At 47.0% G+C, this 103,888-nt stretch overlaps 6 protein-coding genes and 1 non-coding gene across 13 annotated transcripts in view; 3 read left to right on the top strand and 4 right to left on the bottom strand.

The window, feature by feature from the left end:
• The first annotated feature begins 5,652 nt into the window (after positions 1 to 5,652).
• Med24 (mediator complex subunit 24) lies at positions 5,653 to 29,857 on the top strand. 4 transcript variants are annotated; one of them, XM_046420499.2, is made up of 27 exons: positions 5,653 to 5,728; positions 6,184 to 6,346; positions 6,436 to 6,518; positions 14,766 to 14,804; positions 15,216 to 15,289; positions 15,639 to 15,871; positions 16,007 to 16,063; positions 17,419 to 17,530; positions 17,669 to 17,819; positions 18,089 to 18,202; positions 18,737 to 18,784; positions 19,226 to 19,308; positions 19,574 to 19,660; positions 20,235 to 20,346; positions 21,212 to 21,354; positions 21,800 to 21,837; positions 22,363 to 22,445; positions 23,134 to 23,312; positions 23,430 to 23,529; positions 23,842 to 24,017; positions 26,201 to 26,465; positions 26,729 to 26,910; positions 27,113 to 27,203; positions 27,545 to 27,644; positions 28,701 to 28,781; positions 29,121 to 29,269; positions 29,409 to 29,857. In XM_046420499.2, the coding sequence occupies exons 2-27, from the start codon at positions 6,286 to 6,288 to the stop codon at positions 29,523 to 29,525; spliced, it is 2,958 nt and encodes a 985-aa protein (XP_046276455.1). In that variant the 5' UTR covers positions 5,653 to 5,728; positions 6,184 to 6,285; the 3' UTR covers positions 29,526 to 29,857. The 4 variants fall into 4 exon arrangements, with proteins under 4 accessions (XP_046276455.1, XP_046276454.1, XP_046276452.1 ...); XM_046420498.2 differs by having other exon boundaries at positions 6,184 to 6,350; XM_046420496.2 differs by having other exon boundaries at positions 5,686 to 5,728; positions 6,143 to 6,350.
• Positions 22,065 to 22,168, top strand: LOC124076616 (small nucleolar RNA SNORD124). Its single transcript, XR_006846405.1, has one exon. It is a non-coding gene; the product is annotated as a small nucleolar RNA SNORD124 (small nucleolar RNA).
• A 1,391-nt stretch (positions 29,858 to 31,248) lies between the features above and the next one.
• Csf3 (colony stimulating factor 3) lies at positions 31,249 to 35,367 on the bottom strand. The gene is made up of 5 exons (XM_046420502.2): positions 33,613 to 35,367; positions 33,287 to 33,447; positions 32,790 to 32,897; positions 32,516 to 32,662; positions 31,249 to 32,178 (listed from the first exon to the last, which is right to left on the bottom strand). The coding sequence occupies exons 1-5, from the start codon at positions 33,719 to 33,721 to the stop codon at positions 32,014 to 32,016; spliced, it is 690 nt and encodes a 229-aa protein (XP_046276458.1). The 5' UTR covers positions 33,722 to 35,367; the 3' UTR covers positions 31,249 to 32,013.
• Positions 35,368 to 41,012: 5,645 nt separating this feature from the next.
• Psmd3 (proteasome 26S subunit, non-ATPase 3) lies at positions 41,013 to 57,705 on the bottom strand. Its single transcript, XM_046420469.2, has 12 exons — positions 57,314 to 57,705; positions 54,071 to 54,261; positions 51,440 to 51,577; positions 49,672 to 49,808; positions 48,369 to 48,559; positions 48,133 to 48,236; positions 43,828 to 43,942; positions 43,607 to 43,726; positions 43,418 to 43,521; positions 42,991 to 43,146; positions 41,641 to 41,691; positions 41,013 to 41,473 (listed from the first exon to the last, which is right to left on the bottom strand). Exons 1-12 carry the CDS (start codon positions 57,531 to 57,533, stop codon positions 41,396 to 41,398), a joined length of 1,605 nt encoding a protein of 534 aa, XP_046276425.1. The 5' UTR covers positions 57,534 to 57,705; the 3' UTR covers positions 41,013 to 41,395.
• A 3,316-nt stretch (positions 57,706 to 61,021) lies between these two features.
• On the bottom strand, positions 61,022 to 72,221 carry Gsdma (gasdermin A). 3 transcript variants are annotated; one of them, XM_058571584.1, is made up of 13 exons: positions 72,097 to 72,219; positions 71,460 to 71,551; positions 70,578 to 70,796; positions 70,199 to 70,379; positions 67,371 to 67,536; positions 66,436 to 66,532; positions 65,912 to 65,959; positions 65,520 to 65,546; positions 64,968 to 64,988; positions 64,195 to 64,349; positions 63,215 to 63,329; positions 61,965 to 62,038; positions 61,022 to 61,443 (listed from the first exon to the last, which is right to left on the bottom strand). In XM_058571584.1, exons 3-13 carry the CDS (start codon positions 70,789 to 70,791, stop codon positions 61,201 to 61,203), a joined length of 1,341 nt encoding a protein of 446 aa, XP_058427567.1. In that variant the 5' UTR covers positions 70,792 to 70,796; positions 71,460 to 71,551; positions 72,097 to 72,219; the 3' UTR covers positions 61,022 to 61,200. The 3 variants fall into 3 exon arrangements, with proteins under 3 accessions (XP_058427567.1, XP_046276562.1, XP_058427568.1); XM_046420606.2 differs by lacking the exon at positions 71,460 to 71,551 and having other exon boundaries at positions 72,097 to 72,221; XM_058571585.1 differs by lacking the exons at positions 65,520 to 65,546; positions 71,460 to 71,551 and having other exon boundaries at positions 72,097 to 72,221.
• Positions 72,222 to 85,844: 13,623 nt separating this feature from the next.
• Lrrc3c (leucine rich repeat containing 3C) lies at positions 85,845 to 86,639 on the bottom strand. Its single transcript, XM_046420374.1, has one exon. The coding sequence runs from the start codon at positions 86,607 to 86,609 to the stop codon at positions 85,845 to 85,847; it is 765 nt and encodes a 254-aa protein (XP_046276330.1). The 5' UTR covers positions 86,610 to 86,639.
• Positions 86,640 to 99,176: 12,537 nt separating this feature from the next.
• Ormdl3 (ORMDL sphingolipid biosynthesis regulator 3) overlaps positions 99,177 to 103,888 on the top strand; it is a 6,707-nt gene continuing 1,995 nt past the window's right edge. The window contains exons 1-3 of one of the 2 annotated variants that reach the window (XM_046420581.2): positions 99,177 to 99,326; positions 102,883 to 103,081; positions 103,824 to 103,888. The exon at positions 103,824 to 103,888 is cut by the window's right edge and continues 87 nt beyond it. In XM_046420581.2, coding sequence (XP_046276537.1) covers positions 102,908 to 103,081; positions 103,824 to 103,888 — 239 coding nt within the window. In that variant the 5' untranslated portion in view covers positions 99,177 to 99,326; positions 102,883 to 102,907. The remainder of the gene's footprint in view (positions 99,327 to 102,882; positions 103,082 to 103,823) is intronic. The other variant, XM_046420582.2, reaches the window with a different exon arrangement.

Raw genomic sequence — 103,888 nt, 5'->3', positions numbered from 1 at the left:
GGCGGGCAGGGAGTATTGGGGATTGAACTCAGGGGCACTCAACCACTGAGCCATATCTCCAACCCTGTTTTGTATTTTATTTAGAGACAGGGTCTCACTGAGTTGCTTAGTGCCTCGCCATTGCTGAAGCTGGCTTTGAATTTGCAATCCTCCTGCCTCAACCTCTGGAGCTGCTGGGGGATTACAGGCGTGTACCACTGTGCCCAGCAATTTTTTTGTGTCAGATATTGCATCCCCCAATTGTTCCCAGTCTCTGGTTTCATTTCCCCACAGAACCCCCTCAACTTACCTTTGTCAGGAGAGCACCGGGTGTGATGGCGCATGCCTGTAATCCTAGCATCTTGGGAGGCTGAGGCAGGAGGATTACAAGTTCAAAGCCAGCCTCAGCAATTTAACAAGGCCCTAAGCAATACTGTCTCAAAATTAAATATATATATATATATATATATATATATATATATATATATATATATATATATCAAGGGCTGGAGATATAGCTCAGTGGTTAACCTCCTGGGTTCAACACTTGGTACCAAAAAAAAAAAAAAAGAGGAGAGCGGAGAAGAGAAGAGGGAGCAGTCTCCTTTACCATCAGAATTGGGGCTTACTATTCTGAAGGATGGGACAGTCCTGTGTGGAGGTATAAAATAGACTCCAAAGGCAGTGGTGCGTGCTTATAATCCCAGCTATTCTGGAGGCCGAGGCAGAAAGATTGCAAGTTTGAGACCAGTCTCAGCAGTTTACTGAGAGCTTGTCTCAAAATAAAAAATAAAAAGGGCTGGAATGTGGGATTGGGCTGGCTCAGAGGTAGAGTGCTCGCCTAGCATGCATGAGGCACTGGGTTCAATCCTCAGCACCACATGAAAATAAAATGAACCTTGTGTCCATTCACCTATAACTAGAATAATAATAATAACATAAAAAAGGGCTGGCGATGTGGCTCAGTGGCAGAGCACCACGGGGTATAATGGGGTTCGATTCACAGTACAAGGGGAAAAAGGTGTCGAATGAATAAAGGTAGAAGAAACCCTGAAATACAGCCAGGAAAAGTAGAGTGGCTCTCAGGGCCTGGAGCAGGTGCAATACGCAGGAAATGCAGGCTGGTCTCCCTTCCCTGATACTGTCAGGCTTCAGGATCACTACACCTTTCTTCCCTGCTGTGCGGGGAGTGTGGAGAGGGCGGGTGTCCTCCAAAGTATTAGAGAGGGTTAGTTCAAATTCTGCCTTTCTTGAAACAGTGCGAAGACAGAGATAGGGATCTGAGAGTCCAAGGGCTGTCCTTGGGGCTTTGCTTGAGGTTATAGACATTCCACAGGCCTCTTATCTGTGATTTCTTCCTCCAGATAAGTAGAAAGCAGGGATTTTTTTTTTTCTCTTAATACTAGGGATTGAACTGATTGATGCTTAACCACAGATCCCCCAGCCCCAGCCCATTTTATCTTTTACCTCTATCTTTTATTTTGAGACAGGATCTCACCAGATTGCTTCTGGCCTTACAAAATTGCTGAGACTGACCTTGAACTTGTGATTCTCCTACCTCAGCCTCCCAAATCTCTGGGATTACCAGCCGCCACACCTGATGAAAGCAGGGATTTTGATTTGGGAACTGGTAGGGAGAGGAAACAGCTTTGGAGCCATCCGTGTGGGACTGTATGGTAACAACTCTCTTTTCCCATTCACCTAAGGCTCATAGTTGGGGGACCCAGGAAAGCTTCCAGAGGAAATTGTTCTACCTTGGGGACAGGAATGACTCAGTTTCCTTCTGGAGCGAAAGGAAGCTATAAAGCTCTGTTTCTTATATGCTTACTGATAATTTCAGTGTGTGGGGGTCTAGACTCTTGCCTCTTTTCCTCGATAGCCTAGATAAAAAATGTCCCCTTCTCCTTGAGAACTCCAAAGCCTATTTCTCCCAGCCTCTTACCAGACCCTGGCTTAGATGCTTTCTTGCCACCATTTTGTGTGTGTGTGGTGCATGTGAGGCAAGCACTCTATCAACTGAGCTATATCCCCAGATCTTTTGATGCCAGTGATGCCATTCTTTTATTATTATTATTATTTATTTTAGTTGTAGATGGACACAATACATTCATTTTATTTATTTTTATGTGGTGTTGAGAATCAAACTCAGTGTCTCACACATGCCAGTGGAGAGCTCTACCACTGAGCCACAACCTCAGCCCTTGCCACCATTTTTTTATGTTTATTTTTTAGAAGTAGTTGAACACAACACCTTTATTTATTTATTTATTTCTATGTGGTGCTGAGGATCGAACTAGATGAGCACTCTACCACTGAGCCACAACCCCAGCCTCTTGCCACCATTCTTGATGTTGCCAGGTCACTCTGCCTGTTTGGCTTCTGCCTGCCCCTCCCCTCCAGCTAGACCCTTTCCTGTTGGGACCAATCAACAAGGTGAAAATGTTGGGGCTCAGGGGTGGGAGAGCAGAGGTGGGAGCCCAGCCTTGTTGGTGCTGAGAGACAGCCAAGGACAGTGGAAAGTTAGGAGGGGACTTTAAGGGGGGTGTTCAGGCGACACTTCCTTTTAATCCAAAGAGGACTTCAGCATCTTTTCTGATCCTCTGGAAGATTTTTGTGAAGTCTTGTTCCTATGGTGGGCAAGGCAGAGAGCTTAAGAGGATCCCCAGGAAGATATTTTGTTGCATGGGTAGAGGTGACTAGGGAAAGGCTGTCTCTGATATTTACAGAGTAAAGAGTAGAAAGTAGAAAAGAGTCAAAGTAGAGAAATTGAAAATAGCCCTTGCCCAGAACTAAGGGAGTCCTTGAATAGGAATCTGGTCCTTGAGGAACCCTGCCAAGACTAGAGAAAGGACTGCTTGTGAGAGGTACGGTGATAGGGAAGGCAGATGACTTGACTACAACAGTTGCCTTCCCATCACTATGAAATGGGGAAGAGGCATTTCCTTAGAAATCTTCCAGGCTTCCTGCCAGAGGGCATGGTTTGAGCTCAGATTATTACTATCCTCAGGGTCCAAATAGTCCCCCCTCCCAGGTGGACCGGAGTCAAGACCCACTAACTCAGTGAGGTCAAGTGCAGTCACCACATTAACAGCTTCTCTCCAAGAAGGGCAGTTTGGGCTATGAGGGATGGGATAGTAGCACAGGATCCAGGAATGGCCCAAGGCTGGGGGGCTTAGGCTTCTGTAATAGAAAAGGAATAGGAAGTGGGGGCAGGCAAAGGTGGAGTGAGGGTCCTGGGAGAAAAAGGGAAATCAGCTATGTGAGAGACTACAGAGAAATAGGGCTTGTAGTGGTGTCAGGTGTGTGTGTTGGCGGGGGGTTTCTGGGGGAACCTGGAGGTTAAGCATGAGGAGTATGGGTTCTCCCTCCTTCATGCTTTTAATACTTTAGCTACACACATTTGACAACTGTCTTGTATAAACACTCTTCTCTAGTAGTGTCACTTGGGAAGGCACAAAGGGAACAGAATGGAGGGGAATGTGGGTGAGTAGAGTGGGGAAGGCCATAGGCAGTATCAATCTTAGAGGGATATGCTGTGGCCCTCCTGACCTTTGGACAGTATTCCTATCTTCCCATTTAGACCATGCTCCAGAAAACCAGGATCATGTTATTATCTGCCCACATAGCTACAAGGTTAGTTTCAGAGCTTGAGTGGGATGCTCTTCTGGAATCATCAAGATTTTCCTTCAAAAGATGACCTAGGAGGAGCCAGTTGTGGTAGTGTACATCTGTAATTCCATTTATATGGTTATTATTTTTTTTTTATGCTTGGGATTGAATCCAGGGCCTTGTGCATGTGAGGTAAGCACTCTACCAACTGAGCTACATCCCCAGCCCTCCTCTTACTTGGGAGGCTAGGATAGGAGGACTGTGAGTTAGAGGTCAGCCTGGGCTACATAGTCAAAATCTGTCTTAGAGAGAGAGAGAGAGAGAGAGAGAGAGAAAGAGAGAGAAAGATGGAGACTAGACTCATGGGTTGGGATATCATGCTCTTCAGAACATGGGTTTGGGGGCTAAAAATGAGGAATGACAGAACATTGGTGGCGGGCCTCCATGTTATGCTTGAAGCTGGTTGTTCATATAACAGGAAAGGCATGGGGACTTTGAGAAGGGACGCTCAGACATCCGTACCAGAGGTGAATAACCTTTGGTTTTGGGTTTCCCACTGGAGGGAAACAAGCAAAAGCTATGGACATAATAAACTACAATATGGTTCTTAGGAATAAAGAGAGTTTTAAAAATGAACTTCAAAAAGCTCTAGATTTTTAGGGAAAAATTTGAAGATAGTAGAGGGTCTCCACATACTTGGAGATCTTTTAATTTTACCTTCTGTGCTATGAATGGAACCCAAGGCTTTATGCAAGTTTTTACCACTGGCCTCCACACCGGCTTCCAATTTTTCTTTTATTAATATCCTGATATTAGTATGTTACAGTTATAACCTTTAATTAAATTCCATGCTTTATCAGATTTCCTTAGTTTTTTTTTTCTTCCTTTTCTTTTTTCAGTACTGGAGATTGAACCCCGGACCTCAAACATGCTAGGCAAGCACTCTACCACTGAGTTACAAGCCAACCATTTTTGGGGGGGTAGTACCAGGGATTGAACTCAGGGTCACTCAACCACTGAGCCACATCCCCAGTCCTATTTTGTATTTTATTTAGAGACAGAGTCTCACTGAGCTGCTTAGTGCCTTGCCATTGCTGAGGCCAGCTTTGAATTTGTGATCCTCCTGCCTCAGCCTCTGCAGCCTCTGGGATAACAGGTGTGGCCACAGCGCCTGGCACAACCCAACCATTTATATTTTTATTTTTAAAAATTTTTAATTGTAGATGGACACAATACCTTTATTTTATTTATTTTTTTATGTGGTACTGAGGATCAAACCCAGTGCCACACACATGCTAGGCAAGTGCTCTACCCCTGAGTCACAATCGCAGCCCCTATTTTTTGTTTTGACCCAGGATCTTGCTAAGTTGCCCAGCCTGTCCTTATATTTTCAATCCTCCTATCTTGGCCTCCCAAGTCACCGGACTTAGAGGCATGTGCCACCGTGCCCAGTAAGATTTTCTTTAATATTCTTTTTCTGTCCCAGGATCTCATTCACAGTACCACATTACCTCATCACGTCTCCCTAGGTCCTTTTGGACAGTTTCTTAGACTTTACTTGGTTTGGTGATCTTAACCTGCATGCAAGCAGTATGCATAGCCTGGAGATTCTGGGAGAACTGTCAGATTTTAGAGTGAGGTAGTGATGTGTGCAACTAACTACGCCTCAGTGTCACTTCTGAAATACAGGTGTAGAAATGAGAACTCTGGTGGTGCCAGGGCTTTGGAGTGAGTGGGTGAATAGGGCAAAGCCGGAAAAGAACGTGTTACTGAGCATAACATGCTTGCAGTGCCTACTAACTAGGGGTGTCAGAATGCAGTTGAGGGTCTGGTAGACAGTGACGTCATTGGACAACGCCTGGTTGCTTGCCTAGCCTCTGAATCTTTTGATGCCTCAGCTCCTTGATGTTGTCCTTTGAAGGAGAGAAAGGCCCACTAGATTAATTCCGTAGTTTTCCCGCTAGTTTAGACGTACGCAACCCGGGTCGAACGAACTACAATTTCCAGAAGACACTGCGGCGGGAGCCTGTCTCTTGCTGCATTCTCATTGGTTAGTATCTGGTATCCCCAGCCAATAGAAAACGAGTTCCTTCATAGGTGCCAAAATGGCGTTGCCTAAGATCTAGAACTCGATTGTATGGTAGGCTTAAATTTGGGGTGGTAGTGGATGAAATGGAAGTGGGGAATTATAATTTCAGGAGAAGATGGGGAAAAGAGGGCTGTCAGGATTTGGGGTGGTATGGCTGAGGGACACAGCGAGAGCTAAGGGCGTAATGAGACAACCGGAGCTGGGTTAACCCCTTCCTGCCCTCTGTTAGTTTTTGTATCAGCCCCTTTGACACTCTCTTTTTTATTTTTCCATATTTTTTTTACTGGTGCATTATAGTTATACATAACGTGACACCTTCTTTTAGTGCCCCAGTTAAAGGGAGGATGTTCAGGAGGGGAGATCTTGACGGGATTTCTCTTTATTTTCCGTCCGGTTCTTATGCCTTGCTTTATTTTCCCGAATCTCCTTTCTGTTTAACTCTACCTTCCCTGTTCTTGCCCTCAGCACCTCATCCCTTCTCTCTTTCCATTTCTTTTACCTCAAAGCTGGCGACTGTCGGCCTCGCCTCCTCAGAGTGAAGTCATGAAGGTGGTGAACCTGAAGCAAGCCATTTTGCAAGCCTGGAAGGAGCGATGGAGTGACTACCAATGGGCAATCAACATGAAGAAATTCTTTCCCAAAGGAGCCACCTGGGACATTCTCAACCTGGCAGGTCTCAAGTAAAGCGGGAAGGATGGATGGGAGGAATAAACCCCCAAAAGCAACCACTCAGTCTTACTTTGTTATTTCCCTTGCAGAAGCACTTTTGGAGCAGGCCATGATTGGACCTTCCCCTAATCCTCTCATCCTGTCTTATCTGAAGTATGCCATTAGTTCCCAGGTAAACTGCCCCCATCCCCCAAAGAGTGAGGGTTTTAGAGGTAAAACACTTGGAATGCAGTTGTCAGTTTACACATTTTAAGTGAATTTGAATAGAGCACTTTCTGAACTGCACTTTTCTTGCAAACATAATAACTCATTTATCTTGATGAATATTACATTCAGTTTACCAATAAGTGTTTACCAATGCTGCCAGGCATGGTGGCACAAGACTGTAATCCCAGCTGCTCAGGAGGCTGAGGAAGGAGGATCTGGAGTTCAAGGTGAACCTCAACAATGTAGCCAGACCCTAAGCAACTTAGGACCCTGTCTCAAAGTAAAAAGAGCTGGGAATGTAGCTCAGTGGTTCAATCCTAGTACCCCACACCCCGGAAAAAAAAAAAGTGTTTGCAAATGCTTTAAAAAAAAAGTGTTTGCAAATGCTTATATTTGCCAGACAGTGCTAACTCCTGGGGACATAACTATAAACGAGCTGATCTCAGTACATAAGGGATGTAGTGGGTAATAACAGATGTTTAATCAATCACAGGATATATTTATGATAAAGAGTATAGGTACTATGAGAGTACACAGAAGGGGTACCAATTTCAGTCTGAGCAATCAGGGAAGGCTTTCTGGAAGAAGTGATGTTTAAGCCATGTTAAACTATTCAGGCTTAAGATCTGAATGTTTTGTAAGAACCAGGCAGATTGATGAAAGTGTATAAAGCAAAGAGAAAAATGTGTGCAAGGTCTGGGAGGCAGAAATCACATGTTGTTGTTTTTTTTTTTTTAAATATTTTTTTAGTTGTAGATGGACACAGTATCTTTATTTATTTATATTTATGTGTTGCTGAGTTTTGAACCTAGCGCCTCATGCATGCAAGACAAGTGACCTACCACTGAGCTATAACCCCAGTCCCCTCATGGTATTTTTAAGAACTGAAAATAATTTGTTATGGCCAGGGCAGCATTTTTGCTTTCAGGACTCCTTTGTTTTCTGCCGCAGTCTGGCTGGGCACAATGCCGCAGTCTGGCTGGGCACAAATGCCGCAGTCTGGCTGGGCACACAATCACGAGCCACCACACAGCTTGTAGATTCAAACAGCAACTCTTTATTCCCGAACTCACACCAGCCGTCTACAATCACGTTCTGGGGAAATCCACGTTCTCTGCCCAAATCCACGTTCTCTGGGCTTCTATCTCCAAAATATATTGTCTGAATCCCGTGAGAACTCAAGGGGAACTCAGGCAGGATACGCCCTATTCCCAGCAGGAATAATCTTAAACCTTAAACCTGGAACCTAAACCGGGAACGCCCTAAACATGATTATCTTAAAACCGGGAACACCCTAATCTGCCTTGGTCCTTGAGCAAGGTCACCTACATTCAATGTCACTGCAACATGTCAGCAACATGGGGTACGCTGGCAAGGAAATTGTCATACCTACTTGGCTAATGGCTCCCAGCAGTTTTCTTAAAAATTATTATTATTATTTAAATTTTTGTTTTAGTTATAGATGGACACAATATCTTTGTTTCTTTATTTTTATGTGGTGCTGAGGTTTGAATCCAGTGCCTCACATGAGCAATGCAAGTGCTCTGCTATTGAGCTACAACCCCTGCTCTCTTAAAAATTATGACTCTCACAAACCTTTTGTTTATGTGCATCATATCTATTCATATTATCTGATAAATATTTCTTATGTTTCTCAGTTTTTAATTTATGAATTCACTTAAAAGTAAAAAAAAATTTACATATTTTCCCCCATTACATATTAACATAAATAACATTATGGTGAATAATAACCATATTTTTCAAAACAAAAAATATTAGTAAGGAAAAGGCACTGTTGCCACATGGAGGCACGCCTGGAATTCCAGCGACTCTTAGAAGGCTTAGGTAGGAAGATTGCAAGTTTGGGCCAGCCTCAGTTATTTAGCAAGACCCTATCTCAATAAAAAATACAAAGTTCTGGGAATATAGCTCAGTGGTAGAACACCCCTGGGTATAATCCCCAGTACTATCGGAAAAAAAGAAAAGAAAGAAAAATAAAATGGCATTGTTTTACTTTTTTGCAAATGTAATGTCTAGGTTAAATAGACATGTGAATTCTCAAAACTGCTTCTGAATTCAATTTTTTTTTTTTTTTGTGGTACTGCAGATTAAACACAGGGACACTTTACCACTGGCTGCGTCCCCAGCCATTTTTATTTTTTATATTATTTTGAGATAGGAGCTCGCTAAGTTCCTAAGGCTGGCCTAGAATTTGCCATTCTCCTGCCTTAGTTTCTTGAGTTGCTAAGATTATAGGTGTGTGCCATAATACCTGGATCTACATTCAATTGTCATAATAGGCTATTTTGCTTAAAGCATATGAAGAAAATCTGATTTTACACATTAGATGTTTAATTTGAAAAGAAAAAATATTAATAAGTTTAAAGATAACTGAGGAGGCTGGGGTTGTGGCTCAGCAGTGGAGTGCTCACCTAGCATGTGCAAGGCACTGGGTTTGATCCTCAGTACCACATAAAAATAAATAAAGGTGTTGTGTCCAAATACAACTAAAAAATTTTTACAAATTAAATATATAAATATATATATATATATATATATATATATATATATATATATATTATATATTTAAAAAATAAATAAAGATAACTGGATGTTTTTCTTTGATACTGTACTAAAATTTGACAGGTAATCTGAAGCCCTATCAAAGAAGATTTTACATGCTATTAACATTAGAATCCATTGATCTCTCTCTCTTGCACTTCAAATAGATCTTTTATCCAGGTATGATTTTTGCAAATCACAGATTTGTCATTTGGAAAATATTCATGACTGATTCATATAGATACTCCAATATTGACACATTTAATTAGTGGTAGAGTGCTTGCCTGGCATGCATGAGGCACTGGGTTTGATCCTCAGCACCACATAGAAACAAAATAAATGTATTGTGTCCATCTACAGCTAAAAATATAATAATATAAAATAAATTTTAAAAAAAAGGTCTGGGGGGCTGGGGATATAGCTCAGTTGGTAGAGTGCTTGCCTCATATGCACAAGGCCCTGGGTTCAATCCCCAGCACCATGGGGGGAAAAAAAGAGGCAGGGCTCGGGATGTGACTCAATGGTTGAGTACTCCTGAGTTCAATCTGTGGTACTAAAAAAAAAAAAAAAAAAAAAGCTAAGGGAGGAGCTGGGGGAGGAAGAGCTGTTGGCTAGCATCAATCCCAAGTACTGCAAAGGAAAAAAAGAAAAGAGAAGGCAAGGGAAAGGAAGATGGATAAACAAGGAAGTTGATCAGAACAGATCCAGTGGGTTTAACAGCATGAGTTAGTTGATGACTTTAACGAGAAGGTTCACAGAGTGGTCAGAACAGAAGTGATTGGAGTGAGTTGAAGAGCACACGGAAGAGGGTGGGTAGAGACAGTGAGTAGCTAAGTGGAAATGTGGGGTCTGCGGGAAGCTCTTTCAAAAGTAGACGAATCTTGAGATGTGTAAACAGTGATGAGAAAGGCAAGAAGGAGAAAGAGGCTGAAGAGAGTAAGAAATAAATATACATGAAAGACCTTCATGACCTGTCAAGTGCTATGCAAAATCAGTAATTCGTTCTTCAGAGTCAAGAGGCTCTTTGGTCCAGTGTTGTGCCTGGAGAGGGCACTTAGGAGTAGTTGGGGTGTTGAATATGAAGAAGAGCAGAGAGGATTAGAGAGCAGCTGCAAGGTCAGGCTGGGCGAGCCACGTGTCCAGCTGGCCATGCCACTGTCCTCCAGCCTCGGGGGTTTGTGGTGGTTCAGAGCTAGCATGTTGATGGAATTAATGAGACTGGAATAGGTTAAGTCCTGCTGTGTGAAAGTTTACCACGTGGAAAGTGTTTTCAGGTCTCTGGAGCAGTGTTTTATTAATATACTTAACAAAAATTTGATGAACCTACAGAATTCACAATTTGAAGACCATAAATTAATTTTGTCTAACAACATTCCTCAAAACATGCAGAATTAGGAGTTTCTTTCCTTGTAGTGTGGGGTCTCTTTTACTGGGAACAGCCAGCTCCACCTAGAGGTTGGTATCCAACAAAGTTCAGTTCTTTACCAAGCTCTTGCTATGGGGACATCAGATGTAAATAAACAAACACTAGCCTGGAAGGTTATGCTCATTCTGCCCAGGCAGGCTCCCAGCTTCCTGATCACTGTCAGACACTAGCTTTGGCTTCACAGTATGTCCTGCTGATGGTATTTCTGAACACTGATTGTATTTAAGCCCTCTCTGTGTTTTGCTCCTGTTCAAGAATTCTAGTTAAAGATGTCTGAACAGAGAGCAGTCTGTTTAGGTGATGGATCATTTTTATATGTGGAGGGAAAATGCATACTCAGGTCATTGAAGCTGATGTAGCTTTCTTCTCAAATCTTTGGAGGCTTCTTCTCCTTAAGCGGAGACAGACAACCCAGGAGGTGGGTGATTATTCTGGTAGTTTCTATCATTGCATTCTGCTTTTTAATTTTTAATTTTTATTTTTATATTTTTGTGCTAGGGATTGCACTTAACCACTGAGCCAAATCCCCTGTTTTTTTTTATTTTGAGATGAACTTGTTCCAGGGCTAACCTGGAACTTGTGATCCTCCTACCTCAGCCTTCTGAGTCACATGGGTTATAGGTATGCATACCAGATTATAATTATTTTTTAAACATTTGACAACTTGAGAGATTTTATGTATGTTCTAAATTTATTCAGTATAAATTCTTTATCTCAGGCTGGGGTTGTGGCTCAGTGGCAGAGCACTTGCCTAGCATGTGTGAGGCTCTGGGTTTAATTCTTAGCACCATGTGTCAATAAATAAATTAAAGGTCCATTGACAACTGAAAAAATATATTAAAAAATTTCCATCTCAATTTTTTTGAGCTGGAGATTGAACCCATGGCTTTGTGTATACTAGGTAAGCATTCAATAAATGAATTATACCCCTAGCCCCAAGGATAAATTATTTCTTCTGAACTGGGTATCCTCCATCTTATGGTGACGAATAGGTTTTACTTTTTTTTTTTTTAATTTTTAAATTTGTTTTAATTAGTTATACATGACAGTAGAATACACTTATATACTTCGATATATCATACATAGATGGGATATAATTTCTCATTTTTCTGAGTATACATATTGTAGAATCACATTGGTCATACAGTCACATACATATATAAAGTAATAATGTCGGTTTCATTCTACTATCTTCCTTATGCTCACATCTCCTACCTTCCCCTGAATAGGTTTTACTAACAAATTTATTTTAAGATAAATTTTTTTTCAGAATGTAGCTAATTAATTAATAGAATTCAGCTTTTTTTTTGAAAATATTTTTTAAGGGGCTGGGGACGAGGCTCAAGCAGTAGCACGCTCACCTGGCATTCGTGCAGCCTGGGTTTGATCCTCAGCACCACATACTAACAAAGATGTTGTGTCCGCCAAAAACTAAAATAAATAAATAAATAAATGTTAAAAAAAAAAAAAAAGAAAATATTTTTTAATTGTAAATGGATATTTTATTTAATTTATTTATTTACATGTGGTGCTGAGGTTCGAACCCAGGGCCTCACACATGCCAGGCAAGTGCTCTACCACTGAGCCACAACTCCAGTCTCTAGAATTCAACTTTTTTTTTTTTTTAGCTGTAGTTGGACACAATATCTTTATTTTACTTATTTATTTTTATGTGGTGCTGAGGATGGAACCCAGGGCCTCACACATGTTAGGCGAGTGCTCTACCACTAAGCCACAATCCCAGCCCTAAAATTCAACTATTTAAAGTAATGAAAACTTTGTTAGGAGCAGGCCCGGTGCTAGGTGCTGGAGAAACAGATATAAATTCAATACTCTTCCCAGGTCCTCAGGGAACTTTCTGTTCATGTAGAATTTCCCAAAATGTATTTTGGAAATACTAGGTAAATGAGACCCTTTGGTCAAAAAAATCTGAACAATTTTGCTTGTTTTATCTCCAGCCATCTTAGAAATTCTCATTGTATATGAATATATTATAGTTCTGAGAAGTCCTACAATAAAGAAAGCTCTATGTAAGCTGGCTGTGGTGGTGCACACCTGTAATCCTAGCAACGCAGAGGGCTGAGGCCAATTTTGGCAATTTAGACCCTGTCTCAAAAGTGGTAGGGCTATAGCTCAGTGGAATAGCATTTGCCTAGCATGTACAAGGCTCAGTACTACAAAAAGAAAAGGAAAGAAAAAAGAAAACTATGTATATATGTTTAATCAAGGATTCCCAAATTTATATTACCCAGAAGCTATGTATTAGCCGTGCGTGATGGTGTATGCCTGTAGTCCCAGCAGCTTGGGAGGCTGAGACAGAAGTATTGTGAGTTTAAAGCCAGCCTCAGCAACTGATTGAGGCACTAAACAACTCAGTGAGACCCTGTCTCTAAATAAAAATATAAAAAAGGGCTGGGGATGAGGCTCAATGGTTAAGCACCCCTGGGTTCAATCCCTATTACCAAAAAAAAAAAAAAAAGAGCCCTGTGTTTGTGTAATATTTGGGTTTTTTTTGGGGGAGGGATCAAACTCCAGGCCTGTGCATTATAGGCATGTAATCCTGAGCCGCTGGGATTATAGGCATACCCCACTTCACCCAGCCAAAGATACATTTTAATTTATTCTATAAATATCAAGATTGTAGTAGTCAACTAGGCATAGTGGTGCATGCCTGTAATCTCAAAGGTTTGGGAGGCTGAGGCATAAGGATCACAAGTTCAAAGCTAGCTTCATTAACTTAGCAAGGACCTAAGCAACTCAGTGAGACCCTGTCTCAAATTTAAATAGATAATTAAATAAACAAATAAAGGATGGGGATGTGACTCAGTGGTTAAGTGCTCCTGGGTTCAATCCCTGGTACTAAAACAAAAAAACAGATTGAGGTAATCATTGAATAAGAGTGTCCTTATCTTCAAGGAGCTCCTTGATTGTGGGGGCAGCATGTGTAATGATGGTTGTAAGGGAATTACTTGGAACATAGAGGAAAAATTTCAACTTTGGAAGCTCACTCCATATTTCAAAGTGAAGGTAGCCCTTGTTCATCATAGATGTTTGTTTCTGTTTAGTTTCTGCCCAAATAAGATTACTCTTTCCTTTTTCCCTTCTTCCTCTCTCTTTCCCGCTCCTCCTCCTCTTTTTTTATTAGTGGTGCTGGAGATTGAACCTAGGGCCTCATTTATGCTAGGCAAGCATTCTACCACTGAGCTGTACCCTCAACCAAGATCACATTTTTTTTTCCCAGTACCAGGGATTGAATCCAGAGTCTCTACCACTGAGCTTTGCTCTCAGCCCTTTTTATTTTATTTTGAGACAAGGTCTCACTAAGTTGCTGAAGCTAGCCTCAAACTTGATGTCTTTCTGCCTAAGCCTCCTAGGTCACTAGGGGTACAGGTATGCACCACCACGCCCAGCTCAAATTACTCTTCATGATAGAAGTTATAGGAATAGGGCTGGGGGAGTTGTAGCCCAGTGGTAGAATGTATGCTTAGTATACACCAGGTTCTGAATTCAATTCCCAGCACCCCAAAAAATAAAAAAAAGAAGTTATAGGAATAAAATAATATAGCCTTCACTTTTGCTGGTTCTTTTCCTTTTTCTTTTTTTTTTTTTTTTTTTTTGTGTGTGGTGCTAGGGATCAAACCCAGGGCCTTGTGCATGCAAGGCAAGCACTCTACCAACTGAGCTGTATCCCTAGCCCTTGCTGGTTCTTTTACTCACTGGTAGTCAGTTAAACCTTGCTTATATGGACAAGTAGCATGTGAACATGAAATATAGCACCTTTGGGTACCCCCAAACTTATCTCTTTTTTGTAGCAGGGATTAAACTCAGGGGCATTCAACCACCAAGCCACATCCCCAGCCCTTTTTTATATTTTACTAGAGACAAGGTCTTGCTGAGTTGCTCAGGGCCTCAACAAGTTGCTGAAGCTATGTTCAATTTTGGAATCCACCTGCCTCAGCCTCTTGAGTCACTGGGATTACAGGCATGCGCCACCACACCTGGCCCTAAACTCATCTCAATGGGCTTATGTTGATGGTATCATTTGCAATGAGTCTGATAGAAGTAGAAATAGGGCAATGTATGGCATTATTATATATTGTTTAATGGGTTGAGGAGGCCTCTTGAAGGGGTCAGAGTCTCAGAGCTGCAGCAACATTAAGCATCATTGTTCCTTTTGAGTAGGAGACTAGTAATCTGAATATTTTCTTTCTTCTTTCCCTCTAGATGGTGTCCTACTCTTCTGTTCTCACAGCTATCAGTAAGGTATGAACATAACCACTCACCAGCCAGGTAGGATACAGGGACCAGAGAGCTATGATAGTGCCAGCAAGGCCCACCTCTTATGACTTGTGAAGCTGGATGCTGCCCTTACCATCAGGAAAGGAGGTCCTGGGAAGTGGGGGCTAGCAAGTAGAAGCCATCTATCTATCTATTTATTTATTTATTGTGGTGCTGGGAATCGAGCCTAGGGCCTTGTCCATGCTAGACAAGCACTCAACTGAGCTATATCCCCAGCTCTAGAAGCCAATTTTTAATATGAGAAGGCTGTTGAATCTGAAACCTGAGATTGGAGGAAAGAAAAGCAGGAGTCCTACTTGTGCCACCTGTTCTATGTGTGAGATCCAGGGGTTGGCTGGGGCATCCTTGAACCTCTCTGTTGTTTTTTTTCCACAGTTTGATGACTTTTCCCGAGACCTGTGTATTCAGGCTTTGCTGGATATCATGGACATGTTTTGTGACCGACTGAGGTAAGGGCTGGGTGACGAGATTCTCACCCAGCATTCTCTCAAGGTATAGGAGAAGCTCCTAGCATATAGTATGAGATCAACTCTGTGGATTCCCACATTTTTTCTACCCAACTGCCCATCCCCATATTTTCTATTTATTCCCTTAAGTCGAAATGCCTCTTTACTTGGAATAGCTCATTTGAAATCTTGTCTGGTGGAAGGCAGCCGAGTTCGGTGTCTTCCCTAGGACTTTGCTAGCTTTCCAGCTCTCTTCCCTAGTAGGGGAGTGCCAGAGTTCTCTGGGGAACATTGGTGTGGGTCAGATTTCAGCCTCTGGATCAGAGACAGACTTCACATCCTTTCCTGGTAGCTGTCACGGCAAAGCAGAGGAGTGCATTGGGCTGTGCCGAGCCCTTCTCAGCGCCCTCCACTGGCTGCTGCGCTGCACCGCGGCCTCTGCAGAGCGGCTCCAGGAAGGAGTGGAGGCCGGCACTCCAGCCACTGGGGAGAAGCAGCTTGCCATGTGCCTGCAGCGCCTGGAGAATACCCTCAGCAGCACCAAGAATCGGGCCCTGCTGCACATCGCCAAACTAGAGGAGGCCTGTATGTCCCCTGATTACCTGTGCCACTATTCTTGTAGCTGTTCCTTTTAATTGAGAGGGGAGAGGCAGGATGCCATCCCACTTCTTTCCAGGAGAATCTGAAACCATCCCACTTCCTTTTTTCTCTCCCTGTAAGCTTTGCATACATCCCAGGGACTTGGGCAGGGTGGCACCCGAGCCAATCAACCAACAGGTATTTACTGAGCATTGTCGTCTGCCCAGCACTGTGCCAGGTGCTGGGGGAGGGGGGAGGGGGGCTCCCAAAGGAGCATGTGGCAGGGTCTCTGCCCTCAACAAGCTTACACACTAGTGGGAAGCAAGACTAGTACATCATATGTGCAAAGAAAATTAGAGGACAAGACAACTATACCATCTGTTCTTGTGTGTTTCCATATTACTCATCTTCTGGAAGCAAATAACTCTTGAATTTGAGTATGACCTGAAATGTCCCTTTAAACTCGGTGCCTATCAGGCCTGTGTACCATCCATCTCTTCACTCGAGTTCAGATGCTAAAATGTTGGAACTTTCCAGAGCCTGAGAACAGGAAGATCTGTGGGAGGGAAGCCTTCCATCATCCCTGAGGGGTCTTGAGGCCATAGTCTTGCTTAGACTGTGGTGACTCAGGACCACCTAAGGAGCTTTTGTCTTCTGATAAGTGTTAGAGTGGGTGACACCCAGTGTCCTGGGTTGGAGAGCTTAGTTTATTTATTACTTCTCTAAATATGTTTTATTGTCTGGGAATGCAAAGTCCAGAAAGAGAATCTGTGTCAAAATAGGCTATGTTGACAGTTTCTTGCCTACTTTGAACATGTGATAAATGTTTATTGCTGGAAAGTGAATGAATATTTATTTTTAATGGATCTCAGGTCTTGTCTTCTTCCCCCCCCGCCCCATGCTACATGATAGTCAGTGGGCTGGTTGGTGCCAGTATTCATCATTGGACCCTCTGGAATTGTAACTAGGATAAATGACTTATAACTAAGTGATAAATATGCAGTGTAGGCATTTAGGAGAGAGATGGGTGGGTTAGACCAGTTGGGCAGGTTATTAAGGGAACAGAGCCATGAAGGATGTATAACTGAGGCATTTCAGAAGGGGGGAGCCCTGATCATCCAGCCCAGATGAAGGGTGGGTAGTGTGTAGGATCCCAGCTTGCCCAGAGTGGAGTGATGGCCACTACAAGGCTGGCCTTTTGAATTGGCTGCTTCTGACCCAATTTGTGGTCACTTCCGTCTTTGTGCTGCTGAATTCTAGCCTCCCTCACTTCTCTCTCTCACTGCCTACATGTGCCTGCCAGTCAGTGAAGTCAGTTGTGTAGCCCCTGGAAGTCAGGCCCTCGGGAATGGCTTTAAGGGGCTCTGGCCTTTGATGCTCACTCCCTTCTAGTGCATGCTGCCCTCATGGCCCAGACCTCTGTGTCGTCCTCAGGGGAAGCCTCCCTGTGCGGTTTCCTGGGCCCAGGGAGTGCCACGATTGAGGAGATTGGGGCCAGGCTCTGCTTCTCCTTTGTTTCCCATCATGGCTCTGCATTTCTTTCTCTCTGCCAGCCTCCTGGACTGCCATTGAGCATTCGCTCTTGAAGCTTGGGGAGATCCTGGCCAATCTCAGCAACCCCCAGCTCCGGAGCCAGGCTGAACAGTGTGGCACACTCATCAGGAGGTACCCAGCTTCCAGGGTGAAGGTGGTGAAGGGAGAGAGAGGAAATGCCCTGGGGTGTCAAGGGAAGATGTGGTACCTACTCTGTCCTCTCGCTCTTACCTTCAGTCCCCAACACTGCCCTGTGTCTGTTCTCTTCAGCATCCCCACCATGCTATCTGTGCACTCAGAGCAGCTGCACAAGACTGGCTTTCCCACTGTGCACGCAGTGGTCTTGCTCGAGGGCACCATGAACCTGACCGGTGAGACGCAGCCCCTGGTGGAGCAGCTGATGATGGTGAAGCGCATGCAGGTGGGAGGGGCCGAGTGGCTCTCCTTTCCCTAAGAGGGGCTGGCCATTTGGGGAAGGAGGGAGGAGTCTTCTGGTACTTCTTGGGAGGAATAGGTTTTCTTTTGGTCCCTGATACTAAGTGGATGCTCTGATACTAAGTGGATGACAGTCCTGTCATTTAACATTAGGTTCCTAGTCCTAATGTTGACCCAACCTGGTCCCCAGAGCCTGCAGAAGGATGAAGGGGAACAGGGCACTCTCTTATACTCCACCCTTGGATCTTCCTATAGCATATCCCCACCCCGCTTTTTGTCCTGGAGATCTGGAAAGCCTGCTTTGTGGGGCTTATTGAGTCTCCTGAGGGCACGGAGGAGCTCAAGTGGACGGCTTTCACCTACCTCAAGGTACCTGGGACATGCGAGCAACAGAGAGCCCGTCTAGGGATAGTTCTTAGGAGAAGCAGTGAAATGCTGGACATGTGCCTTCTGCTGGCATCAGACCCTGCCTGCTAAGTCCCCAGCACAAGTTCCAATTGATTATTTCCTCTGAAAGTCTTTTTAGCCCACTTGACAGGCCTCTGTTGTTTCTTGCCACGAGGTGCTGTTTAGTTTGTCATTGGTCATGTTGGTGCAGGGCAGCTGAGGGAGTCAGAGAAAGTGGTCCTGGTCCCCCTTGAAGCTTGGGTTCCACTTTTGCAAATGACATTTTTTTGTTGAATCAGCATAAGTGAGAGGTCACCAGGTCTTTTTAGGTGAGGGGAATCAGGTGCTTGGGTGCCCATGGACTTTAAGATTGGTCTTTAATAAGAATGCTTTCATTTCCAGGGCAGTAATGTTCCTGTTACTGTGTCCAGGGCAGGGAATGGGGGGGGCCTTCAGTGGCGGGTGAAAGAGAAAAGAAATTGAAATTCCTGTTTTTTCTCCTACCTCACTCCCTAGATTCCACAGGTTTTGGTGAAGTTGAAGAAATACTGTCATGGGGACAAGGTGAGTTGGAGAAATGAGATGGCAGGATGGGAGCAGCTAAGGGTATTTCTTCCCTTGAGAAACAAGGGCAAGAAGAGGTCCCTCAGACCCTGGCTGAGCAGCAGAGTGTGTGTGCCGGGGGGCGGGGGGGGGGGGAGGCTAGAATTCCATGGATGTGCTTGAGCACCTGGGAGCATCCTTGGATGCACTCCTGGGCTTCTGATAGGACACATCTCAGTTTGGACCCTCCACAGGCAAGGTTGCCCATGATGGTTGGGCAAGAGTGGACACGTGGGAGCAGTGATGCCTCCAACATTTCCCCACCCAGCTGTTGGGGCATAGTGGTGGGTGCAGCCTATTTGAGGCTCCTGTACCCAGCATGTTATCCTTGTGAGTCTACACCATAGGCTTCAGGAGGCATGGAGGACCCAAAATCCAGGGGAAGTTGCTGACTCTTTGCAGGACTTCACTGAGGATGTCAACTGTGCTTTTGAGTTCCTGCTGAAGCTCACACCCTTGCTGGACAAAGCTGACCAGCGCTGCAAGTATGAACTCCCCTACTTACCTCTATGCTACTAGAAGATGTCTGGGCCCTTCCCCTGCTCTCTATGTCAGAAGAATTTCAAGGGATCCTGTCTCTTTGTTGATAACACAATGTTGTCAAGTATCCACAGTCATTCTGCCTGCCTTCGGGCACTCCAAATTGTCTTCATCCTGAAGGAGGGAGGAGACAGGGCAGGAACCCATTGTTCCCATTCCTCAAAAGCCCTAGCTCTGTGCCCACTTCCCTCATCCTGTTTTCCCTCACAGCTGTGACTGTACAAACTTCCTCCTCCAAGAATGTAACAAGCAGGGCCTTCTGTCTGAAGCTAATTTCGCCAACCTTGTAGCCAAGCGGTAAGTGCAAGTCCATTTGGGCTGCCTCAAGAGCCCCGTGACATCCCTCTGTCATGTCAGACTGGCTGCTGGTACCTTTCCCTCTTCTGTTTGAACTCTGGGTTGTAAGTGACTGGCACCATACCTTGTAACACAGGAAACCAGGGGGGAAAGAAGATGCTGACTTCAGACCGGAGTTTTACACTATTCTTTGCTGTTCTTTAACTCACCCTCTTTTGTGACCAAAGAAAAAAATTCAAATTTTCAAAACAAATCTTAAATTAACTTTCAAAATAAATGTAATGACTCATGACAAATTGAAGTGATTCCAGTATCGAACACCTTTTCATAAACTTCATCCCAACACCAAAGTTTTTTTTTTCCCCTTTTGGTGGTGCTGAAAAGAGAACCTAGGACCTTGTGCATACAAGGCAAACACTGTACCACTGAGCTACATCCCAGCCCCCCAGAATTTCTGTATGCTTCCCACCACCTCTGTGCCTCTGCTTCTGGGGTTGGACTAGGGAGTAGGGAGCGTTTGAAAAATTTCTCTTGGTTCCTGTCCCCTTCTCTTGCCAACTGGTCATGGCCATAGCTCAGCAGATCGGGAACATGCACCCCAGCAAAAGTCATCAGAAAATGCCAACATCCAGCCTAATCCCGGGCTCATCCTCCGTGCAGAGCCTACTGTCACAAACATTCTCAAGGTGAGTGCATCCTTTCCTTGCCACCAGGATCTTCCCTTTCTTTTTTTTTTGTACCAGGGATTGAACTCAGAGGCACTTGACCACCGAGCCACATCCCCAGCCCTACTTTTGTATTTTATTTAGAGACAGCTTCTCACTGAGTTGCTTAGTGCCTCACTTTTGCTGAGGCTGGCTTTGAACTCACGATCCTCCTGCCTCAGCCTCCTGAGCTGCTGGGATTACAGGCGTGTGCCACTGTGCCCAGCAGTCTTCCCTTTCTTCCTTCTGGTTTTCCTCTATGTCCAGATAAATAAACAGGGCTCATAGATCTCTCTCATCTGGATTCCAGTCTTAGTTACTTTAGAAGCAGAGAAAGGGGGAAGGCAAGGGCAGCTACCACTATAAGCTTCATGTGTAGGTGTTTCAGAGATGCCATCTCACAAGGACACAGTAGCCAGGTGTAGTGGTGCAGGCCTGGGATCCCAGTGACTTGGGAGGCTGAGGCAGTAGGATTGCAAGTTCAAGGCCAGTCTCAGCAACTTAGTAGGACCCACTCAAAATAAAAAAATAGAAGGAAATGAGAAAGTAGCTCATTGGTAAAACAACTCTGGGTTCAATCTCTAGAACTGTGGGGGGGGAAAGGACACAATAGCCAAGCTTCCTATCCCCACTACCATCATGACAGTATGGTTGAGAGGGGTGGATTATAGAGCAGTGTTTAGATTTTGGGAATGGTTTCCAGGTTGGAGGCAGAACGACAGATTAAATTGCAGAGGTGGTATGCTAGCTGCTAGAGACGTGAAGAGAGGAAATATGCCTGGCTGTGTCTGGGTGGGGTGGGGATCTTCAATGTTCTTCAGGACTTGACTTCCTGTCCTGTCCCCAGACGATGGATGCAGACCATTCCAAGTCCCCAGAGGGGCTGCTGGGGGTCCTGGGACACATGCTGTCTGGGAAGAGCCTGGACTTGTTGCTGGCTGCTGCTGCTGCCACTGGGAAGCTTAAATCGTTTGCCCGGAAATTCATCAAGTGAGAATGACTGAGCCCTTGACCTTGGAGGGGAGGACATTCTAAAGGGAGGAGGTGGCAGAGTAGGAGTTGGGCACCAGGGTCTGGGTCTACCTTGAGATGCACAGGCCAGGCCAGGGCAACCCAGCCAGAGGCCTTGACAGAGGAGCCAGTTCTCTTGACTCGAAGAAGTCTTTTCCTTTCCCAGTTATTAATAAGGAACTTCATATTTCTGTTGCCTTTTTTAATTTTCCTGGAACTTGACATATAGAACATTGTTCCATCAATGAGCTATTTTCTAGGCCTAAAAACTCTTTTAATAATAGAAAAAAAAATTTTTCCTGGTATAATGATGTTCATTTTAAGCTTAGCCTGTAGTTTATATTCTAGTGACTGCCCCTCCGAGCCCTGCAGCCCTCAGTTCCTGGCTGTTGCTTAACTCTTACCCTGTCCATTTCTTCCACAGTTTGAATGAATTCACCACCCATGGCAGTGGAGAGAGCAGTAAGTCAACTTTGCAAGACCTCAGTGGCAGTAGGGAGGGTGCAGAGAGAGGGGCTGCCTTTGCTTCTTCTGGGGCAGCTGGGTTTCCTCCTCTGAGCCATGACTGACTAAAGCTTTGGGAGCCTTGAGTGAAGGAGATGCTGGGAATGGGATCTTCTAATGCCATCCTTTTGCTTTTCTCCCACCTGCTCCCTTTGTGATTTGTTTGTGTATTGGAGGATACACAAGGATTCCAAGGAAGGGATGATGTTCTAATTGAGACTCAAGAAAAGGATTCTGAGCCTCAGAGCTTTGAAGGAACCATATGGTCCCTGACCTTCCTTAAGACAAATCCTGGGCTAGTGATGTGGCTCAGTGGGAGAGTGTGTGCCTAGCATGTACAAGACCCTAGGTTTGGTCCCTAGCTCCACTAAAAAAAAAAAAAAAAAGCAACAACAAAAAGACAAATTCTGTTCTCATGATCCAGACGCAGGCCTTGGGTCTTCACCCTGGGCTGAGGGGCTGGCCTTCTTCTCCCTTCCACAGCCAAAACAGCCTCAGTCCGTGCCTTGCTCTTTGATATCTCCTTCCTCATGTTGTGCCATGTGGCCCAGACCTATGGCTCAGAGGTGAGTGAAAGACTACAGGTGGGGTTAGGGAATGACAAGTAGGCAGGGCAAAGATGAACCAACCAATCAATATCTTCCCCTCACCCCGTAAGTCTTCCAAGCCATTATTTTGGGGGTTTTGTTTTTTTGTTTGCCATTGGTCAGAATTTTTATTCTGATTCAACTAATTGACGCTATAGCTTCTTTAACATTATTTTTGTTAAAACATGGAAAATACACTTGTATTTTCTTGGGAAAATTCTTTGGACTCTTAGGGCCTTAATTTATGTGTGAGGTAGAAGTGTTATTCTGGATTACATTGCATTTTCTTTTTAAAATTTTTATTGGTGCATTATAATTATTCATTGTTAAGTGGGATTCATTGTTATGTATTTGTACATACACACAGCATAACAATATAATTGGTCAATTTGTTCCTCACCAAGCCAGTTGGTGTTGCTGGACTCAGAAATCAGGTGCCTACCCCTGGGGGAAGTCAATAGATGCCCCTAGTCATACCTCACATACTTTAGTGCCACAGCCACACCATCCACTAGGTGGCAGCATAGGCCCTGTCTGCATCCCTTGAGACCAGTTTGCCCCTAGTTCTTCAGGCTGGGAAGGAAATAGCAGGGGGCAGGAAACAGAAATTAAATCCCAGGCTCACCCTCCTCACTTAACTAGGGTCTCTCCTTTCACTCTTGCCCAGGTGATTCTGTCAGAGTCAAGCACAGGAGCAGAGGTACCCTTCTTTGAGACCTGGATGCAGACCTGCATGCCAGAGGAGGGCAAGATCCTGAACCCTGACCACCCCTGCTTCCGGCCTGACTCCACCAAAGTGGAATCCTTGGTGGCCCTGCTCAACAACTCCTCAGAGATGAAGCTGGTGTTAGTGGTTTGGGTGCCTGCTCTAAGGGCAGTGGTGGGATAGAGCCAAGACCCTTTATTCTAAGCCCTTCCTTACTCCCCTGTGGTGATTTTTCTCTTACTGCCAACTCTTTGTAGGCAGATGAAGTGGCACGAAGCTTGTCTGAGCATTTCGGCTGCCATCTTGGAAATCCTCAATGCCTGGGAGAATGGAGTGCTAGCCTTCGAGTCCATCCAGGTAGCCCCATCTTTCTAGCAGTTTTTCTTTTCCCTGAGACCCAGAGTCAGACATTGATAGCTTGTTTTGTTTCCTAAGAACAAGAAGATCTTTAATCCGGAGTTCATGTTTTGCCATCAGTCTTCCCTAGAATGGTAGTCTTAGCCACTTCCTCACTCAGGTAGCTCTGGGAAAGTCAGACTTGTGGTAGAAAGAGGTGTGGATTGTGGCCTAAGACTATACCTGCTGCACTCAGCTGCCCACTGAGGCTGGGGAAATGATGGCAGGGCAGGGGAGAGAGCGATTCCAGTCACCCTTTTCCCCTCCTCTTAGAAAATCACTGATAATATCAAGGGAAAGGTATGCAGTCTGGCCGTGTGTGCTGTGGCTTGGCTGGTGGCCCATGTCCGGATGCTGGGGCTGGACGAGCGTGAGAAGTCACTGCAGATGATCCGCCAGCTGGCAGGGCCACTGTATAGTGAGAACACCCTGCAGTTCTACAATGAGAGGTCAGTAAACTGTCCCTGCCCTTCTCATACCCTGCAGGTATGTCGTGATAAGTCAGCACCTCCAGTAACGGACATCCTTCTCTCACCATCCCAAACATGACACTCATTCCTGCCCTCACTGGCTTCCATTCTCACTCAGGTCCTTCCATCCAAGTACTAGCCAGCCTGGCCCCGTTTAGCTTCAGAGATCAGGAACATTCAGGGTAGCATGGCTGTAGACTTGCTCACATTCTGCTTCCCTCCCCCACCCCCGCGCCCCCCCAATTCTTTTTTTTTTTTTTAAGTCAATGATATTTTTTTAAAAATATTTTTTAGTCATTGATGGACCTTTATTTAATTTATTTATTTGTATGTGGTGCTGAGAATTGAACCCAGGGCCTCACATGTGCCAGGCAAGCACTCTACCTCTGAGCAGCCACTCCAGCCCCTCCCCCCCCAATTCTTATTCAAACATTTATTTAGCTGGCTCAGCAAACATTGAATGTGTATTTCTATGCCAGGAGTGTTTTAATCCAGCATCTCTGTGTACCAGAAATGGAGACCCCAAACAGCTACGATTCAGATCCTCAAAGGGCTCAAGTTCTAGAGAACTAACTGAGCAGAAAAGCAAAGGGCTTATCTGGCTGTGTCGCTCTCGAGGAACTATGAGCCATCTGTGGATTTGACAGCCTTCCCCGACCGATCTTTGTGACATTTATTTCATGTCCTGGCTCTTGCATGACCTCTCTGGTGACCTCTGCTGTGTTGAACTCAGTGATTCTAGTTCATGTAGTCACCAATAAGTTGTTTAGTTGGCTTTTTTTTTTTTTTTTAACTGTGACAAGAAGCACATGACAGGAAATTTAATTTTAACCAAGTTTAAGACTACAGTTCAGGGCTGGGGCTGGGGCTCAGTGGCAGAGCACTTTCTTCACACATGTGAGGCACTATGTTCGATTCTCAGAACCACATAAAAATAAGTAGACAAAATAAAGACATTCTGTTCATGTGTAACTAAAAAAGTATTTTTTAAAAAAGTACAGTTCAGTAGTGTTAACTCTGTGCACATTATTGTGCAACAGATTCCAGAACATTTTTTATCTTGCAAATCTGAAACTCTGTACACTAAACAACAACTTCCCTCCCCCAGTTCCTGCAGCCACCATTCTACTTTCTGTCTATGAATTTGATGACTTTAGATACCTCATATCTGGAGTTAGGCAATATTTGCCCTTTCGCAACTAACTTATTTCACGAAGCATAAGTTCCTCAAAATTCATCCATGTTGTAGCATATGACAGGATCTCCTTCCTTTTTAAGGATGAGTAATATCCTATTGTACGTGATATACTGCATCTTGGTCACCCATTTATCCCTCTGTGGACACTTGGGTTGCTTCCGTTTCTTGCGGCTGTGAATGTGTGTTGAGTGACAATTCACAAGACAGCTGTAGAGGATATTTTAGGAGATATAGCTGAAGTGAGGTTCCAGGGGCTCTGTGAAGTCACACCTGCTTTCCTTTGCTCCTTTCTTTTTTCCTTTCTTCCCTCATTTTCCTTCAACAAGTCATGTAATATTTGCTGTGCCGTCACCCATCCTAAGCACCTTAAGACCTTTTGGGTAAAGAACAGGGAGAATCTGTGGCTCCGTTGTATGGGTGAAAAAAGTGGCTCTGAAAGCTGAAAGTGATAGAACCTTCCCGGAGCCACACAGCGTTCTCAGAACAGTCAGTGCTCAGACCCCGGTCTGTACCTACAGCTCAAGTTTCTCATGACAGGATTTTAGATAGACGTATGTACTTGCCCAGCTATCCAGGGCCGGGAAGATTCCTGTGGGGCAGGCGTTGGGCCCTCTCCTGGAAGTGACAGTTTACTTTGGGAAGAGGCCAAGGCTGGGTGGGGACCCCCCCACCAAGCACTCAGCCCAGGGGGAAGTGATTGTATTTATTTATTCCAGAGAGTTGGCAAGATCCAGACCTGGGGGATGGGGACTTTTGAAGAGGGAGAAGGCAGAGAAAATATAAATATATTGCTAGATCCATCTATAGATCCAGCTCTTGCCTGGTACCTTTACTAGGCTTTGTGCCCAGCAGGTGAAAGCCCAGCCAGTTCCATGGCTATGGGGTTGTCTCTTCCACTAGCACAGAGTGGCATTAATTCCCTCAACCCAAGTCTGGCCTGCATATTCTTCCCTGGCCCCTGCAGAATGGTGATTATGAACTCAATCCTGGAGCACATGTGTGCAGATGTGCTACAGCAGACAGCCACTCAGATCAAGTTCCCATCCACGGGGGTGGACACAATGCCCTACTGGAACCTGCTGCCCCCCAAGCGGCCCATCAAGGAGGTGTTAACAGACATCTTTGCCAAGGTGCTGGAAAAGGGCTGGGTGGACAGCCGCTCCATCCACATCTTCGACACCCTGCTGCACATGGGAGGTGTTTACTGGTTCTGCAACAACCTGATTAAGGTACTTGGGCTGGGTGGGTGTGGGCTGGGGTAGGCAGGTGTCCTCAGCCTGAGACCAGCCTCCAGCCCGGCTGGCTAGGATTCTCTTAAAGATGCTGCTGTGAGCTGGGCAGCCTCCTGGGAATACTGAGTATGGGATGGGGGTGGGGGAATAAAGCACTCTGGCCCCCGTACCTGCCCAGAGAGCCCACAGGAGTGGTAGGGGTGTTGAGTGCCAGAGTCGGGCCTTCAGCTCCTCAGCAGCCCGGCTCACCTGCCCATCAGGAGCTGTTGAAGGAGACTCGGAAGGAGCACACGCTGCGGGCAGTGGAGCTGCTCTATTCCATCTTCTGTCTGGACATGCAGCAAGTGACCCTCGTCCTGCTGGGCCACATCCTGCCTGGCCTGCTCACCGACTCCTCCAAGTGGCACAGCCTCATGGATCCCCCCGGCACTGCACTGGCGAAGTAGGATTCTCTTCAGAGCCTGCCTGGCTCCCACACGTGGGCCTCCAGCCCCTGCCGCCCAAAGTTAGGCACCCCAACCTGTACCGCCTTGGGAGCTTGGCTGTGGGCATATCCTGTGAGGTGGGGCTTGATCAGTGTGGACACAGGTACCTTGTTCTGGTTCCCACTAACTGTACCTCCTTTTCCTGGAACCCTTTGCTAGACTAGCTGTATGGTGTGCCCTGAGTTCCTACTCCTCCCACAAGGGACAGGCATCCTCCCGCCAAAAGAAGAGACACCGGGAAGACATTGAGGTAGAGGCTTCTCTGCTCACTTATTAATGTCTCTATTCACCTTTTCTGAGTGTTTGCTGGTAAAAGAGGCCTCCTCGGGAAGTAGGGTCAGAAACATGGGCACTGCCCTCGCCTCAGCTGGTTGGACTTGGTCAGTCAAGATCTGGAGAGGTGGCTTGTGTGGACCCCCAGCTGCCCCTGGCCGAGGTCCTATCTGCTCACTGGGTCTGTGGAGGGGTGAGGCAAGGGATCAGCATTGCCAGCATGCAATTGTGGGCTCAGACTTGAGTTCCAGTCCTCTTTGCTGGTGGCTGGAATTTTGAGGACTGGGGGTAAGTGTTAGTGACTTTCCTGCTCTCCAGGATTACATCAGCCTCTTTCCCTTGGACGACATGCAGCCATCAAAGCTGATGCGACTGCTGAGCTCCAATGAGGACGACGCCAACATCCTCTCCAGTCCCAGTGAGTGTGTGGGAGGGCTGCATGGGCCCCTCTTTGCCTGGGCACTCACTCTTCCCTGGGGAAGCTGCTCCGCTTGATCCCTGCCATGGGCCTCAGCCCTGCACCTCAGCTACAGCCTTGGTCACCAGTCTGTGCTGGCTGGTCAGAGGGTGTGGCAGGGGCTTGTGTCATTTTGTTCCCTAGGGGATGCTCCCTTGCTTACCCCTAGAGATAAGGTCACTGTTCTCTGTCCCTAAAGAAGCTCTTCTGCAGGCTGGGGATATAGCTCAGTTGGTAGAGTGCTTGCCTCGAATGCACGAGGCCCTGGGTTCAATCCCAGCACTATAAATAAATAAATAAATAAATAAGGAGCTCTTCTGCCCAGGTCCTCCCAGCCCCACAGCTACCCCTCCCGAACCTCCTCAGCACAGGGTTAAGGAGTGACCCTGCATTAAGGGAGTTCACTACCTCGGCACAGCCTGTGCCATTGACTCACCAGCTGTGGCCTTCCTTCCTTCCCCCCGAAACATGCCCTGTGGCCTGGAGCAGGCCCAGGCTGAGACTTGAGGCTAATTCCCGCTCCTCCTGCCCTCTCCATCCTGCTTCCTTGGATGTCATTACCTTCTCACTGTCCTCCCCTCATTGCGAGGCTTCCTGCCAGAGGCGGCTTCGGCGGTATTTAATTTCTCCTATTTCCAGAGGTTGTAGAAGTTTCTTTGGGGCCTTTCAGAGACTAGGGAACCAACCACATGCTTGAAAGATGCTGGGTCTGCCACCTGTAAACCTGTGACCTATAGCTGGTTACTTTGCAAATCTGAGTCTCAGTTTTCCCATTTGTAAAGTGGGCGTTGAGAGCGTTAAGCCACGTACTCCATGAGAAGTGCCAAGGTTGGCCCTGGTGGTGCTTGTTAGTTCTTCTCACTCATCTCCTGTATGTGGGGCCCTACTGTGACTCTTGATCCAAAGATCTTCTCTTAACACAGCACACACCAAATACCTCCTGTGGGTGGACAGGTGAGGACTAGCCCTGGGAGAGTCAGTTTTTGAGTGCATTGCCCCCTCTGCCCTGTCCCACAGCTGACCGGTCCATGAACAGCTCCCTCTCAGCCTCTCAGCTCCACACAGTCAACATGAGGGACCCTCTGAACCGAGTCCTGGGTGAGTCTTCTCAACTGCGTCTGAATCTGGGGGCTGAGCTGGAAGGAGTCCCCTTTCCTCAGGGGAAGCCAGCAGGCCTTGTCGTGGAAGGGGTCCTCCTAGTACCCCCTCACTGCCCTCCACCGCATGTCCCCACCTCTCCCCTCCATCTCTCCTGTCTCCCCGGCTCCCATTTGCCCCCTTCTCCTCTCTGTTTTCCTCTTTGCTTTTTCTCTCTGATATCCCCATCCAGAGCACTTCCGGCACTTCTTTGTCTTCCTTTCCCAGTCCCGTCTTCCCCCTGAGTCTGACCTGTTCTCAGATCCTCCCATGAATTCTCTGTTCTCCCCCTCCGCACAGCCAACCTGTTTCTGCTCATTTCCTCCATCCTGGGCTCCCGCACCGCGGGCCCCCACACCCAGTTTGTGCAGTGGTTCATGGAGGAGTGCGTGGACTGCCTGGAGCAGGGCAGTCGGGGCAGCATCCTGCAGTTCATGCCCTTCACCACTGTGAGTACCACATCTAGATGAGGAGGGTGGCAAGCCTTAGGGGTAGCGGTTCACAGAAGGAAGGGACTCCTTCCTCCTGGGACATCACACCTGCCTGAACTACCCCAGTGAGCAGCCGTTTGTCCATCTTTCTTTGCAGGTTTCAGAACTGGTGAAGGTGTCAGCCATGTCCAGCCCCAAGGTGGTTCTGGCCATCACAGACCTCAGCCTTCCTCTGGGCCGCCAGGTGGCTGCCAAAGCCATTGCTGCTCTCTGAGGGACTTAGAGGAGCCACAGTGAGTGGCTAGGTTCCAGCCCAAGAGCGTTAGATGGGAACATTTGTTGCTCAAATCCACATGATATGAGAACCCTTTGTCAGTTTCCAGATTTTTGCTCTTCTCTGGACTTTCACAGTTTCTTTTGTGATTTCCTCTCCCTTATGCTAATGCCTGAAGAGCGTGAGCAGCCTGGATCTTCAGCCTTTGGTGTCCCCCACATTCCAGAAGTACACTTAGCCCTGAGGAACTTTACAGATTCGTATATGTATATAAATATATTTTTGTAGTAACTGAGGGAAAGCTCACTTGTAAATAAAAGTCCTTACGGGTCCTTTGTGCCTCTAGTACCTGTGTTGCCTGGATCAGGATGGGGACTTCTTCTTGCACTCTTCCTGCTGGGCTGTGGCCGGGAGGGGCTCAATCCTGTGGTGAGGAGGGAGGAGGAGAAGGAAGAGGTGCAGAGGCAGGCAGGACTCAGGTTCCCGCTTGTCCACTCAGGAGGACAGGGCAGGCCAGGGGATGAGAACAGCTGCTTTCCACAGACTCGACTGGGGTGGAAAGGAGAGGTACCGCCTTCCCTGCCCTGAGCCATACCCTGAGAAGGGAGCCTGGGCAGAAGGCCATAAGATGCTGGGGCAGGGTGTCCTGCTCTTCTCTCATGCCCCACCCAGTCTGATTGACCCATAATTTGATCTGTCCCCTCCAGAAAAAGAGCAGGGGAGATAAGGACAGGAACTCCTTAACCCTTTTTTGTTCACAAACCACTCTCCAAGCCTGAGGCAGAAGGCCCTGAGCCATCCTGCAGGGCTCTGACCCTGCCTAAGGACCAGGTGGGGAAGGGAATGGAGGTGACTGAGGAGCCACAGGTGGGAGGTCTTGAGGATGGTGGCTCCACTTGGCTTGGGGGACACTCCCAAACCAGGCAGGGACCCTTCAGTTACAGGTGTGCCTCACACACGTGGTAAGGAGGCGAGGACCCAGCTCTCCCTGGCCACATCCCAGCCCTGCCCTGGGACCTCTTCACCCGCAGGCTGAGCCAGGCAGGAAAGGGCCGATTGGACGAGTGCTCTGTGAGGAAGAGATAACCGGGCCTGGAATTTGAGTTCTCTTTTTTTAAAAATTTAATGTTTTTATTTATTTATTTACTTTTTGGTTGTAACTGGACATGATATCTTTATTTTATTTATTTATTTTTATGTGGTGCTGAGGATCGAACCCAGGGCCTCCCATGTGCTAGACGAGCGCTCTCCACTGAACCACAATCCCAGCCCCTGGAATTTGAGTTCTGATCCAAGTGGTCACCAAACACTCGGCTTCCTCATCTTCCATCTTTGTGGGCAACTCTGTATGGGCTCAAGTTTATGGCAGCTGGTAAAGCAGCCAGCTGTGCACATGTTCAGGACCCCTGGCTATAGCCCAGTCGGCCTGTGTCTGGCCCAAGCCCTCTCTCGCCTCCAGCACCCACAGTCTGTCTCCCTTCTGCCTTTCCTACAAGGCTATGGCTGCACCAGGACAAGGAATGTGTGCTTTTTATTGCTCTGTCCCTAGCACAGCCCAGCACTTGCAGAGTAGGCGCCCAGGCGGTACATGCTGAAGGAGTCAGTGCTGGGTGAGCTAGAGGACCTGCCTCCTCCTCAGCCTCCTCCCCACTCCCTCTGGCCTCTCCCACCATTCACCAGCCCCTGGCCAGGCACTAGCTGGACTCAAGAAGAAAGAAGAACATTTACTAGAGACAAACACTTTATTATCCTCAGCACGGTTACAATGAAGAGTGGGGACAGGGTAGAGGCTGAGCTTGGGCTTCCTTTCACATCACACTCCCTTCGTGATTGCCCCTTGTCTTCTCCCTTCCTAATCCCAGTCCTAAAAGGAGAATCTGACTTTGGTGGGGACAGGGGCAAGAAACCCAAGGACACTGATGTCTGAGCTCCTTGTACTGGGAGTCAAACATGCCCCCCAAAACAGAAAGAAACTAGATTCTTCAACAAATTCCAGGTCCAAGACTCCTAGTCCCGGCTGCCTGTGTTTCTCCAGAGACTTAATAATGCCTATGGGGATGGGGATGTGAGGGGACACAGGACTTGGCTGACCAGAACGAGGGATACAAGGATCCAGTTGGGGAACACTGCTGTTTAAATATTAAACAGGGTTGGTTTGTCTCCCACATGGGAGACCTTCTCATGCTTCCTGGGGCCCCAAGGTAGATACCTCAGAGTTCACTGTGGCTCTTCTTAGTGCCCCACAGAGCTAGGGCCAGGGAGCAGCTCCAGGAAGAAATACTTGGTATTTACCTATCTACCTCCCACCCAGTGGACAGGAGGACAGGAGCTTTTTCTCACTGCTACAGGCAGGAGAATGAAACTCGGAGATGGAGGGAAGGACACAGAGGTCTGGGGCTCTGTTCTCTCTTCCCTGACTTTAAATATTAGGCTTAAATAAGCATAAATATTAAATAGAGATAAATACACTGGGTGGGGAGGGCTTTGCTCAGGGCTCAGCAAGGTGGCGCAGAACCCGGTACACCAGCTCCAGGAGCCTCTGCAGTCGGGAAGCAACCAGGACACCTACTGCCCGGCGCTGGAAGGCAGAGGTGAAGGTTGGCATGGTGCCCTGGGTGGGATGCACAGCAGGGGCCACCCCTAGGTCTTCCATCTGCAGGTGAAAGAAGAGATGAGGGATCAGGCTCTGCTGAGCAGGAGTTGCTGCAAGAGAGAAAACACTGGAGGGGGCTGTTGCGCAGGGCTGTGGGCAGCCACGCAGTTCATGGTGGAACTGAGACTCAGGTCTGAGACCTGACTCCTTGCCCTTGGCTGGAGGGACTGGAGGTAGGCCAGCAGGAGAGTCCTGAAAGCAGGGGTGTGGCTGACTGCACAAGGCCCCCCGAGAATGCTCTCTCGACTGTAGCGAGCTTCCGGGATGTAGTGTGGCCATGGCAGTATGACCTGGTCTCCACCCCCGTCAGTCACTTGCCTCTCTCTCCAGGGCTCACCTGCTGCCAGACAGTGGTGGCAAAGTTGGCAACATCCAGCTGTAGCATGTCCACAGTGGGAGACAACTCGGGGGATATCCCTGCCAGGGCCTGCAGGAGGCCCTGGTAGAGGAAGAGGCCGCTCTGCAGTTGGCTCAGGCAACCTGTCTGGAGAGCAGAGTAGGAGAGGTAGGCGCTGCATGGGGTGGGCCACTCCCTGTTCCCAGGCACCTTGGCATAGGGGTGTGCTCCCTCCCTCTGACCCGCCTCTCCCCATTCCCCTCCAGCCACTCACCAGCTGCAGGCCCTGGCTGGAGCAGTTGCTTAGGGGAGCCTGAGGAATGCCCAGAGAGTGGCCGAGCAGCGCCAGCTCCTCAGGATGGCACAGCTGGTAGGTGGCACACTGGGAATGGAAGGATGTTGAGGACCACTCACCAGGGCCAGGTTGCAGGCTGCTCCTCCTTAAGCCTTCCCATCTCCCTGGGCTTCCCTTCCCTCAGTGTCCTGCCCAGTTTCTCAGCCCCGTTCTACTCTGCTCCCCAATTCTGACTGCCCTGGGCCCTGCCCTTCGGCCTCAGCTCCACTCTCTTAATTCTCTTCCATGTCCCCCATGTGTCTCACTCTTTGCGCCCTTTCCTGATGACATCTTCTCAGTTCCCTCAGTTAGCTCCCCTTTCCTCCCTGCTCCCTCCCTCTCTCTCTCTCTCTCTCTCTCTCTCTCTCTCTCTCTCTCTCTCTCTCTCTGGTCTTCTTTCCTCCACACCCTCAGGCGGCTTCCACTGTCTCACTCACCAGCTTCTCCTGTAGCACAGAGCCTTGGGCCTGGATCTTCCTCACTTGCTCTAAGCACTTGAGCACGAAGCTCTGGGGGACAGGCAGGGAGCTGGCAGGGTCCAGGGGCACAGCCTCTTGCCCCGTCCAGAATGCACTGTGCCACAGCAGCAGCTGTAGGGCTGGAGCAGACCCTGCTCAGGAGATGCTGTCCCCTCCCACCTGGCTCCCTCCCGGGGACAAGGCCAAGTGTCTCCAATCCCCCAGCCCAGAAAGGAGATCCCAGCCCCTCTGCCACTCCGGACTCCCTCCCAAACCCAGAGCAAATAGGTAGCCAGGATCCTCACCCATCAGCTTCGTGGGGCTCCGGGCAGCAGGGCCAGCCATGGTCTTGTGGGGTCTGGGCTGCAGGCTCTGGGCTCTGTCAGGGGCCAACTCCAGAGGGCCTTTATACATAACCCCATGGAGGCCTGGGAGGAAATTACCTGGGGCTGCCACTAATAATGCTTAGTAATAACTTCCAGGATTTATGCAAATTTGGCGTCCAGGACAATGCAGGGGGGGTGGACAAAAAGCTGTTTGCGAAAGTTTTGTGAAATTGTGGAATCTCTGATCCTTCTTTGACGTCTAGTCCCCCTCAAACTCTCTTCCCCCTTCCAGCCCCACCCAGGCCTAAACTGCCCCCAGGGTATTTGAACAGAACTTGTCAGGAGGCTATGCGGCTGGTCAGAGCCCTGGAGGCAAGAGTCTGTTCAGGCTGCTGACCTGACGCTGCCTCCCTCCCTCTGGCAGATGTGCTGGGCAGCTCCTTTTGCCCCTCGCTTTATCTTAGGTAAAAATTCTAAAAGATTGTGCTCCATTTGTGTACAATGTGTCAAAGTGCATTCTACTGTCATGTATAACAAATTAGAACAAATTAGAAAATAAAATAAAAGATATTTTTAAAAAAGAGACATAATTTAGAAACTTAAGCTGTTCTTCTTATTTCATGCCCCTAGCTGTGTTACTGTCTTAGGTCAAATCATGGAGGAGAATGTACCAACTATGACTCTGCTATGGGGGGCACACAATAAACTGTAAAAATGTGAAAAAAAATTCTAAAAGAGAAGGCAAAAGCTAGTTGTCCCTATTCTTATTCCCAAACTCCTGCAGGGACAGGGACCTGAGATATTGGGGTCTTGCCTCCTGTGCCCACCCAAAGCTTGGATAGGCACCATCCCTCGTTTCAGGCTGTCCTGTCCCAAGCTGATTAGCTGGGAACTCCCCAATAACTCCCACCCATGACTCATTCCATTAAGCCCCTGGAATCCCGGCAGAGCCTGAGGAAACAGGATGCCCATCCTGAATGAAGTAAGACCCTTTGGGGCTCTGGCTCACGTGACCTTGCCCTTTCACCTCCTTGCGCACTACCCAGTGCACTACCCCTTGGACAGCAGAGTTCCTGGAGCTTTGGAATTGGCAGGGTTGGGACATGTGACTTCCCTGATAACCCACTGCCCCAGAGAAGAGGCTACCAGCCAGAGTGTGTTGCTCTGAAGTGGACATGGGCTGGGAGTGACAAAGGAGAAAGTGCCAATCTCCACCCCTAGCATTGAAGTGATCTCAATTTCATCTCAGCTCTGAACTGGGCCAGGAGGGAAGTGCCTTGCCCAAGGTTGCAGATAGCAGAGTTGGAATTCCAACCTGGGCTCTGCCTCAGTCCCGAGATTTTCCCATGAGGGACGAGGCCTACCTGGTCTGACTGACCTCACCCCAGGCTGTCCACTTTCTGAATTAATTTACCCTCAAGGAGCCTACAGAATGTGGAGAGCGGGTATCTGAGCAGGCGGGGCCATCTCTGGGGCGGGAGGGCCCTCTGGTGGCCACAACTGGCAGGGACCTCACCTGCCAATCTGTACACATTTTGCTTTCCTGTCCCCCCTGCGCTCCTTGCTCCTTAGTAGTTAGTTCACCTTCACATAAGGATGACACTCAGATCTGTGCCCAACTCCTCAGAAGTGAAGGGTGGGTTCAAGAGAACTAAGGAGGGCAGGAGGGCAGCGGGCTTTTGTTTTTTTGTTTTGGTACTGGGGATTGAACCCAGGGGCGCTGATCCACTGAGCCGCATCCCTGCCAATTTTTTTTTTTTTTTTTTTTTTAGAGAGAGAGGGAGAGAGAGAGAGAGGAGAGAGAGAGAGAGAGAGAGAGAGAGAGAGAGAGAGAGAGAGAGAGAGAGAGAGATATTTAATATTTATTTTTTAGTTTTTGGTGGACACACATCTTTATTTTATTTTTATGTGGTGCTGAGGATAGAACCCAGTGCCCCGCGCATGCCAGGCAAGCGCGCTACTGCTTGAGCCACATCCCCAGGCCCCTAGCCATTTTTATATTTATTTCGAGATGGGTCTCATTAGGTTGCTTAGGGCCTCACTAAGTTGCTGAGGCTGGCCTCAAACTTGCGATCCTCCTGCTCAGCTCCAAGAGTTGCTGGAATCACACACATGTGCCAACACACCTGGCCAGGGCAGCATTCTTAAAAATGTTGGCCAGCACTTCTGGGCATCTCTTTTTTTTTTTGAATTTTTTTTAGTTGTCAGTGAACCTTTATTTTATTTATATGTGGTGCTAAGAATTGAACCCAGTGCCTCACTCGTGCTAGCAAGTACTCTACCACTGAGCCACAGCCACAGCCACAGCCCTTCTGGGCACCTCTTACGTGTAGGCACCTTTCATTGTGCTTTTGTCATTTCATTTTGTCAGCCAATTGGCATGTTACAGATGAGAAAGGGAGAGGGGACGTGAAGGTCCTTGACCAAGGTCGTCTGTGGAAGAGCCAGGGTTGGTTTGTAGTAGGTGCTCTTCCCCAAGCCCTGCTCTTTCCTCATTATGCTGTCTTCCCAACCAGATAGCATACATTTTGGGTAATGGCTCAATCCAGACTTTGGTTCTACCCAGGGGAGGATAATAACCAGAGCATAAGGACTTGTTATCACCAGCCACAACACATAGGGACTAGATAGATTAGAAGCTTAGAGGCTAAAGTGATCTGTCTCTAGAAACCCCTACTGTCCATCCTTCCAATATCCTTCCATCCTCTCCCGGGCAGTTCTTTGTGTTGTGTGTGTGGTGCTAAGGGTGGAACTGAGGGTCTTGTGCATGCTAGGTGAGTGTGCTACCACTGAGCACTGAGCTATGCCCCTCCCACTCTCAGATATTCCCCTTTTCTTTTTCTTTTCTCTCTTTTTTTGTATGTGAGGTGCTGGGGATGGAACCCAGGGGAACATATTACCACTGAGCTACAATCCCCAGCCACCCTCCCTTTTTTAATTTTTAAAATTTTGAGTCAGGCTCTCACTAAGTTGCCCAGGCTGGCCTCAAACTTGCTATCCTCTTGCCTCAGCCTCCTGAGTAGCTGGGATTAGAGATGTGTGCTACTGCACCTGGCTTCCCAGGTATTTTTTAATGGTCAGAACTCCTGGCAACTTCCTCTCACACTTTGTTGTCATCTGGTGCTGGGTTCAGCATCTTTATAAGGTTCTGGGGTACACTCATTTGTTGCTGGGGGGAGTATAATTGTAAAACCTCCTTGGAGGGCACCTTCATGGCATCTAGTCAAGGTGGAAATGGGCATGTCCTGTGAGCCAGCAGTTGTACCTCTCAGGCCTGTCTAGAGCAGGAGAGGTAGACTCAACCTCTGGGCTGATGAGGCCTGTACATCCTAAGTTAGGAATGGCCTGTAGATTTTTAACTGGTTGGGGGAACAAAAATAACACACAAAAATCATTTGAAATTCAAATCCCCAAAGTAATTCATTTACATATTGTTTATATTGCTTTTGTGTTAGAAAAGCAAAATTGATGAATTGTAATAGAGAACATATGGCCAAAAGGCTATGAATTTGCTCTATGATCCTTTAAATTTGCTAACTATGTACAGTTCTCTCAGCTTCCTGGTCTTTGCATCTGTAGATTTAACCTACCTCAGATTAAAAATATTCAGAAAAAATAAATTGTGTCAGTACTGAACTGGACAAACTTTTTTTTCCCCAAACAATACAGTATAACAACAACAATTTATATAACATTTATATATTACTGGGTATTATAAGGCATTTAAAGATGATTTCAAGTATACAGAAGGATGTGTGGAGGTCTTATGAAAATACTATGCCTTTTTTTCTTGTGGTACTGGGGATTAAACTCAGGGGCACTCGACCACTGAGCCTCATCCCCAGCCCTATTTTGTATTTACTTTATTTACAGAGTCTGAGTTGTTTAGTGCCTTACTTTTGCTGAGGCTGGCTTTGAACTCACAATCCTCCTGCCTCAGCCTCCCAAGCTGTGGGATCATAGGCATGCACCACTGTGCCCAGCAATATTACACCATTTTATACAAAAGATTTGAGTATCCTCTGATTTTGTGCCCATGGGGGTCCCATAAGCAATAATCCCCCTGATATAGAGGAACGACTATACATAGTAAATATGTACAAGGGGACATATACAGAGTTCTTTGCAGTGTTGTTTGGAAACATGTTTTAAATGCATCTTAGCAGGGAAATGGCTAAAAAACATCATATAAGCCTCCCTCTTCCACAGAATGAAAGCTCCACAGGGAAGGGGCAAGGCTGTATGGTCTGAGCACACACATAACCAGGAATCAGAACAATATCCAGTGAGAACTGAGCGAGTTACATCATGTGATGCACCACTTATGGAAAATTTAGTGCCTTACTTTTGCTGAGGCTGGCTTTGAACTCACAATCCTCCTGCCTCAGCCTCCCATTAAAATTTAATGATATTTTGTAGTAAAAATATAAAAGGATATACTGGAAAGCTACCTGCTGTATTAATGGGAGTGGCTGCCTCTGCGGCAGGAGCAAGATGAACTTCCAAATTACCTGTAGCTTGGTGCTGTGGCACACACCTATTAATCCCAGCAGCTCAGGAGGCTGAGGCAGGAGGATTACAAGTTTGAGGCCAGCCTCAGCAATTTAGCAAGATCCTAAGCAATTTAGCAAGACTATTTCAAAATTAAAAATAAAAAGGGCTAAGAGTATACTTCAGTGGTAGATCATCCCTGGGTTAAATCCCCAGTACCAAAAAACAAACAAAAACAAATAAACCTGTTTTATTTCTTTGTTGATTAGCATTTCACACAAGAATGAAATGTTAACATTGATTAAACTTGGGTAGAAAGTATATGGCTATTTTTTTTGTCCTATCTAATTTTCAAACTAAAGAACAAAACCAGGAAATACAGAATATTATGAACTCTCCAAACATGAAAGAGACACTAAGCTTCTCCAGGAAGTAAAATCCAAGCCAGTGGGCAGGAATTACAAGAAACTTTCAGCGAGTAGAAGGAAAAAGGGTCCGTAGGCTTGAAGAGGGCAAGAACCAGGAAATCATGGCAAATAAACCCAATTCCCCCTAAGAGAGTGACGTGACAAATTCACCAATCCTTTTCCAACCAAGAGAGGGCCTGAGTTGGGTCAGCACTGACTTTCAAGATTCGTAACCTCATAGAGGTGGCATCGCTGGCAAGAACACTGCCTGTAACTAGAAACCTCAAGCGGACTAGAGAGAGCTGAGGCTCCTGCTCCTTCCTGTGTGTACTAGCCTCCTAACCACAGGCTCAGAAAGCCAAGTTTGGAGGTCAGGTAAAGAGGTCAAAGGCCGGGAGGATGAGATCCAGAACCAGACAGACCAACCAGATAACAGACCCCCTCAGGCCGGGAGGAGGCAGCGCATGCAGCCTGCGGTGCAGTGGGCTTCAGGTTGGGGCCACCTCCGTGCTCCGCCCCCTATACATCTGACATGCAGGAACTGCCCCAGAGTCATTAAAGGACACAGATGGTGCTCTGCATCCATGGCCCGCCTCACCCTTGGTCAGCAAAATCAGAGGATAAAATAGGGAAAGGATGGGAATCCTTACAACTAGTGGCAGGCAAGAGAAACTGCGCAGCAAGGAGCACCTGCCAACCACGCACAATGCCCTGGCTCCATCCCCGGCACCACAAACAACAAACATTAAGAATTTGGACACTAGGATAAAATCATCTTCCACAGACTCAGGAGTTGATACATAAGCTTAGTCCTTGTCCCTGATGCTGCTCCAATAATGACAAGGTTTGGAGAAAAGGAAGAAGGTAGTTCAGTGGGATTCTTTGCTAGAAACCTTTTCCTTTTTTTTTCCCCCCGGTACTGGAGATTGAACCCAGGGGGTACTTTCCCCCCCAAGTTACATCCCAGTTCTTTTCTTTCAATTTTTTGAGTTAGGGTCTCACTAAATTGCTGAGGTTAGCCTCAAACTTGTGATCCTCCTGCCTCAGCCTCCTGAGTCATTGCAATTACAGGCATGCACCACCATGCCCAGATGGAAGATATCTTTTAAAGAGAGGAAAACTCCAGGTGTGCCCTGTGGGGGGGTCATAATTCATTTATAGCCTTGAGAGATTGGCATTTTTTAGATCTGCAAGTGCCAACCCCAAAGTCTGGATTCCTTCATTCCTACTAAGGTGAGCAGACCAGATAACTCAACCTAGCTGGGAAGGTTAATCTTGTTACTCTCATGGTTGGGGGGGGGGGGGAGAGGAAGAAAAGGAAGGGAAAATACAACACATCAGTTTTAAAGAGCTGCCAGTCCCAGTACCATTTTAAAATAAGCTGCAAGGGTTATATTCAAGGCAAGAAGAGGACTCATTGCAGAGTGAGTTTGGGAAACAGGAGGTGGTGCCGTTTCAACACAGCCAACTTTGTGACATCGAGGTGGCATTAGCTTAAGGGATGTGGCCATGCCAGATCACCGTGACCAGGGCAGGAATTGGGAACAAAAGCAAGGTTGGGTCAAAACACACGTTGAATCAATCTGTAGCTGGTGAGGAATGCATGGTGCACTTTGCATGGTGCATGAGCACCCGAGGCCAGGAGGCCAGAGCCCAGCTCTAGAAGAGCTCACCAACAGGCAGAAGACATGGCTTCCCCAGCAGCCTCCTCCTAACAAAAGCATTTGAGTGGCCCCTAAGCTGAGGCATGGATGCCCCTGGAGGCAGGCAGCCTGGAGGGCCTGCAGAATTCAGCCAGGTGGTGAGGCAGGCAGTGAGGGTGGAGGCAGAAGTCCACAGTTTTCCAAGAGCATGGCAGGAACAAAAGGACATGCACAGCAATGTCCCAGGTGCCAGCCAGTGAATAGGAATAATTCCATTGTCCTGTTGTTATAGGGAGCTCGGTCAGGAGTGGCTGGGAGACTTGGTCACAGGCAGACGTTTTCCTCACTATTTGCATCTGGAATTACCTGGAGACAGCCCCGTAGCCCCTGCTAACCCCCAACTATGCTCAGGGAGCAGCTCACCCATACTCCATAGGGCCAAAGTTGGCCTGTTGCAACCTGACCATACTCTGCTCCCCTGTGCCCCCTAGTGGAGCGTCAGACACTTGCCCTTTATTGAGCCTCTTGAGGCCTAGGTTTCTGGCATTGAAAAACCAGGAGGCCACTGAATCTGATTCTTTTGATAAATGTAGGAAAGGAAGGGAAACCGAAGAGATTTTGTGATTTGCCCTGTATTTGAGTCAGGTAAAAGTAAACCCGAGCCCTTCTTACTGACCCCAGCTCAGCCTCTTCACCCTCCTCTGCTCCCCTCTCTATAGACACACTGGTCCTCAGATCTAGGGCAAAGACTCTTAGCCCTAAAAAAAAAAAAAAAAATCTAGGCTGATCAATACTGCAGCAAGAGCAAAGCACAGTTACTGATGGGATGTACAAGGAGTTTTGGAGAACTTTTTATTGTTTTAAAAATCATAATTGAAGTTTCAAAAAAACGAACAACCCAACACATGTTCCAACTCTAGGCCTAACTGCCTAGAAAAGAGCACGGGGCTGTCCCTCCCCTCCGGCTGCCCACACCACTAGCCAGGACCCTGCCCTGGGGAGGCTGCTTGCCTGCCCTCCTCCCCACTGTGTGCTAAGTCACCACTGGAGAGGGGCCTGGGGTGAGGTAGGGGTGGCCGGCTCCCAGCACCCCTCACCCCCTGCACGCATGCAGCCTGTGAGCTGTGTATAGGAAAAAAGGGCCAGATCCCTGGGCAGGGGACCCCTTAGGGGGAAATATAAAGAGCCAGTCCCCACTCACCCCCCCACCCTGTCCCCCTCTCAAGGGAAACTGTCATCATCATCTTCTGCCATCTCTTTGGCAAACTCCAAGTCCTGCTGCTCTCGCTCACGCCGCTCCTGGGGAGAGATGGGTGAGGGCTGGTTGGGCTCTTTCCCTAGGTGCTTCACCCAAGGCCAGGGACTGCCCAAGCTCAGAGCAGCTCCTGGCTCTCCACACACTTCCCTCCCCGCTTTCTGAGTGGAGAGTCAGCCTTTCGGTCTGGTCAAAAAAGAAGGAAGCTCACCTCTGCAGACTCCAAGTCCTTGTTGTATGATTTGGGAGGAAACCGCATGGCCTAGTAGAGCAGGAAGAAGAGCAGGATGAAGGCAGGGGAGGAACCACAGGGGAGGTGGTCACTTAACACACCCCTCCAAGGTTACCATAACAAGATCTGAACACCAGGGACCATCTCTACTTTAGCTGACTGGGGAGCTGGGTGCAACAATGAATTATTTTTATTTTCTGCAGTACTGGGAACTGAATCCAGGGATGCTCTACAACTGAGCTGCATCCCTGGCCCTTTTTAAAACATTTTCTTTTTTTAGGCACGAGGGATCAAACTCAGGGGCACATGACCACTGAGCCACACTCCCAGCCCTATTTTGTATTTTATTTAGAGATAGGGTCTCACTGAGTTGCTTAGCTCCTCACTTTTGCTGAGGCTGGCTTTGAACTCTTGATCCTCCTGCCTCAGCCTCCTGGGCCACTGGGATTACAGGTGTGCACCCCTGTGCCAGGCTTAAAACATTTTTGATACAGGGTTTCACTAAGGTACCCAGGCTAACCTTGAACTTGGCATTCTCCTGCCTCAGCCTCTCAAGTTTCTGGGATTACAAGTAGGTGTGGTAGTGCCCAGCACAGAAATAAATTATTATAATACCAGGTGGTAAATGCTTAAAACGGGAGATTGGAAGGATCTGGAGGGAAGGATTGCTGACCTGCTCTTTGGTAGAGAGATGAAGAGGGAGGAAGGAGGCACTGGTTATGGGAAAGGGACTAGGCCTTCTAGGTGGAGGGCTCACATGTGAAAAAGCCTGGCCTAAGGGGTAGCACAAGTTGGGGGTGGAAGGAGTGGTAGAAGGGGAGGTGAGAAGGGATCAGATCACAAAGGATCTTGCATGTCCCACTGACTGTGGCTTTGGCAGATTTTAAGCAAGGCAGTAATATCCCTGGTTTCCTGGGAGAAGACTGGAGAAAAGAACAATGGTAGACACAAAATAATAGCATCACACTCAATACCTGACAGAGGACAAGGGCTTATCACCCCTGTGGAACCCAGCCCTACATTTTATATGGTTTAGATTTGGTCACGTGCCTGAATTCACATGGTGATGTCATTTACTCAACAAACAAGCAGGCAGGCAGGCAGTACCTAACCATTAGCTCAAAGAACACGGACCTAGAGCCCTGCAGCCAGCTTCGCTGTCTGGTGCCCCGCAAGCAATCACATTCCTAAGGAGCAACAGAAGGCAGCAGAGTCCCGTAGGCAAGTGGTTATGGAACCTTGGTAGAGTCCTTCCCCCACTGCGCCTGTCTGCCCACTTCAGTGGCTTCAGAAGTAGGTGGCGACTGGGCCTCAGCCAAGGGTTCGCACCTTGACAGACATGTTGTGGATGTCCAGGCAGAAGGAGATGCGCTGGTGGAAGGCCAACTGGGGTTCCCGGGTGGAGTAGATATCAGTCATCTCCTTAGACTGGACATAGCCCTTCTCATGGTTGATGCTGGCCTCAATGACACCATCCCGGATGGCCTGCAAACCCCCCAAAGAAGGAAAGGTTACCAGAATGCCTATCTGAGAACCTCTTGTCCCATCCTGTTGCCTGGTCATCCTTACACTCTCACAAAGTCACACCCACACTCTTTCTGGTAACTTCCTGGCTTCTCTGCAAATGATTGGCACTCCTGAAGAGACTGTGCCACTGCTTTACCTATTCCCTTCTGGCCAATCTCCTCCCACTTTGGCCCTGAAACAGGCAGGAAGGTGAGAACCTGGGATAGCACAGCTCCCAACCCAGCCCCACCTTGGCAACAATAAACTCTGCGTCTTCTGGGCTATCCAGCTGCAGCTTCTGGGCGATGTCGGCCAGGGAGATTCGGGAGTAGGAGAGGCTGATCATGCGCACACCTGGGGAGGAAGGTGCATTGGGGTGAGCAGGGTTGGTGTGGACACTGTCCCTTGGAGAAACCCTGCCAGAGACCTGGACCCATACCTGTCTTAATCACATTGTGTCGAAGTCGGATGATTAGGGTGTAGGTCCCATCTGCTTGAAACTTCTCCCCAAACTGATCCAGAACCTGGTTGAACTTTGCTAGATTTCCTGTCCTGACAGCTGCAGGGGGAACAGGCATGGGTTAGATAATGCAAATGGGCACATGCATCAGAGAGGCCAAAGAAGGGCTCTGGCAGGCTCTGGGAGGGGACTGGCCTTACCTTGGGTGAGAAGGAAGTAGGGCATGAGTGAGCGCTTGAGGGAGGGCTGACGGAACTGCAGCCGGTCCGGGATCTCCCCTAGCAACAGTTCCACCACAATCAGAAGCTTGTGCACCTAGACAGGGCATGACATGGGAGCACAATGGGCAGGGAGTCCCACCATGGAAGAAGAAAATGAAATGGGGCTTCAATCAGTCAGACATACTAGGGGGCAGCCTTGAGATGAGGCTCCCAGGGAGGGGAAAATCCCGGAGGACCCGTGCTGGGCAGAGAATCAAAGCTACATCTTTGTAGCCAGGTACTGAGAACAGCTGACCCTTGGGCCACACAGAGCCCTCAGCTTAGTTTCATCTGGGCAATCAGAGCACACACTGCTCTGCAAAGGCAACACTCTGAAGCAGACAGAGGACAGACAGGATAGGAGGCCTGGGGAAGACTGTATCTTCTGGAGAGGCTGACGGGTGGACTGTTACTGGAGGAGAGGAGGGGGACAATGTGTAGAGCTACTTATCTAGCTAGAGGCAGAAGCACAGGGAGGGCCTGGCAGACCTCAGTGAGGGAGCAAGGGACAGACACAGAAGGCTGGCGGGAAAATGGGGCCTTTCCGCCTCCATAGGATTGTGAGGTGTTTCTGAATGGCGCCCATTATAGGGTTAGCACCGTGGAAGGGAAACTATGGTGGAGGGGATTGCCAACCAAGCAGGAGGCACAGGGACACAGACAGCTAATGTCACAGGAGAGGTGAGGGTGAAAATGGTAGTATGTGATTATGTTCACAGCTAGGCAAAGATTCTTCACCCCCCACATCTACCCATGAGATTGCCTGTTGCTTGGCATAATCCCTGTGAGAGGGGAAATCCATGGAAATGATAGAATTTAATGAGCGCCTTAAGGATTCTGACAGAGAGAAAAAGGAGGGAGCACATTTGAGCCAAGAGAGAAGATTAAAGAGGCAGGAAAAGTGCCTAGGAGCCCTCAGGAGAAATGTGCCACCTTGAATGTGAGGCTGAACAGTTCAGAATGTGTACCTGGACATGTGAGGTCCAATTTTTAATTGTGCGAGCCAGGAAGTGCTGATACACTAGGTCCTTAGCTTCCTCATCCCTCAAAAGAACATAAGAATAACAGCACCTGGCCTGTCTGCCTCACGAAAGTATTACAACCTTCCACTGGGTGGATGATGGAGAGCAAGGGCGGCTTCCTGGGCAAAGGAAAGGCAGGCCTAAGCTCTGCTTAGTTAGCAACTGCATGGGAGCTGGGTTGCTAGAGAGGGGAAGAACATGACCAGTCCCAATGGTCCAGAATGCTAGGGGGAGGATCAGTGGCTCAAAGAAGAGGGCTGGCAACATGAAAGTGCAGGCAAATACTGAAGACGTGAGCCAACTCAGCAGTCAACTCAGTAAGGGGGAAAAGGAAGGGGAGGTCAGAGATGACCCCGAGGTTCCTTCTTGCAGAGTAGAAGGAAAGGCTATAAGGGCAAAAAGGAATATGTTAGGGACAGGCTGAGTTTGAAAAATTGGGGAGTGTCTACAGTGATGAGGGGGTTATAGTTCCAGGTCTGGTGTTCACAAGAGGAGTCAGAATTAATGTTTTGGGTTGATTTATATCCTTCCTCAAAATTAGATGCTGAAGACTACCCCCAGGACTTCAAAATGTGACCGTATTTGGAGAAAAGGATAATTAAGGTAAAATGAGGTCACACAGATAAGCTGTAACCCAGTATGACTCGCATCCTTTTAAGGGAACAGGGCACAGAAACCCATTGAAGGAAGATCATGTGAGAATATGGGAAGAAGATGGCTATCCACAAACAAAGGAGAGGGCCTCAGAAGAAGGCAACTGTGCTGACAGCCTGATCTTGCACTTCTGGTCTCTATAATTAGGACAAAATTAAATTCTGTTTAAGCTACCAAAGCTGTGGTGCCTTGTGGCAGCCCAAGCAAACTCACATGGTTAGTAATGGACTTGAATGAAAATTAACAGAGGCGAGGGTTAAAGTTCTGAATGTGCAAGATTACCGGAGGAGAGAACGTGGATGTTACTATGAGCAGGTAAGCTTTCAAGGTGTTCTGATGGGGACTGGGGAAGTAAAAAGAAGCAGAGGGAAAGAAATGACTGATGAGGTGCTTGGCCAGTGGACTGCCAGTGAGGGGCCAGGACAGTGCGGGTGTGATTGCCTGAGGGGAAAGCAGCAGAACTTCTTTCCTGGGTAGACTTTAAGCGAACAGGTGTCAGGCCAAGGCTTTGGAAGACAGGAAGGAACAGGATCAAGAATACAGTTGAGAAGCTACCTTTATGTAAAAACAGGAGGGAAAGAATGAGTGAAGTAAGGGTATTTTATCAAGCAAGGACACAGTGAGAGGCGAGAAGTGTACAACTTGGAAAAGAGTCGCACCAGAACCCAACTGTGCTGGTTCTGTGATCTCAGACTGTTAAGAGTCCAGAACTGGGAGAAATGAATTTCTATCTATTTTTTTTATGCACCATCCACAGATTATGGTCCTTTATTTTAGTAGCCCAGGTGGATTAAGTCACTGGGAGAACCCAAGGCAAGTCTTTAAAAGTGGAAAAGGAGGCAGAAAGGGAGGCAGAGTCCAAGAAGAAAGCAGAGGTGAAGCTGAAAAGAAAAAAAACACATTCTTCTCTAGAGCCTCCACAGAGGAACATTAGCCCTGCCTACACCACTGAGCTACATTTCCAGTCTTTTATCTATTTATCTTTTTTATTTAAGACAGGATCTCACAAAGGTGCTTAGGGCCTCAAAAGTTGCTGAGGCTGGCCTCAAACTTGTGATACTTTTGCCTCAGCCTTCCAAGTAGCTGGGATTACAGGTATGTGTCACCATGCTCAGCTAAGATAATAAATTTGGGTGTTTTTGGGGGTGGGAGGAGAGGTAAGGAGAGACATCAGGTTTTGAGAGAAGGCAGTTGTGTTAACAGATGCTAAATGGCCTTCCTCTATCCCTGAAGGACATGAGCCAGAGAGCCACCCACCTACTCATAGTGTGGTCCATGTACCAGCAGCACTGGCATCATCTGAGAGCCTATTAGAAATGCCTGCCTTCATTATGAACCCCAGGTGCCTCCCATGCAGTAAACTAGGGTCTCGGGGTAAAGGGAAGGGCAGAGGGAAGCAGGCTCTCGCACAATTATACACACATCCCCTTTCATCTTCCCAGGCTTTCTCACACTGGCCAAAGATCTCACTCTAGCTCTCTGCTCCTTCCTGCCACTTGGCTCCACCACAGGACAAATGGAAACCTTATGTCTAGTTTGAAAATATTGCTTTGCCCCCAAAAGCCTTTCCTCTGGCACGAGACATTCTGTGTGTTCCTTATTTGTATTTTGTTGTTGTTGTTGTTTGTTTTCAGTACTAGGGATGGAACCCAGGGTCTTAAGCATGCTAAGCAAGTACTCTACCACTGCGCTACATTTTATTTTTAATTTTTTTAATATTTTATTTTTTAGTTTTCGGCGGACACAACATCTTTGTTTGTATGTGGTGCTGGAGGATCGAACCCGGGCCGCACGCATGCCAAGTGAGCGCGCTACTGCTTGAGCCACATCCCCAGCCCCTTATTTTTTATTTTAACACAGGGTTTCAGTGAGTTGCTAAGGCTGGCTCAAACCTGCAATCCTCCTGCCATAGTTTCACAAGCTGCTGGGATTACAGGCATGCACCCGGTTTCTTAAAAGACACTTTAGTGTGACTTAGGTTTTAAGTAATCTAATCATTTACTCACATGCCAATGTGTCTGGAAAATCATTTCTTTCTATGAAAATTCTATCCATCTTCCAAAAATCAGTTCAAATTTAAACTTTTTGATCTCTTACTGACCCAATCATTAAACATATCCACCCTGTTCTCTGTCGGGCACTGAGGGTGTGGTATATGTCCTGGCAGAAGGCAGAAGCAGAGGTCTTCAGTAGGGGAAAACAAAGTCCAAATCCGAGATACTGCTTTCTGAGACCTTATTCAGGCCTGCAAGCCTGAATCAACATTCTTTATTTCTTCAAAATGTTATCCTTAAGAATGCCATTTCCTGTCCATCACAATGCCTAATACCAAAGTCAAAGCTCAAAACTTCCTTCGTGACCCACAGCTCTTAAGTCTCCACCTGGCCCATCAGCTTCAAGGAAATTTCTGGGTTCCCTGGCCACAGACAGCACTGATCTCAGATGTGCACTGAGGGACCAGATGATGACAAAGATTAAGGAAGCCTTTCCTGGCACCCTGGACATCAAAGCAAATTGAAGTGGTATCAGATGAGTTAGAGGTGAAGGAATGATGGCAACTGCTACTTACTGTCTGTTTAAAGCCGACAGCTGTGTGCTGAGGGGCCTTGCGAAGGGCATTGGTCATCGTTCTCCGGGCCTCTGAGTACTCCAGCTGAATGGCTTTGATTCGTCCTGGAGTGGAGGAAAGAAGAATGGTCAGGAGAGTGGTGCCATCACCAGAGAGCACACGGACCAACCCTTAGAAAGTTTGCATTAAGTAAGCCTGAGACCTCTTCTGATTTGTCATCAGGCCCCTCTACTCACCTGTGTAGTAGAGGTACCTGGCCCACTCATTGTTGTTGGCCTGCTCAGGAAATACGGACTTGGACACCAGCTTTTCAGCCTGGTCATACAAGCTGTAGTGTAGGTAATTCCGCAGCAGGAGGTTCAGCAGGGTGGCCTGCCCATCTGCATCATGCCGGAGGGTGGCTGTCCGGAGTCGGGCATGCAAGAAGCTTCAAGAAAGAAAGGATGTCAAAGGCCTCAAGCCACAACTCTCTGAACTGTCTTTGACTCTGCATTCTCTCTTGATTCCTAAAAATGTGATACAAACTGCTTTTCTGGGTACTCACTGAATATTCAACTCTAGACTGGCAGCTGTGTGAAGTGCCATGCTAGCTGCACAAAAAGAATAAAACCCTGCTCTTAGGGAACCTCATAGAGAGACAATGCTCATGGCACTATGTAGCATGACAGATGGTGGTGGTAGTGGTATGGGCTGAGAAGAAATCAGAGTAAGTGCAATGGGGACTGCAGGAAGCAAGGATGTAACTGTGATTTCAAATAGCTTGATCACTGCGGGACTCACTGGGAAGTTACAATTAAGTGGAGGCTTGAAGAAGGGAGGGAGGAAAGCCTTCTTGGCAGAGGGGAGAGCCAGTGCAAAGGCTGAAGAAGACTACGCCTGGCCTGCTCAAGGAAGAGCAGGAGGCTAATGGGGTTGAGGGTACCGAGTGTGCTGGGCAGAGCAGAAAGAGGTGAAGTCAAGGAGGTGGTAAGGGATAGGACATGTCAGCCTTATGAGCTAATGGGAGGATTTTGGTTTCTCTTTGAGAAAAATGGGGAGCCACTGTAGGTTTTGAGTAGAAGGGGAAAATATTTTCCAGTTTTTCCTTTCATTCCTAACCTACTTCTCAGTCCTCCCTTGATGTGGGGGTGAAAAAAAAGAGCCAGAGGATAGTTCGTTCCTTCCCCACCTTTTTGGTATTCAGAATTGAACTCAGGGGTGTTTATCACTGAGGTATAACCACAGCCCTTTTTATTTTTTGAGACAGGGTCTCACTAAGTTGCTGAGGCTAACATTAAACTTTCGATCCTTTTACCTCAGCCTCTTGAGTCGCTGGGACTACAGGCACATGCCATCACACCCCGTGGGAAGACAGTTCTTAACAGTCCAGTGGTTATCTCCATTCCTTTGTCCAAGATCACCCCTCCATACTCAGGGCATATAAACTGTTGTTCCCACTACCTGCTGGGTACTTTATACCCACCAGCTCATTGCTCTCTGCATGCCCATAGTTCCATAGTGATGATGAAGGGCTGCCAAGGGAGACCTGGCCATCTGTACCTGCGTACCACATCCAGCTTGTCCAGGAACTCATAGACCCTGGCATGATAATAGTAACACTTTGCAGCTACAAGGTCCAAGGCCCGGCGGTTCTGAGTACTTATCTTCTGCATGAGGTCATCAGAGATTTTCTGTGCCTGAGGAAGAAGCCAAAAGAACCAAGTGGCAGTTCTTCAAAAGGTTAAACATGGAGCTACCATATGAGCCAGTTGATTCCTCTCTTAGAGAACTCGAAGCATGTCCACAGAACAGCCTGTACAGAAATGTTCATAACCATACTATTCATAATAACAAAAGCGGAAACAACCCAATGTTCCTTGGTGACTGAAGAATGGATCAACAAAATGTGGTATATTCATATAATGGAATATTATTAAGTCGTATAAAGGAATGAAGAACCGATTGACGCACACTAGGTATGGATAAATCTATAAAACCTTATGCTAAGTGAAAGAAGCCAGATGCAAAGGCTTCTTTGTATATATTGTGATTCAGAGTAGGCAAATTTTCTATAGATACAGAAAGCAGATTAGTGGTTACTGGGGACTGGGGTGAGGGGAGGATGGGGAATACCTGCTAACAGGTATGGTGTTTCTGGGGTGAAAAAAGTGTCCTGGAACTAGTGTTGACCACTGTGCAACCTTGTGAATATAATAAAAACCACTGAGCTGTACACATCAAAGGGGTGAATTTGATCTCAATAACAAACAAACAAAACAGGGATGAGGAAAGAAATAAACAAAATAAGGAGTTGAAGAGTAACACCTGTCATTTCTTAAGCAGCCTTCTGTGACAGTGGCTATGACTGAGGAGGAAGCTGGCCCTAGCTGGGGTGGTGGTGGTAGAAGTGTGGTACAGATTGAATGTTCTTTACTAGTAATGCTTGGGACCAGAAGTATCTTGGATTTAGGATTCTTTTAGATTTTGGAATATTTGCATATACATAATGAGATATCTTGGGGATGGAACCCAAATCTAAACATGGAATTTACTCATGTTTCATAGGCATCTTACACACCTAGGGTATTTTATACAGTACTTTTTGTGCACGTCTGTTGACTAAGACCTGTCATATAAGGTCAGGGGTGGTATTTTCCTTTTATAGCACCATAAATTTCAGATTTTGAAGCATCTGGATTAAGGATGCTTAACCTGTATCCAAAATGGAGTTCTTTAGTCCCATAAAAATAGTTCACATTTATTAAAATACAATGAAAGTTTACTTCGTGCAGAAGTGTTTAAAAACTTTTTAAACAAGTTTTTTTTTTTGGTGGTGCTGGAGATTGAATCCAAGGACTTGTGAACGCTAGGCAAGCACTCTACCAACTGAGCTACATCCCCAGCCTCTAAGCATGTTATATAAAGCAATACTAGTGACAATTTTGTAAAGTGCACAGTTATTCCCATTTTTACATATAGCTAGGAGAAATTAAATTTGCCTAAGATACAGTTAGGATTGGAACCCAGATCTTTGTCTTCAAGCCTCCTACTCTCCCCAAAAGAATCCATTATACTGGTATCAAACCAAAGACAGGGATAGAATGACCATGGCCAGCCCTTTCCCATGGTGCCCAGAAAGTAGTAGAACGGGGATCTCCCTGGTTTTGAGGTCAAACACATACCCACTTGGAAAAGAGTGTGCAGGATGGTTCTTAAGGGGAAAACAAAACAAAACAGTGATTATCTCCATTTCTTCACCTGGGACAATCTTCCCCACAAACCCCTCATACTGCTTGGGTTCACTACATTCTCCCAGCGTCCTGGATACCTCTTTGTAGCGTTTGCTGTTCATCAGGAAGATGACCATGAGGAGCTGGAGATAGGCTTCCACTTCAGGCAGGAGAGGGGCTGATGCAGCTTTTCCTGTGCGGGGCCGGAACTGTAAATCAGCTTCTGTGTCCATGGGCTGGGAGAGGAGAAAGTTACCATGGAAGAGCTCAATCAGATCAATCAACTGAGAATTTATTGAGCACCCACAATGTGTTTCAACATGTTTCCTGAATACCTTTTATGTTCCAAAATTTTGCTACGCATTAGAGATTAAAAATAAAATAAAATAGACAGTTTTTCCACTGGGTATGGTGGCACACACCTGTAATCCCAGCTCGGGAGGCTGAGGCAGGAGGATTGAGAGTTCAAAGCCAGCCTCAGCAATGGCAAGGTGCTAAGCAACTCAGTGAGACCCTGTCTCTAAATAAAATACAAAATAGGGCTAAGGATGTGGTCGAGTGCCCCCATTCAATTCCCAGTACCAGGAAAAAAACAAAGACAGTTTTTCCTGAGGGAGTCAAGGAGACTGGCTATATGATAAATACAAAAAAGAGGTAGAAGGGGCTGGGGTTGTGGCTCAGTGGTAAAGCGCTTGCCTAGCATATGTCAGGCACTGGGTTTGATCCCTGGCACCACATAAAGATTAAAACCAAATAACATAAAGGTATTGTGTCCATCTACAACTAAAAAAAAAAAAAAAAAGCCTTCTGTTTTTTTTAAAAATAAAAGGGGAAGAGAAGTATCATAGGCTTCTTTTCTGAATACAATGGGACCATATAGAACAATGTGAGGGGCTGGGGATGTGGTTCAAGTGGTAGCGCACTCACCTGTCATGCACGGGGCGCTAGGTTCGATCCTCAGCACCACATAAAATAAAAGATGTTGTGTCCACCGAAAAATAAATATTAAAAAATTCTCTCTTTAAAAAAAAAACAATGTGAGGAATCCTCAAAGAGACTCTAATCTAAGTAGAGATTAAAACACTACAGGGGCTGGGGATGTGGCTCAAGCCTGGCATGCACGGGGTGCTGGGTTTGATCCTCAACACCACATAAAAATAAAATAAAGATGTTGTGTTCACCGAAAACTAAAAAATAAATATTAAAAAATTCAAAATAAATAAATAAATAAAACACTACACCTGGAACCATTGTAAATCCTACCAGACAGGGCTTAATGAGTGATATAATTCTAAAGATGAACTCAAGAATAATGACATAAGCGGAGAACAATGAAACACGCCTGTAACCAACTACTCAGGAGGCTGAGGCAGGAGAATGCAAGATCAAAGCCAACCTGGGCAACTTAGGGAGACTGTCTCAAAAAAATAAAAAGGGCTGGGCAAGCAGTTCTAGGGAGCCTCTTATTAAAGGGCAGCATATACAATCACTTCTTTTGCCCTAATATAGTTGAGCAAAATTTATAGAATCAATACACTCATTTTCAGACATAACCATGAGATAAGGAAAAATACAGATGGATAAAGGATACTAGAAAGAGGAGAAAGAAAAAAACAAAATCAAAGCAAAAAAAAAAAAAATCAGTATTCAAAAAGAGTTGGGGTATAGCTCAGTGGTAGAGGGCCCCTGGGTTCAATCCCCAGTATGGCAAGGAGGGAAAAAGAGGCAAAATGAGACTAAGAAAAAGTTGTGGGTTTTTTTGGAGAGGGAACAAAGGAAATAAAGTTGACATATATATGTAATACTTATTTTTGATCTAGTCACTGACACTGGAAGATATAATGTGTTAAGTCAGCCCCAAAATTAATCACATGTGGTGACTTTAGAGATGTGAAGGTTAAAACCATCTAAAGTGGGGTTGGGGAGGGTGTGCTTTCCTCCTTTCCCAGATAATAAACTCTTCATTGTTCTGCCTCCAGGGATTTTCACATCTATAGACTGTTGAGTGCATAGGATTTTAGGGAGATGCCAGTGGCTGGAAAGTCTGAGAGGTTTGGGAAGGCTAAGATCTGGACTGTACCATGAATGAAGAGGGAATTCCATAACTACAAAGGAGAGGTCTCTCCTGCCATGGAGAACACAGCCACCCATTACACAGACCTCATCAGCATCCATGATATGCCAGGCTCTGTTTTAAGAGCTTTCTGTACTAGCTCCACCCTACCTCTAATCTATTCATCACATCTAACAAACGAAGAAGATAAGGTACAGGGAGATTAAGTCACAGTCCAAGTCCCATAGGTACTAAATAGTTTGGATTTCAATTCAAATATGAGTTTAACTGTTAGGGACGTTTACTAAGGGCAGGTAGGACAACAGAAACCCTTTGTACACTCTTTAAACTAAGGGAACATGTAATCTGTATTATTCATGCACCCTTTACACAGTGGCCCTCTACCACTGAGCTATACCTCAACTCTTTTTGAATACTGATTTTTTTTTTTTTGCTTTGTTTTTGTTTTTTTCTTTCTAAATCAGGGATTCCCTGATTTAGAAGAATGACACCATACAAGAGAAGGATAGATCCCTTGCTATTGGGCAAGTAAGTGTTAAATATGCTGCTCTGGTTTGACTCCTGATGCCACAAAAGGTTGTAAGAGAGGTCTTCAATTCTATCCTGGAGGTCTGAGGCCAAGTCCACACCTTTTAAGCTCAACTGACCCACTCACCTCTTCTAGGAAGGATAGTAAGAAGTCTCGAGTGGTATTATTAGAGGTGAAGAAGCCATGCACAGCTTTATACAGAACATAGTGGTTGAGGCGGCGTGATGTGGAAGGTAGCATCCTCAGGGCCCGCAGGACAAATCTTGGCTCCTTGCCTGAAACAGCCTTTTCCAGCTGTTTCACATGCTCTTTGATGTCTGTAAAAGAGAAGAAAAAGACGTTATTTCTAACTCCTCTTATTCTATCACCACTCTGGGCAAGCAGTTCTAGGGAGCTTCTAGGGCAGAATATGCAATCACTTCTTTTGCCCTAATACGGTTAAGCAATATTTATAGATTTATACACTCTTTTTCAGACATAACCAAGAGACAAGGAAAAATATAGACGGGCAGAGGATGACAGAATGAGAAGAAAGGGAAAAAAAACAGAAAAAAAGCAAAAAAAAAAAAAAAAAAAGAGGAAATTTATTAGATTTCAAAATAGGAAACTTTCTAACTGTGAACAATGTGACAAATACGCATGTATATACGTGCAATGGAAGAACCTGATTTTGCAAAAAAACCTTTTGAATAATTGTGTAAACAAAAAAAAATATTACCAGAAAATGTAACCAAAGATTCATATAAAAGCTTGTATAAATAGTTTAGAGAAACTCTACTGCCATAATTTCAAAATAAAAATGGTCATAAACCAGAAGAGGAAAGGCAATTAGCAAACAGTCACATAAAATATATTTGGCTAGTATTTGAATAATTGCAAATGTTAATATTACCAAATTAGCAATATTTAAAAAATGAAAACACATTGTAGCATAAAAAATATTTCTGCTGGGCTGGGGTTGTGGCTCAGTGGAAGAGTGCTTGCCTAGCACATGTGAGGCACTGGGTTCAATCCTCAGCACCACATAAAAATAAATAAAGATATTGTGTTCATATACAACTAAAAAAAAATATTTCTGCGAGTATAATGTAAATCAGCAGTTTTTCTAGACAGTATCAAAAACTTTACTTGGGCATGTAGATTCTGGGAACCTATACTTAAAAAAATAAAATTTTTCCCCCCCAATACTGGGGATCAGACGCAGGACCTTGCTCATGTACCCAGCACAAGAAATAATTATAAGAATAGATTTAAAAACTTGGGCACACAAGGCATGGTGATGCATACCCAGTGGCTTGGAAGGCTAAGGCAGGAGGATCTTAGTTCAAAGCCAGCCTCAGCAAATTAGTAAGACCCTGTCTCAAAATAGAAAAGGGCTGAGGATGTGGCTCAGTGGTTAAGCATTCCTGGGTTCAATTCCTGGTACCAAAACAAAACCAAAAACACCTGGACACAAAGACGAACAATGTAAAGCTATTTATAAAAGAATGAAACTAAAAATACTTTTATTTTATTTCTTTGGATCTGGGAATTGAACTTAAGGCCTTGTGCAGGCTAAGCAAGCACTTTTCCACTAGCTATACCTTCAAACCCTACAAATATTTCAGATGTGCAATGTGGCAGTTTTTAGTCACCTTTGAATATTCAGTAATTAGCACAGGGTATATGGGACACATTATTGATATACTAACATTTAATAGGTTCTATCCCTTTCACCTATACAAATGAGGAAACTAATTCCAGAGCTTGTACTCTTAACCAATATACTAGGTATTTGATATATGTTTCTGGAGTAAATTGAATGTTATCTTTATAGACGTTAAATGAAAAAAGAAAAAAGTAGGAAATTATTTGTACTTAGTTCCATCTTGACCCAAATTGTATCTCTCAATTATGGGAGACTAGATCAAAAATTCACAGGAAAAAAAAAATAACTATGGTTGGATTTTTTTCCCCTGTTAATTTAGACTTTTTATATTTCCCAAAATTGATGAACAAAAACTACTTTAAAACAAGAAAATCAAAGTGTTGCCAGGCACAGTGGTGTAGGACTCTAATCCCAGCAGCTTGGGAGGCTGAGGCAGGAGGATCTTGAGTTCAAAGCCAATTCAGCAAAAGCCAGGTCTTTAACAACTAAGTGAGATCCTGTCTCTAAGTAAAATACAAAAAAGGGCTGGGGATGTGGCTCAATAGTCAAGTGTCCCCAAGTTCAATCCCTGGTACTCCCCACCCCCCCAAAAAAAAGAAAATGAAAGTGTTCATAACACATGTAGGGCTGGGGCTGTAGCTCAGTGGTAGAGTGCTTGCCTAGCATGCATGAGGCACTAGGTTTGATCCTCAGCACCACATAAAAATAAACAAACAAAATAAAGGCATTCTGTCCATCTACAACTACAAAAAAAAAAAGGAAAAAAATAAACACATGTATCTATTACCCCACAGGTAATGCTGAATGGCACCTTTGCTACTAGCTATCGTTTTAGTAAAAGGACCTTCTATGATATTGTTGCCCAACTTCAGAGCAGGAGCTGATGCAGTCAACACTATCAAATCCTCAAAAGCATCACCAAGGAGCATAGCTTTACTTATATTAATGCTTTAAAGTAGTTTCTCATGCAGTTAAATAAGTAGTCTGGTCCCACTTGATCCAGAAGCCAGAAAATAGAATCAGGGTCACATGGGAAGTCTCTCTCTACCCACTCCAAATGTGCACAGGATGTTCTACATGGGAAATGCAAAACTGATGCTTACAGGAAAAAGAGAATGGGAAATGGCACCCAGGAGGAAAGAAATGGGTACTGGACAGAATGGTACTGGTATATAGGAGTTGAGGTCAAAGTGATAATTAGGAACTCAAAAACGCCAAAAGTTTAAACAAAGTTGAAAGTGTGTATGTGTTTAAACACTTAGGATATCAAGAGGGAGTAATGATCTGAAAGGAGAGGGGATCGTTTGGGCACTTCAATTATAGACATAAGTAAACAATAAAATAGGTTTAAATGGCGCTGTTAGGGAAGTTTACTAAGGGCAGGTAGGACAACAGAAACCCTTTGTACACTCTTTAAACTAAGGGAACATGTAATCTGTATTATTCATGCACCTTTTACACAAGTTTACACATGCACGCACAATGGATTCTAGAGAGGTAAGTCATATGGTGAGGGTGCAAGAATCATTTGGATAGGATGTAAGTGGAGTAGGTCAGAAGAGTGTCAGGGTAGTGGGGGCAGGCACTCCCGACCCCAGGCCCAATGACAGAACCCAAGGAATCGAGGGTGGTGGAGGCTGCGCTGGTGTTCCAGGGAGAATCCGCATCACTCGGTCGCTGTCACCCTTGATTTGGTATTTCCCCGACCCGGGCTCCCGTACCCTCCAAGGTGACGGTGTCCAGTTCTCGCTGGGAGTGTTCAGCCGCTGCCGCCACCGTCTTGCCGTCGGCCTCCCCGGTTGACCCGCTACCCGTCGCTGCCTCTTCTTTCATCTCCACATCCTGAGGGGCCGGGGGCTGTGGTGGTTCTTGTTCTCCTCCACCGGGCGGCGGCTTAGCCTTGTCCGCGCCACGGCGCCGCGCCGAGCCCTCCTGTTTCATGGCGCTCGGAGTCGCGGCCTAGTCCGGGGAACGAGGCCGGGGCCTCGCGTGAATCCTGGTACCCCGACCAGGAACCGAGCCGGGCCTGCACACAAGCGCGGGCTCGCGTTGGGCCGCACGATGACGGAGCAGCTGCAAACCCCTTCCCGGCGCTGGGTCTTCTGGGAAACGCCAGGCCCCGTGGGTTGATGGCCGAGTCAACTAAGGGGAAAGAAGTCAACAGCCGAAGTGCAGGATGAAGGCGGATCTTGGAGGAAGGACGGGGAGGAGCCTGTATGAGTTTGCGGGGCTTTCTTTGAAGTGCTTAAATGTGTTGATTTTAACTTCTCCTCGAGTGCATTTCTGTGGGTGTCCACCAGAGGTCCCCTCAGACTCCAACCTGGACTACAACGGACTCTAAGAGTACCCCAACTAGAATGGAGTGGGTAGGGCCTATCCGAGCGTAGAGCGAGATGACGTCACAAGTTGCCGGGCGGGTTTTGTGTCCAGGCTTGAGGAATTTGCTGGGTCGCGAGTGGCCACTGGGATCCGCCGGGCTCGTGCTCAACGGTCGCCCGGGGCATCCAGCGCGAGGCAAGAAAAGAAGGCTGTGGAGGAGGGCTAGGCTGTTGGGGTTTAAATAAACGGAATTGGGGAGTAGGAAGAAACCCATGGATCCGGACTTCCTTGTCAGATTGTAGTTTACTGCTTTCTCTGCAGCCTAGCCCGGCGGTGGCAGGCACACAAGCCTATAATCCCAGGGACTCGGGAGTCTGAGGCAGGAGGATCTCATATTTAAGTCCCACCTGGGCAATTTAGCGAGACCCTGTCCCAAAATTTAAAAACAGAGGGCTGGAGATGTAACTCAGTGGTAAAGTGCTCCTGGGTTCTATCAATCCCCAGTACACCGCCACCCTCCCCAACCCTCCCTCACCAAATCTCTGCAGCCTGGGAGTGTGAATGGGGGAGAGTGTGTTTGCGTAGAATCACTGCAGTTTAATAAAAGATAGGGGTCCACTCTCTGTGTGGATGAAGGTTAGCAGAAGGCATGGGTGGGGGTGTGGAAAACTGCTCAAGAATTTAGTACAGTAGCGGGGAGGGGTGGGGGAAAGGTGTCCGAAGGTAAGATAGTGGACAGTTTGCTCTGGCCTGCAGCAGATTGTAAGGGTGGAAAGTCTGCACTGGCAGAGGCTTTAGGGAACCTGTTGAGGGGCCTTAAATTGGACCAGAAAGAAACCCTGCCCACTTACATTTCAAAGAACTCCCCCAGTGATTCTGTAGGGTAGGAGGATACTGGTTCCAGTTTCTTAAGATACAATACAGTAATTTCCTATCTTGGAACCTTGATTTTTTCCATAAATGGAAGTTCTAAGTTTTAGACCTTAGATGGACCCTTCACACAATCTAGCCCTGTTGCAAGAACCTAGAGGCAGAGGATATGTTTTGACTATATTCTAGCTCGTATTCATATGAATATATGTGATATGGTTTTTTTTTTTTAAGAGAGAGAGAGAGAATATCTTTTTTTGTAGATGGACACATCCTTTATTTTTATGTGGTGCTGAGAATCGAACCCGGGTTCCGCCCGTGCTCTACCGCTGAGCCACAATCCTAGCCCTTATATGTGATATCTTAACATATCTTTTGTATTCTTCCTTTCATACTATTGCTGCAAATAATTGCCTGTATTAAACAGCCACCTTGCTAAATGAAAAAAGTGTGTGCTCCAGTTTTAAAGAACATGTTTTGACCAAGTCCTTCCTGTCCTCTCACCTCCCAGGGCTAGAGTTTGGATAACATTCTTTTGAATCATCACTGGAGTAAACACATTAAAGTGTCTTCTTCACAACACCATATCTGTAGCTGAGGTGGATGAGAATGATAAAGGCAGAACATAGACTTGCTGTGTTGTTCATCCTTACAATCCAAGTTACCCTTCTGGATAGTTAAGATATAACTCACCTGTCTATTAATTTTACATCACAAGGGAAAAACAACCAAGTCAGCAGATAACAACCCAAGATGTCCATGAGCAATTAGTGAGGCTTTGGAAGATGCCCAGAAGTGGGAGGTGGCTTAACACAAAGCTTTTGGCAGTTGATCATGAATTCTTGGTGAGTGAGGGAATTAGCCTGGGCAAGTGCTGGCTAAGAAGGGGGAGAGTTTGATTCCTAGGGTCGAAAGCCTTGGAGAGATTATCCCTCCCATAAAACTACTTCAAAAGAGATTGGTGGAGCTGGGCGCAGTGGTACACACTTGTAATCCCAGCGACTCTGGAGGCTGATGCACGAAGATCAGAAGTTCAAAGACAGCCTCGGCAAATTAGCAAGGTCCTAAGCAATTTAGCAAGATCCTGCCTCAAAATAAAAAAGCTGGAGTTGTGGCTCAGTGGTTAAGCACCTCTGGGTTCAATCCCCAGCACCGTGGGTGGGAGTGGGAGTGGGGGTGGTAAGGATTGGTAGAAGATGTTCAAGCCCAGTTTTAGACAGAGAAGGATGTAAACATAGAAGTTTAATGAGAGTGCAATACACATATTAGCAGGTCAATAGGTCAAACCTATCCACACTGCTTTCTCCCACAATCACCCTGAATTGAAGATAGAAAGCTGAAAGAAGAAAATAATACAATTTTTTGGTGGGTACTGGGGATTTTTTGGGTACTGGGGATTGACCCCTGGGGCACTTAACCACTAAGCAACATTCTCAGCCCTTTTTAAAAATTTATTTTGAGACAGGGTTTCACTGAGTTGCTTAGGGTCTCACTAAGTTGCGAAGGCTGGCCTTGAACCTGTGTTATTCCTATCTCATTCTCCTGAGTTGCTGGGATTTGTGCACCATTATGCCTGGTGGAGATAACACAATTTAAAAAAAAAAAGTTTTGGGTCAATCTCATTTTTGGGTTCCATTTTTAAAGATTCATCTGCATTTTCTAATCAACAAACTTGAAAGTTTTCTTCTTGTGTGCTTGTACTAGCTCTATTTTTTCCCACCCCTAATCCCTCAACCTGGGGCTAGAGGACTCCAAATGTTTTTATTTGAAGACAAGATGCCTTGATGATCTTGTCATTCTACATTCCACTTTCTATACCCTTATAAATGTTCTCTAAGCATTTTCCAACTGACCTGAGGACAGTAGAGTAGTATCTTGTACATATGACTCATAGGTAGTAGGTTAATCTTTCTTTTTTTTTTTTTTTTTTTTTTTTGGCATAAAGAATTTCCTTATGACAAATTGTTTTTTATTTATTTTTATTGGAACTTTATGGTTGTACATAGCTGTTTGGTTCATCCCATGACAAATTCTTTAAAGAAAAACACCAAAAGACACATTATCCTAATTTTCTCTAATTCCTATAAAGCTTGTTTTTTTCTAAGCACAAGTGGGAGAGATTAGGATAGGAAACTAATTTATCTTTTTTTTTTTTTTCAGTTTTGCTGAAATGGCTCATAGTTTAAAGGTTGAGTGCTTCTATTTCTACAGGATTTAGGCATTAGCAGACCAGCTTAGTGGGTTGTGGAGGTAGAGGGTGAGATACAGAGTGGGGCAGGTAGAACTTGGTTATCATGGGTGATCAATTAGGATTTTAGTCCTCTTTGTCCTGGTAGTTCTGAAATGCCTTTGGGTATTAAGGACACAGCACTGTGAGTCTGGGCAGGCATTGGGGAGCAGGGGGCAGACAGAAGTTTCATTAGGAAGCCTTGGTTAGCAGGTGAAGGAGGGAGAGACCAGCGTAAAGGGCACAAAGGTGGGGGAGGGCGTCTGGATCCCACGTGTATTGGGGGCCTGATCGCTGCACTTCCAGGCCACTCAGCCCCACTAGAGCTTCTGTGAGGGTCAGTTCCTCTTCACCAAGGGAGGAGAGCAACTCAGGTTGCAGGGGGAAAATGCCCTCTTTATCCTGCAGAAAATTCTGTTCCATCATGCTCTCCACCTGCAAGAACCAAACAAAATATCATGGAAAGGAAGATCTAGAAGGCTCTCTTCTTCTTCCCGACTTTGTAAAAACCATAAGGTTATATTCTCCTTATCATAACTCCTTATCTTTCACATTACAGCTCCATGTGGGTCTTTTAACAGCCCTATACAATCAGCAGTGCATTTATTTTGGCCCCATTTTACTGAGGAATAAATCGAGATAGACTCAGAGACATTAAAAGATTTGCTTACATCACTTGGAATAAGCAAAGCCAGTTTTCTGTCTCTTCTCCCAAGAACAGACTGATAAGCCCAGAGTATGGCCAGAAATTCGCCCTTCCCCTTGTTGTGAAATAACAAAAAGGAAGAAACATGGAAAGAGAAGTGAGCATGAGCTCTTGGAATAAGGGAGAGGCCTTCCAGACTCTTCTGTCATCAGGCTAAATCTATACCTTTCCATTGGTTCTAGCTACTTCCTCCTGAACTCTGCCTGACACTGTGTGTGTGTGTGTGTGTGTGTGTGTGTGTATTTCTCACCAGCTTAAGCTGCACTGGTAGGATCTTTTTCTCCATGGACTTTACCAAAAGCTTCTGTTGGGCTTCACTCAGCACTGGAGAAAAAAAAAAAGCAGAGAAAGAGATGTATGTTGTTGGTGCAGAGAGGATAGCAGACTCCAAATAGTATACTTCTGGAACTCAGGCACGCATTGATTGATTAATTCATTCCTTCATTCATGGTTGAATGCCTGCACTATGCTAGGCTTCTCTGCCAGGTGTTATGTAAAAATCATACTCCCTTCACTCAAGAAAATTGCAGTCTTATAGAGAAGACAAAGAAACTGTAGTGGAATTACAGTTTGGGGTGTTAAGGGAGCCATGGCTGAGGGGTCTACTTTGGTTCTGGCTTTTGAAGGCAGCCTTCTTATGGGAACAAACACCTCAGCTTATACCTAAAGGACAAGAGAGTTTTTTTTCTTCCTTGTTTCCTCCCCTTCTTCGCCACCTATCACCTGACTCCAACCACCAGAGTTTTCTAAGTGGGGGGATGTTTCATGTAGAGGGAAGGAGAGAATGTAGAGACAAGATTATAGGATGTTACTCTCAGAAATGAAAGCTAACAGATATCAGTATAGAAGTGTGTGAGCTTAGCTATGTGCAGAAGGTTTATATATGTAGTTGAAAAAAGTGGGCTTAATTCCCAAATCTATAAGAAAGACTGTCTTCTCAGGTTATCCAAAGAGATCAAGTGAGCCAGATGTGGTGGCTTGGGAAGTTGAGGCAGGAGAATCGGGAGTTCAAAGTCAGACTCAGCAATTTAGCAAAGCCCTAAGCAACTCAGCGAGACCCTGTCTCTACATAAAATATAAAAATGGGCTGGGAATGTGGCTGAGTAGTTAAGCATCCCTGGGTTCAATCTCTGATACCAAAAATAATAATAACAACAAAATATACACATACACAAAAGAGAGATCAAATGAATCCTTAGGAATAGAACTACTTTTTAAAAATGCATATATAGAGCTGGGGATGTGGCTCAAGTGGTAGCGCGCTCGCCTGGCATATGTGCGGCCTGGGTTCGATCCTCAGCACCACATACTAACAAAGATGTTGTGTCCGCCGAAAACTAAAAAATAAATATTAAAATTCTCTCTCTCTCTTAAAAAAAAGAATCTACTCTTTTAAAAAATGTATATATAAACTACAAAAACTGTAGTATAATGTCCTGGTATTCACTCAGGTGATTCATTTCTATCACTGAAAAAGTGAAGACTTTATTCCCTACTTACCTGTTAGGGCTCCAAGGAAATAGAGGACAGCATCCATAGCCTCCTTTGATAGTACGATATCTTTTGGGAGTGCCTCCAGGGTTACTTTATGTCCCTTGTCTAGAGCCCCTTCAAGCTGTGGGAAAAGGTAGGTGACATTTAAGATTGCCCAAACAAGCCTGGTGTGGTGATTCACGCCTGTAATCCTAGGGCCTTGGGAGGCTGAGGTAGGAGGATGGGAGGTCAAAGCCAGCCTCAGCAGCGAGGCCCTAAGGAACTCATTGAGACATTGTCTAAGTAAATAAAATAAAATAAATAATAATAAAATATATATATATATATATATATATATATATATATATATTAGTTTTAGGTGGACACAATATATTTATTTTTTTTGTGGTGGTGAGGATTGAAACCAGTGCCTCACGCATGCCAGGCGAGTGCACTACCACTTGAGTCACATCCCCAGCCCTAAGTAAAATATTAAAAAGGGATGAGGATGTGGCTCGGTGGCTAAGTGCCCCTGGGTTCAATCTCCGGTACCAAAAAACGACAAAAAAGTTTGAACAGGTGGCACCTGACACATGATAGTCCCTCGATACATGGCACTTCTCTCCCTTTTCCCAGTTTCTCTTTATGTAGTAACAAATCCTGTAAAGGATTAGACTCCTGCGTTCCTTGGTTACTGGATTCTGGACTCTGGAAAGCTTCTGGCTCCTTCCAGCAGAGGCACTTTTGGTCTACTGTCCACCTTCTGTCCATGAAAGGGAGTGTGTATCTCAGGGAAACCTGTATGGTTTGGCCTTTTTCAGGGGACAGAGAGGGCAGTGGTCACCTGGTAGCCTGGGGGCACTTGCCCAGTCTCAGGGAAGTTATTTTCCTGGCCATTGGCCACTTTTTGCCTCTGTCAGGTATCCCCACCAAGAGCAGTGCCCCAAATGCCCACCACCCAAACCCCTCCTTCTGCTACACCTCCCATCCTCCTGCTGGGGACTTACTGCAAGCTCCAGGTCTTGGAGTTCTTTTTTCTTCCCTAGAAGTTTGCTAAGGGAGCTGAGCAGGGAACTTTGCCCCACTCGACTCAGCTTCTCCACTTCTTGGGTCTCTCTCTGAACCTCTTCTTTCAGTGTCCCAAAATCCTCATGTACCTCCCCTATGAGGACAGGAAATATACACACCAGTCCTTCAACTGACAGCCTCTCCTCTCTTTCAGAAAGTGTTCTCCCCTAGGCTCCTCCCCTCACCCCACTCAGGGCTCCATCCCCTGCTTCCAGCTTGAGATGGCCTTTTTTTCTTTACCAAGGATCAGAGTTATGAAGTTATCCTCCAGCCCCAACAGAAGGGGTGAGGCAAGGCGGTGTCATCTAATCCAACAATTAATCATCCTGGAGACCCCAGGCCTCATCCTGTATCAGTAAGCAAATGACTTCCCATTCTCAGAGATGCCAGCTAAATGTTGAGAGGAAGGTCTAATCTCCCTTCTTAAGATTTAGTAGACAAGGGAGAATGACTTTGGTGACCTCCTAAAGGCCAAGACGGGGATGCTTCAGAGAGCAGTGGCTCTGTATCCAGGGAGAGCATGAACCAGAACTTGGCTTTCTCGGGGCCTGGCATCCAGGGAATACATTGATTCTGTACCAGAAAAGTGGTTCCCTGGAAGTGGCTCCAAACCCTAGAACCTGGCACTCAGCCCTTGCCTGGCCTTCCCTCTACCCTAATGCTTCTCCTGCCACCTTCGTGACAAAATCTTGGAAGAAACAAAATTCCTTACCAACATCAGATGCCTGGATAACTGGAAAACATAAGAAAAACAAACAAAATAGATAAGAATACAGACCTTCAGATTGGCAGCCATCCCCAGGGCATGAAACACTAATCGGAATGCGGTAACAGGTCCAGTCTGGCTCCTGGGAGATCCCAACTATCTTAAAGATACTCTTGCACCATTCCTGGGAATCAGGAATGGGTCAGGAGAAGAGCTATCAGGAATGTGAAAAGGGGCATCCAGATGGAGTTGGCATCACTGTGACTCAGTTTTTGTCTCTGGGCGGCAGAGTAACACATATGTTTGAAATAGGTTATAGCTACCAAGGACTTTGGGGATAAATGTCTGAGATATCAGACCACCTGGGCATCTTGTCCAAAGGTCTCCCCCTTCCACTGCTTTTTCCTAAGCTAGCAGAATTTCTGCCATTTGTCAGGGACAATTGCTAATGAGACCTGCTCTGCCCTCTTCCCTGTCAGTCTCACGCAGGAGGGGAAAAGACTAGTGTTTTTTAAACTAGAGTCAAGAAAGTTGCAGTGGAGTGATAGGATCACTTACGTGCGCATTTCCCCTCTCCTGGCTTTTCTGAAGAGAGAAACAATGCACATCGGTCAGCATAAAACTAATTTCTGCCTTTTTTGTCTAAAGCATCTGTCAAGGTAGCTTCATGGGGGATGATTATACAAACACATGGAGATCCTGTTAGCTCATCCACTCCCACAATTTGGCAACACACACTGACTCCAAGTCCTGTTTCTGCTTCTGATTGTGTCTCTGGTCTCTGTCCTTCTCTCTGTCCCTTGTGGGCACTATTTATATACCTCTGTCTTTCCTAAAGTTGAGGATAGATATTCTGGGATGTGGGAGACAAAAGCAGGGGGCTCCCAGAGGGATTACAGAATCTGCTAGTAGAGGGCAGGGCAGGAGCTGTGGAGAGCCAGTTCACTTACCTTCTGGAGGGAAGGTTTGCATGCTATCATTGCAGATGTGGGGAATATCTGCAAGGAGCAAGAGAAGAAGATCAGGAGGTAGCTTACCCTTCTTTCTCCAGCCTCAAGCCCAAGGGCCCCTTTCTCAGGGCTAGATCCTGTCCCTCAAATGGCTCATCTAATTCTCCACTCGACCTCCACTACAGGAAGTTTGAAGTTCTCTCCTAGATAGCACTGTTTCTACTTGGCATCCTAGTATTGGCATTGATCCTCCTTTGGTTTCTTGAGAGTGGAGGCTGATTTTGTTTAGTTTTATGTCCCTTGTCCCAGCCTCCACAATGCCTAGCACCCAGCAGATGCTCAGAACCCATAAGCCCCTTCCCCCTTCCTCTGGAGCAGGCCCTGTGGCTCAGTCCCCAGCACTGGATGATACAATACACTCCTTCTGCCATTCCCTGACATGGCCACAAGAGGGGACCAGGATGCCTTGGTAATGATGCGAGTAATTGTCATCTTAGGGAAAAATCTTCCAGGACTCCGCTCACCCCATTCATCTTTGCCATTGACCATCAGCTGTCTCACTCGAAAGGCTAGGACGCAGCCCTTGGGGATGGTTACAGCCTCCTTGTGGTTTACAGATCCCTAGAATTAGACAATGAGGATTTGTGAATTTGCAGAAATCCTAAGCATGAGACATTGGGAGTGGTGGTGGGGGCAGGTGGAAAGCCAGGCCTGAGAGCTTTGGGGAGATAGCAAGTTGGGAACCATTCAGTAGTGTCCCAGATCATCTTTCTATCCAGTCTGAACTTGTGGAACGGGCTTTGAAGCCCTCCCACTCATTTCCAGTGCCCATCCAGGATTCTTCCTGGTTCAGATGCATGAAAGGAACTGGGCCAACCTGCTCCATCAAGTACCTGTACACCACCCTGTCCCACCTCCAGGCCCTGATTCCTTCTTTCTCTTCTCCATCTGTCCTTTGCTTACCTCATTCAGAAGTCTTTCATGACTAAGCTCTCCTCCTGTCCCCAAATGCCAAATCATCCCTTGAATATTTACACTTACTAGGTATAGGTATGTGAGCCTTGCGTATTTCCATTGAATTTCCCATGACTGTAGTCTCTGGGATTTAACTGATGCATCTTGACTTTGAGCCTGAGAACTTTCTGTGAGCAAGGAGCTCTGTTTTTTAGCTTGGGAGTACTATGAGGGAAAACTCAGGAGCATGTTTCCCCTTCCCAATATTCCCTGTGGCATCTGGAATAGAGATCTGCTCACACTGGGCACCATCAACTGGAGAAGGGGGTTGTGTCTGGCCAAGTAGGGTTTGGATCTTGAGGAGGTAGGAGAAGGGGTAAGTCAGTAAGTCTTCTTCAGTATCCTGAGTGGGTACCTGTCCAGCAAAGTTAATGAAACCTCTGGGAATGCAAATGCCTATGTGTGTGTGTGTGTGTGTGTGTGTGTGTGTGTGTTTGAACCAAACCTGTAGCCCCAGTGGGGCAAAGAACGGGAGGGAGAAGCAGCCCTCTGCCTTGCCGGCTCTCTCCAGAGTGACCTCCTGTACCGTCTCCACCACCTCCATCACCACATACAGATTCTCACCACGATCTCGCATCTCCTTCAGGAAAGGGTGATCTGCTGCCAGCTTCCTGTGGCAGAAGAAGGATAAGGGGACCATCCAGAGCTTCTCCCCACCTGGGCCATGCCCTTCTCTTTTCTACGGTCATTTGTAGGAACTGGACATTATGGTGACAGGGAAGGAGTGAGGACTCTGGGATCAGTCTGAGTTGGAAACCCAGATCAACTACAGCTTCTCTGAGGCTTAGTTGCCTCATCTATAAAAGGAGGATAAAGATGGTTCCCTCCAGTGTGGAGGTAAACCAGGTCATCATTTGGCACAGAACCTGGCCCAGAAAGGGCCTCATGGTTGCTTCCTTTCCCCTTCTCCTTCTGCTTGGCCATGATTCTCCTTCCTTGCCTTCCATTTCATCTCTTCTGGGTTCATCTCTTGCCATTAACACCAGTCTCTCCTCTCTTTTTGCTCCTTCTGTTTACTTCCTCATATAAACATGTCCTTGATCCTAAAAACTCACTTCCTTTGATCCAGTTACTCTCTCAAATGACCATCCTATTTCTTTCCTTTACTTTATTGGCAAATATCTCAAAAGACCCAACTGTACCCACTCTCTAATTCCTCACTGCCCTGAATTCTGAATTCTCTATAACTTGGCTTCTATTTCCCCAACTTAGCTGAAATCACAATGACAAAAATCAATGTTCATCAAAATCAATGACACTGCACCTGCTGTCCAAGGCAACTCTGTCTTTTCTTGGTTTCTGAGCACACTATACCATGCTGGTTCTGCCCCTGTCTTTCTGGCTCCTGAATCTTACCCATTCTGTCTGAATCCCCCTTTTCCAGTTTATTTGGCTCCATAAAATGCTATGTTCTCAGAGATCTTGTTCTCACCCCTCTGCTCTTGGAACTCCCTCCAACTTTCCCCCCAGTTTCTACAGTATTATTTTGCTGTTCAACACATATGTGTCTTTACTTGAGGGCCCAAAGCACCTTCTCACTCCTGATCTCCAGGTCCTTGATTCCAACTACCTGTTAAACATTCTCAGCTGATGCCAAAGCAGAACCACAAATTTAAAACGTCTAAGAGAAACTCACAATCTTTCTCTACAGATCCACTTCTCACCTCTGTCTTCTTATCACCTGTAATGTCACCTTCAATGTCTCATAATGTCACAATCTGGGTCAAAACGCAGGGTCATCTTTGACAAAATCTTTGCCCTCACCCTGCAATCAGCTGCCAAGCCAAGTCCATTCTATTGCCTTTATTATTATTATTATTAGTAGTAGTAGTAGTAGTAGTAGTAGTGGAGATTGAATCCAGTGTCACTTAACCACTGAGTCACATCCCAGCCCTTTTTGTAGTTTATTTTGATACAGGGTCTTGCTAAGTTGCTTAGGGCCTCGCTAAGTTGCTGAGGCTGGCCTTGAACTTGTAATCCTCCTGTCTCACCCTCCCAAATTGCTAGGATTACAGGCATACCCCACTGCATCTGGCCATTCTATTGCCCTCTGCATAGAATAGGCTGTCCATCTGTTCCTCTGTCTTCATTCCAGCTGCTCTCGCCCAGCTCTTGTCGTCATTTTACATCTCTGATGGGTAGTAGAACGGTATCTTTCCTGGTTCTCAAACCCCTCTCCCTCTTCCTCTATCCAACAACTTCCTCCATCTTGTCATGGGACACATCAGAGCCTACAAGTCCACCTCCTTTCTTTGGCCCTGCTCCTCCATGAGCTGAGTCCACCCTGCATCTTCTTCTTATTTCACGGGTGCCTCTTTTGCACCTGCCAGATGGACTGTTCTTATTGGTTTTGAGAGGTCTCACCTGTGTGTCTTCTCCCAGCCCTGGTGAATAATTTCTTTTCATCTTTCAAGCCCTAGATCATGGGCCACCACCTCTGTGGGGTCTTACCTTCTTTCCCTGATGAGAAGTTCCTATGGCCTTCCACAAGGTTCATTCCCCTGGCACTGACCACTTCTTGTCTTGGATTTTAGTAATTGCCGATATGTTAGTTTTCACCTTCCTAGGTCACAGAGTTCTTGGAAAAAGATGCTCGAGGGGTACCCAAGCCCAAAACAGGATGCTTTTCATTCAACCAGAGTAGTGCAAATGTTTACTGAGTAACTTCTGAACACTCCAGCCCTTCCAGCTGGACTCCCCAGTCCTTACCTCTTCTTTTTAACCACTACTTAACTACTTGAAAGTCAGTTCCCCCATCAAGCCAAACATACATGGAGCCTAGCATCAATGTGGCATCTGCCACACCCCATGTGCTGTTGGGACAGCATCCCCGAGGGTGTGCTTGGTGTGTGTATGGGGCCAGGCAGAAAGCTTCACTTATGGGAGCAGACCACTGGGCTCATGCTTCAGGGGGGAGCAGTTTAAGATCAGGCCCCTCCCCATTTTAAGGCATTTAATAGTTCTAGAGTTGGAAGGAACCTTAGGAATGATCATCTAACTCCATCATTCAGAAAACTGAAGTTTTGAGAGAAATGACTTTTCCAAGGTCTCATGAACGTGGATGCATTCATCCCCAGGTGTGTGTGACACTGGGGGTAGTGAAGGACAGAAAGGAGTGCTTAGGAAATGGCCTGAATACACTCCCCGTGGTGACCACATCGGCGTAGGTCAGTGTGAGGGTCTCACCCTTTCACTCAGGGCCCAATGCACCGTTTCCATGCCCTGCCTCACCCCACCCCACCCTGCTAGCCCCTGTGCCCTTTCCATTCTCACCTCTCCTCGTGCAAGGACTCCAGGGCCTTGGGAGCCACACTGAGTGTCTGGACCTCCAGCGTGCTGTTCCTGGAGAGCCCGGCAGTCCCCCTCACCTTCACCGTCTTTGGTACATCCACCTCTCCCTCCACTCGGGCGTCCAGCATATTCTTAAAGCCAAAGTTCCCAGAGTCTGTTGGATCTGCAGGAAGGAGAAGATAGAAGGGTCTGGGGTGAGAGGCATTCTCTGTCACCTGTTCAGCTCCTAATGAGATTGTCGAGGAGATGACTCCTAACCATAGCAGGTCAGAGAGGAGCTTCCCAGTCCTCCTCGTGGGGCAGGTGCCTGACTCCTACCCGGCAGCACCCCTCAGAATCCAGTCCCACGGCTGAGGCTCACCTGAGGGTGAGTTGCCTGGCTCAAGCACATCCAGAAGGGTGTAGTCGGTGCGGACATAGCGGGCCCCCCAGAACAGTGTGCTCTTCCTCTTCCTCAACACCAGGCAGAAGGGGTGAAAGCGCTTGAAATCAATGAGGCTGTCCAGGGGTGTTAAGTCCCCTCGAGGGTTTAGCTGTCTGGCCAAGGCCCGGGTGACATTTTCAAACATGGTCATTGTCCCTGTGAGGAGAGAGATGAGACTGTCCAGATGGCTGCCAAGGACCTGGTAAGGTCCCTGCCGTGGGGAGCCACCCTGCTCTGGGGCAGGGGGAGCTCTTAAAGATGCCTGAATTCTCAAATGTTAGACCTGGAAAGAACCCGAGAAGTTTTCACGTTATGGTGAGGAGACTCAGGTTCCAGAGCTTACATGGCGGGCTAGGGAAGCCACAACCAAAGGGCTCTTTTCTCAGTCTACATTCTTTTTTTTTTCACAGTCACAGAGCCTGGATGGAGCATTTCATTAGCTGTAGAAGTGAAGCTTTCTCTCACACCTGGGAGCAGCCATTGCCAGGGAAGCAGCCACCACTGGGGTCAAGGTGTCGGAAGGCAGAGCTGGGCACTGCACTAGCTGCCCTTTGTTGATGGGGGTTCACTTCCCATCATGGTGGCTGCCCCACTGCTCCAGGCATGTTGATGTTCTTTGCCTTTGTTCTCTCTGCTTTTCATACCCTCTTCCCAGTCTAAAGCATTCCTATTCATTTTTTAAAGACTCAATTTAGGTCACTCCCTGGTGACACCTCCCCTCACTCCTTCAGGCATCTGGTGACTTCACAGCCAAGTGCTGTGTACATCTCCTGAAACACCTGCCACTTTATGTTGTTATGATCTCTTCACCTGACTCACCTACTCTACTGCGACTTCCCCGACAGCTGGCAATGGGTCTTAGTCACCTCGGTAGCATCAGTACCAAGGCAGTGCCTGGCACAGAGTTGGAGCTTGGCAAATGAGTGCGGAAAAGAAAAAAGAAAGAATGAATGAATGAATGCAGCCCTGGGAGACACATGCTGGGGTAAGAGGGCCTCAGAGAATGTGGGGCCTACGAGAGCCCGAGCTTCACCATCTTAGATCTCTGTCTTTGATGTTCAAGTCCAGGTGCTCTGCTGGGCAGCTGGAGGCACACCCAGATTATCCCTGTGGGTGGAAGAGAACCTACCAGCTGGCCTGGAAGTGCCTTGCTTTCTTGTGGTACCTCACAGAGACAGGGAAGTGGAGGCACAGTCACAGATGTGTGAGGCCATTCTTCATGCTCCAATGTACTTTGTCACCCCTTACTCCTGGGAGGACCATGATGGGCTAGGACAACCTCTTGGGGATAACTGGGGGCACATGGGACTCCTCACCAGAGAGGCGCTCACTGGGCCACCTCCCCTTCCGTCCCCAAGATCTATCAGGATACCTACCCGACTGCCCTTCTGGTCCCACTCAGCTCCCTAGATCACCAAACTGTCCCCTGCCTCCTCTCCCGTCATCAAATTCTTACCAGGGAATGATGCTCTGGGTCCTTCAGGAAACCTGGTGTGGAGTGAGGGCCCAGGGCTTGCTCTGCCTGCAGGTTGAGAGGATGACTGTCCTTTGCCAGGAGAGGCTGCTTTATGCCTCTGTGGAGACAGGGATATAGGCTTCAAGGGACCCCGCCTGCCCCAGTGACCCCACCCCCTCCCGCTCCACTTCCGGGAGAACAGCATCAACCTGTTCCAGGTGCGCCTTGCCCCAGGCCCCCAGGCTCTGGCATCCAAAGGGCTGAGGGGGTGGATAGGGTGCTGCCAGGAAGGTGTTAGCGTAGGTGGGGGCAACCGGGCCAAGAGCTAGGTGGCAGGTGAAGGTTAGTTTGTGGCCATCTTTGGGAGATACAGAGAGGCAGAGGGAGTGGGGGTGTGTGTGCACACACACGTGTGTGCGTATGTGTGTATGAATGAGGAGGGATGGCATCTTTGTTTTGATGTGAACGTGGTCTATCAGGAAGCATCTGGGATTCATGGTAGGCCTTACAGGTGCGATAAGGGGATAAGATTCCAGAAGAGATTCCAGGAGAGAACAGAGCAGCTGAGAAGTTGTTCTTCACGGACCTGTGTGTCAGCCTCCCCATCCCTGCCTCAGTGCATTTGTTTTAGCCCCATATACATATCTCTGCTACCGCTAGATGCATAAGTCTAGGCAGAGACGGAGCTAGGCCAGGAGGTTTTCTGGGGTAAAGTGTTCTGTGTCTCAGCTGCTCGTGGAACACTGAATACACACATGTCTGTCAACAGAGGCAGAGGCATAGCAGCAATATTACTGGAAAAGCCCAAGATGCCTGTTGACGGGGGTCAGGAGTCTCACTGTAGGTCACTCAGGTCCTGCTTCTGTCTTCTGTCTGGGCCTGGAAGGAATTTTAAAGGAGACCTGACACCCATGCCTAGCTCTGTAGATGACAAGTTAAGGGATTTACACGCAAGGCCTGTAGCATGGGGCTCCGTGGTCTCGTATGTGTGCACGTGGGTCCTGAACACCCATGAGCTGTTGCGTTCACCGTGAGGCATTCCTCAGCAGTGCTCATGGAAAAAGTAATGCAAACGTGAAGGACGTGAAGAGTACGGTTGATCTTTTCTGGAGGTTTCCTTGAGGAGCTGGTGGTGAATGGGAAGATGAGACCACCCAGACTCAGTAAAACTCCCTAAACATTTCATTACTCTACTTTTGTCTTCAAGGTCTCATTCAGTGTGACAGATGCTCCCATATGGCTCCTCCCTATGTTTTAAAGCAAAACAAAACAAAATGAAAACCACCTTGCCTTTGCCTCTCTGGTCCCCACTCCTTACCACACTGCTTGCTTCCCTTCTCATCCACCCCTGCCCTCTTTGTGTATCTATCATACACTTCCTCCTTCAACACCTCTAACTGTTGCATAGGCCATCCAATGTCCCTCTTCCTTAGAAGAGGCAAAGTTGGGGAGGTGAGTGTGTGGGAAGGTTGTCATTAGTCTTTTGGTCCCTGTCACAAGTGTGCATGTATGTAGAAATGTGTTGTATGTTGTCCTGAGTGTGCTCTGTCATGAACACATAGATGAAACATATTTGTATCTTGCCATGATGTCAGAATTTATTGAATAATAATAAATTCATAGGCTAAACCACTTTAATCAGCGGCAGTTTACTGAATACTTGTGGATCATCTGGTAGTCCTAAATCAGGCAGATTTTTAAATTTTAATCTTTTTTTTAAAATTTTAATCTTAATGTTTAATATCTATAACACTCTCAAGTCACAAATTCTACTTTATACGTGTGAGTGTGTGTGTTACTGAAAGGTTAAAAAATGGTTAAGGCAGCCACAGGGGTTTAGAAGGCTGAACTCAGAGTAAAGACAGACTATCTGAATGTAATGTCCCTGTAGATGGTCAGCCAAAGAAATTATTCAGGGCTCAGAGTTGTTAAAACACAGAAACTCATTTTAGGCCAAGGTTCAGAGGGACAGCAGTTTCACAGTGTCACCTTGGAATGTCAGTTTGAGACGTCAGAATGGAGTGGGACTTGTGTGGTCATCTGGGCCAGGAGAAACTGAATGCTGCTAAAACCCAAGGACAGAGACTTGGAGGTTTGTCACTGTGATGATTTTCCTGGAGAAAGCTGGTGACGAGTGACCAGAGGATGAGGTTAAGGTGCCACTGTGTCCACTCTTGGGGTGGTTCTCCTTTTATGGGTCTCTGATGAGGTGGTTGTTTCTTTTGGTTGTCTGGTATCTCCGATATGAGCATGATACACCCATGCATCCACATGCTTTTGATTAATTTGATAGTTCACAGGTGGTCATCCTTATTAGCATGACTAATTTATTTATCTATTTATGCCTTATGGTTGTGTCAGGCAGATGGTGGTTATTTACTTGTATAAACAAGATATAGAAACCTTACACCTCAGCACTTAAACTCAAAATGGAGTAGCTTATGGTGAACTACTTCTTTACAAAATGGAGTTACAAAGTTTTAGGAACAGCCTGAAAACTGCTGTTCTATATATCATGGATTAACTCAGAGCAGAGCATAGCCTGCTCTCCACATATGTTATATTCTTTCCATCTGTCTCTCTATTAACCTGGTTCTTTCTGGATTTCTGTCTCTTTGAATCACTGCATCGATAAGACACTTGCAATCCAGCATAAAGCCCTGGGGCTGTGCAGTCTTCTGTCCCGTAATCAGCCCTAGGGAAGGAAGCTCCATTCTCTGCCTTTTTGCCAACCCACTTTTGCCTCTGCCAGACTTTTGCGATTTACTTCCTAACCTCTATCTCCTTCCAGGGGCTGAAGGTCAAGATCTAGCTCATTTTCTAAAGATTTGGAGAACACTGGTTTAGGAAAGTCATATGTGTTTCTGCTCTGAGGACTCAAAAAATCCACCTAGCTGACTTTTTCTCCTCCTGGCCCACAAGTCTTGCTCCTTTCATATCTCTTGCCTTCCTTTGTCCACTCTGATCTCTCCAACCTGTCCTCATTCTCCTTGTCCCACCTCCATCCCCACTCCACCCCATTGCACCATTCCACGAAACTGCCTGGTGATGTTCTAAGCATAGGGTTTACAAGATTCAAGGAAGAGAGAAGATATAAAGGCTTGTGAGGTCAGTCAAAAGTCCCTGGGATGTTCCTTTCTCCCTTCCTTCTCTCTCTCTCTCTCTCCCCCTCCCTCCCTCCACTAGTGATTAAACTCAGGGCCTCATGCAGACTAAGCAACTGCTCTACCACTGATCTGTACTCCCAGTGCTTAGAGTTTAAATTGCACTGTAAGAGATTTAAGTTTGATAAATCTCGGGCAACGTCATAGGTTCAATCCCCAGTATTAAAAAAATTAAATTAAAAAAGTGACGAATCTGTAAGAACTCTTTAGGTCAATTGAAAGTGACTAATGCTGAAACTGGCCCATGCAGGGTGGGGAGTTGTGCAAGGTGCTGAGGCAGGTGGCCGCTTTGCTTTGCTCTTCATCTCCCTCTGGTGGCCAATCAAGGTAAGTGATAGGAGGAGGACCAAGTTTATGATTTGTGTGGGGTTGCTCGAAATTTGTGCGGGACTCTTGAAAGAGAATAATTGCCTTAATTTAGGCAGGAAGCCCCAGCCACCTGCTCTTTGGAAATATTTAAAAAAATTTTTTTAGTTGTAGATGGACACAGTACCTTTATTTTTATGTGGTGTTGAGGATCAAACCCGGTGCCTCACACGTGCAAGGCGCGTGCTCTACCACTGAGCCACACAACCCCAGCCCCTCTTTGGAAATCTTAATGTCTGTCTGACCCAGAATGTGCTCTGCAGACACACATTGGGACAGGGCCTTATTTCCTTACTCATTTTTTCTTTTTATTGTGGTTGATTTTTCCTTATGGAAAGGGCCAAAAAGGGAAAGAGAGAAGGATAGATGGTGATAGATAGGTGGAAGCCACTGACTGACACAGGCAAGAATGGGAATAAGCTGCAATTCTGTGGATTATGGCCTGAGGAGAATCAGGAACATACTTGTAGGATAGGGGAACCCCTTGTATAAAATGGGATGCCTGGAGAGTTTACATCAGTGACCCCTCCTACATATATATTTCCTGATCTTCTCTGAGAAAAATGAGGTGGAAAAGCTGGATATGAAGATGGGTTAGAATGGGGATGTGACCGTCTGGTGGAGGGGTAGGAAGAATGCTCACAGGGTGTTGTGTTTTATATCTCATATGGGAGGCTGGAACTTTTGGTGTGCAGATCACAGATTGTGAGCTATATTTCCACAAATGTTCCAATCTGAACAAAGCAAAACTCCCACACTGTTTTCTTTGTTCTTCTTTTTGCAGCACTGGGGATCAAGCATGGGCTTTGTGCAAGCATGCTATCACTGAGCTGCAAACCCAGCCCCTCACATTCTTTCCTTATCCCCTAAAAATGTTGAGGTTTCTTCCTGAATTACTAAATCAGCTTTGGAGCTCAAGACACCCCCAAACTCCTAGTTGAGTAGATATTAATGTTCAGCTTGATATGCACCAAATTCAGTGTCAAACTTCAAAGTGTCAGCCCTGTCTCCAGCCCCCCACTGCCAATTCCCTTGCCCATTCGGCTCATTCAGCCAAGGATCACAATGCCAGTGGCAGCCTGAACCCAGATAAGTTTCCTCTGTCAACTGATCATCCAGCACCCCAACTCTTCCTGAGCCCCTGCTGATGGATGTGGCAGGAGTAGGAGTCTGAGCTCTCGTCTATCTTGTAGCCCTCTTGACGGATGTCATCTCCTGAACCTTGCTAAAAAGAGACTGGGTCCTAGATGGAACCTTCATATCTAAGGCAAGTTTGGAGTCAAAGCTCCTTTTTTTTTTTTTTTTTTTTACCAGCTCCTCCAGGCCTGTCCCAAGCCTTATTTATTCTATGTTTCTTAGCCAGAGTTGGGGATCTTTTTTTTTTTTTTTTTTTAAGAGAGAGAGAGAGAGAATTTTTTAATATTTATTTTTTTTAGTTTTCGGCGGATATATCTTTATTTGTATGTGGTGCTGAGGATCAAACCCAGTGCCGCACATGCCAGGCGAGCACGCTACCGCTTGAGCCACATCCCCAGCCCCCAGAGTTGGGATCTTTAGTGGAAAAAATATCTGGAGAGCTAGGAATTGTTGGCCAGGACCTAAAATATGGAAAGGATGGCATACAGAGCACAGAACAGTGACAGGCTTTTGACTCCCAGGTGTAGAGGAGTCTGTCCCCTTGTATGACAAGGCCACAAAGTTCCATCAGGGCCTAGTCACCAACTCCTCCCTCCAGAAGCCCCTGAGCAGCTTACAGAGAAGACAGAAGGGAACTGTCTCCCTTTGGAAGAAATATTGGTCCAGGATGGGCTTCATCTTCACCATAGAGAAAAACATCACAAGATACTTTGCATTGGGAGAGCTACCAACTTCAGAGAAAGTCTGCAATGACATTTTAAACTTCAGCCTCTATCCCCATGCTTGCCACTCCTCCCCTCCCCTTGTCTCCAACCTGTTCATGCTAGAGTTGAGCAGAAATGGGCAAGGATTAAGAACTGGGATACCTACGTTCTGTAGAGAGCTCTACTAGGAGCCTGAAGTGTGACCCTCATGAAAGTCCCTCATGCTCTTAGGGCCTGAGAGCGCTCAATTGTGAGTGAGGGAATGGAGCTGGATGAGATCAAACTCAATTTTGTCCTAGTTGCCACCCCCAGGTTCACCCTGCAACCCAGATGTCACACCAGCTGGTCTATTGGAGAATGGTCTCTCTCTCCACAGACATGGCCAGCAACTGTTGGTGTGAGGGACCAGGTGCATGCCATCTCCCTCCAGGAGGCAGGGGATAGTAAGGTGGTTTGGGGAGCTCGGCCCTATGAGAATGTATGTAAGTGACAGTAGGCAGCTGATTCACCCTTTCCCCTCCAGCACAGGATGATAGGAGATTTTTACAAGAAAGATATCTTGTAAAAAAGAGGGGGTGAGGAGGAGGGGAGACAGGTGGTTTCACCTTTCCCCTGGAGAAGAGGACAATAGGGTTTGCACCCTGTCACTTGGTACCAGGGCCGGCTTCATAGGCTTGCAACTTAAGCAGTGGCACAGGTTCATGCTTGCTTTAATGCTCTGCTGCTGCCATCTTGAATATTTTTTTGGGGGGATCGGGCACTGGGAATTGAACTTGGGATATTTTACCATTGAGCTACATTCCCATGCTTTTTTTTTTATTTTTTAAAGTCTCGCTAAATTGCTTAGGGCCTCACCAAGTTGCTAAGGCTGGCCTTGAACTTGTGATCCTCCTGCTTCATCCTCCAGAGTTACTTGGATTAAAGGCCTGTGTCACTGGGCCCAGCTTGAAAAATAATTTTTTTAATATTTATTTTTTAGTTGTAGTTGGACACAATACCTTTATTTTATTTATTTATTTTGATGTGGTGCTTAGGATCGAACCCAGGGCCTCACACTTGCTAGGCAAGTGCTCTACCACTGAGCCACAACCCCATCCCATTGTATAATAATTCTCAATTATTGTTTAATAATGGGCTCTGCATTTTCATTTTGTACTGGGACCCGTACATTATGTGATAGGTTCGTGCTTGGTACCATCCTATCTAATGGTAAGCCAGTACATCAGAGACTGCCTTCACTGGACTTTCACCAGGCAATGCCCCAGCAGGTGAACGATGTTCCCTGTCAGCATGGAGTTGAGTTTGCTACAAGTCTCTTGCAGCCGTTTAAGACTGTTTCTGCTTCCCTTTCCCAGAACCACTGTCTCGTTAACATCCAGGGCCTGATCACCTGGCAGAGAGATGGGGTGTGATGAGTTATGTCAGATAGTCCCCCAGTTAGATACAGGGAGCTTCCTGAGAAAGGGAAGTGGGCATTCCTTCAGGCTAAGGGCCCAGTATTTCCCTCAGGATAAAGAAGGCTTCTCTCTGGCTGGGGCTGGGGCTCAGTTGTAGAGCGCCTGCCTAGCATGTGCGAGGCACTGGGTTCGATTCTTAGCACTACATATAAATAAAATAAAGGTCCATCAACAATTAAAAATATTAAAAAAAAAAAAAAAAGAAAGAAAAAGAAAGGCTTCTCTGGAGGATGCATGTACTGAGATAATCCTGGTGAGCAAGGCCGGCCACGCCTCATTCAGTCCACCACTGCCCCCGCCCCGCCGGTAGCCCCGCCCCTGGACGATCAGCCCCACCCCCAGCTATGGTAAGCCCCGCCTTGCACCCCTGGTAGCCCTGCTGTCACCACCCTGCTCCACCTCCCGACAGTTTCACCACGCAGGCCTGGCAGCGGGCGTACAGTTCGGCCCAGGCGACGCAGAGCCGACCCGAGGCTCTTAAGCCCCGCCCCTAGCTTTTAAAGCCACGCCTCCCGCCTCCTTAGTCCTGCCGCCACCACCTACTCCCGCCCCCCCACCCCCAGCCTGGAGTCGCGTTGTCTTGCTGGCACCGTCGAGCCCCACCTCCAGTCGTTTTATGCCCGGCCTAGTGCTCCTCTAGTCCTGCCTTCCCCGCTCAGCCCCGCCCCTCAGAAGTCTTAAGCCCCGCCTCCTGTCTTCGAGCTCGTCAATCACCACCTAGCTCCGCCCCCGGCTACTGTCAACACCCAGGCTCTGCTATCTGCAGCCCGTCTACTCTACCCAGCCCCTTTGCTCACTGCGCTTGCCAGCTCCTGCAGCCGGTTGCCGGGCGCAGCAGTGAGCCATTCCCGACACTGGCGGTCGGCGCCGGGGTCTATCTTTTCCGCACAATAGCTAATCCTTGACTTCAGCCTGCAGCGCTTGAAAGACTGAGCATCGGATACATGATAGTAGTGACTCGGACTCTTATCCGTCTTCCACCCGCCTCAATATGTCTTCACCCAGCAAGTCCCTCGCTCCCAGCACGGGGCTTGACGTCCTGCTTCCTTTCTCAGACACCCCTGGCCAGAGCAGGGTCTGGCGTGGGGTGCAGAGCTCAACTCCTTACAAGGTTTTCAGATGGGCATTGAGGATTCTGTAGAGGGAGAGGGACACACCCTGTCACCTGGAGTAACTGCCATGGATAGATTGACAGAAGCACAAGCTCTGAGAGTCGCGATAAAGAAGCATACTCCTGCACCTCAGTGCAGCCTGGGTGGGTTTAGCTTCAACTTTCCTAGAGCAGGGTGGTGGAGGCTGAGGGGAGGGTATGGGGAGGACAGGATGCATCAAAAAGAGCCCAAGAAACCTGTGACTAGTATTCTGGTCATCACCACTCCCTGCCAGTCTGAGAAAGGTCTTGAGAAAGGGCTCTGATCTTCAGATCCTGATTCGACAGGTGTCTTAGGCTTAGGAAGGGGATCTTTGTGTCCTTCTAACATCCTAAGTCTTGTCTATTCTTCCCCAGCCCCATCAGATTATGACATGGGGGAGGGGAGAGGTATGCCTGGGAGGGTCAGAAATGGGACACTGGCAATCACTGACACTTTCTTGCCCTTCCAGGCCACTCCACTCCAGATGGGGTCTCCTGGGACAGGGGAGAAGAGAACGGAAGCTGCACACCTTAGGCAGCCACAGAGAAGGGGCTGTGGAGTAGGGGGTGAGAGGGGCCCAGGAAGGGGAGGGAGAGTCTGGTTTGGGAGACAGAACCCAAAATGGAATGGAAGGCCACAAGCTTCCTTATTCTAGTACCTTGTTCTCTCCAGTGATTGCAGCTAGTGAGGAAAGGCCAAGGGGGCTCCCAAGATAGATTGATGATGGTGAAACAGCCCAGGAGGAAGACAGCAGCCAACCAAAAAAACAGGAAGAGGAAGGTAAAGATGGAAGAAAGAACCCTGGGGGAGCAGGGGAGAACTCTGCTGGAAGCAGAGCTGCAAGCAGTGAGTGCCAACCGGGAGTCTGCAAACGCAGAATGGTCCAGCATGACTCACAGACTCCTCAAGCAGCAGCTTGTGACCTTGGCTAAGGAGCTGGACTTTTCCAAGTATAGTTTCCTAAACCCTCTGAAATGAGGGTTGCAAAGCAACTTAACCTTCCTCACAGGGTGCATGTGAAATAATAGATGGAAAAGCCCTTAGAAAAGAAAAGTGCCACTATGGAGGAATGCAGGGGAGGATGTGGGGTGTGAGGGAAGGAGTGGGGAAAACGCACAGGTGGCGTGGGCAGAGAAGCACCTTGGAGATCCCAACCTGAGTCCCCCGTAGCAGCAGGGACAGTTCAGGGACTCCCCTTCCAGCCTTGTCCCTTTCTCCAACCTGGCCTCCTTCAAGCATTCCCACAGCCTCTTGAGCTTCCTGTGGTAGGCAGCAAAAGGCTGGACTAAGAGATCTGGAGTGGTTAGGACCTCTTCCCATCTCAGCTGCACCCCAGGCCACACCCTTCTCTCCCTACATCTTCCTCATCACATTGCCTTCGAGAAGGCATGAGTGTGCTCCAGAGGATCAGGGGCTTTGGGGGTTCTAGTCTTGATTCTTTCTGACATCCTGTGCATCCTTGGCTGCAGACCCTCATCCCAGGGAGCTGGCTTACTCTCACCCATCTCCCTTCATAGCTAATAAGGCTTTATAAGCACTTATTCAGCCTTGAATCTGGGGTTTCTTGGTTTCCTGAAGTTCAGGATTGATTTCACTCTCCCTCAGACAGGGGTGGGTAGGTGGGTGGGGGGAAGGTCTCTGAAGGTGGGTTGGGCTGCAAACTTTGGCAGCATAGGGCATAAAGAAGCTGGCAGTGGAAGGCTGGGAGGGCCTTCTCCTCTCCTCCCAGCCCTGTCCACTGCCCACTGGCTCCAGGATGCTACTTGTCCATGCTTGTTCTGAGCTGCCTCATTCTTGCCTCACAGCAAGGCTTGGGCAGCTGGCTGAGCTCTCTTGGTAGCTGGTGGCTTTGTTCTGGGATTCAGTATACCTCCCTTTGGGAGAGGTTGGTCTTGACGGAGCACACTCTCTTCCCTTCTACCAGGCAGAAGGGTCAGAAGTGAACAACATCAATGAGGCCATTCAGGCTCACCGGGGCCCAATGTTCTCTCAGATTCCTGTCAGAGATGGGGATGGGGGTAAAGCCAGTGATGCCACTCCTTCTTCCCTGCCCAAGCCAGAGGCCAGGAGTTAAGGGAGGAGCCCTGGGGTTTAGTAACTGTTGTTCCAGGCAAGCGCCTCTCTACCCCGTGGTAGTCTGAGCTGAAGTTATAGCTTCTGGCATCTTCTTCTTTCCAAGTTTTGACTCATGGTTCCCGAATGGCTGGGTGAAGGGTTCTCTCCTGGGGAGGGGAGCCAACTCTGTCACAACCTCCCCCTAGCCCTCCATCTCTGTTCCCCTTATACTCCCTCTGCCATTCCTGCTGCCCTAGCTCTCAAGAAGGAAAGGAGTTGGAACTGGAGGGGAGCCAGGGGGGAACTGGTGGAACATTTATCCAGGGCTCTGGATGCCCTGGCTCTAAGATCCCTCCTGAGCTGGGCTACAGTTAAAGCCCCCTTCCCTGAATCCTTTCCTACCCTGACAGTAGGGGTTAGGTGTCAGGGTAGGGGGAGTCCAAGCTGGCTCTCTGCAGACTTAAAGATGCAGTCTCAGTGCTCAGAATGAAAGAGAGTCAAATGTGGCTCCAGGAATGGGCACCATTAACAGAGACCCGGGGTATGGCTGTTTCCTACCTCCCTACCAATGCAACCTTTATTTTCTAGAACCCAGGGAGCCAAGCCCCAACCTGATTGGATGAGCAGAGTGAGACATTCTTTGAGAGTGGCAGGGAAGGGACTGATGCTGCTTTTACTAGGGATGGGGCCAGGATTCCAGGGCCCAGGCCAAGGCGTAGCCAGGATGGATAGTTAGAACTGGAGCCTGAAAATTCCCTTACCTCATAATGGAAAGAACTCGTCATCCCTGAGCATCTCTGGACACAGGGAGGCCCAGGTTGGCTAAGAAAAGATGATGGGGGTGGATCCCAGGTTTTTCTGGGATGAATCAAGCTGGGGCTTCCTAAATGAAGTCAGGAGTTGAGACTTGGAGTGGCTGTGATGGGGAGGGTCTCAGTGATCTAGAGGGGAGGGATAGAAAGATAGGGGAGGGTTAGCACAGTGGCATATGCCTGTAATCCCAGTTACTTGGGAGACTGAGGAAAGAAGATCGATTTTTTTTTATTAGAGCTTTATGGTTATACATAGTAGTAGGGTTCATCCCAACAAACTCATACATACATGGAACAAAATATATTTTATTAAGGAGGATTCACTGTTTTTGTTCTTTCTTTCTCAGCTTCTAAACCTTTGATTCTCTTTCTCCACTTCTTTCAGAAAAAAAAAGAAAAAGAAACATTAATAACTAGTTCCTTTAACCTTTTTTCTCTCTCTGGCTATGGCCCATCTGTACCCTACCTCCCATAATTCTTCACACTTTCATTTCCATCATATTTTTCAAAATCTAATGTTTCTCATTTCCTAATTTCCCTTTTGTTTTGGTTCACTCCCATTTGGATTGTGACTCCACCATTCTGGTGAATTTCCACTGGCTAAGATCACTAACGGTTTCCTAAGTTTTCTCTGACTTCACTTCTTAGTTCTTTTTTTTTCTTTTTCAAAAATCAAATATATTTATTTTTTACAGACAATAAATAATTAGATAATGAAAGAAAAAAGTGCTACTTGCAATAGTTTAAAATGAATACAAAATAAATTTAGAGGAATTAAACAAAAGGGGTGAAGGATTTGTAGAGGATGGAAATTTTGAGGCCAGCCTGGGCAACTTAGCAAAACCCTGTCTGGAAATAAAATTGAAAAAGGCTGGGAATGTAGCTCATTCTGGGTTTAATCCCATGAACCAAAAATAAACAAACAAATAAAACACAGATAGGGAAGGGCAAGAAAGGAGACAGAGAAGGCAGGATCGGGCGGTGGGATCAGGGGAGGTAATGGATTTCTCTCTGCCACTCTTTGAGTGACTACCCTCTGCCCCAGTGTCTGGGGAACCCTATTCAGTGATTCCTATCTTTACTTCCTATTTGGGCTTGCATGAGCTTCCCAAAATAGCTTTCTTCCAAGGAGTCCCCATGGGTGGATAATCCTGAATGGAGGATTATCCAACTGCAGACAGTGTGTTGACCCTCTTGGGTTTCTTAAGAGGTCTATGTGGTATTAGTGATATATCATATGCTCCCTCCTTTTCCCAACTTGGTTTCCCCCCTGACCCCTGTATCCTACCAAGAAGTTCTTTTATTAACTTTGAACACACCTGGTTTATCTCTGCATTCTGCTCACCCTCTGAGAGAAAAGACAGATTGCCAAGAAGGTAACAGTTCCCCTGACCCCTTCTTGGTCCTAGGGAGGCTGGTTGGGCCAGCAAGTTGGAGACTGCTCATTGATAACTAGTGTCTGGGCACTGCCCTCTCTCCCTCCTCCCTGCTGGTCCTCCCTGGAGGCTCCCTCTCATCCTCCACTCTTCCAGTTCCATCATCCTTCATTCATATGCCTTGGCTTCCCTAACAGTTGAACTCTGGTATCAGGAGCTGGGAGGCAGGAGGGGAGAGAGGAAGTTGGCATTCAGCCCAATCAGAGCACCCCCATCACAGGGGAGGTAAAGGGGGTGGAGAAAAGCTCAACACCCCTCCAATTCTTATTCCTTACTGCTAGTTCACACATTAAAAAAAAAAAAAGAACAATATGGAGCCAGGCACAGTGGCGTGTGTTGTAATTATAGCTGTTCAGGAGGCTGAGGCAGGAGGATTGCAAATTAGAGACCAACCTGGGCAACTTAGTGAGACCCTGTCTCAAAATAAAAAAAAAATAATAATAATAAAGGGATGGGGATGTAGCTTAGTGGTAGAGTGCTCCTGGGTTCAATCCCCAGTTCCACAAAAATAAATAAGTATATAAACAGACAAACAAATCAAATACAATAAGAAAGAGATTGGGGCATTCATAAAATGGACTTTATTGCCCAGTGATGTTCTGGGATCTCCTCTTTGCCCCCAGCTCTGCAGTCACGCACCCCTGCCTAGAGGAGACCACCTTTCCCCCAAGGGAAAGGGCTCAGGGAACACATCAGTGTATAAATATAGAGGAAAGAGCAGAAAGATGGGAGTCTTTGGGAAAGGAAGTAGGGGACCCTGAGCCAAGGGATCCCCAATAGAGGGCACAGGGAAAGGAGACCAGGAACAAGAGAGGCAAGAAGAAAGAGGGAGTTTTTCAGTAGAGCAGAGGGAGCAGAGAGGAGGAGCCCACAGGAGCCTCAATCAGGTGGTATGTACCCTGTCTTTCTGTCCTCACCTCCAGTTTGGTCCACGGTCCACTCACTCCTCTTTGAACCCTCTCTCCCAGCCCCAGGTAGGGGTTGCTGCTGCCTGGATACTCCAGTTGTTTCGCATCTTCCTCGCCTTTGTACGTGAACTTGCACCAAGGCCCATCCCTCTTTTTTGCCCCAACTCCTCCTCATTCCCTAAGTATCAGTTCACACATCTCTATAGTGACACCTCTGAGGTGACCCAGAGCCAGGCCCAGGCTCCCACTTTCATGGTGGCTGTCTGCACCTATCCTTGAGTTAGCATAGACCACCTGGGGTTATGCTCTGTTCTGTCAGCCCCAATCCCAACCATAGACCTGGGAGCTTTGCATTCTAGGAGTCTAGCACAATGCAGGCACAGACGAGGCATGTAAAAATCCAGGTACCAAGTATACTATTGGTACGGGGAAAGAGAGAGAGAGAGAGAGAGAGAGAGAGAGAGAGAGAGAGAGAGATATCAGGTATTTAGGGGAGACAGGAAAGAGGGTGGGGTGAGGGTGGAACAGAAAGGAAGAGGGAGAGCATAGGACTGAGATTGTGGGTGCTTCTGCTTATCAGACCACCGTGCTGAGTGTGGAGGAGTCCTCAGAGCGTACTTGCAGCACAGGGACTCTTTTGAGAGGGCGCCGGGTCTCATCCTGGTTCTGCCACACATAGTGGACCAGATAAGCCACCACCAGTGTCAGCCAGCCCCCCATGGTGACCAGCAGGGCCACGTCAGTGCTCCTCCGAGCCCCTCCCCGCCCTGTCCCACACAGCTCTTTTTCCCCAGCCAGCAGCAGAAACTCCTGCCCTACAAGGTCTGGTCGGGCTCCTGGGCCGCACACGATGCCTGTCCCGGTGCCTGAGGCCAGCCTCACCTGCCTGAGCACTTCCTGGAGGGCACAGTCACAGCGCCATGGGTTGGCAGACAGGTTCACTTGGATCTGCAGCCCCACAAAGGCCTCCACAGGCACCGAGGCCAACTGGTTGGCAGAGAGGTCGAGGTGGCGTAGAGTGCCTGCCAGACCCTGGAAAGCAGCCCCTGAGAGGTGGGCAAGGGCATTATGGGACAGATCCAGCTCTTCCAGGATGGACAGGTGCTGGAAGGCACCAGCTGGCAGTGATGACAGCTGGTTGGCATCCAGGAAGAGCTTGCGGGTGTCATTGGGGATGCCCGTGGGCACAGCACTCAAGCCTGCCTGGCTGCAGCGGAATGTCCTCTCACCAGCTTCCTGTGCCACGTAGCAGCCCTGGGGAGGTGACCGGAGGCTGGGCACAGGACCCCGTGTACCTATCACCAGTAGGAGGGGCAGGAGGCGAACAGCTGGTGGGAGCATGGCCACAGATTGGCATAGTCCTGGAGTGGAGTAGGATCTGGGGAAGAGAAGATCACATGAAGGAAGAGCAAAGAAAATTCCATTCCCACTGCCAGCTCTTTCTTCCTGATGTCCCTCTGTGGAGTGTCTTTGGATTGGGGCCATTTGGAAGCTCTCTCAGCCTGGGTGACTTTCTTACTTCCTCCTTGGGTTCTCTCTTGATCTAGGACATCTCAATAGGGCTCTTTGGATAGAGACTTAGGATTTGTTGATTCTGGAAGGGTTAATCTATGAGGTCTCTTGGTCCAAGGCCCTGTTGGTATGAGTCTGGGGGTTTCTAAGTTTCTTCTTCTGCCTGGGTATTGATTTCTTTGTTGGAATAACGACTTTTCTCCTACCTACCTGGGCGACAGCTAGGTGAGCCCGGCAGGCGTCAGAAGATCTGGTTGGCATTCATGTGAAGGAGGCAAGGAGGATAGGTTAATGATAGGACTTCAGAGCATGCAGCTAGACTCGATTTGACTAGGTAAGCTAAGCTCCATGACTACTCTGTTGCCCATCAAACCCTTTTCCAGAAGCATCCACCCCTCTACTCAGCTCTGTTTGTCCTCCCTCCGCCTCTCCCTCCTCCTCCCTGCCTCTCACCCCTGTTGATGGCAGAGTCCTTCCCTGTGCTGTCCTCTTCCCTGCTGCTGGGCTTGGAGACCTGCTCCCTCCTTCAGAAGACCTGTTTGCTCATAGCAGCTGGAAGCTGGGGCCTGGGGCCCAAGTGTATTGGGTTTCCTTGCATGTGACTCTGGGCCACAGGTGTCAGATACCTGAGCCATGACCTGGCCAGGTGATGCCAAGGGAGAGCAGATCCTGGACCTTGATGAACTCAGCTGTGGGAGACCAGGTCCCAAGTCCACTCCCTGCCTTGGGTTCCCCCCTCCCAAGTCCTTATCATTGCCATCTCCCATTAATTCTCTCCCAGGCAGTGCTAAGGTTACCTCCCAGAACCTTGACTTGAGCCTGGCCAGACAGAAGGACTGCTTGCTTGGCAGTCTCGGAGGTCAGAAGTGGGAGGGCCCCATCTCACATCCATTGCCTCCAGCAACCTGTATCCTCCAACTCCATTCCTGTCACTGCTCTTCTCTACTCTCCACACCTTGTGGACATTCTTCCACAGTCTTTCATGGTAAGCAAACCTCCCTATACCTCTTCAGAGAACCTAAACTGGCTTCTCACATTGCTAACCCTCTTGCCTGCCAGGGGGCGCTGTGATTAAATTTTCTTTTGTTCTTGGGGTGGGTTGATGGTCTGGTCCCTCTAGGAATTGGAAGGATGTTTTTTTTTGGAGGGGGGGCGGTACTGGGGATTGAATCCAGGGCTTCCCTAAGTTGTCCAGCCTGGCCTCCAACTTGAAATGCTCCCGCCTCAGCCTCCAGAGTATCTGAGATTACAGGCAGAAACCACAATGTCAGATGGAAAGGATTATTATTATTTTTTTTTTGGTACCCAGGATTGAACTCAGGGGTACTAAACCACTGAACCACATCCTCAGCTCTATTTTGTATTTTATTTAGAGACAGGCTCTCACTGAGGTGCTTAGCGCCTCGCTCTTGCTGAGGCTGGCTTTGAACTTGACATCCTCCTACCTCCACCTGCTGAGCTGCTGGGATTACAGGCGTGTGCCACCGAGGCTGGAAGGGGTTCTTAAAGCTGCCTGAAGTCTGATCAAGTGGCCCAGGAGGTTTCCTGCTAACTTTATGTTCTGGATTGTAACAGAATCAAGTTTTCTCCATGTGCTGGGGCCCTGGCCTCCCAGATTGGCACTTTGGGAAGGAAGGATTCAAAGCCAGAAGACATGTTTTGTGTGTGCACTGGGCACAGTATCTCCAAGTCCTCATGTTTGCCTTTGCAAATGAGGATACTGCTGCAGGGTGAGAGGATCCACCAGGTGAATTGGACATGAGGGAGCTCTGTGAAGCACTGTGCAGATGCTAATTGTTACAATCACTGTTTTCCAGAACACACTATGGTCTGTCTTCATGATTTTAGCATCCAGGACAAGTTTTCCCTCTCCACCTCATCTCTTGTGTTCTGCAGGGGCAGGAGTGACAGGAGCTCATGGAGATGAATATGTATGTGAATGACCCATCAAATCCCTTAGCTCATGGTGATTTTTCCTTCTGTAATTCCCATGACCTTCAAGTTCAACTATATTGACTCTCTTGGCCACTCCACAGCCTCACTTTGTGTGGTACCATTCTACCCTCTCCATCTCCAGTTTGCTGCTGGATTTGGAACCTCATGGAGCTCAAAGGAAGGGACCATATGGTTGAATCCTCTTAGGTTGCAGATAGGTAAAGTGAGACCCAGAATGTGACCAGAGTCTCACAGTAAGTCAGTGGCCTTATAACTTGACCATAGTTAAGATTCCTGATTCATTTTCCAACCACTTCCCATTCCACTGGCACCTCTCTTACCTCTATGCTGCACTTGCTAATACCCTGTGTCTTTGTCTTTTGGTCCCTGATGATACCTGCAGGAACCTTGACTCTCCCACTAGGTCTGAAAGGTGGAAGAGAACCGTAGTGTGGGGTGTCACAAAGACTAGAAAGGGGGAGTCTGCTCAAAGGAAGATGAAATCAGACGCTGTGCAGACCTTTGAAGAGGAAAACTTGGTTGGATTTTGTTAAGAGATTATGGGTGACCAGGATCATACACTGTGCAAAATGAAAATATGGGGCCCTTTGTTCAAAAACTTAAGTATTTCAAGAGAGTGTCAGCAGAGTGTGGGGCCTTCTGAGCACAGGACAGGGCCTCTTGTCACTTCGTAGGTTGCCTGCTCATGAATGAAGTTAGCCCTGTGGGTTAACTTTTGCTTTTCTGTATGTGTCTTTTAAATTTACCATACACCTGTTTTACATATTGAGATCAAATTGCATAAACACCAGTTTGTTTTGCCATTTAAAAATTTTAACACTATACTTTTAGCATTTCCATGTTGTTAAAAACTTTTTATAAGCCTCACTTTTGTGCTTCATCTTTCTAACAGATAGTATATTAATATGCTAATATTTTGAATACTGTTTCACTTGAATTATATTGCTAATGTAAATGTTTTACATTTTAAATCACCCAATTAAAAAAATATATATATCAAAGGCTGGATTTGATGGTGCATGCCTAAATCCCAGCAGGAGGCTGAAGCCAGAGAATGACAAGTTCAAAGCCAGCCTTAGCAACTTATTGAGACCCTATCTCACAACAAAAACAAAAACAAAAACCCCAAAGGGGATGGGGATGTGGCTCAGTGGCTAAGTACCTCTGGGTTCAATCCCTGGTACCTCGCCTCCCAAATATATCAAAGAATATAAAATGAATGACTTACATTATTGTGTTTTTTACTCATACGAGAATGTAAAGGTAAAAAAAAAAAAAAAAAGAAGCTGTAATTCAGGTATTTTCAGATTAAGAGACTTTTCCATTTCTCTTCAGCAGTCCCAAAACCATTTGCAATGTCATTAGAAGTTAACATAATAAAACTAATAATTTAGTTTTATTCTGATGAGTTCTCAGTAGAAAGCCTGAAAAGTCAAGAACTACCTGAAAAGTAATAGCTGTTTTGTGTGTGGAATGACTTGCATTCCAGAGTAGTACTTTATTTTGTACATTTTATCAGGGCATTATTAGGCATTCAGCAATCCGCTTGACTCTGCCTGGTTCATTTCTCCAAGTGGAATGGCAGACCCATAAAGAAACAGTTATTTTTCAATAATTTCTACTTATCAAGGCATGAGGAGTGTCCAGCTTCTCCCGAGTTCTGTGGCTGTTTGTGGGTAGGACCTACCATTCCACCTATTTCAGGTTAGGATTCTCTTTCATTGGGGAATCTCCTGCATGAACTTGGTCTTGTTCCATTGTCAGGAGTATCCCCCCTTCTCTGGACACAATATGGTTTCAGAGGTTCAGTCCATTATCGATCCACTGCATTGCTCTGGCTCTCAGGTGAGGCAGAACATCATGGCAGAAAGGTATGACAGAGGAAAGCTTCTAAATATGGATCAATATTCCAAGAATTAGAAACAACTTTTCTGCTTCAATGCTTCTTCCATGCTGGTCTGAGCTCTCTTCATCTTTGACCTGGTCTTCTCTGGGCTCAGGGTGAGGCAGAACATTATGGGTGAATGGTGTAGTGGAGGAAAGCAACTCAAGACATGGAAACCAGGAAGGAGAGAGAGAGAGAGAGAGAGAGAGAGAGAGAGAGAGAGAGAGAGACCCTGTGGGTTAACTTGGAATGAACAGTTTCAGAAGCATGATGGGGTCAGAATAGATGGTAGAATACCACATTATGTCACCTCTGGGGATCTACTTATCCCTGACTCATTGTTATGGAATCAATGGAGGCATCTCTCAGGCTCATATTCATCTAAGGAATCAGATACAAATACATTTTCTACATTTGGGCAGGAGAAGCAAACATTTTCTCTGTAAGGTTTCTTGTTAGTTAAGCTGGGCACACTGCCACTGAATACTTGGGTGTCCATTTTGGGATTGTGGCTAAATGTGGAATAGGAAGCTGTGAAACCCTTCCCCTCCTGCTGCTTTCTCATACTGAGCAGAGGGGTTAGCTAAGGTATAACAGTAGACCCTGGTCATTGATGGAGAGTTATCTCCTTCTCAGACTAAGACAGCTGCCAGGCGAGAGTGGGACTGGGCTACCCAGCACAGCAGCTGGGGGAGAGGCAGGCAATCTATGCACATAGAAGGGGCTACCTGGGGCTGTGGTTATGGTTCATTAAAGGAGGCTGAGTGCAGGGCTCAAAAAAAAGGGGAGATCTGAAGGGAGGCAGGACCCATAGTTATCATGGTACACACTGAAGGCTGGGGCTTGGCAGAAATTTTTCTCTGACATTCATTCTTTTGTTCACTCATTCAGTGAGGAGTTCTTGAGAGCCCTGTGTTCCAAGTACTGTGCTAGTTGAAGAAGATACAGACGTGTTCTCAAGGTGCTGGTCTGTAGCAGAGGTTCTTGAAACTCATCCTGCATCTTAGAATCACTTATGCAGAGGATTCATCTCGGATTCATCTGCAATTAAAATTACAATGTGGGGGATCTGGGGTTGTGGCTCAGTGTAGAGAACTCGCCTAGCACGTGTGAGGCGAGGCGCTGGGTTCGATTCTCAGCACCACATAAAAATAAATAAAATAAAGGTATTATATCCAACTACAACTAAAAAAATATTAAAAAAATTTACAATCTCCGTGGATGGTCTGAGCACTAGTCTCGCCGGGTATTCCTAAGTTGAGAACTGTTGGTCTAGAAGAGACGTAGACATGCCAATGCATGTCTCCATGCATTGACACATGGCCAGAACTGCTGTGCATACAAGGAGCTTTGAAGCACACAGAGAGAAGAAATGCGGCAGAACCTGCTGGATGCTCACGTGGTATCCATTATTTACCTTCTTCTGTGGTAACACACATGATTGGGGAGGAGCTAAGTACTCAATCCCTGATGATTAAAACTGATTGGTCCTTCGGGTATCAGGGATCTTGTTTCAGCCCACTTTTCTAACTTCCTTTGACAACTGGAGGTGACCCAGTTCTGGTCAATGACATCTAAGTAGGAGTTTGGCTGAAAGGATCTCTGGGACAGTCTTTGACTTGCTCATAAGAGAGGATAGGACTAGACCCTGCTCTTCTCCCTACTTTAACAAGGAGGGTCAATTCTAGTCATCTCATGATCATAAGGCAATAAAGCAGGAAGGAAGAGTCAAGATCATCACTGAAATGATGGCCAGGACATCACTCAAATAACACCAGCTACGACCTACCTTTCAATTCATTATGTGAGAAAGGTAAGTTTCTACTTCAATTTGGCTGCACATTAGAAGTCTTTGAAAATGATGCCTGGGGGCTGGGGCTGGGGCTCAGCAGTAGAGCACTTGCCTAGCATGTGTGAGGCACTGGGTTTGATCCTCAGCACCACATAAAAAAATAAATAAAGGTATAAAAAAATTCACACACAAAAAATGATGCCAGGGTCCACCACAAGGATGCATCTGAGGTCTGGCATGTGTCTGATGATGGGGGTTTTAAGCAGTTCTTCAGGTAATTCATTAGATTTCACCTAGGGGAAGAATCATTGCTTCTTTTGGGTTTTTCTCACCGGTACACTAGTTTTCCTAGGGTATCATGCAAAGCTTCACTAAGGAGTGACCTTTGAGCTGGTCTTCAAGGCTGGGTTCTTCAGGCGGGGAAGCCAGAAACAGCTTAACTTCCAGACTGTAGAGCCGGTGGAACAGCTGGTGGCAGAGGCTAAAGAAGTGGAAATGGACCAGATATTTGTGGGCTTGTATACCAAGTAAGAATTGAGACATTGGCAGCGCTAATGGATGGAAGAGGTTTTGAATTAGATTTGATATTTGGATCACTTTGCTGGTTGTGTGCAGGACATGTTGGTGGAAGGAAGACCAGAGATAGTAACAGTCCAGGTGGGAGATGATAAGGGCCTGAGTGGAAGCCATGGCAGGGGAGGAATGCCTAGTGTGGCATTCTATGCCTTGCTATGGCCTGTGGAGTATATGGGAACACCCTTGGGCAGGCCAAGACCACCTGATATTTATGTTACTGGGCACATCCTTCTTCAGTCCCCTTGGGCCTTCAGTTCTCTGGACCTCACAGACTCTGAGATCCCTTCTAGCCTGATGCTCAGTGTGTTCACCATGGTAGGGAGAGGAGAAGCTGAGGCAGGGCAGGGCTCTGGCTCCCAAGTTCAGGGCCAGGAAAGTAATCCTCTCAGTCTTCTGTCCCATTGATGTTGGAGAGCTTCAGGTCCAGTCTGCATGGAAGGGGTAATTGAAAGGAAAGAAGGAGGGTAGTTACTTTCCCTCTCATGACCCATCTAATGCCAGACTACTGGGCAGTTTAAGGGGAATGGGCAGAAAGGTCTTTGCTATTCTTATTCCTTGTAGAAAAGGACAAAGTGTAGACATCTCAAGCTCCCACCCTTCAATGTACTTTCTCATTTGCTCAACACACATCTGAACACCAGGGTCTCTTAGGCATTGGGATGCAGAGATAATTAAATATCCCCCATACAATAGGAATGGATTAGTATGTGTACAAATACAGCCACTAGCCTCACCTAGGGGTGAGGTCTAGCTGAGGTTTGCAATTGTCCCAGGAGTCCAGAGGATGGAGCAGTGGGCTCTGCCTGGACCTTGGAGAGGGTAACAGCTGAGCTAGGCTTTGAGGAATGAATAGGGGGTTACTAGATGGAAAGACCAAGAGGAAAACATTACAGGTTGAGGCAACAGAGAGAGAGAGAGAGCAAGGTAAGTAGCTCCGAGTGGTTGCAATCTGGGGTGTATATTCAGAAATGCACTTCAGCTAACATTTGCTAAGATTTGCTCAGTGCAGGAAATGCAAATGTGAGAAAGACCCAGAAGGAGCAGCTAGCATGGTAAGCTGGCTGTAACAGAGTTTGTACATATAAAGCTCTTTATCCTGTGCCTGGAACACAGCAAACACTGAATAATGTTTGTTATAATTATGTTTGTAGGATGAGCTGGCTTCCATTAGGGGAAGAAGGTGGTCTGCATTTCCAGATGGGTGAGACCTGCTAGCAGTAGAAACTCAATTGGAAGAGTGCTAAAGGGTCTTGTCTTAAATCTATTGACTTTATATCCATTGTACTCTTTTTTTTTTTTTAACAAGTGTGTGCCACTGCACCCGGCATTCCACTGTACTTTTGCTCTGTAATAGTTTCCATTTTCTTTTTTTTTTTTTATTGCAATATTGGGATTGTAATACCCGGGACCTTACACATCCTAGTCAAGTGCTCTACCACTGCACTACATCCCCAGCCCTTTTTATTTTGAGACACCATCTCAGTAAGTTGCCAAGGCTGTCCTCAAACTTGTCATCCTCCTGCCTCAGCCTCCCTAGCAGCTGGGATTACAGGCTTGCTCCACCAAGCCAGGCATAGTTCCAGTTTTAGAAACTATTTTATTCAATTCTCCATATCAGGGAATATGCAGATTGAAGGGTTCCTGCAGTACCTCCCCACACTTTGTTCCCAGAGAGGGGAGGTTCTGGTTCCCAAGTGTTGGCTCAGCCCTTTTCCTCTGCAGCCCCAAAGGGCCAACCTCAGGGCTGGGTGAGGGAGTCAGGATGGAGTACCCCCTGGAGACACGACCAGTGGGCACTGCACCTCTTCTGGCTTCTCCCCTGCTTAGTAGTCCTCAGGAGGGTCACTTGATTCTCCTTGTTCTGTTTGGCATCCATCCCTACATCCTCCATAAGCTTGGGGTGCCCCTTCCCCAAACAAAACAACACAACTGTCATTGAAACCAACAGCCTTGCCTTCCTTGCTCTGGGTAGACCTCAACACCTCCCCTGTAGGAAGCAGTGGAGAGGAGGTCGAGGACAGGAGGTGGTAGGAGGGAAGGAGTGGTATTCTCTTCCCCAGGACTTAGGGCAAGGCACTCCTCTTCTTGATGCCCTGCCTCCTGGCTTCTGCCACTGCCCTCTTTCAGAGAATTTGCTCCCTGTTTATCATGCTGCCTGCCTGCAAGGGCCATCTCTGCCCAATGGGGGCTGTCTGGCCACCCCCACTGGGAAAGCTGGCTAACCTACCTCAGCACACTAAGCAGCTCCCAGAGGGCAGGGAGAGCCTGTAACCGCAGCTGGCTCTGTTTTAAAAACACATTTCATAAAACATTTAAAAGTAATATCACGTTACACAAAGTCCGAAACTAGAGAATGAAAAAGATCGCCCTGAATCCCTAATACAAGGTCTGTTTTCATTTTGTTGCATTTCCATAGCCTAGTAGAGGCTCCCAAATCATTCAAAAGTGGAATGAATTGTTAAAAGGCAACACCTATGGAGCATTTAACTATGTACCAGGAATTGTTCTAAGCATTTCAGGTTTATTGATCCATTTAATCTTTACAACATGAGGCATGTATTATGATTGTCATCATCTCCATTTATAAAGGAAGTAACTGAAGCCCAGTCAGGTTTTGTTAGTTGCCTAACGTAACACAGCATTAACTAGAGGAGCTGGGAATTGAACCTGGTGCCAGGATCTTACCAGCTCTAGTTTTAATTATTGTTTTTATTTTTTTAGATTATGGTTTTTACTTTTATTTATAACTTTATGTTATGTTATTTATTTATTTAAAAATATTTATTTTATCGTTGGACACAATACCTTTATTTCACTCAATTATTTTTTACGTGGTGCTGAGGATCGAACCCAAGGTCCCGTGCATGTGAGACAAGCACTCTACCACTGAGCCACATCCCCAGCCTCTTTATTTATTTTTTATGTGGTGCTGAGGATCAAACTCAGTGCCTCACATGTGCTAGGCAAGTGCTCTACCACTGAGCCACAACCCCAGTCCTAATTTTGCTTATCTTGATCATCAATGTATATGCATGTGTAGAAAATCTTTTTATTTTTTTTTATCTTTTCAAAAATAAAAAAATACAGAAAATAATATAAGGAACCTCATGAACTTATCACCTAGTTTCCATAATTATCACCTTATGATCTGTTTGTTTATTTCCCTGGTCCAGATTATTCTAGAGCCAATTCAGTTATTGTATCATTTCAACTACAAATAATTTACTATATATCTCTAAAAGATAAGGTAATTTTTTAAATTTAAAAACACCTTTCTGCAGGACCATATCATGCCCTAAAATGTATAATTTATCATCAAATACCTAGTCAGCATTCAAATTCCCTTGATATTTAAATAAAATCTTTTTTTTTAAAGTTTTTTTGTTTGTTTGTTTGAACCAGGATCCAAATAAGGCTTTTGGTTTATATACCGTTTAATTTATTTTAATCTATAAGTCCCCCCTTTAAACTTCCTATCTTATTTAAGAGAGTTTCCCTTTGCTGATTACATCCCTGGGAAATGTTTATGATATTCTGTATCCTTATTATTATTTTTTTTGGGGGGGAGGGGAGTACTGGGGATTGAACTCAGGGGCACTCAACCACTGAGCCACATCCCCAGCCCTATTTTGTATTTTATTTAGAGACCGGGTCTCACTGAGTTGCTTAGTGTCTTGCTTTTGCTGATGCTGGCTTTGAATTCGCCATCCTCCTTCCTCAGCCTCCCTAGCTGATAGAATTACAGATGTTTGCCACAGTGCCTGACCCTTATCTTTTCATATAACCTAGCAAACAATTTCTCATACTGCCAGAGTTTTCACAATCATGTACTAAATGGCTTCATATCCATATAGTTGGATATACCATGACTTTTTTTTTTTTTTTGCAGTGCTGGGGATCAAACCCACAGCTTGCACTTCCAGGCGAGCACTCTACCATTTAGGTACATCCCCAGCCTGACCATAACCTTTTCCTGGGTACTTAGGCTGCTTCCAGTCTCCCACTACTATAAATATTTCTGGAATGGACATCTTCACACATTGCATCTTTTCCTGTACATGCAATGGCTTCCTTAGAATGTGCTACCAGAAGTGTGAACAATTTTTTCTTTCCAAGGCATGAACAATTTTTCAGCTTCTTGGCACAGAGTGCCAATTGTTTGTCCAAGTGTTTGTGTGTTCCCTGGCACCATATAATAGTGCTGTCATTCATTCTTGAATGATGCTCAGGATATTTGGTGAAGACACAGTAATTATAAGGGCAAAGAGTTACAGGAGAAAGATGATGACAGGACTCTGGCTAAATAAAGCATAAAGTGATCCACAATATACCACAAAACCAGAGTGAGTCAGAATTCTGTTCATTCCCATTGTGAAAAAAAAAAAAAAACCCTTGATAACAGGAGTTATTAATAGGCTATGACATGTGCAGTGATCTTTCCGTTGACTCTGCATTAGTCAGAGCCTTGTTGGAGATGGGGACTCTGTATGGTCATTGAACTTCACAGAGATATGTGGAAACTAGCAAAGATCCACGGTTGGATGGACTTGATGGAGGATGGAAGAAATCCAGAAAAAAGTCAGAAAAGTCAAGCAGGCTCACTTTGGACAGAACAGAGATATTGTTGTTGCCTCAAGGGCAGGCAAGTTTCTGTGAGGACAACTGTCTATAGCGGCATGAATATTAAGGAAAGGGCCTCCACCAACCGGGAGGCACTTCCGGGGACACAAAACAGCTTTTCACCATTTGGGCTGATTATTTAGATCCTGGGATGAGTACTCTTGGGCCATTGACCCTGGAAATATTTGAGGAGCTGCCAGTTCTGCAGCTTGATGCCAGCTTAGGTGCCTCTGGGGGTCCCACTCCAGCTTTGTTACAATTGCTTCCTAGCAGCAGCCCCCTGAGAAGGTGTTGGTGATCTGAAGAAAGTGCTCCCCAGCTTTCCTGGGCCAGCCCTCTTCTTGTCCCCACACATTCAGTTCAGGGTGCATGTCTAGCCAGCCAGGTTGGCATGCCATGACATCATCTGATCCTGCTCTTCCAGCCCTGCTGAGCCGTGTGGACTTAGAGAGGAGCTGGGTGGGGGAGTGGAAATTACCTAGACAAGGCCCTCTTGTTGCATGGAGAGTGGGAGTGACCCAGGAGACCTTAAGAACCTTTTAGTTCAACTTCCTACAATATGATAGGTGTTTTACATACATCCTTTTGAATTCACACAACCTTGGAGGTAGGGTTTCATGAATGTGGAAGTGGAGGTGAAGACAAATAAATTGCCCAGGATCACACTGCCGATAAAGGAATGCCTACACTATGTCTACCTGGCTGTAAAGTCTGAGCCTTTGCCTTGAGAGCATGCAGACATGAAAATTGCAGACCACAGCTTCCCACCCAAAGCCACACAGGCTGACCCGAGACAGTAACTCAGGCTCCTAACTATTCATTAAAGAATCTTTCTATGACACGTGGTTTATTCTGATGCCTGAAGTGACCCAGGATGCAGCAGGGCTCAGGCCAGCCTGGATCAAATGTCACTTGTCAAGTAGGCAGGGTTTGGACAGGCTCTGCTCTCTGCCCTACAGACCCTTAACCCAGGCAACAAATACGGCAGGGCAAAGGGCCGGGCTACTCAGTTTCTGGAGGGGCCCTTCTGGGGCCGGAGCACAAGGAGTGAGGTGTAGTGGTAAAACCGCTGCACATGGGTCAGTCTCTCCCAACGGAGTTCTACTGCAAGTTACTTAAAGCTCTGGGTTTTCTCGTTAGAAAAACTGGGGTAGGGAGCAGGACGTGACGGCGTACTACTGCAATCCCAGTTAGAGCCTGAGGCCGGAGGACCGAAAGTTCGAGACCAGCCTGGGCAACTTGGGGAGCCTCTGTCTCAAAATAAATAAATAAATAAAAATAATAAGGGCTGGGGGTGTAGCTCAGTGGAAGAGCGCCCCTGAATTAAATTTCCAGTATTGTAAAAACAAAACAAAGCAAAATAAAAACGAGACAAGAGTAAATCACGCTTGAAGGGCGCAGGCGCAAAAGGTGGGGTCTTTACGCGCCGAAGTAACACCATCTGATTTCACTCTAGCGTCGCCGCAAAACGTTCGGCGGTGCGGCCCTAGAGTGGCTGGAGCGGGAACAGGAACGGGAGCCGGAGCAAAACTACGAATCCCAGGAGGCACCGGGAGGCCGGCGCGCGGCGGTGACGTCGAGGGGGCCGGCGCGAGGCGCTGATTCGGCCGGAGCTGCCAGCGGGGTGCTGCCTCCGCTGTTTGTTACAGCTGCTGAAGCAGCTGCGGCCCCTGTTCCCGGGCACCCCTCCCGGGCCCTCGACCTCCCGCTCCGCACGGTGAGTTCGGACCGGTAGCTTCGGGTGGCGGAATCCGAAGGCCTGGGGCTAGAGGAGGGGCGACAGAGAAGTTGGGGGCTGTTGGAGGGGCCCCGCGGACTGGAGATCGGGGTAGGGTGGTTGCGGGTGGAGGGGGCTGCATCACACGAGGAGGTGCCGGAGGAGGAAAGTAGGAGTAGGAGGCCGGGGGTAGGACTTCGGGGAGGAGTGTTTCGGCTGGGGTGGGGGGCGGGGAGAGGCTGGACTTCGGGGATAAAGGTTTTGGCTTGGTGAACGCATGCAGATGGGGGGTGGGGCACCGGACCCTGCTAGGCTCCGAGTGTCAGGTCCCTAGCTGGAAGGCAAAGCGGGAGGCCCTCGTGGCAGAAGTCCCACTCCGAAAACCCCAACAATAGTGAGGACTCCGCCTCCTCGCTCCTCCCTGCCCCCGGGTTGGAGAGGGTTCCCTTTCTTTCCACTCCCACCAACCCCTCGAGTCTGGGAGGCTGGACCAGAGCGAGAGGTGAGCCACTTTGGTCCTGCAAGTTGTGGGTGGGTGGAGTGGTAGTGTCATGTGGTGTGCTGCCACGGACTTTCCTTTGGGGTCCTCAGGGTACAGGCCTGGATGTTTGGGCTCATCATCCACAAGGCAGGAGGCTTGCTGTTTAAAGGGTTGCTTTTACCTGGGGGAGGAAATGGGAAACACTTACCTAGTGGCTGCCCTGGGGCGCACTCTGGCCTTGACGTGAGTGTCTGACAGACTGGTTGGGCCGGGATGTTCCTGTGTGGAGCCAAGGGGGAGGGGAGAAGAACTACCAGCAAAAAAGTGGTTAACAGAACAGAGTTGCTGCAGGCTCTAGTTTGAGGCAGGTTATGAAACCACATCAGGGGCTGGTGATGGCAGCCACCTGCCAGCTATGGCAGCAAAACTTTAGAGCCTCAGCTGCTGGGGACCTGTCTGCCTTTGTCAACCTCTTCTCCCTATTTTTCCACTTCTGGGAGAAGGATCAGTTGATTACTAATGGAGGTGACATATACCTGCAGACACCAAAGTCCCAAGAGTGCGTTCTGGCTGCCAGATTTTTTCTTAGTTTATAAATTGCTAATGTCTATTTTTGGGGGGAAGGGGGGTGGTGGTCTAATAGGGTTTCCTGCTCTCAGGGCACCTAGTGTTCAGGCTTAAGAAAGAAGCTTCCCAAGGTGTTATCTAGGACCTAGATCAAGGTTCCTCCTAGACTCTTTGGGCTTTGTTGGATGCACTGTTAGACAGAAGAGGGAGTAGAGTGTTATGATTTGGGATCCAGCAAGGCTTTTCTCACTTCTGGACAAAATGCTAGGGAGGGCTAGAAGTCTTTCTGCACCTACAGCCCTGGAGGTCTGACTTATGAAGGAAGGGCCAACAGTTTCTGGAGAGCTTTTTCTCACTCCATAGTGGTAAGTCCTTCAGAGGCCTCACTTCTTAGACAGACACAGCCCCTGTCCCAGGTGGAGGCTTTTGCGTAGTAGGTATCCCAAGGGCTATGTTAGGGTAACTGAAGTCCCAAGGCTCTGGGAAGGTAAACAACGGATTTTCTAGTTCCTTGGGTTTCTGTTAGGCTCAATTATCCAGCTTAATGGGCTGGGCCAGTGGGCCCCAGGAGCATCACTTCCACCAGCGTGTACCCAGCGTTTACCCTGAAGTAAACCCTATCAGGCCTGTACCCTGAAATAAACCCTATCATACCACCACCCCCTTCCCCCAAAAAATAGACATTAGCAATTCATAAACTAAGAAAAAATCTGGCAGCCAGAACGCACTCTTGGGACTTTGGTGTCTGCGGGTACATGTCATTTCCATTAGTAATCAACTGATCTTTCTCCCAGAAGTGGAGAAATAGGGAGAAGAGGTTGACAATGTTTACTTGTTGGGAAACTGTGTTTGTAAGCTTTGAAAGCTTTGAGTTTTAAGAAGAGGAAACTTGCTCTCATTGTTCTGTAAGTAAGGAACTAACCCATGAGGATATTGGGTCTTGTGCAGGCTTGGCTAGGATCCTGCCAGGAGATGTAGTTTCTGAGTTTGAGGGGATTGGCCCAATGGGGTGATAGAGGTGGTCTTCTGGGCACTTCTAGAATATCTCTGTCTGGGACTCCTTTTTGTATTACCAGGAAATTTGGGGCTGCTACCATGATGATGACTTTGGGGTCTTTAGCAGGCAAGACCCTACTTTAGATAAGGAGGTGAGCAGTACACAGGTGACTTCTGTTCCCACCTTCTGCTAGTCATAGGACCCTCAGGGGTCTGGGGACAACCAGGCTCTGGACAAGCGGCAGATCTTCCCCCTCCTGCCTTCTTTTCTCCCCTCTGCCCACTCTAGATAGGGATCACTATTTCCTGGGCATCAAAGGCAGCCTTCTGGTTCCTCCTGTTGCAGGGCTTCTAACACTGGGACTGGGCAGGGGAAAGGACAGTGTTAATACATGGAAACAGGTGCTGAGAATGGAGGTTGAGGTGAGGATGGCTGGGGCAGGGAAGGAAAAAGGCAGGAGGGAAGTCGCTGGTACAATTTCGTGTCCTTGGGAGGTTGGCTTCCAGCTGCCTGTGGGAACTATAGATGTTGGCCATGCTCTGTATCCTTCCTTCCCTCCCCTCTCTTTCTCCTCTGTTAGTCTTCCTGGGCCAAAGTTTGGATCTAGGATCGAAGAATTAGGGTGGATAGGAACAGTGACCCCAAAGTACTTCATCCACTACTGCTTGTGCCCACAGGGCTTGCCTTCTTTTACTCCTGTAGGAAGGGCTTAGAATAGGAGAGGTCTACTGAGGTCCTCAGTGAGACAGAACCAGCAGGAATCATGCTGAGGGAGAATTTTGGTGGGGTAAAGGGCCCTGGAGATTTGACACCAGAATGGCTGGCATCCCAAGGGTTAGCCTGAGTGTCTGCCAAATGGATAAAATGTCTGGGTGTATAGTTTTGTGTCACCAAAAAGGAGCCTTCCAGATCTGAGCAAATGTTGTCTCTTAATGCTATTTTCTCCTCCCACCCTCTTTCTCCTTCAGTCCTCCTGGGTAAACTTTGGGGAGATCTATGATTAGAAAATTAGGGGTGGGTGGGAATAGTGACCTCAAAGTACTTCACCCACAGGCCTCACCTTCTTTTACTCCTGTGGAAAGGACTTAGGGTAGGAGAGGTCTCCTCAGGCCCTCAGTTGAGACAGAGCCAGCAGGAATTACACTGAGGGAGAATTCTAGGGGGCAGGCCTCTTCTCTCCCCCTAGTAGGAAGGGGACCCTCATGGAAGTGTAATAGCAGGGGATGGGCATTGATTTCTCTGCTCTGGACCTGAATATCTTTTGATTATCTGTCCCCAGGCACTTATAGGGCACTGTCTTGATGGGATGATGCATAGTACAGCCCAGTTTTACTCCCACCCCAGCAGCAGGAAATGACTAGAGCCAAGTGCACATAAACTTTTTTCCAGCCTCCATTCTTGTGAACCAAAGCAGTGAGACTATATGGAGTTCTCAGGGAAGGAAGATCCAGAGGGTATGAGGGGGCAGAGGAAGTGGTGTGGCCTGTCTCACCTGTGCTGCTTGTTTGCAGAGCAGCAGCGGAGAGGGGTGTCAGGATGAATGTGGGCACAGCACACAGCGAAGTGAACCCCAATACGCGGGTGATGAACAGCCGTGGCATCTGGCTCTCCTACGTGCTCGCCATTGGGCTTCTTCATGTCGTGCTGCTGAGCATCCCCTTCGTGAGTGTCCCTGTCGTCTGGACCCTCACCAACCTCATCCACAACATGGTGAGAACCTGCATCTGACCATATGTGCTGCTCTTTGATGGGGCTGAGGAATAGAAGGAATCTGCCAAACGTGGGCCGGGTAGCAGGGTGATGACCTGACAACAGCTGTTGCCAGCGCCCAGGCCTACCTCTTACCTTTCCATCCCACTCCTCCTCCTGGGTTTCAGCTCTGTACACACCTATAAGAAGAATCAAATCTGCAGAGTTGTCTACATCTCCTGGATGGGGTGGCTTGTGGATTTGGAAGATGGCTACTGAGAACTGAACCAAGGGCTTTGAAGTATCCCCAGCACCCAGGAATCCTAGTGCCTAGCCTGGAGCAGAAAGGCTCCTTCCCCAAGTTAGGATCTCATGCTACCCCTCACTCCGGTCCTCCTTTGCCCCTTAGCAGTCATTGCCTCGTACTCCTTTGGTGGACAGGCAGGGGTTCAGTCCCCCTCAGCTTGCCCCTCCTTTCTGGCTCGTGGAGGCTCCACCTGGGCCGGAAGGTAGCATCTCTATGCCTTTTCTTCAGCTAACTTCTTTTCCTTTCAGTCTCTTCATTCCAGGCCTGCCCTCTCCCCCTGGAGTCCTCTTGTTCTGCCAGTCTCCCAGCTGCTCCATCTTGGCCTCCAGCCCATATCCCCCTGCCCAACAGGGGGAGGCTGCAGATCACCTGGAACTACTTCTGTGACTGGGTGGAGGAGCTAAGCTGGGGGCCCTTTGGCCTTTTGTATCCTCTAACGAAGGCACCCCTCTCCAGGGCATGTACATCTTCCTGCACACAGTGAAAGGGACACCCTTCGAGACCCCAGACCAGGGCAAAGC

Source organism: Marmota monax, unplaced genomic scaffold (assembly GCF_021218885.2).
Source record: "Marmota monax isolate L192 unplaced genomic scaffold, Marmota_monax_Labrador192_F-V1.1 WCK01_AAM20220418_F8-fsc00064, whole genome shotgun sequence".
Taxonomy (NCBI): domain Eukaryota; kingdom Metazoa; phylum Chordata; class Mammalia; order Rodentia; family Sciuridae; genus Marmota; species Marmota monax.
This window is presented reverse-complemented; position numbering and strand designations above follow the sequence as displayed.

Excerpts from the sequence above, each read along its gene's own strand:
- Med24 (XM_046420496.2), top strand. Across the intron at positions 15,290-15,638 it reads ATGTTTTGTGACCGACTGAG|CTGTCACGGCAAAGCAGAGG; the intron begins GTAAGGGCTGGG and ends CTTTCCTGGTAG. Across the intron at positions 16,064-17,418 it reads CCGAGCCAATCAACCAACAG|CCTCCTGGACTGCCATTGAG; the intron begins GTATTTACTGAG and ends TCTCTCTGCCAG.
- Csf3 (XM_046420502.2), bottom strand. The coding sequence starts at position 33,721 with ATGTATAAAGGCCCTCTGGAGTTGGCCCCTGACAGAGCCCAGAGCCTG. Across the intron at positions 33,448-33,612 it reads GAGCCCCACGAAGCTGATGG|CCCTACAGCTGCTGCTGTGG; the intron begins GTGAGGATCCTG and ends GGTCTGCTCCAG. Across the intron at positions 32,179-32,515 it reads CCACCACTGTCTGGCAGCAG|ATGGAAGACCTAGGGGTGGC; the intron begins GTGAGCCCTGGA and ends TTTCACCTGCAG.
- Psmd3 (XM_046420469.2), bottom strand. The coding sequence starts at position 57,533 with ATGAAACAGGAGGGCTCGGCGCGGCGCCGTGGCGCGGACAAGGCTAAG. Across the intron at positions 48,237-48,368 it reads CAGGTACCTCTACTACACAG|GACGAATCAAAGCCATTCAG; the intron begins GTGAGTAGAGGG and ends CCTCCACTCCAG. Across the intron at positions 43,147-43,417 it reads CAGAGTTTATTGTTGCCAAG|GCCATCCGGGATGGTGTCAT; the intron begins GTGGGGCTGGGT and ends GGGGGTTTGCAG.
- Gsdma (XM_046420606.2), bottom strand. The coding sequence starts at position 70,791 with ATGACCATGTTTGAAAATGTCACCCGGGCCTTGGCCAGACAGCTAAAC. Across the intron at positions 65,547-65,911 it reads GCAAACCTTCCCTCCAGAAG|AAAAGCCAGGAGAGGGGAAA; the intron begins GTAAGTGAACTG and ends TTCTCTCTTCAG. Across the intron at positions 62,039-63,214 it reads TTTCCTTGGAGCCCTAACAG|TGCTGAGTGAAGCCCAACAG; the intron begins GTAAGTAGGGAA and ends TTTTTTCTCCAG.
- Lrrc3c (XM_046420374.1), bottom strand. The coding sequence starts at position 86,609 with ATGCTCCCACCAGCTGTTCGCCTCCTGCCCCTCCTACTGGTGATAGGT.